This window comes from Mustela putorius, unplaced genomic scaffold, assembly GCF_011764305.1.
Source record: "Mustela putorius furo isolate JIRA1106 unplaced genomic scaffold, ASM1176430v1.1 tig00000430_pilon_pilon_pilon, whole genome shotgun sequence".
In the NCBI taxonomy this organism is placed as follows: domain Eukaryota; kingdom Metazoa; phylum Chordata; class Mammalia; order Carnivora; family Mustelidae; genus Mustela; species Mustela putorius.
In genome coordinates this window covers 8522626-8642877 of record NW_025421377.1, presented here as the reverse complement: position 1 = coordinate 8642877, position 120252 = coordinate 8522626, and the positions used below count along the sequence as shown (strand labels likewise).

Sequence of the window (120252 nt, the reverse complement as noted above, 5' to 3'; positions counted from 1 at the left end):
TGAATGAACCCAACCACTAATTTTCTCCATCTTCAACTGAGCAGCTGAGCACTGTTAAGAGTAAATCAAATAACACCATTATACCAGCTGTGATGCTACAAAGCGCACAACAGGGAGCTAGCCTTGTCTTCAGGGTAGTATGATACTGTGATTTTATAATAAATATATATTTGGTCTTTATCCTATTTCTAGCACAGTTATCCTAAAGTCCTTGAGATTTCCTAAGTGGTAGGAGAAATAAAGGTGTGGTTTTAAAAAAAAAATTTCCAGTATAGTCAACATACAGTGCTGAATTAGTTCCAGGTGTGCAATACAGTGATTCAACAGGTCCATATATTACTCAGTGTTCATCATGGGAAGTGTACTCTTAACCCCCCATCACCTCTTTCACCCATCCCCCACCCACCCACCTCCTCTATGGTAACCACTTGTTAATTCTCTGTGGTTGAGGGTTTTTTGGTTTGCCTTTAATAAAGATGTCACTATTCATAACAAACTCTTTTCAACCACACCTGAATTTATGTTAATGAGGTGACTTTCTAAAAACACCTACGAATAAGGACTACTTGCCTTGGGAACTAACCATGTGAACATCAGGTTGAACATCCAGCCCCATCTCCTTGACTTTGACGGAGGGGAGTGGAGCTACAGATTGAATCAACTGGTAACGTCCAATGATCTAATTAATCACGTCCTCAGGGCGTCTGGGTGGCTTCATTGTTGATTGTTGGGCATCTGCCTTCCGCTCAGGTCTTGATCCCCAGGTCCTGGGATCAAGCCCCCGCATCATGCTCCCGGTTCTGTAGGAAATCCCTCTCCCACTCTCCCAATTTCTGTAGGAAATTCTCCCTCTCCCACTCCCCCTTCCTCTCTTGCTATGCCTCTGTCAAATAAATTTTTAAAAATCTTTAAAAAATTAATCATGCCTGGGGCACCTGGCCTCTGCCTCTGAAGCCTCTGCCTTCAGCTCAGGTCATGATCTCAGGGTCCTGGAATCGAGCCCCGCATGGTGCTCTCTGCTCAGCAGGGAGCCTGCTTCCCCCCCCACCTCTCTGCCTGCCTCTCTGCCTACTTATGATCTCTGTCAAATAAATAAAATCTTTTAAAAAAATTAATCATGCCCTCACAATTAAGCATATAAAAACCCAGAAGGACACAGGGTATGGAGAAATTCCGGTATGGTGACACGGAGACTCGGGTGACTGGTATGCTTGGAGAGCATGTAGCTCCATGCTCCCTTTCCACATACCTTGTCCTCTGCGTTTCTTCCAACTGGCTCTTCCTGAGTTAATTGTGGGTTGGATGGAAAACCCACACATTGGAGGTAAGGTCAAGGATAATCAAAATTGTTTATGAAATTTTTATTCTTAAAAGAAATGACATTGGCAACTGAGATGAATGGAAAATTAGGTTAAAAGAAGTGAAGTTAGAATGCATCGATAGGGGCGCCTGGGTGGCTCAGTGGGTTAAGCCGCTGCCTTCGGCTCAGGTCATGATCTCAGGGTCCTGGGATCGAGTCCCACATCGGGCTCTCTGCTCAGCAGGGGGCCTGCTTCCCTTCCTCTCTCTGTGATCTCTTCCCTTCCTCTCTCCTACTGTGATCTCTCTCTGTCAAATAAATAAATCTTTAAAAAAAAAAAAAAGAATGCATTGATAAATGGACAAAGGATCAGCAAGGTTCTGGGATAGGCATTTGATATTTCCCAGGAATTGATGTAGTGGAGGGAGAAGAATAAAAAGATAGTTGGGGAAACAGGTGCGTACGAAATGAAACTGTTTTCAAGGTACTTAACTATTGAGTATAAGAAGTCAAAGAAATAATGCAGCTGGTGCCAGGTTCTGTAAGAAGTGTAAGTCACCGTTTGGGAAGGGTCTAGGCTTGTACCCTACTGAAAAGCTATTACTGTCACTGTTTCATGGCAGTAGACCTGAGATTTCTGGGTCAAAGACAAATGCATTGCGCATGGCAAAAAGTGGCCAGAGCTTCATTTGTCGGTTCCCCGTTTCCCAAGTCCCACTGGGGAGATGGAGTTAGGCAGAGATGGATGTCTGCACTTGCAGTGAGTTGTGTGACAGGAAAGGAATATTAAGTTTGGGGGATTTGCTTTTATAGTAAATGGAAGCAAACCTGCTCCTTGGGAAAAACATTACCTCAGGTCTGGAGATCCATCACCCCAAACAGCCAGCCCTGACAAATGACCTGAATAAAGAGCAATCAATACCTTGTGTTTCTGGCATATCCAGCAAGAATTTGCAAGGACACCCAGGACCATGGCAGGAGTGTCCCTCCCAGCAGTTTGCTGGGTTCATGGGATGGTGAGGGGAGGATAGATACATTCTAATAAAGCGTTGAAGAAAGGCACCAAGGAGGTGGTTTTATTTTTTATGATTTTATTTATTTGTTAGCACACGAGAGATCTCAGGCAGAGGGAAGCAGGCTCTCTGCTGAGCAAGGAGCCTGATGTGGAACTCAATCCCAGGACCCTGGGATCATGAGCTGAGCCACAGGCAGACGCCTAACTGACTGAACCACCCAGACGTCCCAAGGAGGTGATGTTTAAGCTGTGTTTTCATAAAAGGGGTAAATATTCATCAAGCAAACTTGGGGAGAAGAAAGGGTATTTCAGCCTGAAACCCCGCCAGAACACAGGTGTGGATATTTGGCTCAGAAGATTTACTAGGGTCTTAATCATAGCTGAACTTCCAGGACCATGTATGAGGAATATGGAGGGTAGGAGAGCAGTGGTTAAGTGTTACAGGTAGGGCTAGATAATGAACCATCTTGTTTATCTTGGTAAGGTGTCTGAATGTCTTCCTGCAGCCAATGAGAGACCACTAAAGAAGGTCTTAAGCAGGAGAATGCTATGATTTTTTTTGAAAAAAGACTATATTTATTTCACAGAGAGATCACAAGTAGGAAGAGAGTCAGGCAGGGGTAGGGGGAAGCAGGCTTCCTTCTGAGCAGAGAGCCCCATGCAGGGCTCAATCCCAGGACCCTGAGGTCTTGACCTGAGCTGAAGGCAGAGACTTAACCCACTGAGCCACCCAGGCACCGCAGGAGAATGCTATGATTAATCTGATATATATTTTAGAATTATCATTCTAGATTACCAGGTAAAAATGGTGTTTTGAACTTAGTCTTCTGCATTTGCTTTCTCTTAAGACCCCCTGAAAGTGACGGTAAAGGGACTTAAGAGTCCTAAACTCTCAAGGATAGACGAAAAGATTCTGGAGTCCAAAGCAAAGGGCTCAGCTGATTTGGAAAAGCTAAATTCTAAACCAGCAGCGGGAAAGCCAATAAACAATCCTATTTACATCACAGAACCTCTTAAAAACCTGAGAAGTTGGCTTCTGGAAAGGGGTGACGAGGGTAACAGCATTGGAGTTCATTTAGGAATGAGTTACATCTTTGTGCCCCTACCTATCACCGCTGTATGCCTAATTCTGAAGGCCCTTGTGTTCAGGAGAAAGTAAAACAATGTCTTTGGGGTTTTTTGTTGTTGTACTCTCTAATTAAAACGTTAAAAAAAAAAAAAAAGATCTGAGAGCGGGCATGAGCTGGAGGGACAGAGAGAGCAAGAATTCTTGAGATTTCTGAGCACGGAACCCTATGGGGGCTCAATCTGATGACCCTGAGATCATGACCTGAGCTAAAACCAGAAGTTGGACCTTAGCCATCTGCGCCACACAGGCACCTTTTTAATAAAAAAAAATTTTTTTTTAAAGATTGTATTTATTTGGGGCGCCTGGGTGGCTCAGTGGGTTAAGCCACTGCCTTCGGCTCAGGTCATGATCTCAGGGTCCTGGGATCGAGTCCCGCATCGGGCTTTCTGCTCAGCAGGGAGCCTGCTTCCCCCTCTCTCTCTGCCTGCCTCTCTGCCTACTTTTGATCTTTCTCTGTCAAATAAATAAATAAAATCTTAAAAAAAAAAAAGATTGTATTTATTTGAGAGAGTGGGCATGACCGGTGGGAGAGGGACAAGGGAGAAGCAGACTCCCCACTAAGCAGGGAGCCCTCAGGACCCTGAGATCAAGACTTGAGCTGAAGGTGGACTCTTAATTGACTGAGCCACCCAGGTGTCCCTTAGTTTTAAGTGGGCTCCTCACCCAGCATGGAGCCCAATGCAGGGCTTGAACTTACAACCCTGAGATTAAGACCTGAGCTGAGGTTGAGTTGGACATTCAAACGACTGAGCCACCCCGGTGCCCCTAAAACAATGTCTTCATATTGGAGGACGTAAAAAACCTGAAATAGAATTAAGTGATAAATTTTATACTCAATTCTGAGACACACACCTCCAAACATACACCAAGCCCTTTTCTCTCAACTTGATTTTCAACAAACTTGTCCTACAGACTGTTTACAATCAAGTTAAATGTCCCACTTTTATTTTTTTACAATATTTTATTTATTTATCTGTCAGAGAGAGAGAGAGAGTACACACAAGCAGGCAGAGTGACAGGCAGAGACAGCAAGAGAAGCAGGCTCCCTGCCGAGCAAGGAGTCTGATGCGGGACTCAATCCCAGGACCCTGGGATCATTATTGAGCCGAAGGCAGCAGCTTAACCAACTGAGCCACCCAGGCGTCCCAAATGTCCCACTTTTAAATATGTGCAGGTAATTCATGACTACCAGATACCCCAGGAAGCCTCTCATGTGAAAGATAGTGTCCAAAACCAACAGAAGAAAAAAAAAGTAGATTGTACAAGGGGAATAAACAACTTAAAAAAAAAACTATCATTACTATCCAAGTTGAAATTTTATAATAAAACCAACATCCTTCTAGCAGCAATTTAGATTTAGAGCCAAGCGAGGCTAGATAGGCTTTAGGGAAAAGCTGACCAAGAAGACCTGAACTAAGATAGCAGTAGCGGAAATGATGTGAGCATTTTGAAAACGCAGATTGTAGGCCCCTCAGTAGAAAACTTATTGAGAACCTATGGGGATGGAGGTCCATGAAACTAGAATCTTTGTTTAACATCCCACAGGTGATTCTGATGTAGTCAGCTGACTTTGAGGAGTGGAGACAGGCTCTGATTGGATATAGGAGGGTAAAGAAAAAGGCGACGGTGGTATCTAGGTTTCTTTGCTGGCTGGATGATGGTGTTATTCTCAAATACAGAAACGTATGGGGACAACACCGCCCCACCCCCCATAGTTTGAGTAGGCTGTGGTACATCCGTGTGAAAGCATTGTGCAAGGATGGATCTATCTCTTGCTTGGCTTACTGATAGTTTCTTGCCCCTGACCCTAAGGACAAGAGGATGTCCCATGACTTTTCATATATAGTCAATACTGGGCGGTCTTCTCAGTCCTAACGCAAAAATTTTTAAAAACCTGATCACTTCATCTCTGCTGTTGCAGAGTAGCTTAAAAATAACACTTATTGTTTCCTTTGACACCTGTAATAGTTTACATGTCTCCAACTGTAATAACTTGGTAACCAATTATTATTCAGGCATATAGCTTAGGTAACTCCCCCGCCCCCGACCTATTTTATTGCGACTACTGTACGCTGAAAATTTCTTAGTCATCGTTTAAATCTGTCTCTTGCAATTAAAATGTCAGCGTAATTATAACAGGGACCTCCTTTGCAGGGTTCATCACGGCACTGAGTCTTCCAAACTCTACTTCTACTCTCAGGAAATGTCAGATGGATTAAGTCCATTTACTGTTGCATTTCACCGCTATATCCCCTTCCTTCCCATCAAGCCTAGACATTCTCTTTCTCTCCACTGTGGGGACAAGGAGAGAGCGGTTTCAAATTAAAGTATCTCACCCGAGTTTAAGTATGAAAGGGCATGATTCTAAACTGATCAGCTCCAAAGTCTTGGCAAACCCTGTCCAAAATCTAGCGTGACAACAACAGGTGTCAGAGTTGAGCGCGGTAGGCAGAAGCAGCGCCAGATCTCCTCCCAGGTTGCCGCAAGATCATCCGGAGGGGGCAGGGCAGCGAGACACTGTCAGCCCTCGGTCGCTTCAGCTGACGTCAATGCAGCGACGCACAAGATCACGCGAGAGCTGGTGCCTCTCAGATCCCGGCGGTCCGTGCGGTGGATAATAAGCTTTACGGCTTGTGGGTAATGGCTGCTTTCACGTGTGTTGGGGGAGATGCTGGGTTCGGTCTTTTGGAAGGTCCGGATGGGCTAAAGCCTCTGCCGCAGTCCTCAGGCCTTCTGAGTGAGTCTCGCAGGAGGCTGCATCCGGCGGGGGCCTGTGTGAGGGAACTGAAGTAGGGGGAGGCTTCAGGCTGGGTGTGCAGCTTCGTTCCGCCTCAGGGCCACCGCCTGGTCCGGGATGTGATAGTGGCGGCTGGCAGGTTGGTGGCGTGCAGAGGCTGAACTCATCTGTGTGATCTCTCCGGGGTTACCCAGCCTCAGACCCTTTGCCGCTTCGTTCTGAAAGAAAGAAATCTGCTCTACTGTTTGCTCGTATGGTTTGGAAGAGCGAACGAAAGTGTTTTGGGAGCTACAGAGTGCATTGTTACTAAATGTCGTTGCATAATGTAAATTAAGAAGCCAATGGATGCAGCACAGTAACGTTTCTAGATTATTTACCTGTCTTTTTTAAAATAACTGATAGGAGCACCTGGGTGGCTCAGTGGGTTAAGTTTTTGGCTCGGGTCATGATCTCAGGGGCCTGGGATCGAGCCCCGCATGGGGCTCTCTGCTCAGCGGGGAGCCTGCTTCCCCCCCCTCTCTCTCTGCCTGCCTCTCTGCCTACTTGTGATCTGTGTCTGTCAAATAAATAAAATTAAAAATCTTCAAAAAAAATAAAGTAACTGATAAGGTAGGAAGAGAACCCTTGAAGCACGAGAATTTGTCGACCCTTCTAAGACCTTTGGTAACTTAATAGCGTCTACTGTTGTAAAGGAAGTAGCGAATATGCATTACATATAAAATCTGTTTACCAGATTTGCTCCCCTCCATGAGGGGAGGTCTCAGAAATGTTTGGGAGTCGAATAAGTATATATTTTTTTATTGGAGAGAATGTATTTGATTGAAAAAAAAAACCTCACACAACAGATCTTGCCTTAAGTTTCTGTAGCAACCACCAGGGAACTGGCAGTTAAAAGTATAAAAACATCTGAATTATATAGATATGTGTGGTGAGTGTTGCAATTTGCTATGAAAATATTTTTTAAAAGTTGAAGCTTTATAATCTTTCCCCTTTGATGTTAAGTATTTTGGAGAATAATAATCAGAATGTCCTCATGTGAAAAATACTTAACTGCTGTAATTGTTTTTGCATTAAAAATGCATTTTGCGGGGGGAGACATACAGTATAACATTTTATACATACAGTATAGCATTTTTATGAAAATGCCTTATAATGTGAGCAATTTGTTACTGAGCAGGAGAGAGTGATGGCAGATCTGCACTGACTGTACCTCCTGTAATAAATGTATTTGGCATAATTAATGCATGCTATGAACAGTCTTTATCCAATTTGTGTGTATGAGGAAAAATTCAATCTTTTTATCTTGTACATTACAGCAGAAAATATAGAAATGCTTATTAAAAACTACACTACAGTTAGATTTTTACATTTTGTATTTAGATATCCTAGCATTTTAAAAACTTATGGGTCTTAATGGTGGTTGGTTCATTTTGCACTCGTTCGAAACGTTCTGTTTTCTAATTCATATAAAATTTTTTTAAAGATTTTATTTATTTGACAGAGCACAAGGTGGGGGAAGCAGAGGGAGAGAGAGAAGCAGGCTCCCTGCTGAGCAGGGGGCCCCATGCGGGACTCAACTCAACTCCATGCTGGGATCATGACCAAAGCCGAAGGCAGACGCTCAACGGTCTGAGCCACCCAGTCTCCCCTAATTCATATAAATAAAATTATATAGATAAAAGTTTATTTTATTTTGAATCAATGAAATCAGTTCAAATATGTATACGCAAGTAAGAAAAAAACTAGGCTACTTCATAAATCTTGCTTTTGAAATATGGAAAGGAGTTCATAGAAGAGAAGAAAATCACTTTTATCTCAAGGAAATACCAGTTGTTTCTTAACTAATGATACCTAAAATTTTTTTTGGTGAAATACTGTTTAAAATCTTTATATTTTTATTGAAGTCCAGAGAATATTGATAGAATGCTTTGAGTTGTAATGCTGTAATTTAAATGGATTTATTGGGAATTTAAATGTAGAGAATAAAGAGGTTATTCAGCATTTATAAAAGGGACTATTTGTGATCTCTGAAATATTATAATAAATAATATAGTTTATGGATAGTGGACTAAAATTGGGTGTATGTAGGTAGTTCTTTTCTTTTTTTCTGTCAAGGGTTTGTTGTGCTGTCACTTAAGTTCAGTTCCTAAAAGCACAGTTACTCCCATTAGTCTTTTCAAAGACAGTGTGCAGGATTTTAACCACTTTGCCTTAATCTGGGATGATAACCAAAAAAAGAAAAAAAATAAGCATGTAGTGCTTTAATTTGAGTTTTATTGGTTAATTTTTTTGTTTTTTCCTATTGTGGGCAGTCGAGAGAGACTACATTTTTACCTGTTTTTTTTCTCCCCTGTGTATACCACACCTCTCCCAAATTTTCTTCCAGCACTGACCCAGTGTTAGGTCAGTGATATCAAATTAATTTTCAACCATCTTGTCTCACCACAGATCATTCCTGGGCTCTGAGATTAATTATGTTTTTGATATATTCATTTTTGTGAGGAATGATTTATATAGAAGTTTCCCTCTCCCTTTCTCATCCTACCAGGTTCCCTAAAATTCTCTGTTCCCATAATATTTCTGTATGTAGGTGGAGTTCTCTGCTACCCATGATGCTTAGAGAAATTCAGTGAAATGACTCTTCAAGAACTGGTGCATCAGGCTGCCTCCATTTATTCAGATAAAATAGCTGTATGTTTTGATGAGTGTAACAGCCAGCCTCCAGTTTATTATACCTATGAAACTGTGGTTACTGTTGCTTCAGAATTATCAAATTTCCTGCAATTACACTGTGACTTTCAAGGAATTCGGGAAGTTGGTCTCTACTGCCATCCTGGGATAAACTTACCCTCTTGGATTTTAGGGTAATTGTTTTAATATTAAAATTTTAGTTTTCTAACCGAATTTATAATTCTTTGATACACAGAATATGTTGTAACTTAATATTCTGTTTACTATTTTATTTTTATGTATTGCTTGTTCGATTGTAAGCTGATGGAATTCATATTTACCCCCAAATTATTGTTTTTTAAAGATTTTGTTTATTTATTTGACAGAGCACCTATGCACAAGCAAGGGAAACAGGGAGGGGTTCTCAGAACCCTGGGATCATGACATGAGCTGAAGGCAGATGCTTAACCGAATGAGCCACCAAGGCACCCATACCCCAAGATTACTTTTAATCATTAAAGTTAATATGAGTTTATTTAGGAGAGACCAGAAGGTTTCGCTAATAGAATACTTATATATCTCCAAAATATAAGGGCTTCTTTTGTCTGCCAAAAGAAAACAGTCATAAAGAAAACAGTCATAAATTCTGTTGTATCAAAGGAAACAAGTGTTTCAGAAATAATGTAACCAGTTTTCCCCCCCTGAGACAAAGTTTTAGGTACTTGGGTATTTAGTAAGTGAATGAATGAGTAAATGAGAGTTTTGGATGATGGTTCATAAAAACTGAGCTAGGAACTGAGGAAGACACTGATTTAAATGATCATTTGTGAAATGTTCATTGAGTTGTTCTAGAATATTATTCTTACATAGTGATTTCTGTACTAGGTTCTGCAGTAAATAAGAGCTGCTAAAAAAATTAGAAAAGTTGATCATCCCATGGGGTGTGTGTTAGATTAATTGTATAAATGTAAAGCAAAAAATTAATTTTTAAAAAAATTTTTAAAAAATTTACTTTCATCCAGTCATTGACAAATTTTATTGATAATTTTCTACAAAAATCTATTGTCCCCAAAATAATACCTCTAAGTATATGTACCTACATATACTTTTTAAAAGTTTTTTTTTTTTTTTTAAAGATTTTATTTATTTATAAAAGTTTTATCTTGAAGTAATCTCTACATCAAAGTGAAGCTCAAACCCACAACCCCAAGATCAAGAATCTTATGCTCTATTGACTGAGCCAGCCAGGTCGCTCTACCTCAAAGTAATTTTATTTAAACAACTAACTGATTTTGGATCTTATTGCCACTTAAAAATCAATTTTAAAGTTGTTCCTCCACCGCTCAGGGTTTCCTGGTTTTAGTGAAATGTCATTTGTAGTATAGATGGTATTAATCTGCATACTAGTAAGTTACATGTGGATATTTACCTTACGTTATTATAGATAAGAAAGAAGACTCTGCTATTATTTGGTATTTTAGTAGTGATGTTAACCAAGTATATCGTACTTAATACATTATCTTTAAAAAATCTTGGATTGGGGCACCTGGGTGGCTCAGTGGGTTAAGCCTCTGCCTTCAGCTCAGGTCATGATCCCAGGGTCCTGGGATTGAGCCCCGCATCAGGCTCTCTGCTCAGCAGGGAGCCTGCTTCCCCCTCTTTGCCTGCTTCTCTGCATACTTGTGATCTCTGCCTGTCAAATAAATAAAAAATAAAATCTTTAAAATAATAATAATAAAAAAAATCTTGGATTTCTGTATATTAAGTGATAAAAATTTAATAGTGGATATTCTCTCTTAAAGACAAAATAAAAATAACTGTAACCAAATATGTGTCAAGAAAAATATTGGGCATTTCTGATATAGTCAATAGTAAAGTACATAGAGAAATTGAAATACGTAAAGATGACTTTCAGCAGATCTTCTGTGCTGACTCTGAACTATCTCTTTAGAATTCTCCAAGTTCCTGCTGCTTATGCTCCAGTTGATCCAGATTCACCACCAGCATTATCAACTCATTTTATGAAAAAATGTAATCTAAGTTATATTCTTGTTGAAAAACAGCAAATTAATGTAAGTGTGTGTATTTAAATTGGTGTTTTTAAAAAAATGTGTTTATCTTTCAGTTGAAGACCTGATGTGTCTGTCTGAAAATCTTTCCATATCCAGCTTTTCTAACTACAGTTTTTCAATCTCAGCACTGTTGACATTTTGGGTTGGGTAATTGTGAGGAGTGTTCTGTATATTACAGGTTGTTTTAGTAACATTCCTAGTTTCCACCCCCTGGATGCCAGTAGTACTGCTCCCCTTTGCCCCCATGAGTTGTGACAACCAAAATTGTCTTTAGAAATTATCAGATGTCTCCTGGAGGCACATTTTATCCCCTACTTCCTGTTGAGAAACATTGCTCTATAGCATGAACATATGTTCTAGATGTGTACTAAGATACTGCATTGATTCAAATTTCCTTTCCCTTTCCAAAGCTGTTTCTATACTAGGAAAATTTTATAATACTTGCCACAGATATAAAAGATAAATGTTTCAATTTACAGTAGTCAGCAACATTAAAGAATTATAACCAGACTTAAATTTTGAAAAAGAGATTAGCTCTTAAACCAGACTTCTCTGGAAAACTAAATTAATTTTTTAATTTTTTAAATGACTGCCAACCAGATACCTAGCCTAGAAACACTGCTATGGGAAATATTTGGTGTTAGGTGTTCATCAAGATGCATCTCATGTTTCATTATTTATTTTTAAAATATTCTTTTTACCAAGAGAAATAGAACATTATAGAACATAATGTAGCTTGTTTTTACCCTTTTTCTATCTGAACCAGTTTATATTTGAGGGAACTGAAGTGCATTCCACTTGTGTACATCTCCATCTATATATAAAACAGAAATTATCAAGAGCTTGAGATGTAGAGGACTTCCTAGAGAATCATGGGTATTAAAGTCTCTAGAAAGAGACAACTGAGGTATAATGGGCTACATATAATGGGTTAATAAATATTCTCTAAATCTATTCATGTCTAGACAAGAAATTGGTTATTTTTTTTGATGTAAGCAAAACTAAAATGGGGACATGACGTTGGTTTTTCTTAACCTTGTTGAAAGTTTTTAAAAATAGGTGGTTGGTGTGAGAATTGTCAGTATCAGGTATTCTTTCTAACTGCTTATAAGGAGTTGGGCACATAGAAAATCCCCTAGAGGGGTGCATGGGTGGCTCAGTGGGTTAAGCCTCTGCCTTTGGCTCAGGTCATGATCTCAGGGTCCTGTGATTGAGCCCCGCATCGGGCTCTGCTCAGCAGGGAGTTTGCTTCCCTCTCTCTCTCTGCCAGCCTCTCTGCCTATTTGTGATCTCTGTCAAATAAATAAATAAAATCTTAAAAAAAAAAGATAAGAAAATCCCCTAGAAAGTACCTTGCTTAATGTTCCATGATTTTTTTTTTTTTAAGAATTTACTTATTTGACAGACAGAGATCACAAGGAGGCAGAGAGGCGAGGGGGGCGGGGGGGAAGCAGGCTCCCTGCTGAGCAGAGAGCCCGACTTGGGGCTCCATCCCAGGGCTCTGAAATCATGACCTAAGCTGAAGGCAGAGGCTTTAACCCACTGAGCCAGGCAGGCGCCCCTGTTCCATGACTTTACTGTGAGATTTCCTCCTTAACACATGAGCCGTCAAGAAGTATTTATTGAGGGGCACCTGGTGGCTCAGTGGGTTAAGCCGCTGCCTTCGGCTCAGGTCATGATCTCAGGGTCCTGGGGTCGAGTCCCGCATCGGGCTCTCTGCTCAGCAGGGAGCCTGCTTCCCCTCTCTCTCTCTGTCTGTCTCTCCATCTACTTGTGATTTCTCTCTATCAAATAAATAAATAAAATCTTTAAAAAAAAAAAAAAAGAAGTATTTATTGAGCATGAACAATATGCTCAGCATCCACTAGAGCAGTGGTTCTCAGCTGGAGATTTGTCCCTCGCAGCAGCCATTTGTTGAGTTGTTTTGTTTTGTGTTTTTGTTTTTTTATAATGCTGGCAGTAGGGACACCTGGGTGGCTCAGGTGGTTTGGTGTCTGCCTTTGGCTTGGGTCATGATCTCAGGGTCCTGGGATTGAGCCCCAAGTGGGGCTCCCTGCTCAGTGGGGAGCCTGCTTCTCCCTCTCCTTCTGCCATTCTCCCTGCTTGTGTTCTCTTGAGCTCCTTCAAATAAATAAAATCTTAAAAAGAAAAATGCTGGCAGTAGGGGTGCCACTGGTATCTGGTGGTTAGAGGCCAAAAGTACTGCTAAAAATCCTACAAAGCACAATATGTGTTGTCCCTTACAAGGATTTGTCTGGTCCAGAATGTCCAGATTGTGCAATTTATCTGGTCCAAAATGTCAAAATGTTGAGATTGAGAAACCGTACAACAAGTTGTTTGGGATGTTATTAGTGTGTGAAAGAAGCCCGAGACCTGATTCTTGCCTTTTAGCTGCTTATAATACACAGTTGACACTAGGACAGCATAAGTTTGAACTCTGCGGGTTCACTTACACTTTTTTAGTAAACACAGTATAGTACAGTATCATACACATATTTTCTTATGTTTTTCTTTTTTAGCATTGATAGGTTTTAATATAGTCATATTTAAATTCCACATTTGCCCCCAAAATATCCTTTTAGCTTTTTTGTGGGGAGAGATTCAAAATCTGGTCAAAGATCATAGAATGCATCCACTTCTCATACTTGCTTAATAGCCTTTCTAGAACAGCTCCCCTGCCCTTTTAAATTTTTTTTTCATGACCTACACATCTTTTAGAAATCAGTTATTGAGGTTTAATATACATATAAAAATCACCAATTTTATGTGTTTATTTTAATGAGTTTTGACAGATGTTTTGTCAAACAGGAAAGCAGGTCACACCACACCTGATCCTTAATATACTTAACAAACGAACAAAACACTATAGGCTCCTGCATTGTGAACTTTTTTTCTCATTTCTTATTTTTCTCTCATTTATCTCCTTTATAGTAGTTCCTTTGATGTGAGAAGTTTCATTAAGCTGCTTTTTGTCAACCTAAAAAGGTGTACTCAAAGGAACCTCACTTTTAGCATGCAAAATTTAAATTTAGCATCTTTTTATCCCAATTCAGTAAATCTGTATTAATCTCTCTCCATCTCCCAAATACCTGAGCCAGAAACTCCGCAATCTTCTTATGCTCACTCCTTATCCGGAAAGTTATGCAATCCTTATTGACTCTAGCTCATAGGCTCTCTCTGTCCACTCTTGTTGCAATGGACTAGTTCAGGCCTGTATGTCGTATGTCAGTTGTTGCAAAAGGTTCATTAGAAGACTCTCACTTATTGAAAGTCTTATTAGTCTGTCCTTGATGGAGTAAAGTCTAGCCTATGCAGTTGCCACCTTCAGTTGGATCTCATTGCTTATAGATTATAGTGTAAAACCTTTAGTATGGAGTATACAGAGTTATTAAGGATAGCATCTCTTCTACTCACTTTCTCCCTCTCCCCCAATTCTTCAGCTCACTGGAGTGGTTAACATTCTCCATAACACTAGCTTTCTTGGATCATGTACTCTGCATTAGCTATTCTTGGACCAAAGCTACATATAACCCAGACATTACATATGATGTAGCAATTTCAGACCTTCCAGAGTTAAATTCAGTCTCCTCTGTTCCCATTAACATTTCAAGTATATTCATTTTCACAGTTGCCCTACCGTTGTATGTGTTTTATGTCTTTTTATTTTTTAAATTTTATTTATTTTTATTTTTTAAGATATTTATTTGACAGAGATCACAAGTAGGCAGAGAGAGAGGAGGAAGCAGGCTCCCCACCAAGCAGAGAGCCCGATGCGGGACCTGATCCCAGGACGCTGGGACCATGACCCAAGCCGAAGGCAGAGGCTCAACCTACTGAGCCACCCAGGCGCTAATACGTCTTTTTATTTTGAAGGTGACATTGAAAGTAAGGAAAGCACTGTATTCTTACAGGTTTCTAATATTTTTTAATCCCTAGTTATATAGAAGTACTCAAAACCATGTTGAAGGGGGGTGCCTGGGTGGCTCAGTGGGTTAAAGCCTCTGCCTTCGGCTCAGGTCATGATCCCAGGGTCCTGGGATCGAGCCCCAAATTGGGCTCTCTGCTCAGTGGGGAGCCTGCTTTCTCCTCTCTCTCTCTGCCTGCCTCTCTGCCTACTTGTGATCTCTGTCTGTCAAATAAATAAATAAAATCTTTAAAAAAAAAAAGAAAACATGTTGAAGGAAAGGAGTAAATTAATACTTTGTATTACTTCTATGTAAAAAAGAATGTTTTTTAACATATTAATATTATGAACTTTGTTTCCCGTGTAACAGAAATTCAAATCTTCCTACGAAACATTATTGAATTATGATACACTTAAAGAACATAATGACCTAGTACTCTTCAGGCTTCACTGGAAAAATGTTGAAGTGAGCTTGATGCTAAAGGACAGAAAACAGCAATATGAAAAAGAAAAAGTGACAAACAGCACAAATTCTGAGAACAGCAATGAAGAAAAGTCAGAAGAGCACATGGATGTGAGGTTAAAGCATTGCTTGGCCTATGTTCTCCATACATCTGGCACTACAGGGATACCTAAGATTGTCAGAGTCCCTCATGGATGTATAGTGCCAAACATCCAACATTTTCGGTGAGTTCTGTCCTTCAAATCCTTCTTCAAAACTTGTATTTTAAAAGAGAAAAAACATTTTTTTAAAGATTTCTTATTTATTTATTTTACAGAGAGTTCACAAGTAGAGAGGCAGGCAGAGAGAGGTGGGGAGGCAGGCTCCCTGCTGAGCAGAGAGCCCAATTTGGAGCTCGATCCCAGGACCCTGGGATCATGACCTGAGCTGAAGGCAGAGGCTTTAACCCAGGCACCCCAGAAAAAAATTTTTTTAAAGATTTTTATGTATTTCCTTGACAGAGAATGGGAGAGCACAAGCAGAGGCAGTAGGACAGAGAGAAACAGGCTTCCGCCTAAGCAGAGAGCCTGATGTGGGGTTCTCATTCCCAGGACTGTTGAATCATGACCCAAGCTGAAGGCAGACACTTAACCAACTGAGCCACCCAGGCATCCCAAAAACATTTTTTTAAGTAAACTCTCCCCCCGATGTGGGACTTGAACTCATCACCCCAAGATCAAGAGTTGCATGTTCTACCAACTGAGCCAGTTGGTGGCACCCCAAAGGAAAAATTTAATTTTTATTTATTTATTTTTAAAGAATCCAAGAGAGAGCAAGCAAGCACAAGCAGCAGGGAGGAGTAGAGGGAGAGGGAGAAGCAGATTCCCTGGTGAGCAGGGAGCCCAACACTGGGCTAGATCCCAGGACTCTGGGATCATGACCTGAGCTGAAGGCTGATGTTTAAATGACTTGAGCCACCCAGACGCCCCCTCAAGGGAGAAATTTTAATCTCTGTTCATTGTAACTATTTTTTATTTTCTTATTTATTTATTTTTAAAGGTTTTATTTATTTATTTGACAGAGAGGGATCACAAGTAGGCAGAGAGGCAGGCAGAGGGGAGAGGGAAGCTGAGCAGAGAGCCCAATCGGGGCTCAATCCCAGGACCCTGGATCATGACCTGAGCTGAAGGCAGAGGCTTCACCCACCAAGCCACCCAGGCGCCCCTATAACTATTTTTTAAAAAATAGATTCATTTATTTGAGAGAGCACGCACGTGAGTGGGTAGGAGGAGCAGAGAGAGAGGGAGAGAGACTCTCAAGCTGACTCCCGCTGAGTGCGGGGCGTGATGTGGGGCTCAGTCTCATGACCTGAGATCATGACCTGAGCCAAAATTGAGAGTCACACCCTTTAACCAACTGAGCTACCCACATGTTCCTGTTTTTTAGAATTCCTGTTCCTAAATTGATAGTCTTAAGTAATTGGGTCTCTTGCTTTGGCTATATCTGAGCTTTAGTTCTTTGCAGGTTAGGACTTCACCTTTCTGATCCAGACCTGGAGCCAAACAGGGAGCAAACAAATGATGGTTGAAGCTTTGCTTCTAAGTTATCAGTAAGAAGGAAGTGTATTCCTGGCAGAAGTGTGGGAGAAAGGAGGAGTGTGGCTTGGTAGCGTGTGCCAGGGCAGAGCTGAGGAAGGAGTGGGAGGGCAGGAGCCTTGTGACCTGAGGGGCAGGAGCCCGTTATGCCTTGTTGAAGAATCTTGCACTTAAATCCAGTAGACGTGAAAAGATTTGGATTTCATTAAGCTCATTCTTACAGCATTGAAGAATTTGGTTTGCTCATCAGGAAATGAAAACTCTCTATGAAGTCAATTCTCAGTTTAAGAAGAAAGAAGGAAATAGAGGAAGGGAACTAAGGGAGAGTAGTCTTAGGAAATCAAAAGAGGAAATAAACAAATAGTGATACAGAAACTTTGTGACTACAAATATTTGTGATATACAAATATATATTTTTATGTCATTTTAAGTTTTATATAATTAAAAACGTCCTAACAACTGCATTTTAAAAATACAAAGAAATAAGAGGGGTGCTCGGGTGGCTCAGTTAAGCATCCGACTTTTTTTTTTCCTTTTTAAAGATTTTATTTATTTATTTGAGAGAGAATGAGTGCAAGAGAGAGAACATAAAAGGGGAAAGGGTCAGAGGGAGAACTGGACTCCCCGCTGACCAGGCAGCCCGACGCAGGACTCTATTCCAGGACTCCAGGATCATCACCTGAGCTGAAGGCAGTTGCTTAACCAACTCAGCCACCCAAGAGCCCTAACCATCTGACTCTTGATTTTAGCTCAGGTCATGATCTCAGGGTTGTAAGATTGAGCCCCATGTCAGGCTCTGTGCTGGCTGTAAATCCAGCTTTGCTTAAGATTCCTTTTCTCCCTCTGCTTCTCTCTCTTCCCCCTAAAAAATGGTAGAAAGAAATAAGAAAATTCAACAATATCTTATTTAATTCAGAATATCTAAAATACCAATATGTAATCGGTATGAAAATTAGTTGTTTTACACTCTTTATGCTTATCCTAAATCTAGCCAGTATTTTACACTTACACAGCTCAATATGGATTAGCCGCATTTTCAGTGCTCAGTAGGTATACCCTTCTTATGCCTACCATATTGGACAGTGCAGATCTAGAAGAAGGGAGTGGTGAAATGAGGCAGAGAGGAGTCTTGTAATTGATAATGTGGTCTTTAGTGACTTGATTTCCAAGTGCCCAAGACTGAAGACAGACTATTAGGCTGGGGATAGGGAATGAGAAATAGCAAAATGGAGATAATCAAGTATTCATTTCTTGGAGCTAGTTTGAATGGGAAAGAAAGAATTCTGGGAGGGTATAGGTTTATCTTTGAGATGAGAGGCTGGGACACTTGGGTGGCTCAGTCAGTTGAGTGTTTCACTCTTGATTTCCCCTCAGGTCGTGATCTGAGAGTCATGAGGTTGAGCCCCATATTGGGCTCTCCACTCAGTATGGAGTCCGCTTGAGATTTTTTTTCCTTCTCCCTCTGTCCCTTCCCTCACATACGCGTGCACACACTCTCTCTCTCTCTCAAATAAATAAAACCTTTTAAAAAGTTGGGGTGCACCTGGGTGGCTCAGTTGGTTAAGTGGCTGCCTTCGGTCAGGTTATGGTCCCAGGGTTCTGGGATAGAGCCCTGCATCAGGCTCCCTGCTCAGTGGGGAGCCTGCTTCTCCCTCTCCTTTGCTTGTTATTCTGCCTTACTTGTGTTTGCGCTCGCTCGCTCGCTCGCTCTCTCTCCCTCTCTGTCAAATAAATAAATAAATAAGGTGGGAAACATTAATAGGCTGGTGCTTGAGAATCGGTAGGGAGAATTGTTTTTGAAAAATCAAGAAAATAGTATTGTACAGGAGTAAGCTACTTTGGGATGGAAGGGCGAGGAATGTTAGAGGAAACTGATGGATAGTAACGTCCTAGGCAAAGTCACATGTTGAAGAGTATGAGAGGTGAGGCGGAGTGGAGGCGCAGGCTGCTTGTGGGAAGTGGAGGCTTGTCACTAACTATCTAATACTCTGTAATATCCTAACTACATGTATTCTGCTCTTTGTTCAGCTCCTGAGAGAAAAAGCCGAAAGTGGGAAAAGTGAGTCAGTGGTCTCTGTTAGGCATCATTAAGTACGAAGGATAGAGTAAGTCAAGTTTCTACCGGAAAAGCAGAACCAGGAGATTGTATCAAGGACTTACTATAAGGAATTGGCTTATGTTTGTGGGAGCTAATCAAGACTGAAGTCCGTAGTGTAAATAGAAAGGAATGATCAGGGGGCAGCTGGGTGGCTCAGTGGGTTAAGCTTCTGCCTTTGGCTCAGGTCATGAGCCCAGAGTCCTGGGATGGAGCCCCGCATCAGGCTCTCTGCTTACCAGGGAGCCTGCTTCCTCCTCTCTCTTTCTCTGTCTACTCGTGACCTCTGTCAAATAAATAAATAAAATCCTTTAAAAAATTAAAAAAAGAATGTTTAAAAAAAAGAAAGGAATGATCAGGTGCAAACTGGAACCCCATAGGCATGTGCTTGTTCATAGGCAAGTCAGGAAGGATCTAGGGGAAAGGGAGAATAATTGTATATCTAGATGCTGTGTCTTTTTTTCAGAGAGGGCCTAACACTCTTTTTTTTTTTTTTTTTTTTTTAAGATTTTATGTATTTATTTGACAGACATCACAAGTAGGCAGAGAGGTAGGCAGAGAGAGGAGGAAGCAGGCTCCCTGCCAAGTAGAGAGCCCAATGTGGGGCTCGATCCCAGGACCTGAGATCATGACCTGAGCTGACGGCAGAGGCTTAACCCACTGAGCCACCCAGGTGCCCTAGGCCTAATACTCTTTAAAAGGACTTCCAGTTGAGTAAATTGAGTTAACCCAGGATAATCTCCCTTTTGATTAGAGAAGCTAAGTAGGGACTTTGTCTACAAAATCCCTTCACTGCAGGACCCAGTTTAGGGTTTGATGGAGTAACAGAGTGGTGTGTGTTCTGCTGAATGGCAGCTGCCTCCCTTCTGTCCTCCACCTCGTGAGAGAGGTCCCTTGTTTTTCACCCTCACAAAATATACTAGAAAGGAAATTCTGGGGAATGTGGTTTAATCCAGCCACACTTAACACATCAGAAACCCATCACAGATGATAAAATGCCATGTGAAGAAGTGGATACTGCTTTAAATGGCTTTTAATCCTCACATTCGTAAAGACGAGTTCTGGAATTAATAGCACCGTTTTGGTTAATCTAAGAGTAAAAGAGTAAAAATCTGGCCAACATCCAGAAACTTCATGGTCATAGTTTCTTAGGATATATGATTACCAAATGTTAGACATTTTGCATAACTGCATTCTGTTTTGCCTTAGGGTACTTTTTGAGGTCACACAGGAAGATGTTTTGTTTCTTGCTTCACCTCTGACCTTTGATCCTTCTGTTGTGGAAATATTTGTGGCTCTATCAAGTGGTGCCTGTCTGCTTATTGTACCAACTTCTGTCAAAGTGCTTCCGTCAAAGTTAGCTGCTGCTCTCTTTTCCCATCACAGAGTAACTATTTTACAGGTAGGTTTCGGGGGGCAAATGAAATGCTTTGGCTTTTATTTAGCATTTTTAAAGTCTTAGAGAATATTTTATATTCCTGTAGTTTTTTACAGTAGGTTAATGATAATCTGTTAGATTATTATGGGTTGTCTCTGATGATATGACGTAATTTGCTTGAGAATGAAAACAATCAGTTAATTCTATTTAGAAAATTATTTTACTATCCATCTGCTACAATAATAGCTAGAGGAAGTTTACCTCCACTCAAATCTTTCACGGTACACTGCTTCTCCTATCTTAAACTTTAGCTTTTAGTGAAAAACACAAAGTTAAAGTATAATTAGTTAGGAATTTAGATTTTCTCACTTTTTATATCAGTATATTTTACAGTAACTAATGGAAATAAATTTTAAAATGTTTATCTGAAAGTATGTGACTGGTATACAAGCCTTAAGATATTACATTGCAAGTGGTTAAAGATAAGATATTGCATTGCAAGTGATTAAAGATACCAAAGAGAATGAAAAAAATTATATGCCAATCATGATAAACTAAAAATAGCAGATTTATACCTAGTGTAAGAGACTCGAGGATGTTAAATTTCTGCCATAAAGGCAAAATTTGATACTGCTTTGTTTTCAGGCAGTTTTTCATCCTTAAAAAAAAAAAATTATATATATATATATATGTGTGTGTGTGTGTGTGTGTGATATATATAAAATATAGTAATATAAAGATATATAAAATATAGTAATGTATAGTATATATATAAAATATAGTAATGTAATACATATAAAATATAGTATATAGCAAATATATATAAAATATAGTAATGGGTATATTAATGCATATAAATTCTCATCTATGATGATCATTCCATCAGGCTTGACAAGACTTTAATATAATTTATTTTCCTACAAACTTCAAGGAGTATAGTTTTCAGGATACATTTGCAAAGTATCTAAGTAGATTTGAGAGATAGTTACTAAAGGAAAGGGGGAATTTCCTTCCGTGTCAAGTCAATGAGTTCTGTCTCCTTAAATCCGATTCCCTTGCTTAATGTTTTAGCACAGTCTCAAATAAATTTACTTTAGCTGTGGGTTTTAACCTTTTTGGGGTCCTAAATCTTTGAGAAATGAATCTACATTTACTAATGATCTCAGACCACAGCAAGTTGTACATACAGTTTCATGGTGATTTTATTTAATTCACAATACTTAACTCTGGAGTATTATCAGCAGATCAAATTTGAGTTATTTTTGTTTTTAAAGATTTATTTATTTGAGAGAGAGCGAGCACAGGCAGGAGAGGGAGAGGGAATCGCAAGCAGACGCCCCACTGAGCTCGGAGCCCAACCTGGGGCTCCAGCACATGACTGTGAGAGCATGACATGAGCCAAAACTGAGTTGGACACTTGACGGTGCCACCAGACACCCCCAAATTTTGAGTTTGAGGAAGGAAGAGAAGTGCACAAGCTGATAGACTATCGTTTCCTGTATGTAAGGCATGCCCTGTCTTAGAAGTTTGGGGAGGAAGAGCTGTAAAGTATCCTTCCAACTGCAAAGGGACTTTGAGATGAAAAAACGAAGCCGGCAACTCCTTACGGCTTAAACAGTTTCACGTGCGGTCATGTACTGACAGGGAGGATTGGGGGCACGACGATGTGGAGGGGCACAGCTATTATCTGCAAAGACCGGACCTTAGTGTACAGGTTTTACACGACCAAAGGGACGTGTTGGGGAAGGCACTGCAGTAAGGCTGAAGGACTCTCTCCTCCGCAGGGAGCCTGCTTCTCTCCCCCTCACCCACCCCCACTTGCCTCTCTGCCTACTTGTGATCTCTCTCTCTGTCAAAAAAACAGATACAAATCTTAAAATAAATAAATAAACAAATGTGAAACCATTTAGTTAGAGTGAAATCTGAGGTTGCTAGCTACCAAAATGTCAGCATAGTAGTGTTTTTCAGTTTTATGTAAATTTTTCCTTAGAAATTTTGAAAGGAACCTTAACATTCTGTTTTGTCTGTTATTTAGTAAGTCTTATTTTTCTGTGCCTAAGATGATCTGGTAACAAAGTATATTGACTAGTATTCTGCCACTAAATTTTATCATTTCAGTTTATGAGTATCTGAAAGTTGTTACTATTGCTTTATCTTGCTGAATATTCATAGCTGTGCCTTTTTTAGTAGTGTTCAAAGTTGAAATTATCTTCAGCACCAGAAATTAGGCTACAACATCTCTCTCTCTTTTTTTTAAGAGTTTATTTATGAGAGAGGATGAGAGATCATGTGTACATAGGGGGAGGGACAAGCAGACTCTGTGCTAAGCAGCGAGCTCAAAGCAGAACTCCCAGATCACAGCCTGAGCTGAAACCAAGAGTCATGCCCAACCAACTGAGCCCCCAGGCATGTCCAGAACATTTCATTTTGACAAGAGATTTTCCTTATGATAAAACTTGGTGGAACAGATTACTTGATTTAGGATGCCTTCTAAGTAGGGTGGCCATTATAATTTATTACCAAAATACCCAGAATCTTGAGAGTGAATCAAGGTGCTAAATTCCTAGACAGGAATCTGGAACATAAATTTGTCCTGGGATATAGGGACATCCTGTTACTTAAATATTTTGATAAATATTTAAAATATTAAATAGGGGCACCTGTGTGGCTCAGTGGGTTAAAGCCTCTGCTTTCAGCTCAGGTCATGATCCCAGGATCCTGGGATCGAGCCCCGCATCAGGCTCTCTGCTCAGCAGGGAGCCTGCTTCCTCCTCTCTCTCTGCCTGCCTCTCGGCCTACTTGTGATCTCTGTCTGTCAAATAAATAAATAAAATATAAATAAGTAAGTAAGTAAGTAAATAAATAAATAAATAAAATATTAAATAAAATAAATTTTATTTTTTTTTATTTTTTTTTTTTTAAGATTTTATTTATTTATTTGACAGAGAGAGATCACAAGTAGGCAGAGAGACAGGCAGAGAGAGAGAGGAGGAAGCAGGCTTCCTGCCGAGCAGAGAGCCCGATGCGGGACTCGATCCCAGGACCCTGAGATCATGACCCGAGCCGAAGGCAGCGGCCTAACCCACTGAGCCACCCAGGCGCCCCTAAAATAAATTTTAAATAAAATACTTAAAATGTTAAATATTTTGATAAACCAAGACTTTAAATCATCTCTTTGAATTAAAATTTAAGTTGTCCATTGGGGCTGCTTCTAGCTTTTATTGAAAGAAACCATTTAAAAATCTTGATTCACATGGAAATTTTCTATGGTCAAGTAAAGAGATTGGCAGATCCTCTCCCTAATAGAAAGTAATTATAAAGCTGGAGAAAATTGACAAAGGCAACTACTCAACACTTCAGAAATCAACCAAAATTCTACAACTATCTAAAAGTGTTTGTTTTTAAAAACTGTTATTTTTTGCATAAAAATGGAACTCGTGGCATTCTAGACTAAGCTGCTCTCCCTGCCTCCTCCAGCACAGTCAGTACAGACTTTCCCATCAGGGCCTCCTGCTCAAAAGGGCATTTATTCAGTTTGGAATGGTAGGTTATGTCCATGCCCCAAAGCACTCTTTGTGGAAATGATATTGATATAGGCCGGCATGGAAGGCTAAAAACTCCACTGGTTTGAGGTTGTGGTCATAGGGAGGGAAAGCACATTCTGGCTAAGGCTGCATTTGTGCATCAGACCAGAGGTTCCAAGTACATTCCTGGCTGGCCTTGAGGGTATGTGCATGTATTTTAGAGATACAAAAAGACCCATGGAAAATAGAAGCTGAATTAGGCTTGAAAATGGCCTAAACTTTGAGTTCACACAAATAAATCTCTCTGGCCAGTCTGGTCCAATCGCTGCTCCACTACTGAGCTATGCAGACACAGCGTGACTCGTAGGAAGTAAGAGCTAAAAATGAAAAAAAGAATATATGTTTAAGGGTCACCTGGGTGGCCTCAGGTGGTTAAGCATCTGCTTTTGGCTCAGGTTATAATCTCAGGGTCCTGGGATGGAGCCCCACATTGGGCTCCTTGCTCAGCAGGGAGTCTGCTCCCCACCCTCCCCACCCTGCTCGTGTTCTCGCTCTCTCAAATGAATTTAGAAAAAAAATACATATTTAAAAGGACAATTGAGTGATGACAGTGGCCACCCATCACCAAGAAGACAGATTTTACAGATTTAAACAAGGCTTGGGGCGCCTGGGTGGCTCAGTGGGTTAAGCCTCTGCCTTCGGCCCAGGTCATGGTCTCAGGGTCCTGGGATGGAGCCCCCCATCGGGCTCCCTGCTCAGCAGGGAGCCTGCTTCCCTTCCTCTCTCTCTCTGCCTGCCTCTCTGCCTACTTGTGATCTCTGTCTGTCAAATAAATGTATAAAATCTTTAAAAAAAATAAAAAATAAACAAGGCTAGTTAGTAACAAGCAAAAAAGCAACAAAAACATAATGATAAAATGGTCAGTATATCGAGAAGTATGTTGTATCAAGAAGATGTAACGATAATAAATGTATATCCACCGAGAAATGAGGTTCCAAATACATGAAGCAAAATGGACAGGGTTGAAATGAGAAGTAGGCAACCCAATAGTTTGAAATTTTAATACCCCACTTTTAACAATTGAATGAAAAACTAGACAGAAATCAGAACATATAATATAGAAGACTTGAACAACATTATCAACCGAATTCCATTTACACAACACGACATCCAATAAATGCAGAATATTCATTCTTTGCGAGCACATTGAACATTTTCTAGGATAGATTCTATTCTCAAACCACAAAACGAATTTTGGTAAATTTAAAATAGAACCAAGTGGTATTCATTCCAGGAATGCATATTTGGTTTAAGTCCAAAAATCACTGATAATTATGCTTTTTGTTCATTATCTATGTGGTATATATTAACAGATGCAGAAGTATTTTGCAAAGTCCAACACTTGTGATAGAGAAAAAATCCTTAAATAGGAATAAGACTTTCCCCAATATGATGAAAGGCATCTGCAGAAAACCACAGCTAACATCCTATTTGGTGAAAGACCACATGCTTTCCCCCTAACATTGGGAACAAGCCAAGGTTGTTTCCTTTTGTCCTCTCTCTCCATCATTACTCTGGTGGTTCCAGGCGGTGTGATAAGGGAAAAACAAAAAACAAAAAGCCAACACATTACTGATAGAAATTAAAGAGCTCAATAAGTGAAGAGACATTAAATGTTTATGGATTGAGGGACGCCTGGGTGGCTCAGTTGGTTAAGCAGCTGCCTTCGGCTCAGGTCATGATCCCAGCGTCCTGGGATCGAGTCCCACATCGGGCTCCTTGCTCAGCAGGGAGCCTGCTTCTCCCTCTGCCTCTGCCTGCCATTCTGTCTGCCTGTGCTTGCTCTCTCCCCCTCTCTCTCTCTGATAAATAAATAAAATTTAAAAAAAAAATAAATGTTTATGGATTGAAACCTCAATATTGTCAAGATCTATACATTAAACATGGTTCCTGTCAAAATCCTAGTGGACTTTTTGGGGTAGAAATTGATAAACTGATCCAGAATTTTCTATGGAAATGCAAACACTAGTCCTAATCTGTTCAGTGGACTACTCAGCAGTAAAAAGTCTCAGAGTCTGAGTGTTTGTGCCTCCCCCAAACATTTGTTAAAATACTGATGAACAATGTATTATACTATGAGGAGGTGTGGCCCTTGGGGGTTCTTTGGTCACGAGGGTGGAACCCTCATGAAAAGAATTAGTACTTTTGGAAAAGAAACCCTACAGAGCTCCCTAGCCCCTTCCACCATGTGAGCCTACAACAACTTGACAGTCTATAACCTTGAAAGAGGGTTTTACCAGAACCCAACCATGCTGGCACCCTGATCTTGGACTTAAAGCCTCAGAACTGAGAATTAAGTTTCTGTTGTTTGTCACCTATTTAGTCTGTGGTAATTTTGTTGTATCAGCCTGAACTGAGACAAAAAGGGAGTTCATAAATACATAGGTGCATCACAGAATTTTTTTTTAAATTTTATTTATTTATTTGACAGACAGAGATCACAAGTAGGCAGAGAGGCAGGCAGAGAGAGAAGGGGAAACAGGCTCCCCGCTGAGCAGGGAGCCTGATGTGGGGCTCCATCCCTGGACCCTGAGAGCATGACCTGAGCTGAAGGCAAGAGGCTTTAACCCACTGAGCTACCCAGGCGCCCCATCACAGAGTATATATATGGAGTGAAAGAAGTCCGATCCAAACAGAATACATGATGTTTGATTCCATTTTCATAAAATTCTAGAAAATGCCAGCTGATCATTAGAAGATAGATCAGTGGTTGTCTGGAAAAGGGGTCCAGTCAAAGGGGAGAATTTCAACGGTAAAGTAGGTAATTTTAGGGCTGAAGAATATATTAATTATTTGGATTATGGTGGTAGTTCACTGATGTATCTCTGTATCTGTATCTCAGTTTATAATGGATGCTTTAAATATGCTTATTCTATGTCAGTTACACCTTACTAATGCTGTTTTTAAAGATCTTCATATTGTTTAGGAACATTTTTTTTTAATCCTTTATGTACTTTTTTCTACATAGAGTTAATGGAAAGGAAATATGAACTGATTTTATTTTTTAAAAAAGTCCTTTTTATGTTTAAGACATCTTGTCTAAACTATCACAATGAAGCATAACTAATATTTTTCTTAAGTTTTTTGCTAAAGCAAAACTGATACCCCATTAAGAAGGGAATGCTGCTTCAGTAGATTTCCAAAATGATTTATACACACGGCCTTAATTTCCATGTGGGTGCCTGGTGTTACGCTTTGAACTAATTATTACGGTATTTACTTTTTTAAAGAAGTAAAGGGAAATAAATTACCTCTAATGTATTCACAGGCAACACCAACTTTGCTTAGAAGATTTGGATCTCAGCTTATCAAGTCAACCGTTTTATCAGCCAGTACTTCTCTTCGAGTATTAGCCCTTGGCGGTGAAGCGTTTCCATTATTGACTGTTCTCAAAAGCTGGAGAGGAGTAGACAATAAAACACAAATATTTAATATTTATGGTATCACAGAGGTATCAAGTTGGGCAACTTTTTACAGGATCCCAGAGAAGTTCCTTAATTCTACTTTAAAGTAAGGGTTTCAATGTTTTTGATAGGCACTGCAGTAATAATTTTGGAAGCATTATTTTATCTAGAATTTTTATTTTAAAAATATTTTTTAGAGAGAGTGAGGATGGAGGATGGGAAGGGAGAGAATTTTTTTTTTTAAGATTTTATTTATTTGGGAGAGCGAGCAAGAGGGAGCGAGCGTGAGGGGTGGGGGCAGAGGCAGAGCAAGAGGGAGAAGCAGGCTCCCACGGAGCAGGGAGCCCAATGCGGGGCTTAGTCCTAGGACCGTGGGATCATGACCTGAGCTGAAGGCAGATGCTTAACCCACTGAGCCACCCAGGTGCCCTGGGAGAGAGAGAATCTTAAGCAGGCTCCATGCCCAGCACAGAGCCTAATCTCACAACCCTAGATCATGACCTGGGCCATAATAAGAGTCAGTTGCTTACCAACTGAGCAACCTGGGTGCCTGTTTTATCGAGAATTTTAAGATGGGAATCCAGAGCCTTTCTTATAACTGGTGCTGCAGATCTGTTATAACTTTTTTGTGACTAAACAAATAAATAACCTATAATAACCTTTCCACCTAACCTTTTGCTGTTGGCCATCTTTGAATTATAGCATAACCAAAACTTTTTCTCTTTATTTGGCATGATGTGATTTAAATACATTGGAAAATTTTCTATTCAAATGAGAAATTTAAATGTGATTTGGGTTATTGTGTTTTCGTAGATGTGAATTGCCGGTACCACTGGGATTTCCACTGCTTGGAACAGTAGTTGAAGTCAGAGATACTAATGGTTTCACAATTCAAGAGGGCCGTGGCCAAGTATTTTTAGGTGATTTTTACGTTTGTTGATTGGGAATATCTTCTTTTTTTTTTTCCAAGAAAAATATCTGATATGTTAATTTTATTCTATTCTTTTCAGTGATGATAATTTTTAATTTCATTCTCATAGTCATGAAACAGTTAATGTATTACCATAGTTATTTCAGGTAACAATATTTGATACCCTTAGAGAAGATATAAAAGTAGTTGAGAAATTGCAAGTTGGACCTTTATATTTATAGCCAAAATTCTCTATAATCGGTTTTTTTTTTTTTTAAGGTTTTTATGTATTTATTTGACAGAGAGAGAGAGACACAGTGAGAGAAGGAACACAAGCAGGGAGAGTGGGAGAGGGAGAAGCAGGCTTCCCACTGAGCAGGGAGCCTGACGCAGGGCTTGATCCCAGGACCCAAGGATCATGACTTGAGCCAAAGGCGCCTAACGACTGAGCCACCCAGATATCCCTAAATCAGTATTCCAAGAATTTTTTTGTCTTAAGATTATTTATTTGAGAGAAAGAGAGTGAGAGAGAGCATGAGAGGGGAGAGGGCCAGAAGGAGAGGCAGACTCCCTGCCGCTCGAGCGGGGAGCCCAGTGCGGGACTCAATCCCGGAACTCCAGGATCATGACTGCCAAAAGCAGTTGCTTAACCAACGGAGCCACCCAGGCACCCCTCTAAGAATTTTTTTTAATCACTTATATTTTTTAGAAATAAATCTTGTTTTATTCCTTTATTTTACTGAGGTTATTGTATTTACTTTTACCAGGTGACATTTAAAAGTGTGCTGCCCCTTTTTCATACAGATATTCAAAATGTGAAACTTAGTAACTGAACTTTTGAAGATGTTCTTGATTTGATGGTTTCTTTATATATTTTCCATGGGTTTATTATTATTATTTATTATTATTATTACATTGGTGTTTATATCTTGTGAAGGTGGCAGAAAGAGAGTATGTTTTCTTGATGATGAAACGACAGTACCTCTTGGCACAATGCGAGCCACAGGAGATTTGGTGATGGTGAAAGATGGAGAGATGTTTTTCTTGGGACGAAAGGACAGTCAGATCAAACGACATGGCAAACGTCTTAACATTGAACTTGTGCAACAGGTAGAATCCTTTAAATATTAAGTCTCTACTAACAGATGTAGGTTTTAGAGGTAGCCACCACCAGTTTTCTGTGCCGGCATTCTCTGTTCATGTTATTTAAACCTAAGATTTTGGTATTAGTAATGAGTTACAGTAATAGGTGTGGGTTATTCAGTGTGCCCTTATTCTCAGCATGGAGAGTTGTTTTTTGTTTTAAAGATTTTATTTATTTATTTGACAGAGATCACAAGTAGGCAGAGAAGCAGGCAGAGGGAGGGGGAAGCAGGCTCCCTGCTGAGCCCAATGTGGGGCTCCATCCCAGGACCCTGGGATCATGACCTGAGCCAAAGGCAGAGGCTTTAACCCACTGAGCCACCCAGGCGCCCCAGAAAAGTTATATTTTAAATAAGTGACAGAATGGATTTTGCTGACTGTGAAAATAATGGTTTACTTTGCTGTGAGAGTGATTATTTTAAAAACATGAAGAATCTAGTGTGCTGGTAATAGCAGTAGTAGCAGTCAGTTGTTTTTTTTTTCATTAAGTCTCTAGCTATTTTACAATTTTATTTGACTGTTGATTTCAGACATGAGAAGTTTGAGCATTTAGGAAGTTTGCTTTTAAATGTCTTCTGACAGATTGGGGTAATCTCTCTCATAGGTTGCTGAAGGACTTCAGCAAGTGGAGTCTTGTGCAGTTACCTGGTATAATCAGGAAAAATTAATTCTGTTCGTGGTGTCCAAAAATGATTTCGTAAAGGAATACATCTTTAAAGAACTGCAGAAACATCTTCCAAGTCATGCAATCCCGGATGAACTCTTGTTGATTGAATCTCTACCATTTACATCTCATGGTAAAATCATTGGAAGCAGATTTGTTTTGGTGCTAAATAAATACTAATTCATAACTACTTTAAAGGCCTTTAAAATCCTTATTATTCTAAGTAATATTAGCATATATTGTGGTAGACCTCTGTTAAGGACTTTGTAGAAGTAACTCATCTTATCTCTAGAAAATCCTGTGAGTGGATAGTGTCATTCCCATTTACAGATATGGAAAATAAGGCTTAAAGAGGTTAAGTAATTTTCACAAAATTACAGTGCTGATTAATGGTAGAGTTGAAATTCTATCTAAGACTTTTTGATTTCAAACATTTGTTTTTAATGATCATATTGTCTTCCCAGTTTCATCTTTACTTAATATTTACATCAAAATACAGTAGTTGTTCAGTTAGTAGGATCATTTTGTAACTCATATTAGCTCTTCCTTTCTTACCACCCGTTACATTTTTGGTAGTGTGGAGCTGCTTCCTTTAGAATTGATTATCTCTTACAAACTGTTGCATAAAATTTCAAAGTTTTTCATTGAAAAAATGTGTGGATTCTTAAGACTAATGAAGATAGGGTTTGAACTGAAATTTTTAAACGATTTCTCTTTTTAGGTAAAATTGATGTTTTGGAGTTAAACAAGATATATTTAAACTATTTAAACTTGAAATCTGGGTGCAAACTCAATGGAAAAGAGGAACTCTGGGAAAAATTACAGTATTTTTGGAAGGTACAACTTTTAAGATACAAGTTTGTTATTTTATAAAGAGGTCATGCTTTATCTTTTGGACTATTAACATCCTAATACAGCTGATAAACTTTTCTGAGAATGTTATTAATGCCCAAATGTTAAATAATATAACATTGTTTATTCAATTTGTATTAAAATAGGGATTAGTTTCTCTAAAATTAAGCTCCTCATGAAGAAATTTATTTTTTTAAAGATTTATTTATTTATTTGACAGAGATCACAAGTAGGCAGAGAGGCAGGCAGAGAGGGGTGGGGGGAAGCAGGCTCCCTGCTAAGCAGAGAGCCTGGCGCAGGGCTCGATCCCAGGAAACTGGAATCATGACCTGAGCTGCAGGAAGAGGCTTTAACCCACTGAGCCAACCAGGCATCACCCCCCCCCCCCAATAAAGAAATTATTTAGAAGTGAGGTAGGCAGGGACACCTGGGTGGCTTAGTTGGTTAAGCATCTGCCTTCAGCTCAGATCATGTCCTGGGATTGAGTCCCACAACAGGCTTTCTGCTTAGCGGGAAGCTTGCTTCTCCCTCTGCCTGCTTTCTCTCTCTCCGACAAATAAGTAAAAATCTTTAAAACAACAAGACAGGGCGCCTGGGTGGCTCAGTAGGTTAAGCCGCTGCCTTCAGCTCAGGTCATGATCTCAGGGTCCTGGGATCGAGTCCCGCATCGGGCTCTCTGCTCAGCAGGGAGCCTGCTTCCTCCTCTCTCTCTGCCTTCCTCTCTGCCTACTTGTGATCTCTCTCTGTCGAATAAATAAATAAAATCTTTAAAAAAAAAAAAAAACAACAACAACAAGACAAAAAAAGAAGGAAGGTAGACATAAAAAGCATGGGTAGACAAGACCCATCTTGATATAACTTTTCTCCGGTGGGGCAGTGGATTGCAGTGCTTGTCAGAATTGAGAAAAATGGCCAAATCTTGCTATACTGCAGTCTGGTATAAGGGCTTAATGTCATTATTCCCGAGGAACTTGCAGTAACAACATGTATGGTTTCTGCTTAATGGAATTTGAATATATAGACCTCCCTCAACTTAGGATGAGGTTACATCTGGATAAACCCATTTTAAGTTGAAAATTTCATAGTCAAAATGCATTTAATACACCTACTGAACATCATAGCTTAGTCTAGCCTGCCTTAAATGTGCTCAGAACACTTATATTAGCTTACAGTTGGGCAAAAACATCTGACACAAAGCCTATTTTATAATAAATTGTTGGATATGTCAGGTAATTTATTGAGTACTGTACTGTAAGTGAAAAACAGAAGGGTTGTGTGGGTACAGATGGTCACAAGTGTATCAGTTGTTTACTCTTGTGGAGTAAACCTGGGAGCTGTGGCTTGCTGTTCCCCCCGCCCCCCCAGCATCATGAGCTAATGAGTGTTGCTGGACTGGGAAGAGATCAGAATTTGAAGTACAGTTTCTTTTGGATGCATATTGTTTTCACACCATTGTGAAGTTAAAAAATCTTAAGGGGTACCTGGGTGGCTTAGTCAGTTAAGCATCTGACTCTTGATTTAGGCTCAGGTCTTGATCTCAGGGTCATCAGTTCAAGCCCTGCATTGAGGTCCACACTGGGTGTGGAGCCTACTTAAACAAAAAAGCAAAACAAATCATTGTTAAGCTGGGGACTATTTGTATATATAGAAATATGTATAGTAAACATTTTAAAAAGTTTATTTTGAAATATGTGTATATTAAACCATAGGTCAGTACAGTTTTTCTTAGATAAAATGTGGAACTTTCTTGAAGGGTTCCGAAAAGAGGATGTAATTGTATACTCTTGCCTGAAAATAAAGGATATCTTGATAAAAAGTCTCACTTCATTCTTAGATTCTTGAAACAGTTTTGATTTAGTGAAGCGAATGAATATAAATATTGTTCCCATGTTATAGAAATATCAGATTTTAATGTTTTGTGGAGTTTATAATTAGTAAATATTATTTTTATAATTCCACTTGCTATTTTATGAGTAGGAAAAGTGCTCTAAAGGAAAATGTAACTTGTAGATTTAGAGTGAGTTTGTGACAAAATTGGTAGACTAGTGATCGTCTTCTTTACTACTTTAAAATCTAATTATTAAAAATACTATTTTGTGTGTCTTTTGTTCACATCATTAATGTTAAGTCCTATGCACTATATAGTGTCTATAAATTCATTGAATTGTTTTGGTTTTAGGCCTTTACTTCACTGTATTTCTCCCTTTTCTCATCTGTAGTCGATTCTGAATCTCTCAGAAGATCCTTTGAAGGTTCCCAATGAGTCACTCTTCTTAAACAGTGGTGGAGATTCCTTAAAGTCCGTACGGTTCCTCAATGAGATTGAGAAACTAGTTGGCACATCAGTGCCTGGGCTTCTGGAGATTATTCTAAGCAGTTCCATTTTAGAGATTTACAATCACGTCCTTCAGACAGTGTTTCCAGATGAAGATCTGGAATTCAGCAAGAATCATGCCACGAAAAGAAAATTCAGCGACAGTAACCAAGAAGAAACCAGTGGAAAATCTTTACATCAGAAATCTGTCATGACATTAAGTTGTGACAATGAACTAACTGCTTTTACTGCAGTGAGCAGAGGGAGTCAGATTTTGTCACTGAATACGAAGTCTTTCACTAGGTTAGGGCTTTGCTCTTCAGCCCATTCTTCTGATTTAATTTCACCGACTAATACTCAAAATGTAAAAAGCTTAAATCCTCCCGCTCTTCTTGGGAAGTCACAAGATGCATCCTGTGTTGCAGAAGTTTCTGAAGCAGGAACATGTGTGGCAGCGGCCAAGAAAATGGAGCTGCGCGTGAGATGGAGGTCAGACACCGGCAAATGTGTGGATGCTTCCCCGCTGGTCGTAATCCCTGCTGTCGAGAAGCCCTCCCCAACCGTGTACATGGGCTCGCATTCTCACAGAATGATGGCCCTTGACCTTCACTCTGGCAAGGTGAAGTGGGAGCAGATTTTGGGAGACCGAATTGAATCCTCAGCGTGTGTATCTAGGTGTGGAAACTTCATTGTAGTGGGTAAGTTTCTGAATCGGAGGTTTATAGAACTGTATTTAATTACCATATGATAATGCTGGTATGAGCTAGGTAAATTTAAAAACTTATGTATGGTGGGTTTGTGGTGGTTAAAGAATAATTGTCACCCACGTGCTAATTCACAGTGTGGGCCTTGGGTCTTAGTCCCCGGATTTGAACCTAGCCCTAAAACTCCTCTCAGCTCTGTGAACTCTGACGAGTTGCTGAACCTCTTGGAACCACACGTGTTCTCCCGAGCATATGGGTATAATAAATAAAGCATGTTGCATCGTAAATTGTCCCAAAACTTAATGGTTTAGAGTAACAAACACCTCCCAGTTTCTGAGGTCAGAAAGGAGCCGCTTAGGGAGCCTGGGTAGCTCCGTGAGTTAAGCCTCTGCCTTCGGCTCAGGTCATAATCTCAGGGTCCTGGGATCAAGTCCCACATTGGGCTCTCTGCTCGGCAGGGCGCCTGCTTCCCTTCCTCTCTCTCTCTCTGCCTGCCTCTCTGCCTACTTGTGATCTCTCTGTCAAATAAATAAATAAAATCTTTAAAAAAAAAAAAAAAGAGCCGCTTAGCTGGAAGTCCTGGTTCAGGATTTCCCATGTGGCTGCGGTCAAATGAAAGCTTGACTTGGGCTGGAAAATCTGCTTCTGGGACAGCTGACTCACGCTGCTGCCAGCAGAAGGCTTCAGTTGAGCTGATGCTTGACAAGAACTTTCTAGTTTCTTGTCACATGGGCCCCTCTAGGCCACCTGAGCACCCTCGAAGCCTGGCAGCTCACTTCCGTCAGAGTGAGTGCTCCCAGAGGTGGGGGCAGGACGGAGGGGAGGGAAGGGGAGGACTTTATGACTTAGTCTCCCAAGTTGCATACCCTCACTTTTTTTCTGTTTGTTAGAAGCACATCGTTAAGCGTGGCCTGTACTCAAGGGGAGGGGAATTTAGGCTCCAGCTCTTGAAGGAAGAGTATCAGAGAATTTGTGGACAGATTTTAAAACCACTACAATCATCATAGAGCTTTTTTTTTTTTTTTTTTACATTTCTTATTTTAATTCCAGTGTGGGTAACAGGGTTACATTAGTTTCAGGTGTGCAATGGAGCGACTCAACAATGCTGTGCATTGTCAGTGCGCGTCATGACAAGTACCCTCTTTAATCCCCACCACCTGTTTCACCTCCCCCCACTCCCATCCCCGCCCCCCCATAACCATCTGTTTGTTCTCTAGAGCTAAGGGTCTGATTCTTGGTTTGTCTCCCTACTCCCCTTGCTCATGTTTCTTAAATTCCACATACAACATAGAGCTTTTGAGAAGATGAAGTGAGATAATTGCTTATGAATCTTTCGGTGCCTTGTTAGGTAGAGACCCGTGAAGTGTGGGCTCCCAGCTGCGGTTCAGCTTCATTAAGGTTATAGGTGGCTTGTACTTGACTAAGAATACGGGGTCCCGGTGGAATGCCTCCCCGTGCGTCTGCCATTCTCTTGACTCCCCGCACTACATTAAGCTTTCCTTTATCTGCTTGTCGAGTCTTGTGGGAAGTGCTTTGGAGTATGTCTCCCTGCTCGTGGTATCCTAGCTGGGATGTTTGATCCTTCCCTCTCGTCCACGTACATTTTGAAACCTCTGCTCCAGGAAACTTGGGGCGGTACCTGTGCGTGAGCACGTGTCATTCCCGTCCTGAAAGCTCAGGGAGGTGACTGTTGGCAGCCCAAGGGTCAAGGCTTGTGGCACATGGTGGTCAGTTAGGACTTCAGACTTTTTTTTTTTTTTTTTTTTTTTTAGAGTTTGTTTATTTGAGAGGGAGAGAGAGCACGAGCAGGGGGCGGGGCAGAGGGAGATGCAGACTCTGTGCTGAGCAGGGAGCCCAGTGTAGGGCTCGATCCCAGGACCCTGAGCTGAAGTTAGACGCTTAACTGACTGAGCCACCCAGGTGCTCCAACATTTTTAAATTAAGAAAGAATTTACATGCAGTAAAACTTACCCTCGTTATAGCTCTGTTTTGACAGATGTGTAGTGTCATGTAAGCGCTCGCACAATCACAAATCCATTACTTGGAAGATTCTCTGTCACTTTGTAGTGGTCCCTCCTCCTACTCAACGCTGGGCAGCCACTGATCTGTTTTCTGTCCCTTTAGTTTTGCTTTTTTTGGTTTTTGCTTTGGAGTCTGGCTTCTTTTCCTTACATGTGCTTGGGATTCGTCCATATTGTTGCATATATCAGCAGACTTGTTCTTTTTTTGAGAGAGAGAGAGAGAGAGAGAGCCTGTGTGAGCGGGGGTGGGGATGGGGTAAAGAGGCAGGCGCAGGGCTCAGCCTCCCAGCCCTGAGATCATGGCCGGGGCGGAAATCAAGAGTGGGAGCTTCACTGAGCACCCGGCGCCCCAAGAGGTTTATTTTACTGCTGTGCGTATTCTGTTGTGTGAATGTACCGTAGTTTGTCCATTGATGTGGGTTATTTCCAGTTTTTTTCCCCACAGTTTTAATTATGAGTAAGACTGCTGTAAGCATTTGTGAACGGGATCTTGTGTGAATGTAAGTTTTTATTTCACTTGGGTCAATACCTAGGAGGTGAAGATTATACAGTAAGTGTAGCTTTTTTTTTTTTTAAGATTTTATTTATTTATTTGACAGAGATTACAAGTAGGCAGAGAGGCAGGCAGAAAGAGAGGGGGAAACAGACTCTCCGCTGAGCAGAGAGCCTGATGTGGGGCTCGATCCCAGGACCCTGAGATCACGACCTGAGCCAAAGGCAGAGGATTTAAAACTAGGCGTCCCCTAGTTTTAACTTTGTAAAAAATGGCCAAAATATTTTCCAAGTTGACTGAACCACTTTGCATTCCTACCATTGATATAAGAGAGATTGTTGTTCCCTGTTGCTAACACCTGGTATGGTGAATTTGAAAATTTTTTTATTTTAGCCACTCAAATTGTTATGTTGTGGTCTTTCATTGTGGTTTTAATTTGCATTTCTTTAATGACTAATGATGTTGTGTTTCTTTTTATAAACTTAATTGCCATCTGTGACCTGTCTCTTCAGATCTTTTGCCCAGGTTTTTTTTGCTAATTTTCATACTGGGTTCTGAGAATATTATGTATTCTGGATACAAGTCCCTTATCAGATTCATGTTTTACATATTTTCTCCTAGTCTGTGGCTTGTTTTCCCTTTTACTCGTTCACATTAGGTCTTTTGAAGAGAAGTTCTTAATTTTAATGACGTCCAGTTGATCATTTATTTTCTGTTATGGGTCATGATTTTTGATGTCCTAGCCAAAAAATTTTTGCCTAACCCAAGGTCACAAAGATTTCCTTCTGGAAATGAACTGAACTGAAAGAAGTGTTTCATTACCCAGCTGAGTCGTGGGGTACTGCACTGTGTAGGGGCGCTTCCCTTCCTGCGAACATCACTGAGCAGGCCACTGCCTTGCTACTAAGTAGTAGCTGCGCGAAAGAAGACGGCATCATCGCTTTTCGGAAACTGGGCCTCAAGTGAGCCCCTAGGGAGTAAGTGATGCGCATAGGCAGAGCCGAGTAGAAAATGGCGGGCCGTTGTCCAAAGGCAACTTCCCCTGAGTTAGATGCACTGTGGGGAACTTGAACGATCTTCTCCTTGTAGGTTTTGAGCACCCCCACGGCCCCCTGGGTTACTCTGGCTGCACCAGGTCAGGACTCCTGCCCTGTCTCCTCATTCGCGCAGTGGGTTGGGAGAAGCAGTTTGCTGGAGTGACGCGCCCGGGCCTGGAGCTCGACTTGTTGGCTTCAAGTCCTGGCTCTGCCACATGTCAGCTCATAGTTTTACCCTAGTAACGTGAGCTCTTGGTGCTTCCTTTTGTCATCTGTAAAATGCGGATATCATAGCACTTGCCTCATTGGGAGGATTCCATGGATTAATAGATGTAAAGTTCCGAGAACACTCGGAACTCAGTAAATGCTGGCTGTTGTGAATGTTCGCATTTCTTAAATAATATGCGCCGGTACCTACCCAGGTTATCCTGATTATCACACTAACCCTGGAGCGGAGGTGTCCATGTACCGCAGAAAATAACTGAGGCTCAGCAGTGCTGGGTCATTTGGCCAGGGATGGCCTTGAAGAGATTTGATCCCGGGTCTGTTGAAGCCTCTCTCTGCTCTGCAGTGGAGAGTTTCTCAGTTGCGTTCTCTGCAGTGAAGCACTTCAGGGCACTTAAAACATAATAAGGTGTGTCTCCTAAGTCAATATTTTTTATAAGTGGTTACTGCTTTACATTGCTGAAATTTCAGTCTGAGCCGAACACAGATGGACACATGAAGAGCATCGAATATAAATCGTCAGGATCGAGGCTGGAGAATTATTTTCCAGGGACGTATTTAAATCTCATCTTTCCTATTTTGTCTCCCGACAGGCTGTTATAATGGGTTAGTTTATGTTCTGAAAAGTAATAGTGGAGAAACACACTGGACGTTTCCTACGGAGGATGCTGTCAAGAGCTCGGCAGCCGTGGATCCAACCACAGGGCTCCTCTACGTCGGCTCTCACGACCAGCACGCATATGCTCTGGATATTTATGTGAGAATTCACCCCATCGGTTTCCTCTAAGCTTAGAAGAATGTGAAACTGTCAGGTGCTCTTGACTAAGGGAGCAGGTATTAACTCTTCCCTAAATTTAGCACTTTGGGAAGAATGAGTTAATTAATTAACAGTCTTCATATCTGAAGACATTTTTAACTTCCTTACCAGATTTTCACAAATGAATTTGCTACTCAGAGTTTTTAAATATAAAGAAATTAGAATTACTATCTTGACAATAAAAGGATCACAAAGGAAAATATCAGTAAGACCTGATAAGTTGGGGAAACAATGTGAAGCAAGTGCTATGGTTAAAAATCATTGATAAGAGGGACGCTTGGGTGGCTCAGTGGGTTAAGCCTCTGCCTTCGGCTCAGGTCATGATCCCAGGGTCCTGGGATCGAGCCCCACATCGGGCTCTCTGCTCAGCAGGGAGCCTGCTTCCCCGCCTCTCTCTCTGCCTGCTGCTCTGCATACTTGTGATCTCTGTCAGTCAAATAAATAAATCTTTAAAAAAAAAAATCATTGGGGCGCCTGGGTGGCTCAGTGGGTTGATCCTCTGCCTTCGGCTCAGGTCATGATCCCAGGGTGCTGGGATCGAGCCCCACATCGGGCTCTCTACTCGGCAGGGAGCCTGCTTCCTCCTCTCTCTCTGCCTGCCTCTGCCTACTTGTGATCTCTCTCTCTGTCCAATAAATAAATTAAAAAAAAAATCATTGATAAGAATAAACGGAAATAAAGAACAAAGGCAATTTATAAAGACCCATATAGAAAAATGAAGGCTCTAAACATAAAAGACCCCAAAGAAGAAATGCCTTGTAAGTATATTTAAGTGTTTCATACCTTTAATAATCAAAAGAATGAAAATTTTAAACTACATGATGAAGAAACAATATTAGATCAGAACGGTATGGTAAATGCTGGTGGGAGTTGGGGGAGGTCGTAACTAGTGAAGCCTCTGAGGAAAACAGTTTGGCCACAGGTAACTTTCATATCCTTTGATGCAGTAAAATTCTTCTATCCTGGCAAACCAGTCAGAAACATGGACATACGTGTACACCAAGATGTGTATTTCTAAGTTGTTCATAGTACCAGGAAATCAGTTCCAGACAACGTTCAGTGATAAGATAAATTATTTTATGTTCAGATGGGATGTTATGCATTAAAGTAGCGTCTAAATAGTTTTACCAAGTAAGTGAACTAAATGACATACGAGGTAGGGGCGCCTGCGTGGCTGTCAGTTAAGCGCCTGCCTTCAGCTCAGGTCCAGGTCCCGGGATGGAGCAGCACATTGGGCTCCCTGCTCAGTGGGGGGCCTGCTCCTCCTCTCTGCTTGTTCTCTCTCTTCTCTCAAATAAATAAGATCTTTTAAAAACAAAGTAGATATATATTCAGTATATACTCAGGATGATCTCTGTATTAAACTGTACATGTCCCAAAAATATCAAAAGGAAAAAATGCTAAACTATTAACATAGTTATCTCTGGGTGGTCCTTGTCTTTATGCTGACTGGAGTCTATACGAGGAGCCTGTATTCCTTTTATACTAAGAATAAAAAGTTACTTAACTAAATAGACATAATATCGTGAGGATTAGGGCATGTAGATTTGTTAACCACCAACACAAGCCAATTAATTTGCTTTCTTATTTGCAGGAAAAGAAGTGTGTTTGGAAGTTACACTGTGGAGGAACTGTCTCATCTTCCCCTTGTTTGAGCCTGCTTCCACACCACTTATACGTGGCTACACTGGGAGGACTTTTACTGGCTATAAATCCTGTAGGCATAAAATACGTATTGACGTTATTACCTATTTTTAAGTGCTTTATTTTTGCAATTCGAAGTAGTTTTTAATTAGATATAGTCGAGTTCTTACTGAACCAGAGCTCATTAAATATAACATGAAGTCTAGAAGGATGAGAAGATAGAAGTTCTATGTGTCTTTTATCTCTTTTTTAAATTGACAGAAGTTTCCCGGTCATACTAGAACTTAGAATGGTTTGAGGATAGATCTTATGTACTAATTATTTCCTGGTTTTATTGTAAGTTGTTATCACAGCTCTCATAAAGAGCACTAATTTCATAGCTGTGTGTACGTGTACTAGCTTCATTTAGGTTGTCAGCATGCCATTATAGCTTACTCTGATGTTTATAGCTTCGCCTCTGGGAGATTTATGAGTTTGTTTTGTAAAGGGTAATTGATTAGTAGATTAGTAGGATGACTTAAACACTGTCAATCACTTTTTGCCCATGACAGGCCACTGGGAAGAGAGTTTGGCAATATTCCTGTGGAAAACCACTCTTTTCTTCTCCACGGTGTGGCCTGCAGTATGTTTGTATTGGCTGCGTGGATGGGAGTTTACTCTGCTTTACTCACTGTGGAGAACAGGTGAAAAATTTCTGGTCTTATTTTATGTATCTTTTTCCAAGTCATCGTAGTTAAATTTTATAAACATCGTTCAACTCCCTGTGTTGAAAACAAGTTTGATTTTAATTGTCAGGCCATGGGTTTCTTGATTTTGGAATGAGGGGATGGTAGATTGTCTTACTTTTTGAAGGAGGGGATAGCATATTGAAGATTCTACTCAAGCACGGTTCTGCTGCTGTGCCATGCCCGCCTCTAATTTTAAAAACTTTACCAGCTTTTAGCCAATTTTATTATAACTTCTGTTGACGTTTTGAATATTTAAAGAAGCCTCTGCCTTTTCTGTGAATACCGAAATAGGTTGCATAACCCAGATTGCACCGAGTGGACGTCCCGTCTTCAACATCATGACTGGCAGGGAGGCTGCTTCTGGGTGACATGAGCTCTTTTGTTGGGAGCATCATCTCCGCTTCTTTATCCACAGGTCACTGTCACTGAGGGCATAACTGGTGCTGGATGTGTGCTCTGGAGGCTTGGTGGTGGCCTCGAGCACACAAGTTCCAGCCCGAGTTAGCCTGGTCCTGGCCAGCATGGATTCTGCTGCTTTTCCTTCTACTCTCAGCTCTCATAGCCTGGCAGTTCCTCTTGCCGTGTGACAATTACTTTGTGATGAAATCTTTTATTATGTTCACTTAGTATTTTAATTTACAAAGTCGTTTGAATATGCTATTATTCCTTTTTTTTTTTTTTTTTTTGGATGACCCGTAGAAAGACGAGAGTGATTTTGTCTAAGTGAGGGACAGAATTAGGATTACAAATCCGATTGCGCGAAGAGGCCCACTGCGTTCATTTCGTTCTTACTGTGCCGCTGTTACTGTGCATTTGCAAACACGACCTTAGACTTAGGCCTAAGAGGTTACTGCCTGTGTTCTCCTCTAGGATTTTGATGGATTCCTGGCTCACACTGAGGTCTTTCATCCATTTTGAGTTTATCTTTATGTATGGTTTAAGAGAATGGTCAAGTTTCATTCTTCTGTACATAACTGTCCAATTTTCCCAGCACAATTTATTGAAGAGACTGTCTTTTTTCCACTCTGTATTTTTTCCTGCTTTGTCGAAGATTAGTCGGCTGTAGAGTTGAGGGTCCATATCTGGGCTCTCTACACTGTTCCACTGGTCTGTGTGTCTGCTTTTGTGTCAGGACCACGCTGACTTGGTGATCAAAGCTTTGTAGAAAGCTTGAAATCAGGCAACGTGATGACCCTAGTTTTGTTTTCCTTTTTCAACATTTCCTTAGTGATTCGGGGTCTTTTACTTAATCTGTGGTTTGTTTGTTTTTTAATCACTTTTGGTGAACCTGATTCTTAGTCCATTCCACATCCTTTGAAGCATTTTTACTCAGAGGGCTCGTACTGACTTCGTTAAGAGGAACTGTGAAGTGCAGCTCCACTTGGCCCTGAAAACTTAAACTGCCGTAAGAAGCGCGGCGGCCCGCTCTGCGCCGCTGATGTAGCATCCGTAAACACGGTGCGTTAACAGCCACTACAGATAGAGAAATATTTTTATCTCCCTTGATTTTTTTCCCCTTAACTGTGTCTGATGAATTTCTCCAGTTTACAAAAATAAAAGACTTTATTATTTTCTAAGAAAAAAAAATAAAAAATCAAGCTTCACTCTATAGGAGAATTGAAATTAGGTGAATGAATGATTTTTGCCTTCATCACCCTTCAGGTCTGGCAGTTCTCCACCGGGGAGCCCATCTTTTCGTCCCCATGTACCTCAGCATCAGAGCAAGAAATATTTTTTGGTTCCCACGATTGCTTTATCTACTGTTGTAATATGAAAGGTCATCTCCAGTGGAAATTTGAAACAACTTCACGGGTGTATGCAACACCGTTTGCTTTCCATCGCCAAGAAGGCAGCAGTGAAATGTTGCTGGCAGCAGCATCTACTGATGGGAAGCTGTGGATCTTGGACTCTAAGAGTGGACAACTGCAAAGCGTGTATGAACTTCCGGGGGAAGTTTTCTCTTCTCCTGTGGTCTGGGAATCAATGCTTATTATTGGATGTAGAAATAATTATGTTTATTGTCTGGATTTGTTGGGTGGCTATCAAATATAATCAGACTCCGTTCTTACTGGATTATCTGAGCTGTCTGAAAATATTATAAAGCATTTGGATAGTCTTATTTTTTACTAAAGATTATATTTTGCCTAAGAAACTTGCCGATTATACTTTATTGGAGAAGGATTATACTTTACTTCAGTAGGAACAAGTGCTTTTAAAAGGAATTATAGGACAGAACCATCTATTTATTACTTTCTTTTAATTAGGCTACAGATATTCAACTTTGGGATTTTTTCTTTTTTTTTTTAAATAGAAGACTTCTGTGAAAAACAAGATCAGAATATACCCAGTGGGTTAAAAACTTAGTCCACGATGTGATGTTCCACTTAACCTATTTACAGTGAGATTCGTAACAAAGGTTTTCAAAGGTGAGGCTTTTTGTCAAATTAGGTTCCTTATTTATTAGTATTTTTAAATGAACAGAATACCAGTATTATATCTATATATCTGTGTCTTCCTATAGTAGAGTTTTAAGTTGATTTACCCTCTTTTTTCCAATTTTTGACACACAAACCTTAATATTTTTGTACCTCTGTTTATCAGTTTATTGATTTTGTGGCCGTAGGTCTTTTTGTTGTTGTTCACTGGCTTGGCGAAAGGGCACACAACAAACACTAGGAAGGGAAATACCCTATATCCTTTCAATTATCCTGATTTCTCATAATTTGTATGGTTTGGGGCTGGAGCTGCTTCTCCAGTCCCATAGCACTTCGCTCACAGCCACATTTGCTGGCATGAAGATGCCCCCGTGGACCATCCCTCCTCCTCCTCTTGCACCTGGGCTGAGTCCATGTTCTGCTTTAGCCAGCAGAATGCACCGTGGAGGTGACGTTATTGTCACTTTTGAGCCTCAGCTTTAAGAAGGCCTGGCAGCTTCTGCTTTCACAGAACTCATGAGCTGCCACATAGAAAGTCTGGTGGCCAAATGGAGAGGCTGCATGGGGAGGGAGAGGCCCTAACACCATGCTCTACAACCCGAGAAAGCCAGATCACGGGGACAGGGGACGTCCCAGGCACCGGGCTCCGGCATTCCAGCCAGCCCCAGCTGGTCAGGCTATCCTGGTGCCAGACGTTTAATTCCTCACCCACAGGATCCCGAGAAATAATAAAATGGCAGTTTTAAGCCACTAAGTTTTAGGGTAGTATGTTAGGGTAGTAAGTTTTGGGTGGTAGTAGCGAAGATCACTAGAACAAAACGTATGTGCTATTCTTTTTCACATCACTTAAATTACTCAAAAGGTGGACAGATGTCTCGATTTTCTTTGGAATTTCATGATCTAGTTCAGGTAATAAATCAGCATTTTTTTTTTTTTTTTTTTTTTTTTTTTTGCTACGATACTGAGAATTTCGCCCCTCGTGGTAGAAGTCACTGCTATTTAGGGCCTATCGCCTCCCAGACACTTGCTCCCAAGCACTTAACGTAACAGAAATGGGGGCGCTTGGGTGGCTCAGTGGGTTGAAGCCTCTGCCTTCGGCTCAGGTCATGATCCCAGGGTCCTGGGATCGAGCCCCGCATCAGGCTCTCTGCTCAGCAGGGAGCCTGCTTCCTCCTCTCTCTGCCTCTCTGCCTACTTGTAATCTCTGGCTGTCAAATAAATAAAATTTAAACAAAACAAAACAAAAAAACGTAACAGAAATGTTTCCTATTGTTTAGCTTCCCTTCATCTCCATAGTCAACTGTGGTATCAGTTTCATTTGTCCATTTGTTCTTCAGTAAAGGCCCAAATATCAAACATGCCAGAATTCTTAGCTGCAAGCTACAGAAGTCAACTTGGGCTATTTTAAGCAGAAAATAACCTGGTTTTTTGTTGTTGTTGTTGTTTTTTAAGATTTTAATTTAATTTATTTGAGAGGAGGGAGAGAGAGATCACAAGTAGGCAGAGAGGCAGGCGGGGCGGCGGGGAGGGAAGCAGGCTCCCCGCTGAGCAGAGAGCCCGATGTGGGGCTCGATCCCAGGACCCTGAGATCATGACCTAAGCCGAAGGCAGAGGCTTAACCCACTGAGCCACCCAGGCGCCCCACTTTTTTTTTTTTTTAATAGTTTATTTATTTGAGAGTGTATGCACGAGAGGGAAAAGCAGACTCCCCACTGAGCAGGAAGACTGGTGCAGGGCTCGATCCCAGGACCCTGGGATCATGACCTGAGCCGAAGGCAGAGGCTTAAATGACTGAGCCACTCAGGCGCCCCTAAGCAGAAAAGAATTATTAAAAAGAATATTGGATAGCTTAGAGAGTTGGGACAAGGACTAGAAGTCTATAGCCAGGAACAGTGAATTCCTGAAATCACCATGACTTTGGCCTGGGGAAGACACAAGCTGCTGTCCTTGAAGCTCAGATGCTCAACCCACTGACGCAGACGCCGCCCGCCGCGGCCGGCCTGCCGCCCACATGCACAGTCCAGTTACCAGGGCTGAAAGGGTGCTCTGCTAAGCCATGTGGCAAAGCCTGAGGCAGAAAGAAAAATCAGAATACTGACCCCAGTCTTCATTTAATATAGCCATAAAACCCCCTGTCTTTATTGAAAATTTTGATATTTGTTCACAATGGAATTTGTACTAATTTTTAAGTAGTCTCTAAGCCCAACATGGGGCTTGAACTCCCAAGACTGAGTCCCATGCTCTGCCAACTGAGCTAGCAAGTGCGCCAAGTACTAATTCTTATTTAAAAACAAATATTGTAATAGAGTAGGGTTTATCTTAATCAGCTTTGTGGCCCCCAAGGTGGAAAGCTCGCTCACCTCCCTCAACCATGCCCCGGTGTGTAGGCCTGTGAGTCAGCAGGTCTGGCCTGGGCCGGAAGCCGCCTTTCCACCGGCTTCCAGCTTCCGCCGCCGCGGCAGTTCTGCAGCCCACACACGGAGAAGGAGGCTGCGGGGTAGTATTTTCTCTGACATGCAGAGCATTCGATTCCAATTTAGGACTGAAAGAAACATTTTATTTGCCCCTATTCATTACTTTTCTCTGGGTCACCTAGTAAAAAATACAAGGTAGCACATAAAATGCCTTGACATGTTTCTTTCTCAACAAAAGTTACATAAACGTCAGCTTACTTGTAGATGGTCCCTGAAATGAGCAAAAACTTCACCTTGGAAAGGAAATTCCATCAGTGCTGAAGATCTTGTAGGTGTTTTTTATTGAAAGATCATTTTCCTTCAATAATAGACATTTTACATTAAAACTTTATACAACCAAAAATCTCAAAATAATATTCAAATCACACTAAGATATTTTTCATTGTTGTCTCTAATTTTATTATTGGTAAAAATATTGCAAGACACGTGTAACTAATGTTTCTGCTTTAAAATAAGCAAACTAAATGTGACAAGAAGAGACAATGAATACATACTATAATTTGCTGATAACTGGCTAAAATGATAATTTAATAGTAATGTGTAAGAAACAATTGCACTTGAAAAATTAAAAAAGTAAACAAAAAACTCTATAGTTCTTTATATATATATATATATGTTTATGAGCAGAGGTTAATCTGTTACCTTTGCCAAGAGAAGTACGTTTAAGTTTAAAAAAAAAACATATTTAACATAGCAATCATTCATTTAAAAAAAAAAAGTTTTTTCTTTTTACAGAATTTCCCCCATAGTTCGTTGATCAGAAAAGACTGCAACACAACTAAAGCAAAATAACACTTCATTGGTATTTAGTGCAAATTTGGAGCCATTTTACATGAAATATTAAACATGGACCCTTTAGAAGTTGCTGGAAGTAAGTGCTGTGACTACCGTCCTCAGTGTACCCTTTTACTTTTGAAGACTTGAAGAGAAACTGTGTAACTGAGGTATTTTCTCCTACTTTGTGTGTGCTCGGTGCCATGTGCGCCAGCAGCGGTGGCTCACCTAGGACCCTTCGCCAGTGACCTGCTTCCCCGTCCTCCGCCCTCACTGCGGTGTCCCCCGGAGCTGGCAGGATGAGAGGAAAAGTTCAGAAGGATTCTCGCTGCCCTGCAGACCAGGGCTCTAGTGGAAAGACTCCCATTAGAAAGTGTGTTCTGTCTGTAGTGACACCACTGAGAACGAACAAATGCCGCCACGTCTGATTTAGAAATGAACATCGGTGTGGAAAACATGCAGCGGGCTATTAATTGCTTCCCAGAGAAATAAAAGAAAATTAGTTACACTGATTCTTAACAGATGGAAGGTCTGGTCTATAGAACATTAAAGCCAACTTGCAAGGGTACAACTGTCCGCTTGACCACACCTGCCCGCTGCTAACCATGGGGCTGAGCCATCGTTTCCAGAAAGAAAATGCCTTCTACACGGGGAGTGACAGCAACGATACGTTGCCAGTCAAATGAGCTCTGCGTAGAGGCAAATAACGATGGATGATGGGAAGATGTGTTTTTGCAAGAGAGGAAAAAGGAATGCAGCTCCCCATGCACTGGGCGAGAGAGGTGTACTTCTACTGTGGGGCTCGGTTCCGGCCGAGGAGAATGTGCCACCCCCATGCACTGTAACGTCCGTGTTGGCAACGTGTGGCTTTGCTGGTGGGTCTGTGCCTCATGCTTTTGAACTGCCACGTCCCTTCTCTGGACCACGTGTACGGATAGCAGCAAGGCCACTGAAGACTCGGAGATGGTTTTTAAAGGTACCAAGGTGAATGCTCAAAATTATAAATGCCGTTGAACAGCTGACTGAATATGAATCACTCAACTATGGTGAAGAAACTTCCACAGAAGTCCTCAGTACAAAAGCTCCAAGTCTTGGCTTCCTGTTAAATTCTCCCTAAAGACCTAAGGGATATTCAGAGACATTCAACGTCAGTAGCTTCTCCTATCTTAGAGTAGAAGTCTGGCTTGGGGGATTGTTTTTTTATTTTTCCTCTCACTTATTTGGGTAAAATGAGCCTCCCCTTCAGAGTTTTAAAAGCTCGATTACCCTGGAAGCAGTGTATCCCCCGGTACTCCTTTGGGATGTGTCAGAATTCGTCTGCTAGACCTTCCCGGCCTGGACTCACAGGCTCTAACTCGGAAGGCAGGAGACGGAGCCGGACGCCTTAACCACCGCACTGGGGGAGATTCTCGGAGCTGGGAAGGCAATCTGTCGCTTCCTTTCTTCATGATCCTAAATAAAAATGTTCCCTCGGAGCCACATGGGCCAAATGTTTAACACGTCTTTACGGAGAGCACTGGTATGACAGGACCTATGGGACATCAGTGCGGCGGAAGGGTGAGGAGATGCGCTGTGTCAGGTGCAGATGAGGGGACGTCAGAAAAGCAGACACGGGCAGAGACGGCAGCCAGGCTGTTAGGATTCCCAGTTACTCAGTGCACTCGGGAGAACCGGCATCTGGTTTCTGTCTGTATGGCCCTTTCTCTCACCATGATTGTAGAAAAGGAAAGAAACCACCAAACATATGGTAGGGTAAATGTTCCAGATTAAGTAAGTTGGAGAACTGAAAAATCATTTAAAAGATTGGCAAAAGTCCTGTTCTAAATGGTGTGTGCATGTGTATGTGTAGAAGGGGCCTAGTAGGCTCTTGTGAAAAATTCTTAGTTTGGAGATTCTGCTTCACGTGGTCCCTCGGATGGAAGTTTCTCTTGAGAACAAGGAGGAGCCCCAGGCACCAGGACCTAGGATTGTGCAAATACACTTGACAAGGAATGCCGCCGATTCAGTTTCTGCACATGATTTTAGAGCCTATTACACATGCTGCGTTTCCCTAGTGTGGTGTCTTCACCTCATATAAAAAATAAATAACAAGGGCAAGAGAGGAGCCAAGAGCTGGCAGAAGTGGATGAAAGTCGCCCTACTTAATGATCTGTGGACAGTCGCTCCAGGCCTTGGCTTTCCTTTTGGCCAAAGCCAGCCAGGCTGGTTCTGTTGACACCGGGGCAGCATCCGGGGTTGAGAACCTCTTGGTGACTTCTTTCACCAGCGGCGCGGGGGGCGCTGAATCCGAGATCTCCACTGGGTTGCGTTTTGAAGGGAAAGGATAAGCGTAAGTCAGAGCCTCGTTCTGAGGAGTTAGAAGTACAAGATTCAGAAAGGAAACCCCGTGAGACGCTGGGCATCTTTAGTGAGAAGGATTAGGGAAAGCAAGCGATGTGATCACAACTACTGCTTACAGAACTAGAGTGCAGCTGCATTTAATCTCAGAGTTTCTGGAAGCCTAATTTTTATGCACAGAAGCTATGCCTCCATGATAGAAAATAAAAGGTAAATGCTATGATTCTAGTTATCCAGCTGGACAGTTCCATGAAGACAGACATCCAACCAGTAGCCTGAATTTATATAACTGGTGAGGTCAAAAGCTACCTTCTCCCCCGAGCAGGCCTGGGCTGCCCCCCGTCCCCCGCCCCCGCCCGCCCACCCGAGGTCCCTACTCCTGCCAGCTCTGACCACTTCCAGGCTTGTCTCCCAGTTCTTTCTTCACCTGACCTTAAAGGCTTCTTAAGGTGAGGGATCCGGGCTTATCTCGGAGTCCTATTTAGTGCCCGTGGCAATGGCCTACCCACGGAAAGAAGTCGGGAAATACTGATACAAAAGACAAATAGGTCGGAACAAATGTTTGCTTCATTGAGCGGAGCCACTCTGAACTGCATTAAGTCTCTGGCACTTCCACAGAAGTCACACAGAGAAAGGTGTGATCCCTGACTTTGGAATTTTATTTTGAAAGAGTGATCCCTGTGATAACCCATATGGTTAGAACCCTCAGGTCCTGGGTGTAAGATCAAATGAAATTACGTCCGTGAAGTTTCTGAGAAATTACACAGTGCTCCAAAGTGCTCTTCTAATATAGTTGTTTTTTTCTCCTCACCAAAACAGTATATAGAGCTTCAAGGGCAGGACCTCTTTATATCTCCAAACCTGAGCTAGCAGGTGACAGAGGCATAAAACAGTCCGGGTCTCTGGGTGCTTGCCCAGAAGGGAAAAGGGGTGCTCTGCTAACCGCCGGGAGAAAGCTCGCGCCAACTCCTCTCCATCCTTCAAGTGATTTGTAACAAGGAAATAGTTTGAAATGTTACAGGATCGCTTTAACAGAATAAAGAATTTTTTTTAAAAATGTCTTTATGTGTCCTGAATATATTAACAGCAGTGTTTCATAAACAACTCAGCTGGAAAACCTTGCCCTCTAAAGTCATGCTGGCCAGAAACTTGCTTTTTGAAATCCCCTCAGTGAGTGGAGACCATCCAGCTTTTGCCTGGAAACAAGACCCGGGTCTACTTTTCAGCCCAGGTTGGAAATCAGCCCCTTTATAGACAACTCTTGCTCTGTCCTGAACCTGTCAAAACCCCACTCCACTGAATCGTACCTAAACTTCACCCTTTCCCCCAAATCCTGTTAGAACCTTGCCTCTTCCTTCCTTGAACCGATCTTAGGGTCTCCAGTCTCCCCGGCAGGAGCAGGTTAGTGCAGCTCACGCCCCGGGGACTAGAGGCCGCGGGGGCGCGGCGAGGGCCCAGTCACATTCAGGAACTCGGGGGACCAGCGGATACCACACTGGGAACCGGAAACTGGGTGCAGCGGGAGGGTTTACCCCGTGAAAACTGTCAAATGCTACAAATCCGAGACCTCCCCACTGCCCCAAGGGTGAGGGAACCGTGCACCAGCAGACGCCCGTGGTGGAGGCTCCGGTGGGATTTAGCAGACGCTCCTCCGAGAGGCCGGGGTGGGTGGGGGAGGCAGCCTGCGCCCGGCGGGGCCTCGCGGGCTGCGCTCACGCTCGCTCTCACCGACACAGGGCAGCTCTGAGACAAGCCTGTCACCACACGACACAGGCAGGGACCTGCTCTCCCTACCTGTCACAGATGTAGGAAGCGTGTTGGCCTTTTTCAGCTGCTCCCTGCGCTCAAGCCTGGACGCGGCCGTCTCGGGCTGCTTCTCCTCGGGCGGGGCGCGGGCCTTGTGCGGGGACCCGGCCCTGCCGCCACTGCCGCCTCCGGGCTGCAGGCCGCCGCCGACCTGGGGGAGAGTCGGGCACGTGGGTTGTCAACCTGGGGACACGGGAAGTCTGACCGTGCAAGGCCATGGGGCCCTCTGGCCGCTGGCCCGCAACCTCTGCCCGTCGCGGGGCCGCTGCACCGCCCCTGGGAGCAGCGCGGGGCCGAGTCGCCAACCGCGGAGCAGCGCGGCTCCAACGGAAGCCACTTTGCAGAGGCCCAGCGAGCAGCCCGGCAATTCAGGGCCGCAGACAAGACTCGGATCTTCCTCCCAAGTCCCTGCTCAAGCGCGATCCCGCTCCTAGTTCTCGTGGGACCGCGGGCCTGGGTCCCTGCTCGTCCCGGGTCCTCCCGAGTCCAGGTAAGGGAAGAACACGAGGAAACCACAGCAAACCCGGAGCGCACCGCCCCGGTTGAGCGGGGCTCGGCTTCTGCTCTGGCCCAGGCGCTCTCCGCCGCTCAGCCGGGTTGCTTCTGCTCTGGCTTTTGGCTTTCCCGTAGGCCCGGCAACCTGAAAGAGAGCCGAACTCCGGCAGGGCAAAGTGAAAGCTGCGGGCGGACACTCACATTCTCTCTGGAGAGCTGTTCTGCCTGCTTGGCCTCCCTGGCCTGCTTCTTCTCCTCCCGCGTCGCCTGCTGCTCCCGAAAGCCCTTCTGCTTCTGCAGCGCCAGCGTTATCCACAGCGGCTGCGCGGTGTCCGCCTTCTCCGCGACTTTGGAGCCGTCCAAAGAGTGCCTGCTCTGAAGAACCGGCTTTTCTGCGGAAAAAGAGACTGAGATATTGTGATTTATCTTTTAAAGATTTATTCATTTGCGAGAGAGAGAGCGAGAGAGCACGAGCAAGGCGAGGGACAGAAGCTGACTCCCTGCTGAGCAAGGAGCCCGATGTGGGGCTTGACTCCAGGACCCTGGGATCATGACCTGAGCTGAAGGCAGCGGCTTCACTGACCCAGCCGCCCAGGTGCCCCAATATTGTGATTTAGAATATGTACTTGGGGGGCACCTGGCTGGCTCAGTTGGTACAGCATGTGGCTCTTGATCTCTGAACCATGAGTTCGAGCCCCACACTGGGTGCAGAGATTAAACTTTAAAAACATTTTCTTAAAAAGAAATGTGTATTTGGCCTTTGTGCCCATTTCTAGAGCTCAGAGCTCCTAAAACCCTTGAAATTTCCTAAGCAATGAGAGCCTAAGTTGTCTCTAACTCTATTAAAGAGATGACTCTGGGACCCAACACTAAGGATGGGGCTGGTTGCCAGAAGAGCCAAGCACGTGACTGGAGGCTGGATCCTTTCTTCCCACCGCCACCCCCCCAACCTGCGGGAGTGGACGCGGACTAGAGACAGTTCAGTGGCCAATGGCTGAGGACTTAATCAGTCACGCCCATGTAATGAAGCCTCCATACAATTCCAAAAGGAGGGGTTTCAGGGAGTTTCTGCTTGGTGAACACGAAGAGATCTGAAGGGAGCAGTGTGCTCTCGGAGCAGAGCCGCTCCATACCGTTCCCCATAGCTTGCCCTTCTGTATCATTTCCATCTGGCTGTTCCTGAATTATTGCCTTTTGTAATAAAATGGTCATCTAGAAAGTAAAATGTTTCTCTGAGTTTGTGAGCTACTTGAGAAAATTAACTGAACCCAAGGAGGGGGTCATGAGAATCTCTGATTTCAAAGTGGACCGGAAGCACAGGTGATGACCTGGCCTTGGAAATGGCATCTAGAGTGGGGACAGGCCTGTGGGACTGAACCCTTAACCGGTGGGGCCTGATGCTATCTCTAGGTAGACAGTGTCGGACCTGAGCTGAAACGTGTCCGAGGATCATCTGCTGGTTTGGAGACCTGCCCTCCCAGCACACCGAGCCCCCAGCCCGGCCCTGCCACCCACAGAACTGTGATCAGAACGGGGAAAGGCGGAAAGCAGGTTCGCGGTGAGACTGCTCACTCGGGATCCCGCACCCTCTACAGCTCATGACATGAAATACTCAATGGCCTTTCCTGAAATGAACTCTGTACGGATGCCTCAGAGACTTCTCTGCATGGGGAGGTAACACCTTTGATCGACAGAAACACAAAAGCATTTTCCTTCCCTCAAAATGGAAGTAAAAATAAGATCTCCAGTGTCAGAAAATCTCAGGCCTACAGGGGACCCAGGCTGTTATTTGATTTATTGTTCTTATTTATTGCTTTTCAACCCCTCTCCAAACATTCTAGGTGAAACCCCAAAGGATGGGAGAGATACAAGGAGACTGTTCTACCTGATGCGGCTGCTGGAGGAAACTGATTTTGGTCCAGTGCTTTCCGCTGACAGACGGGAATATAAGCGTCCACAGCAAGCCAGGGTCATGCTCGAAGTCACTCCGCCCAGGCTGGAGTTTGAACTTAGGACTTCTGATTTCCAGTCTGTGCTTTTCTTGTGGCTGAGGGCCTCCCCGGTGTGACCCGGGCACACGCGCTCCGCAGGAGACGGGCAGCAGAGGTTGAGTAATTAGGCTTTTAAACTGAGCAGCCCTGGGTCTGACCGCAGGTCAAACTAAAGTTACTTGAACCTCCCTAAGGTCTTCTAATCCCTAAGCAGCCATGATAATGGCACACACCTCCTCAGGCTGGCCAGAAGATGAAGAGATCATGGGCGTCCGAACATTCAGAACAGGGCTTGGCATAGAGTAACCGCTTCACAGGTGACCTGTTCGGTTTTTGAGAAACATCCCCTTCTTTTCCCTCAGGTAAAAATTATGCCTTTTTAGAGATAATCATTCTGTCACTGAATCCTTTACTATCTCAAAGGAAAAGGGCCCACCATAGTCCTGCTCTTCTGAAATCTACTACAAGTTCACAGTTTGATGATCTAGAACCTTACCAAACAGGGCTCTCAGGCAACTCGACTTTATATAGAGAAGAACCAAAGAAAATCAAATTAGGAATTCAAGCAAAAAAAGGGGCAGATTATGCTTTTCTACACCTTTTAGATCTAGAACACTATACAAAGAGAATTCCTATTACAGTGAATCTTGGTGGTTACACTATCCCTAATCATCAAATAAAGATTCAGGTATGATCTAACATAGTGAAGAATACTGGCATACTTTGGAAGTATTTAAAAAACAAAAATCCCTGAAAGGTATTTTTTATTAATCTTTAGTTAACCAAAAAAATTAAATACAGTTGACCTTTGAACAACAGGGGTTTGACCTGTTCAAGTCTACTTCTATGTGGATTTTTAAAATAAATACAGCACAGTACTGTAAATGTATTATCTTTCTTATGTTTTTCTTAATAACATTTTCTTTTCTCCAGCTTACTTTATTATATAAATACAGTAATGTACAAAATACGAGTTAATCAACTGATTACATTATTAGTAAAGCTTCCAGTCAGCTGTAGGCTATTAATAGTTAAGTTTTGGGGGAGTCAACTGTTATACACGATTTCAAATGTGCAGGAAGTTGGCGCCCACTAACACCCATGATGTTCAAGGGTCAAGTGCATTCACTACTTTAAGCATTATGCTTAACTGAGAAGCTCTAGATACATGGGGACTAATTTAATAAATTTTGGGTTTTTTACTCAAGGGCCATGTAACACCTGTTTGTAAAATGTCTGAAAACCAAACTGCCAAGATCCAAATGGTTTCTATTTAAAGCTATTATGTAAAGGGATTTCTACACTAAACATTCCATCTGAAGGTCATTAAAACCATTGGCCAGTTTCCTGACAACAGTTTGACAGGTGTTTTATCACAAGGGTCAAAATACCTTTAAAGTATAATTGCCTATTTTTTTATTTGAAAAGGTAAATCACTAGCCAGATTTTTATTTCCTTAGAACTGTGGCTTGAATAGCACGTTCTGGAGTTATGACTGGACTTCAAAAAGGCACTAATACAGTAGGAGAAAGGGCCTAACAGGTCTGGATTAGAGCTGGGGATCAATAAACAGAAAACATCTGAGGAAGGTAAAATGGGGCTTCTGTCTGAATTTCAGCCAAGGCTGCCCAAAGGCCTTCAACAAACAATGGCACCGACTCTCATATCCTGACGTAAAGTTCTAGATCACCGACTTCGGACTGGTCCAGACAGCTACCACAGGGTCATGGAAAAATCAGAGTTGGGGGAAGAAGCAGCCCGAGTAAAACATTTGTTTAAACCTATTCTTTCTCATTCTGAACTCAGTGGATGAGGGGGGGCACAGGCCATTCAGATGCCCTCCTTCGGGTTCTGGGGACACGAGCAAGTCCATCCCAGCCTTACAGGGTTTGAACCACAGCTCCTGAAGGCAGTAAATTCTTAGAGAAAGGGCCACTTGCTATGGGTTCCACACACCATAAGGAGGTGGAAATTTCAGAAGGAGATGACCTCTAGAGGACAAATGGGGGGGATCACCTTTGTTATTTTCATTCCCACCGGGGCGGATTCAGAGTCCAAGCCCTCCCAGTGGCTCAGCCTATGGACTGGTTCTCACTGGCCTCAGCCTTGGGGATGGAAGTCTCTTTTACACCAGTGGCCTACTAAATAAAGGGTATGTGTGCCCTAGGGAATGTGTCAGGCCATTCACTGGGGCTAAGTTAGGAAGAAAAGGTCAGAATTTCTGAGTATGTTTATATTAAAAAGAAAAATGAAATTAAGCTTTTCTAATATTTGGACTGGCACAGACATCCTCACTCAGACCATATTCCAGAAGTCTCCTCACTCCTTTGCTTTTAGCACACTGTGAGGTTACTATTAATACAAACACAAGAACCTAGCAGAGCTGACAAGCTCTTTGCCCGCTGCTTTATGACAAAGCCAGAGCTGTCAAGCAGCTGGCCAAAGAAAATAAAAGGAAGTACCATGATTTGCAACAGATTTATGTCCCCCTTGTTTCAGTGAACTTCACCCTAAATGCATGGGGAGCTCCAAGGGTTTTAGCTAATGACAACCCTACAGGCACACAATTAACAAAGGAAACTGGAGATCCAGGCTTTAACATTTTTATTCTGATGAGGGTGTTCAGGCCAACACACCGTCAGCATGGCCTAGCCTGGCCTAGCGTGGTGTGGGAAAACCCCAGTGGTCTTTGGACGGTACCCCCCAGGGCATGAGACCCTTGCTTCTTTTCTAGCAAATAAAGAAAAATTCAGTTAGCAGAGCCTGACAGCCCAGAATCTGGATCCTGGGAAAGAAAACAGGGGCAGTAAGGGTTTTTGGTAGAAAATTACAGTAAAGGGACTTCTCTATGAGAAAGAAGCACAACTGTTATTTCTCTGGGGAGAAGCTAGGAGAGTGATAGAGCCCCCCAGACTGTGAGAGGGAGATCATCAGAGCTAATGACACAAAAGCTAATGTCAAAACTGAAAATGGGGCTTCAGTTAAGATGGCAACAAAGAAGGATCCTGAACTCCTCTCCTGGCAGGGACACACCCAATACACAGCTACATATGCAACAGTTTCCTTTAAAAGAAATCCCAAAACTCCTACACCTTGGGTGAACGAGAAAAACCCCATGTGGAAGGAGGCTGGAGAAGCTGGAACACAGCCTCACCATGAACCCACAACTGGGAGAGAACCCACAACTCCTAGTTTCTCCTTGGGGAGCAACGGGTTTGGACTCCACATCTGGTACCCCAACTTTTCAGACTTCTAAGAGCCAGGGCCCCCAAAACACCTAGCTCTGAAGGCCAAGGTGGGGACTGCCAGTACGAGTCCCGCGAGACTATGGGGAACTAAGGGACAGCTCTTACCTGCTTGTGGGACTACCATGGTGACCCCCCCAGGGCCCAGCACAGAGGGAAAAACAGAAACACAAAAGAAAAAACTGAGACTGGGCTTCTCATCAGCAAGACAAACAAATGAGGGAGAAATGGTCTGGAGACCGCAGGATCTACCTGCTGTCCAAGGCTTGGTTAAAAAGGACAATGAGGGGCGCCTGGGTGGCTCAGTGGGTTAAGCCGCTGCCTTCGGCTCAGGTCATGATCTCAGGGTCCTGGGAGCCTGCTTCCTTCTCTCTCTCTCTGCCTGCCTCTCAGTGTACTTGTGATTTCTCTCTGTCAAATAAATAAATAAAATCTTAAAAACAAAAAAAGGACAATGAGACCTTCCTTCCGTAAGGCAAGTCACCACACCAGTACTGCTGGGCAAACAGCTCTTTTCTCGGCAAAAATCACTCTCCACCTAAACAGTCCAACAAAAGAGAAGGCCTACGGGTTTCCTAATAAACCTCGGGGGAGAATTTCTCTGAGAAACAGAACTTCTGGACTATCTTTCTGAACGTTACCTCCAACCGTACAAAACAAAAAAGAAAGTATCCTATGACTTCCCAGGGGCCCAAGACCCCTCGAGCGGCCCCCGCCCGCTCTGGAGAAACCGGAGGGACAGCAGCTGCTCTGCAGGTTCCAGCAGGAGGCCCCCAGAGCCAGGCTGCCGGGCCGAGGGGGTCCCGCGGCAACGCGTTTGGCCCAAACTGCCGGGGAGCGGCCTGTGCACCCAGAAGCGCCTCGGGCGACGCTGCAGCCGCTGCCCAGAGGACACAGCCTCCTCCGGGGAACCTGTGGGGACCAGCCCCGCACCGGGCCCCGCGGAGGATGAAGGACACAAGCTAATCAGGCCGGCACCTCGTGTGCACGGCCGACCCCCAGCGTGTCAGTCCGGGCGGCAGCAGCGGCCGGCCGGACGGTCACGTCGCCGGCCCTGCGCAGCGGAGGAAGCGACGCGCCGGGTCGGGACCGTCGAGCGGCCGCCCCGGCTCCCGCTGGGCCCCACGCGCGGCGACGGCGCGAGGCCGAGATGCCCCCGACCGCCACCTACCTCTCCTCCCGGGCTCGGGCGTCGGGCAGGACTTCTCGCGCCGGGCGGCCGGCGGAGCCGGGGAAGCGGGTTTGCGCTCGGGCTCCACCGCCTCCTCCTCGTCCCTCGGCGGCGCCTTCCTCGGCTCCGGGGGCGGCGGCGGCGACGGCGGCCGGGGCTCCCTGCTCTGCTGGGGCTCCCTGGCGGGCTCGCCGGGCTCCGGGTCCGGCCTCCCCGCCCGGCGGGCCAGCAGCTCCACCAGGTAGGGCCTGCTCAGCTTGGAGAGCGGCGACGGGGGCGGCGTCTGACCCGCAGGCTTGGGGGCCAGCGCGGGCTTCGGCGCCAGCGGCGATCTGTGGGCCCCGCGGTCGTGCTCCGCGGCCGGTGGGGGCCCCGGGGCGGCGGCGGGAGAAGGGGGGGCCCTTTCGGCCGAGTCCTTCCAGGCGGACAGGCCGGGCTTCCTCTCGGGGGGCAGAGACGGGCCCGGCTTGGCGGCCACGGCTTCAGGCTCCTTCTCTCCCCTGGTGCCCCCGGGGGCCGGGGCGCCGCCGTCCGCGCTGTCCCCCGTGCTGCCCCCCGTGCTGCTGTGCCTCTTCTTCTTCTTCTGTTCCGTCTGCTGGTCGCAGTGGAAGCGCAAGGAGTAGTTGGTCCTTCTCAGTTTTATGCCAAACGGTGAGGCTTTTTCCTCCTGGCTGGGCATCGAGGGGTCTGGCTTCCCTCTCCCGCTGCTGGTCTCAGCGTCCGAAGTGGCCCCGGGCTCCGCATGGGCCACTGCCTTCTGCGGCGGGTAAGCAGGGCTGGGGACAAGGAAAGACGGGAGGTCTTTGGCAAATTTGCACCCCTCCGTGGTGTCTGCTGGCTCTGGTTTCTCTGCACCCTTGGGGAGCTCGTTAGTATCCAGGGGCTGGGGCACCCCGGGTCCCAGCGAGGGTCTTTTTCTTGTGCTCTCTGCTTCTGTGTTCTGTTTGGAGGTCTCGGTGCCACCGTCAGAGAATTTCTGCCAAGCGGGCATAATGGAGAACTTGGCATTTACTGGGGGGGTCCTCCGGAGGTTCCCGCGGGAATCACTGCGGGCCCGGGGAGGGTGCTCGTCACTGGGCCGAGGCTGCTCGCCCTCCGCGTTCTTCAGGATCCTGGACCGAATGGACGCCCATTCGGCGAGGGCGGCCGCACTGCTCGGAGACTCCTGGGCGGCCCTGACCTTCCCGCTGCCTGCCCGGGGGTCGACAGGCGCTCGGGGCGGGTTCTCCAGGGCCGGGACGTCAACGTGCTTCTTTTCTTCCGACAAGCCCAGGAGGGACTTGCATGCCGTGTCCTTGATCTGGCTCAGGTTGACCGCGGGGCCGCAGAGCTGCGCTCCCGTGACCAGAATGGCTGTGTGGGGGACACTCAGGGAGGAGGGCAGGGCGTGGGAGGCCGCGCCGGCTCGCGGGGTCTTTGGCGCGTGGGGAGCAGAGGCAAGTCCCGCACCTCTCGCGGGTGTCACCGGGCTCAGATTGACTTTGGGGAAGAGAATCTGTTTCCCTCCCGATGACACCTGGAAAGTGTAGGGCCTTGGCATGCTCTGCCTCTCGTCCACTTCCTGCCACCGGAGTTCCTCCCCCTTTCTGTCTTTTTCCGGGGCAGTGGCTTCCTTCTTCTCCCCGGGAGTCACTTCCACTTGCGCCTCTTGTTTCTGGGGAGGCTGCGCGCTAGTTCCTGGTCTCTCTTCCCGACGCGCACGACGGTCAGGCTCCGGACCGTCGCCGTGCTGTCCGGGCTGCTCTCCGGCTGGCACGGCCTCCTGACTCTGCTTCTCACAAATCTTAGATTCCTCCGAGCTTTCGCTTTGCTTCTCGGGCTGCGGGTGCTCTCGTTTCCGGGGTTTCTCTGCAAAGTCCATCTTTGGACTCCTCAAGCCCCTTTTTTCGTCCAGCTGCTGCCACTTCTCCTCGTGCCCTCTCGCGGCTTCCCGACGCTCCCCTTCCGGCCTCCTCAGGGCCTCCACTTGCTCCCGCTTTCCCAGCTCTGCCCTCCTCCTGGCAGCTGCCTCTGCCTCCAGCCACGGCTTCTCCACCCGTTCTCGCTGCTCCTCCTCCTCCTCCCGCCGCCGCAGCTCCTCTTCCAGCTGCCGCTGCTCTTCCTCCCGCTGCCGCTGCTCCTCTTCCAAACGCCGCTGCTGCTCCTCTTCCAAACGCCGCTGCTCCTCTTCCAAACGCAGCTGCTCCTCCCGCCGCCGCTGCTGCTCCTCTTCCAGCTGCCGCTGCTCCTCCCGCCGCCGCTCCTCCTCCTCCTGCCGCTGCTGCTCCTCTTCCCACAGCCGCTGCTCCTCCCTTGCCCGCTGCTCCTTCTCCCACCGCCGCTGCTCCTCTTCCCGCAGCTGCTGCTCCTCCCTTTCCCGCTGCTCCTCCTCCCGCCGTCGCTGCTTCTCAGCTTCAAGCCTCTGCTGCTCCTCCAGCTCCTCCTGCCTCCTGAGCTCCCTCAGCTGCCTCTCCTCCTGCAGCTGCCGCTGCGTCTCAGCCTCTGCACCGCTCCACACCGCCTGCTCTTCCTGCTGAGCGGGGCGCTGGAGGCGCAGCTGCTCTGGGGCCTGGAGGTGCCTTCCGTCCACCAGCTCCCTCCGCCCTTGGCCACCTTGCTCCTCCAGTCTCTGCCTCTCCTCTTGGCGCTGCCTCTCTTCGGCCTCCAGCTGTAGTTCTGCCCTCTCTCCCTCCTCGTCTTCTCCTTTCTCCTCCAAGAGTTCCTGCCTTCTGTTCTCCTCCCAAAGCCTCCTCTCCAGGGCCTGGAGCCTCTGCTCTTCCAGACGTTTCCTCTCTGCTGCCTCGGCCTTCTGCCGTTTGCACTTGGCCTCAAGTTCTAGCCAGTATTCCTCTTGGCATCTCTTCTCTTCTTCAGAGTCCAGCAGCTCTGGCTCTTCTTCATGCCAGACTGGCTTGTCTTCTCCCGAGTGTCCGTTCTGGTCCGGCGAGAGCTGATACAGAAGGCCACCATGTTCATGTGGTCCATCCTAACATTGGTAAGGAAAGAAAGAATTAGCCTTTTCCTTTCCAACAGGCAACCATTACCCACCCTATTCACATTGCCCGTGGCCCTCTTAATCTCAGAAGAAGGGGCAGTTGTTCCTAAGTATGGAGCTCGGTAAACCCAGGCCAGAACACTGGGAATAAGTTGTGCGGGTGGAGGAAAACACATCCCTTCGTGTTGACTTCTGGCCCCTTTGTTGGTCATTCTCAAGTTCCTTTTGCTGAATACAAATGAATCACAGGAGAACCAAAAGTCCAGCATGAGAAAGATGAGAAAAAATGAGCTTTGCACGTCGTGTGCCCTGAAACCTGTGACCTCAAAGGCCCCCCTAGTCAAACCAAAGACCCTCTGGCTGAGCTGTGGCAGGAAAGCTGGGCCACACGGCAGGGGCAAAGCCAACACAGAGGGCCTGGGGGCCCTCAAAGGACAGCCTCTCGTTCTGGCGCCCACCAGCCCCCAGGCAGGCATGTTAGAAAGGGCGATGGAAAGTAAACGGGCCTGCTTTGCCCTGGTTCACTGCAACTCACCAGGTCCCTGATGAGACAGACCTAGTTCCTTCTACTGGCCCCTCATGGCACCGCCCTACTGGGCAGAAGCAGCGCCAGCAAGCACGGGCAGCTGCCTGGTCAGCCGGGATGGGCCCCTCATACCCTGGCAAGTCGCCGGTGCTTCTTGGACACCCTCTGGTTTTTCGGCTTTACGGACAGTTTGTGCTTGGCGGCACTGTTGTCCAGGCGAGCGATGGCTAGGGGGATGGCATCCAGGTTGACACTTTCGATGGTTCCAGCAGAAGACAAGTGCCTTTTTGGCCGAGATGGTTTAACGGGAGCCACCTGTATGGAGAGGAAACCACATGGTCCCCATCAGAGCCACAGCCCTTGCTGGAGCCCACACCTGGCCCAGCCCGGCCCCCGGGGATGGCTTCGAGCAGGTGGCACTCACTGGGACTGTGAGGGGAGCACGATTTGTTCTGCCAGTGTTATTTGCATCAACTCATAAAGGTCATTTAACCTTTCACAGACTAATTTTCCTACTTTGAATAATATGGGGAGGGGGAAGGTTAGAGTAGATGGGAGGTAACATAGCCAGGGGGCCCAATCCTGCGCATAGCTTAATTTAGCACTTAAAGTTTTGCAGGCACACAGCCATGCCCACTGCCCATTGTCTTCAGCTGCGTTTGGGCTGCAAAGGAAGAGCACAACAAGGGGGAGTGTCCTGGTTGGACCCTAAGGCCACGGAGCCTGAAATAAGTCATAGTTTGCTGAGCCCTGAACCAGCTCAACTCTGCTAATGACTCTCTCATTTAAGACATGACCTCAGACACCTGCAAACATCCCTCAGCTTCTACCTTAGTCCCTCTGAGGCAGGGAATGTGTCTTTTTCCTCTTTTCAGTCCCCTTTATGACCACGTGGCAAATCTCATTTGGCAAGTGCTCAGTAAATATTTTTAGGAGGAATAAAGGAAATGCAACAAACTAGACCGTCCATGCTTAGGGTATGAAATTGGTACCCACAAAAATGTTCTAGCACAATCACTCCAAGGCCACAGAGTTGAGTGCACCAAGCCCATGAGAGGGCGAGGCCCTGGTGCAAAAAGGAAGGGCAGAAATGTACCACCCAGGGGTGAGAGCAGCCCCTCAGGGTGACCAGCAGCACCGGAATGCAGATGGGCGCACTCAGAAACCACCACCCGGACAAACTACGCATCTAGGCAGGTCAGAGAGACCCAGCTCGGCCTGCACCCTGAGGCCATACTGAAAGAGGAGAAGCCACACCTGTTACTCCTGAGAACGCATGCGCGGCAAGGGGAGGGCTCCCAGCTGCACGGCGCCAGCGCGCAGCAGAGGGCGCTCTCGGCCCTCCCTGCGGAGCCGGCTGCTCCCAGGCACGGGCGGGGCAGGAGCGGAGGCCAGGGCCAGTGGGCCGCATTCGTGCTGGCAATGCAGAGCCCCTGGGGCTTAGCGCACAGCTTCGCTTTTTGCGATTACCTTCCATATTTGTGTGCTAAAGATAAAGGACCAAGCCCGCTCCAATAGCAAAATGGATGCTCAGTAAATAATAACTTATGATAAGAAACAGAAGTAAGGAAAAATAATTCCAGCCTTTGGGCTTCTAGCTATTATTTCTTTATGGTTATCTTTAGAATACGTATCAAATTCTGAACTCTTGTTGAAGAGATGAATCAAACATTATTTCCATCCCCTAAGAGATGGATGAATAAAAAGCATTCCAGCCAAATGGGCCAGACTGAAGGCACAGAGAAGTACCAGCAGCTGAGATTTAAATGCAAGGTTGCATTTCTAGATCGTCCGAGATGGGCTGCTTCATTGTCTGGGCGGTGGCAGTCTGCGGCCATCCCCCTTCAGAAGACTCGGACACACTCTGCTCACTGTACCGGCCCCGGGAGGAGGCCTGGAGCCTCTGCAGACGACTGCTCTGGCTAGTGGACTGGCCTCTAAGAGTCCCCAAGACTCCTGCGGGCAGTCCCAGGTTTCAACTGAACACAGAAAAGTTAAAAAACAAAAATACATACAAGTAGAGAAATGCTGAGGTGTTTTGTTTTGTTTTTGCATCTCTAAATAGAAACTCTTCCTTACAGACCTGTGTACCTTCAGGTGTTCTGGAATGCCTTTTCCAATGGCTTCTCAGGGTCTTGAAGGACCTGGCACATTTAGGAAGCCGTGGAAATGGACGCTCTAACATCTACCACTGGGGTAACGTTCTGAAGGAACTGAAGGTAATGGGTGTAGGCGGCATTTATGAATGGAAAAATGATACGGTGGATTGGAAAAAAAGGGTCCAAAATGGAAGTTGAAGTAAAGAAACTAAAAACTGAAGTTCAAATCACACTACCTTGTCTTCCATCTCACTTCTGGCTCCAGGCAGATTCAGAGGACTCTGAGAACTTGGAGGGTCACTGGGCTGGAACAGTAAAGAGAGCGCTCAAGTCAGACGCCGCAACAGGAAGTTCTGGGCAGATAACCAGACTTGGCTGCGTGGGGAGAAGGCTGTAGCTGCCCGCAGAGAGCCAGCGGAAGTCACACTGGGGACTTTGCTAATGCTCAGATAAGGACTCCAGGCACGGAGCGTACACTTGCTTCTTTTCCTGAGTCCAGCACATCTCTAACTGGGCAGTCTCCAACCTCAGTCTCTGCTGTGGCTGAGACCAGGCGCCCCCCTCCAGCCACCCGACCTGGGAAGCAGGGCTGTGTCACACACCCGGCCTCCGACCTCAGAGCTTCTGGCTGTGCTCGCTGCCTTGGCCCCCTTCACCCGCTGGCCGTCGCCCCTCTACGCCAGACCTCTCCTCGGTGAGAAGGAAAGGCCCTACCTATGCTGCGTGCAAAGGGCTGGGCTGAGGAGATGGATGAGGCAAAAACCCTTAGCACGGAAGGAGAAGAAAAAGGCTGAAGAGCCCCAGCGCAGTTGCTCCCCTGCCCTGGAACGCCCGCACCACATGACCTGCAACTTTCTGATGGCCCCGCTGTACCTTCTGCCTTACATGGCCCATAGTTAAAAACAGGCGTTATCGGTTATTGTCCGCTCCGGAGCAATGATGTCAGCACCACACTTAGAAGCATCTTTAGGAAATACAGATCGGGTGCCTGGGTGGCTCTGTCGGTTGGACGTCCGACTCTCGGTTTCAGCTCAGGTCATGATCTCACAGTCCTGGGATCGAGCCCTGCCTCAGACTCTGCTGAGCTGACCGTGGAGCCTGTTTAGGATTCTCTCCTTCTCCTCCCTCTGCCTCTCCCCCACTGTTCATGCTCTCTTGCTCTCCCTCAAATAAAAATAAAATTTAAAGAAAAAAAGAAGGAAACACAAATCAGACACTACTCCCAGAATGAGAAGCCCCCTTTTCCTGTGGTTTGTACAATCTGACCTCTATACCTTGCTCTATCCTCTCTTTGCCCCCTCCAAGGTCTGGCGGGCCACAAAGACCTGCTTTCTTTTGGGACACCCCCAGCCCCATCTCTGGGCCTCTCTGCTTGTTCTTCCCTCTGCGGAGAGCATGGCCCCAGCCCCAGGTCTGCTCTGGTTGCTTTGACCTCCTTGCCTAGAGAGCAGCTCCTCACCCACCTTGTTACGCACTTTTCCATCACTCTGTTTTACCTTCTGTGCAGTACTTTTTCTTGATCCAGAGTTATTACATTTATACACGTACCTGTTGACTTGCCATGTGACCCTCCTGTCATCAGAATGTAAGCTACATGGAGGCAGCCCCTGCAGAAGGACTGAGCCCTGTCCTTCCTCGGGCCACAGTCCTCGGCCCTTAGATCCTCAGTAACAGTGAGGACATTTGCTTCAGTCCTTGGAAAACTCGGGGCATGAAGGCTGATAGCCATCGCTGCCGCCTAGCGCTGGACAGGTTGGACGTGGTGGGGGCGCTGCGCCTGCCTACTTACCCACGGCAGCCCCCGCTGCCCACCTGTCTGGGAAACAGGAGGCAGGAGGGCCAGAGGCAGAAGTGGGCAACAGCGGGGGAATGGCCTGTTCTTTCCTTCCTCACTTTGCCCTACAAATCACTTCTCTTTCTTCCCGCCCTGATGATGTATTAGCTGATAACAGGCATGACTTTGGGGGGACGTCCATTTTAATAAACAGCCACGTAATTTCAGGCGCCTTGGTAGGCACAGAAAGTGCTTTCTGTTGAGACTGAATGACTCGGTGGCTCAGCTTGAGGGCTCCCTGCTCCAGCTGCTGGGCGCCTGCCCTCCTCCCCCAGTGGAGGCCCGAGGATGTCCTTCCCGCTGCTGGAAGGACTCTGATTCTGGGTCATGGTGTTTCTTTCCAAGTGTCAAAAGACCGGATTCAGATTGGACAATGCTAGACCAATATGACTTTCTTCCCTTGTTAAGTAGACTAGACTTCAAGATAGCGTGTTTGATACGTTCTGCCTCGTGAAGGACCTACTTCTTTCTTTTCTCATCTCCCTTTAAATTAGTCCAATCTGACGAGTAATCACTCGGTGCTACTACGTAAGCACTAGCTGAGTCCTGGGGCGACAAAGATATGGAGACTCCAGTCTGTCCTCGAGGAACTCCACATTTAGAGACGGAGAGAGCACAATTACATGGACATGGATGAGTATGGGCGTGTGAGAAGCATGAAGGATGCCCAGCAAAGACACAGGGGAGACAGCCCCGAGCAGGGGTAAGGCCGGCCAAGGCTTCCTGGAAAAGGTGGGCCCCGCGGAATCTTGAAGAGTAAGTGGAAGATGCTTTGAGGAGCAACCGTGAAGGGCACGTCTCCCTTTCGCCACTCCCAGCTGCCCCCCGAAGTGTGCCTCGCTGCAGACCAGGGGGTGCCCTCCAGCCCCGGGCCACTCAGCAGAAAAGCTTCTGTACACATTCCCTGCTCCGCAGAGCTCAGAGTCTCTGGATGCCCTGGCCACTGCCCAGCGTCCTCCCCTAGCTTATCAGCAACCAGGTCACTCCCTGGAGGAGCCTTACTTTGTTCTCGGTGTCTGAGAGGGGGACGTCCTCGTGAGTCACAATCTCCATGGGACTGGTCAGGAGCAGATCCTCTTCTAAGCCGGCCTCACCACTGTCTGCCTTCTTCATGGGAATGGCACTGGGTGGTGGCCGCCCAAACTTGATGTTTTTGCTCAACTGTCGCTGGAGAAAAACCAAAGAAAGACATTCTGAAGCAGGGAAGTGGGTCACGAGGAGTGCGGGCAGATGCCCCCGCATAGCTAGGGGGCCCTGGGGCGCGTTCTGCGCACGTTTCTAGACTAAATACCATGCCAGTGAGCCACGATGCAGTTCTGGGATAAGTGGATTCGTTTTCCAGTGTCTGTTCCTTTCCCACCTTCAAGCCATGAGCTTTTTCATCCAGCCACCTCTTTCCCAGAGATGCCAACATTATCCAGGGGGCGGAGAGACCGTATTTTGAAACCAAAAGTGGGAATACATGTTATAAAAAAATTTTTTCCTTAGCCCTATAAATGTATTTATTAAAAAGTCTCATAAAAATGATAAGAAGAGTTACATGAAATGCAGGAACCACTGGGGAAAATCTAGACCCTCGTGGTTGCTGTAACCGGGGAGCCCTCCAGCTTCTCTCGGACACATTCGCCCTGAATATGTTTTAACCACCTTCCTCACCAGCCCTCACTCGAACACCATGTTCTGCTCACATGGGCACCGAGGTGAAGGGGGCCCCAATGCTGGCAAGTCCTTCCATAATCAATGCAGACATCACGGAAGACACAGAACGATCCTGTCCTGCCGCGAGGACTTCTCTGCCCGGCTGCAGTTTGACAGCGTGAACTGCGGGGCGGAAGGAGCCCAGTGGGGAAGGGACAGAGAAGGAGGCAGAAGGAAAGGGCCGAAGAGGGATCGCGATCCATGGCAGGTAGGAGGGTGTGTGTGGGGGGGAAACGGGAGAGAAATTAGGAAGATCAATGGTGTTCAGAATTAGAGAAAAGCCAGATCAGAAAAATAAATATATTCTCTGAAGAAAAAAATTATAAATATAATGATAAAGGGCAAAATATTTAATGCGCTGTGGCAGAGAAAATGAGCAACATTCAGGAAGAAAGAAGGGTACGCCGTGGCCACCCTTCGTCTAGAGCAGGTTCGCAAGCTCAGCGCTCCGGACGCGTCCCACCACATCGCTCTCTGCTGTGGGGAGCTGCCCTGGGCGCTCTAACAGCTCAGCAGCCGCACCGGGCCCCTGGGCACCAGATGCCAGCAGCAATTCGTTCCCTGTCCAGACAGTCCGCTGGGGGAGTAAGAGTGCTGTGCCTGAGAGCTACTGCTCTAGACTTAGGGACTCCGGCTTCGTAGTCCTTTTGTGCCTCAAAAAAAAAAAAAAAAAAAAAAAGAAAGAAAGAAAGAAAGAAAAGAAAAGGAAAAAAGAAGAGAAAAAGAATGGGAATGCATTATCTGATATTTACCTTTAATCTGGCTAATACTTAATCCCACAGAGCCACAGGGGGCTTTAGCAATCACACAGTCCAACCCCCTCATTTTATAAAAAATGTCAGAGGTCCAGTGGGGAGAGGTGACTGGCCCAAGCTTATGGAAAGAATGGCCGCGAAGGGATTTGAATCCAGGTCTCCTAAAACCATAGTCAGTGTTATTTGCTCTGCATTCCACAGGTTCTCACGAATTTGACATTGCACCACTTTCTTCCTCTAGGGGCAGACATAGAGAGATGATGCTGCCTTCGTAACTCTGTGCCCAATTTCCTTGGCAGAGGACTCCCTTCGGGGAGATGCCCCTTCTGAACTCACGGGTATTCCGTCCACCCACTCGTGCCCAGCTCCCCCTCGGCCTTGCATGGTAGACAGTGAGACTGCAGAGACACGGAAGAGATGAGCCCAAGACTCCCCTCCCCGCACCCAGGGCACCCCAGCATGCCAAGTCAGGAGCACAGAAAGACAGAGGACTTGTATTTGATCTGCTGCTATTTCAGCCTGAGCCTGCCTCCCCTGGGAAGGAGCACACATCAAAAGCCCCAAGATCAGCCAGTGAAGTACAGCTTGAGCAGCCTGAAAGGGATTTGGGGAGGGGAAGGCTGAGACAGGGTGCCTTCTCAGAACCATTTAGCGGGAAGCAGCAGTTAGTATCTACCCTAAGCAGATCAAGAAGCAGGCACGGTTAGAGCAGCCGATGGAGTTAGACAAGAGGACATGGTGTAACAAAGTCACGGGCCGGTCCAACTCTGCTGACCTGGGGGAGAGGGGGTCGAAAGGTTCCTGTGTCCTAGTGAAAGCCCTAGCAGGAATTCCCTCGGGGACTCCCAGCCCGGCCTTCGGTTTACCAGTTATCCCTGCTCTGGATAGGCATGTTGGCCGAGCCCTGGAAAGTGTGCTAAACCCCCTCAGTGTTGGCCGAGCCTTGGAAAGTGTGCTAAACCCTCAGACTTAGACGTCCTGCTGTCAGGTCTGCCATGTCTCCATGTTCCAGAGCGACTAAGATGAGGGGATTTCCTCTAGTTACAGTAGAAAGAATAGTTCTTTAACGAGCTTCCCAGGAGAACTTGGCCTAACAGTCAGTGCCATTCCGTGAGGGGGTTTTGCCACCATCACAAAAAGAGAATGAAAATGCTGAAATTCTTCTTCGTGAGGCACCTTATAAAATACTTATGTCGGTCCACCCTGATGCGTAAGAGACAAACAAGCGTATGACACGATGTAGTCGCAGTCTAGATGGAAACAAGCTCCAAAGATGGGAAGGCTGTCGTGGCGAGCAATGGCAGAGCTGCGCGAGGACGGAAAGAGAAGTCGATGGGATAAGAACAGGAGGAATGAGGCACACGGGACGAAGCTGGAAGTGGAGACGGTGGTTCTAAGAACTGAAATGGAGCATGAAGTCAAAGAGGTGAGCCGAGAGGAGGGTGCAGGGGTGTGGGGTGTGGGCGGCGGCAAGTACCTAGCTGGGGGTGGGGAGACGGGGGTCGGGGGGGAGGAAGAGGTAGAGGGCGGGAATGAGACCGTGACTCGCAGGGATGACTGATGTCACAGAGACGTGCACCCTGGCCAAAGAAACACAATGCTGTTGCCTTTGAGAATAACAACGTGCATTTCTGTGAAGCCTCTGATTTAAAATCCCTCTAAGAAAAATAAATTCAGGCTGGTGGTTTCGAGCTTAGGGGGACGAGGAGGGGAGGCCCCCGGTCATCAAAGAAATGCTGGCTGCTTTCAGGGATCGGGCTGCCGCCTCTCTGTCCAGACAAAGGACTGTCTTCCTAGACACACACCAGCAGCTGGCAGGGAGGAGACCTCAGAACCAGGCCAGGGTGGGACTGAAGGTTCAGGGCCATCGTGACCGACCCTCAGGTCTGCAAGGCGAGGCTCCTGCACCTGCACGTTTTCCCTCCCCCGGGCTTCCTGCTCCAAATGCTTCCTGCAGGCGCCTCAAAGCAAATAGTGCTGTCGAGACGCTGTGACTTACTGACAATTAGAATGTGGCTGCTGAAACCTATTTGGCAATCTCGGGTGTCATGTGACTTGAATGTAGGGCTCAGTGGGGCTTTTTTGTGACTTCATTTCTGTCCACTACTCAGGCATTGTCACGAGAAGAGCTTTGATAGAAGCAGCCCCTGACAACCAGACTGTCGGGGTGGAGCCTGCCCTGGTAAACTACTACCACTCCTCCACCTTCTCTACTACCCAGGGGCCCTTCACATACACTGCGAGGACAGCCGGAGAGGGGGGCAGGGCACTGCGCCTACACCGACGGGCCACGCCGCCTGCGGCTGTGAATGGGGTTACTGTGAGGACTGGAATGCGAGCTAAAAGGGACTATATTTTATTCATTCAAACTGGGCCATTTTGTTGTAACATGGAATGCCAGAGAGCGATGTTATAGGAATGCACATGCATATTTATGAGGCTTTCTCCTGTGGTGTGGGAATTCCAAGCACATGGTATTCGGCAGCTCTCGCACAGCCAGGATTTAGATTCCCCCAGACTGCTCGCGGCCATCCTTTACACTGTGTCTGCGAGAACAAAGCAGAAGAAGAATAAAGTTTCTGTCTTCTTGAGTGAACTACAGATGCACCCGTAGTGAAAATGAATTCTTAAAGAAGGGCAAAAGAAAAAGCATATAGATTTACAGATATCTGCTCTACGCAGAAGTGGCTAAGAGTGGGTATCTATTCTTTGTGTCCTTGACAGCTGCATGAAGTGTCAAAAACCTCCAACATATGACACTTGGGCATTTTTAAGTGAAATCCAGCTCCGCGGGAGCCAGTAGCTACTGAAGACGGAGGCTCCTCCTCCTGGGCTAAGTAGTCCGTGGTCTAATAGAGCTAGCATCTTCTGACAAAGGTGTGGTATAATTCTAGAAATCACCTGCAGGCTTAGACTCCAATGTTCCTGAGTTTTATCGTCACTTGTTACCCACTCCATAGCCTGGGTCTGATCTGATCTAAGCAGGTACCTCCCTGGTCTGTGATCTGGGCCGTTGTAAGGAACATCAAGGTCACTGCAGTCCAAATGCAACCAAGTGCGAAGCTTCCCCCAACGCTCCGTGCTACAGCAGGTGAGCAGTGGTTCCGTACAGATGGCAGACTTTGAGAACTAGAGGGCCCAGATCATCCATCATATTTACCCCCTTATTTTTCAGATGGTGACAGCAAGGGTCAGAGTCAATGACTTCCCTGGAAGCTGCACAGCCAGGTGGTGGGGGAGGCCTGGGACAGAATTTTTATTTCACCCACTGGCCATGGAACAACTGACTGTTATGTGTAGGATCTTCAAAAAGGGCATCACTATTGGTCTGACCCCTATAACTGTCCTATATATTAGAATTTGTTCTCCCTACAAACATGTAGTATTTTTATACTCAGGGAAAAAAAGAGTCATTTTTCTTGTAAAGTTTCAATCATTTGTGACGGAAAGTTTGGCAGATGACAGATTCACTTGATACAGACAATGCAGGCTTACTGACGACACTGCATTCAGTCACTGCCCTCAGAGCGGTTACAGACCACCCTGGCGCCCCGGCCTGCCAGCCGAGCTGGGATGACCACATGTGGACACTAGAGGGCGACCTTTCCCAACACAATCAGTACCTGCACCTTTCTGGGGGGTTCCAAGGACTGGGAAGTTTCTCAGGCCAGAGAAAAATGGCTCCCCTCCCCCACCCCCAATGGTATCACAATAGAAATCTCATTTCAAAAGAATGTCTTAATAGTGACTAATCAGCCTGCCAGGACATCTACTGTCAAATAGGTATCCGTTACTTTTCTGTTTTTAATAAACATACGTACATACACAAACACGATTTCGGACATAAAAAACATACATGCCTCTGACATAACTAACACCCTCATTCCATGCTGGAGTCTACGAGGGGGCGGTCTTTTATGCTGCTTACTGAGCATCAATATCAGCATAACGTTGTCATGGAAAAATGCAAAGCATTCATGCAAGTATTAATAAAGTTAACTACTGTTTCTATGACTTACCAGGAACATACTGCTTAGTCGACTGAAAAATAAAGCACAGTCTTTTGGGGGTGATACAGTCATAGCTTAATGTCACTCCAAAAATCACATTTTCTCTGATAATGGTCCCCATTTCCCTCCTCAAAAAGCAAAGTCTCTTTATTTAAAAAAAAAAAAAAGTAGACTAGAGAGCAGTAAAGAAGCTTGTGAAGCTATACCACAGCAGAGGCAAAGTCAGGCCGACCTTGGGTGAGTAGGTATTGCCCGAAGGAGAGCACTTTCCTCACATTTTCCTTTCTGTTGTTAATAGAACTGCTGCTTCAGGGAAGTTGGTTGTTTTACATTTTATTTATTTATTTTAATTAAAAAAAATTTTTTTTTGGTTGCTTTACATTTTAACTGTAAGATCTGATTCTTTAAATTTGTGCCCCGCAGTGTGAACTGCAACAGTTACTCACATATTCTTACTGAGTTTCAACAGTGCAGAGTTATATGTTTCTTCCAAGTCCAAATCCACTTCCTGGTGGGGCAGTGGCATGCGGTGTGACGTTAGCACAGACATCATTTAAGACAACACACTATTATCTAATTTTTAAAGAACTCCTCGAAAGCCCTTATGAAATACAGCTGTTTCACGGACTTAACTCTGGAAGTCATTCCTCTTGGAAAGGGCATATTATGAGCCTGGGGTTCAGAACTTCTTAAGAGTAATAGCCCAGGAGTCAAAATACTGCACGAAGGAAAGGTGACGTGGGGAGGGGGTCCAGCGTTTTCTTGGGCAGTCACCACCCTTCCTCTTCTCCAGCCTAGGAGAAGTGACAGCTTGCTTCGGAGTCTGTACGCATGTAGCAGCACAGCCAGCAAGAACTGAGAGCAGAACCTGGTCAGGACATGCTAGAACCTGATGGAAGGGCCTGCGCCAGCGCTGAGGGCAGGACGGTGGCCCTGGGCCGTGGCTGACAGCCGGTATAAAGACCCAGGCCAGCTCGGGTGTGGTTCCGGGTGTTAGCTATTTCCCCTTCTGCCGTATGCTCTATCAGCTGAGAGTGTGCAGACATGTAACCACAGACCCCAAAATGCATAGCTAATGTTCAGTAGAAACAAGAACATTTCAAGCAAATAGAAAATTTCCTTTGAGTTATTGGCAGCTACTCAAGCCGGCTGTTCCCCCCGCCCTTCATTCATTTATACATTCATTATTGTAGACTTACAGACAGATGGGAATCAGCAAACCAGAGTCCCCCGTTCATAATTTGGATCGCCTCCAAGCCTTCCCATCTCAGAGAAGTGCTTGCTTGGGCACTTCTGTCGGGTGAGTGAATCCTACCAGGCTATCGAGCAAACCTATGTGATCAGATCCCAGGTGTCTCTGCTCCTCTTGCTTTCCCTGGATTTCCCATGATCTCAATCACATTTAGTGAATAATTATTTTATTAAATTTTCATTATGAGGGAGTTACCACCTGCGTCAGTTTTATAGAGGAAAACTGCCCGACTCTGCAGCATGAGCAGGAGGGAGGTTGAAGAGGTTCCTGGCTTTCCTCCAAGACAGGGTGGCTCAGGGGAAGCCAGATTTACAAATACAGCAAATAATAAAGAGTCTCCCCCATCACTGTCCAAGTAGGGGACGTGCTGTGCATGCCCTCAGCTACAGTCGACCCTGTGCTCAGGGATTATGGGCGACATTCAATGGTTACTTTTCCAACCCTCCCACCCCCACCGCCCAGCCAAGCCCTGAAGCTTCTCTTGGGTACCTGTCCTCATGACATGCAGTTAAAAATGAGGGAACAGCTCAACAGAACAGGAGTGGGGTTGTTAGGTAAGTGGGTACAGTGGTGACGGTGCGCCTCTCACAGGGCACAGAAGGCTTCCAGAGAACAGAGTCAGGGTTGAGAGAGCAGAAATTCTCACCAGGAGCTCCCCTGGCTCTCCTGCTGCCTTACTCAAGGCCACTCTCAGGATCTTCCCGCTTCCCCCCGTCGCCGGACCCCCTCCTATGGATCTGACTTTGCAATCTCAAGCTGTCTTACCTGAAGAGTTTTGACTTTGCCCAGGATGTTGTCCTGTGACATTGCTTGAACTGTCTGCTCACTCTCTGCTCCCCCATCAGGGATAAAAATACTGTCATGGGAAAATGCCCGGGTTCCCATAGAATAGTTGAAGGACCTGGAATGCAAATCATGTGCTTCATTTATTAGGATGATAATATTTCTTTTGGCAATTCAGTTTCCTGTTCCTCCTGATTTAGGGGACTCCCCCCACAGCCCCTGTCTCCCTCAGAAAGCACTTCCAGCGTTGTGTCCTTTTCTGCGAGGGGTCAGCCAAGTTGCTGGTAGGAGAAAGGGTCTCTCAGAAATACGGGAGCTTGTCCCCAACACAGGGTTTTGGAGCCGCTCCAGGACAGAACTCAAAGACAGCTCTTGACTTGTAGAGGCTCCGGAACCCGAGGCCTGGCAGGAACTGGAACTGGAGGAGCCCATGTCCTGACAAGCCTTTCGAGCAGCGGCTGTCCGTTTTCCCCCAGGAAACCTGTCAGCCAGCACTGTTGAAATCACATGCAGATCTACAGGTTAGACGCAAGAGATTTTCTCCTTTAGATGACAATCAGATTGTTAAATCCACGCATCTAAGACAGAGACTTGACGAGGCCGAGAATTGCGGAGAGGACCTACAGGTATCGTCTCTGGGGCTGGACTCTTTAAGAGAAACACGTGTGGGGGCAATCCGGGGGGGCTTTATGCACAGCAAGCGGCTCAGAAGCCGTAGGTACCCAAAAGCACCCCGCCACCCCCCCACCCACCGGTCTCTTGGACAGAACTGCACTCTGGGAAGGCTGCTCCCAGGGGTGGGCGGAACCACACGCTCTCTGGAAGGCAGGGCAGGTGCATTTCCATGATGCTGGGTGCGCATGCAGACTCCAGGGGTGAGAAGGGGCTTCCCCTGCTTCCCTCCCTAGAAGCGGGTCCCACCTGGAGCTTTTATCAGTGACCCAGTGTCAGTCCTGGGGGAGGGGCGCCTGCAGCTGGGGCTTCTAAACTGAATTACAGACACGCAGCAGGCGGGGTCCTGACCAGATCTAGATGGGGTTGGGAAGGCTGAGTACCAAATCCTGCCCTAGAATCGGCCAAATCTGAGCCAGCAAGGTGACAAAGCATATGAGGTTGAGAAACCAAAGGCTTGGATGCGAGCCTCCGAGCTGTGCGACCTTTGTCAATGACAGAGCCGCCACCAATCCCACCCTGATGAAAAGTTGTGCTGGAGGGTTACGGTTGTCATCTCAACCCGAACCCCTTGTTACAGATGAAACTCGGGGGGTAAATACCCATATCTAAAGTCACCTGAATAGAAGCAGTAGAGTGAGAAAATGAACTCAGAGCTGCGGACTACGATCCCTCTCCCAGTCAGCTCAAGTGTTCTAAAGCAGCAGAATAGGTTGGTCTTCCCTCGAGTGAGGGGAGGGGAACGCCAGTGGGAGAGGAAGTGCCAAGTGGGCTGGACCTGGATTAGAGAGACTGAACCGCTGGAACACCAGACCCTCTAGAGCAGCGACCCACTTTAGGAAACAGGAGGCACCGTTTAGGGTATGAATATGAAAAGAATCAAAGATCTCATTATCCCACTGTCTTCAGAGACTCTGGCCAGCCGCATCGCCCTGTGCTCTGCTAAATCCCATTCCAGTTTCTTGGGCAACCTTAACTGGATCGTGAACTTGATCTCCCCGATCCCATTCTTCTTCCAGGCAGGCTAAGAATCCACACTCCCCTATCCTGCTCTTTCTGTGTTGCCCCAAATGTTCCTTGCTGCCAACTGAATGTCCAGCCATTCCCCACTTCCAGAGGATCATACTGAAAAGCGAAAAATGAACGGTGACGAGAGCGGTAGCGATAATTATACAGCAGTAGTGGCAGTCACAGGGGCAATATCAATGCGGGCTAGATTGCATCAGACACGTGCTGTGTCCCTGTCGTCCGTGCTAACCTCTTCAGGATCATATCTGAATCCTTCTGATATATACTATTTAAACTGTATGTGGTAGGCACTAGTATGAAGCCTACTTACAGAAGAGGAGACGAAGGCTTGAAGACAGTGGGTGACTAGCAATGAATGAAGTGATGTGGATCGGTTTCCGGCCTCGTTTCCACTGGTCTACTTGTCTATTTTTACAGCAATAATCCCACACTGCCTTTTTTTTACTACAGCCTTTTTTTTTTTTAAGATTTTATTTATTTATTTGACAGAGAGACACAGCGAGAGAGGGAACACAAGTAGCGAGAGTAGGAGAGGGAGAAGCAGGCTTCCCACGAACATGGAACCCGATGCCGGCCTCGATCCCAGGACCCTGAGATCATGACCTGAGCCGAAGGCAGAGGCTTAAACCCGCTGAGCCACCCAGGTGCCCCAAGAATTGCCTTTGTGATGGCATTAGACCTACAGATAAATTTTGGGATAACTAACGTCATTACAATTCTTGATTTAGTCCGTGAGCATCAGATATCCTCATCCGTTTAGCTCCCACTTACTTTCTCCCAATGATGTTTTGTAGTGTTGTGCGTAGAGGCTTTGTACATATTTTGATAGACTTATTCCTACTTATTTGAGGTTTCTGAACTCATTGCAAATGGTATAGCCCAAAATTTTTATTTCCTAGTTATTTATAGGTGGAATATTAAATTATAATTGATCTTTGCATATTGTTTTTAAAACTAGGCTTAGCTAAATTTATTAACTATAATAATAATACTTGATTCTTTTGGACTCTCTATGTATACAGACAGGTTGCCTGTGACCAAAGGCAGTTTTGTTTATTTTAAATCCATCCTTCCTTCCTTTCTTTCCTCCCTTTCTCTCTTTTCTTTGTCATCTTGCATTATCTAGGAACTTCACAAAGTTGAACAAAGTCATGATGGTAGATTTGTCATGTTCTGGAACTAAGCAAAAATGCATTCAATATTTTACCATTAAGTTATGCTGTAACTTATAGATTATGTGTAGGTTATATCACTGCTTCTTCAAAAAGACAGGCATCTTTTATTTATAGCTGATATTAAGATTTTTCTCTTTGCCTTGGTTTACAGCAGTTTTACTTTCTCATGGTCATTGTGAATTTCCTCTATTTTATCTATTTATAATACATACATAATACTTCCTAAAACTGTTACTTGTGGCTTTCATCAATTCTGGAAAATCCTCATCCTTCAAATATTGCTTCTACCCCCTTTTTCTTTTATTCCCCCTGATTCTCCAATGTTTGAATGCCTTATGCTGTTTCACGTACCTGTCAATTATTTTCACTCAATATGATTTAGTATGGATTTTTTCTTTTTTAAAAAGATTTTAAGTATTTATTTATTTGTCAGAGAGCAAGCAAGCGAGCAAGAGTGCACAACAGGAGGAATGGCAAGCAAAGGGAGAAGCAGGCTCCCCACTGAGCAAGGAGCCAGATGTGGGACTGGACCCTGTGATCAGGACCTGAGCCGAAGGCAGATGCTTACTGACTGAGCCATCCAGGTGTCCCTTAGTATAGATTTTTCTACTGACCTAGATTTCAGCTCATTAATTCTCTCTTTAGTTATATCTAGTCTACTGTTAAAACTATTGAGGGGTGCCTGGGTGGCTCAGTCAGTTAAGTGTCTGCCTTTGGCTCAGGTCATGATCCCAGGGTTTGAGTCCCAATTGGGCTCTCTGCTCAGCAGGAAGCCTGCTTATCCCTGTCCCCCTGCTTGTAGTCCCTCTCTTGCCATCTGTCAAATAAATAAAATTAAAAAACTAAAACAAAAATAAACAGCTATCCATTGAGCACTTAATTTCAGTACTGTTTTTCATATCTAGAATTTCCATTTGATTCTTTTTAATAGATTCCAGCTCTCTGGTGAAATTCTCTATCTTGTCAACTATTTTATTGAATGTATTAATCACAACTTTGAAATACTAAAACTCCAATATCTTTATATCATCTTTGGGTCTACTTCTATTATTCTGTTTTTCTCATAGTTTGTTTCTCAACTGCCTGGTAATTTTTTGATTGAAGTCTAAGTATCAAGAATGAAACACGGAAGAGGCTGGGTTGTCTCCTTCCAGTGAGGACTCACCCAATCCTTTAGCCATCAGTGGCAGAGAGGATCACCTCAATTCAATTAGGGACTGAACTGACCATGGCTGGCTAGCAATCTTGGTAATAAGGCTCAGACTACCTCTGCTTTGTCCTCATACCTAGGCTAAGGCCCCCTGTTGTCTCAATTGTCTCAACTGACAGCCTGGGTTGCTTCCTAAGGTCTCCCTCCTTGGTAGGCCCCAGACCCCAATTTTCATCTTTCTAACATCACACACTGTCAAAAACTATGTTGCCTTTTAGCCTCTATCCTGGTGCAGCTTTATCAAGAAATTTATCAAAAGGAAAACTGATGGGGCCCCTGGGTGGCTCAGTGGGTTAAGCCTCTGCCTTCGGCTTGAGTTGTGATCCCAGAGTCCTGAGATCAGCAAGCCCCACATGGAGCTCTTGGCTCGGTGGGGAGCCTGCTTCTCTCTCTCTCTCTGCCTGCCACTCTGCCAACTTATGATCTCTGTCAAATGAATAAATAAAATCTTAAAAAAAAAAAAAAAAGGAAACTGTCACCTAGATTAGATTCATTCTTCTGAGTTTCTCTTCTCTTGGGGATTTCAGTCCTTCAAGTCCTGACTATCTCGGCAGCCACAAACTCCAGTTTTTGTATTCCAGGCTCCAGGAGATTGCCTCCAGTTCTTCTGCCTTCTCCTCCTCTTGGCAGCCACTCTCAGGCTTTTTGGTCTCTTGCTCTCCACCAGGAATCACTTAATGCTTGTGTTCTCTCCAGTATCTCATTGTTCAAGTCTTGTTCAAGTCTGGTGCAGGAGCAGCGATCAGATGCCTTCAAACAGATGTCTTAAAATATTCTCTCTGCATTTCTACTTGTTTGTGGTGGGAGCGCTGATTTGCTTCAAGCTACTTCATCACAGCCGGAAGTAGAAGTGATTAAATAACTTTTTGATACTTATGAGGTTTCTACAGCTGTCAGAACCTACTTATTTATATGGCTATTACTCTTAAGAGGATTACTTTTCAAACCAAAAACATTTCTATCTTTTTCTTCTTAGATCTAGTTTTTGTCCTATTTTAAAGCTCTGAGAAGGAACAATGGAGGAGAATGGTAACTGGTTTATTGGTTATATGAAGGAACACTCTCTTCTAAATATTTCAGTTTACATCATGTAAGTTAACACTAAATCCTTGGCAATTTGAATAATCTTGAATATTTGGTGATCATGGCTACCAGCTCCGGTTCCAAACAACTCTACAACGTAGATTATTTCCTTTTCTCTGAAGGAGAAGCTGCGACAAAGAGTAGGTGAAAACACTGCCCAGAGTTCCGGAATTTGAGACAGGGCTGGAATTCAACTGAATAGGCAGCGTGTGGAGATCTCAGCTTGAAACTCGGTTTTTAGGAACAAAGAGTTTGGTGGAATCATTGTCCTTAACAGCTGGGAACTAGGAATTACATGATTGGGAGGTGGAGGGGCAACCCAACACAAACTGTACCTTAGCAGAGTTCATCTGGACTTCTTTATTCTTGACATTTAAAGATTTTTCACAATTGATTGCGAATCAGGCCAATCCTCCCCCTTCCTTTTATTATGTGTGAACTTAGAGGCAAGGCCTCTGAGCCTCAAAGAGGCAACTTTCCCTCAGGCTTTATGTTCTCAAAAGGAAAAAAAAATGCCACTTAGCTGTGTGGGAACCTTCTCTTCCCATGCCAAGAACACAGAGCAGCCTCTTGATCATGAGAAGAGATGTATAAGGACCTCTAAAATCCCCCGGATCTTGAACTTCTAAATGAAGGATTTTTAATACATTTAACAGTCCTTTAAATTTGAACAAGATCATCTAAAGTCAAATGCAAAGCACCTGTAATAAAAACAAACTCCAGAAGGAAAGAAAAAGAGACCCACTTGGGAAATCTGTAACAACACTGGTCTCTGAGGAGAAGTCTTCATTAGTTCAGGGAAGAATCACAACCATGCCTTGCAGAGGTCAGAAAAATGGTCCCTTTGGCCATGGAGGTCCAGGCAGCAGAAGCTCCTGGGGCCCTAGGGGCAGAAAGCATGGCTGAGATGTCATAACTCTCATTTCCCTAACTCTGTCCTGGCTTTGTTGCTGATGTTACTGGTGATTGGTAGAGAGGCTCAGATTTCAGACATCTAATCAGAGGCCTCCAATCCTCTGATTTGGTCTGTCCCTTTCACTCTTTGTTGACTCCTACTGTTATGTTTTCAAAGGCAAGGGTGGTGATTATGAGCTTGAGGCTCCTCCTCTGGTTTCAGCATCGCCTTTTACAAAGGTCTGTGTGTGGCTCCAGTACTCTCCTCCCCTCTCCCCACGCGACACACACTCTCCCCACAGTGGACCCTGCTACTTGGCTGTCCCACTATCTGCAAACTCAACATCAATGAAATCAAGATCATCAGTGTCTCCCACAAAACTCCCATTTTTTCCTGTTTCTTTGTTACTATCACCCCTCAGGCTCTGTGCAGTTATTATTTTATGTGAGGTCTGGTCCAGGTCAAGAAGAAGCCGTAGTGCATTAGACCTTAATGAGTAACATCATCTGTCCTTTCCCATTCAGAGATCCTTCGAAAACAGTGCAGAAATCAATGGGTAGGACGAAAAATCCCGAGCTCCCAGACCGACTTCAGCCTGCACTCCATGTGGCCAGCCAAGGCTCCTCCACCCCTGCTGCTTGGAGGCTGGGGCTGCTGCTCTGCGTGGCTCCAGTGGGCCTGTCTCTGCAGGGAACCAGCAGCTGGAGCGGGAGCCGCTAATCCAAGGCCCTGTCCGCAATAACAGATGGCAGGCCTTGCCCAGCCCACGGCCACTGCTCACAGGGCCCTCTGTGGCTACGGAGTCCACAACTGGACTCCTTTTGGACAACAGAAGCTGAGGTCCCAGGAGGTGAGCTTGACCAAGCCAGAACTGAAACCAGAACTTGGGCTCCTGAGTCACAGCAGACGGAGCTTTCTAGTTTGACTCCATGTTAGTCATTAGAAATCTGTTAGTTTGGATGTCTTTGGGAACAAAGATGCTATGTAAATAACAGCTGCTTGACAATAAAGTAAGATTCCCAGTTCACCCAGGACTGCAAAGCTTATAGAAAAGAAGGTGAACCAATATTATTGCTTAAATACCAAATCTGTGAACCAAATGAGGTTCCAGCACCCGTGAATTTTTTTTTTTTTAAGAGTTTTTATTTAGGGTGCCTGGGTGGCTCAGTGTCTGTCTTCGGCTCAGGTCCTGATCCCAGGGTCTTGGGATCAAGCCCCACATCAGGCTCCCTGCTCGGCGGGAAGCCTGCTTCTCCATCTCCCACTCCTCTTGCTTGTGTTCCCTCTCTCCCTGTCTCTCTCTCTGTCAAATGAATAAATACAATCTTAAAAAAAAAAAAAAGATTTTTTATGTATTCATGTGACACAGAGAGGATAAACAGGAGGAGCGGAAGGCAGATAGGGAGGGAGAAGCCAGCTCTCTGTTGAGGAGGGAGCCTAATACGGGCCTTGATTGCAGGACCCCAGAATCACAACCTGAGCAAAAAGCAGATGCTTAACTGACAGTTACCCAGGCAGCCATCTGCGAATTTTTGCGTATTTGTGTAATATTGACTGAGACTATTTTGTTATAATATATACTTAAAATGTTGTTTTAGCCATTTGTAAATATACAGTTCGGTGGCATTAAGTACATTCACAATTATCACTGCATCTGTCTCTAGAACTTTTCATCATCCCAAACTGAAACTATCCCCATTCAACAATAACTATCCACCTCCTCTTCCCCTAGCCCCTGGTAACCACCATCTTTCTTTCTTTCTTTCATTTTTAAAAAAGACTTATTTATTTATTTGAGAGAGAGAAAGAGAGACACGGGGGTGGGGACAGAGAGAGAGAGAGAATCCAAGCAGACTCCATGTCCAGCATGCAGCCCAATGTGGGGCTGGATCTCATGACCCCGAGATCATGACCTGAGTTGAAATCAAGAGCCGGACATGTAACCAACTGAGCCACCCTGGTGCCCTATCATTCTCCTTTCTATGTCTATGAATTTGACTATTCCAGGCACCTCATGCGAGTGGTTTATTGCACTCATCTGGTTTATTTCACTTAGATTAGGGTTCTCAAGTTTCACCCATTAGCGCGTGTCAGGATTTCATCTTTTAAGGATGAATAATGTTCTCCAAGATGTATACTGTCCCGTTTTGTCCATTTGTATACTGTCCATTCAGCTGTGGCTGAACATTTGTTCCTACCTTTTGGCCAGGGTGAATAAATGTGCTTGGACACTGGTATTAATCAAGATTTTTCAAAATGTATAAATACAGCGTCATGACTTCTAACTATGTGTAGACATGGCTGAGGGTAAGTAGGTGTGCCTGATATTTTCATTTCACACCAAAGATTTGACATCACTTTCGTATCCTCTACCCAAATTAAACAGTCACTCTCTGGAAAGATGAGTGGAGACTTCACAGGACAAAAGATGGGGGAAAAAAGAGGAGAAGGCGAAGAGGGAGAAAGAAGAGAGAATTTCTTGACATTTGCCTAAAATCATGGGAAATCTGGAGGTGCAATGCTTCAAATGCTGATCGTGCTGAGTCACAGAGCAGCAGCCCCTAGGGTTCCATCCTGACCCCAGACAGCCCAGGAGGCTTAAACACCATAAACGGGACTACTAGCTAGAGACCAGAGGCTTCTAATAGGTTGAATCTATTCTAACAGAATTGACTATTGATTATTAGCACTTAAACAGACTTGGAGTGGCTTAGGGGGTCCTGTCTTACCTACACCTTCTTACATTTAAGCCCTCTGATCGAAGTCATTATGGGTTTGGAAAGAGAGGAAGAAAGACTCATTGCTGTTCCTCCCCAACCCCACCTCCTTCCCTTTTATTTACCCAGAGTCGGCTGGACGGCCTTTATAATTCTACCCAGAAACTCTAAGAGGCTATTTCAGGATAAGTACTATAGTACTCTTGGGTGCGCTTTGGCAGCACACAGACCAATACCGGGCTGTTCCGAAGGGCCCATTTCCGAGCTTCAAGTTGTCAAAGATTCCAGAAAACTCGGCTGAGGCCTGAGTGGGTGGTCCCGCTGTGCGGTAACACACAGAACTGGATGATTATGCTAGCAACCACGCCAAAAACAGTATCAAGTTCACACATTTAACCTTTGCTCAGGAGACGCTTTTATTTTTATGATTTTAAATTCTAAAATGACTTCAGAATTCTACAGTTGCTACAAGCATGATCTGAAGAGCTTTTGCTTTCCTGGGCCACTGGAGGAAAGCTGCTGGCATGGTGCTCCCCCACCCCGACTCCAAGGTGGACAGCGGCCACTCGAGGATCCGTCTTAGCACATAGACAAGAACGTGTGTGGGAGAGCTCCGAGGCAGGTGAAGATCCCTGAGGCAGCTGAAGAGCCAATGAACGTGTGACTGACTATCACCGTGACCTGGTTTTACCTCCAGCCTATGGGAATATGATTGGCATCTCCAAAGGATCTCCAACTGAAGTTCTCTCCAATCCCACTTCTTTTTTTTAAGATTTTATATATTTATTTGTCAGAGTGAGCAGAAGCACGGAGAGCTGCAGGCTGAACAGGCAGAGCAGGCCGAGGGAGAAGCAGGCTCCCTACTGAACAAGGAGCCGAATGTGGGACTCGATCCCAGGACACTGGATTCATGACCTGAGCTGAAGGCAGAGGCTTAACCAACTGAGCCACCCAGGCGTCCCTCCAATCCTACTTTCTCTCAAACTCCACATCAGCCGTACAGCCATTAATTTGCCAGCATAGAAACTTCCAACAGTTCCCTTTTGTTAAAATCTTCCCAGATGAAGCTGCAATGGTTGGTGGCACTTAAAGTCTGCATGGCAGGGCCCCCAACAACTCTGGCTGCGTGTGCCTGCTGCTTAAACCTTGTTCTCCCACTAACCTGCTGTGTGGCTTTGGGCAAGTCACTACATCTCTATGAGTCTCAGTTTCCCCATCTGTAAGTGGGGAGGCTATTAGGGCCTACCTCATGAAACTTCTGTTGGGATTTATCGAGTTAGGATATGTAAAGCACTGAGAATAGTGCAAGCACTCACGTAAGCGTTACCCTACTTCAGGCAGCCTGAAACACACAACTCCACTCCCCAAATACCCTCTCTGGGCTCTTCCTCTCCACGAATTGCCCAGTGCCAACCTCTCAGTTCAGGCCCTACTCATCCTTCCAAGTCCCGCTCAAATCTTATCGCCCCCACCGGCCCCTCCTGCTTCCTGGAAGAAAGGAGTCTTGTCTTCCTCTGAAAGGCCGATGCATGTGTCTCCTGCTGTTTTATGGTATGGCTGCTATAATCATGCCTTAAGTAAGACAGAAAACAAAAGGGCTGTGCATGTTGTAAAGCGCCGCACAGACACTAATTCCAACAATAATGACGTCCTCTTATCTCCACCACAGTCCGGGAGCTGCATGAGCGCAGGAATCACATATCTCCCATAGTGCCTCACACAATAAGATTGTGAGTGAACTTTTTCAGTGCAGGAGTAAATGATTAATACTGTAGAAGAGTCAGTGTCTCAGATGGGTAGGTCACTGAGGGAATGGGAAGCTTGAGACAAACACCCTGAGGGGAGGAAGAGGAGTATTTTCAGACCATGGGTATTTTTCAGGTACAGTGGTCGAATTCATTGTGGTGGGCCTATGCCAGCACGTGGGCAAGTGAGAAGGACAGTCAGCATCTTAAAAAGCTTCTTCTGGGCCTCCGTTTCGATTCAGATCAGGGAAGTGTTCCAGGCTCTGCTTCTTTCTTTCCGGGTCAAACCCTCTCTCTCCCACCTAGCTTTCCTGCTCTGTCAGTTTCATGCTCTGTCAGTTACAGTTCTTACTTGCAAGCAAAAGAAGCTAACTTGGTCCCACTGGACCAAAAGAAAATTTACTGACAGTCTGGTGGGGGCTTGAAGAACCAAGAAAGCTAGAGTCAAAGTTTGAAAAAGATAGGAGTAGAACTGCAGAGGTGCGGGCTGTGGGGGCCTCAGCAGCCACCGCACCACAGGAAAAGCCTCGTTACAGGCACAGCCGCAGCTGTGTTCCTCACATCCTTGAGCACCGACCACATCAAAGTCCAGGAGAGAAAGACCAGCTAGCCAGGCGGGTCCCATGTCATGCCACACTGCACCGGAGGCGGGGGGCGGGGGAGTGGAAGATCTGGCCCTTTGGCTTGTCAAGGGAAGCAAGCACCATGTCTTATGAGAGGTACACACAGAGAGGCAAACTTGATTACCTGGAAAAAAAAAAAAAAAAAAAACCGGGGAAAAGAACTGTTGGAAAAGGAAATTGGATGCTGACTGCTAATTACCAAAAACTGCCACCACGCCATGCTTCTGGGGCTGTGTCTTGATTCTCCTTTCCAATTTTGCCCACCCAGATGGACAACGTCCCTGAAAAGCACTCTGGTGTTTTGATTCTGCTTCTCTCGCAAGAGACTTTCTTGGTGGCGTGTGCCGCTGCCTGCGGTTCTCCACGCTACTGGGATGCCCAAGCCCAGGTCCTCCAGACTTTCAGGCACGGCAGATAATGTATTTCTTTATTGTTGAAGATACTCGTTGTGTTTTCTGCTACCAATGAAATCATCCTAGCGGATACAGCCTTCCAGCCACTACTCTACACACAAGGCACACTCTGAGATGCCACTGCCATCATCCAACCTCGGAACGTGAGCCCAGAGGGAAACTCTCCCCACCCAAAAAAGGAGAAGGCTTTCTGCAGCTGCATGGTTCACACAAGTCTTAGGCAGCCCCTCTACTCCTTATCCTTTGTCTTTTTTGGATAAGCATCATGTAATTTGGGACCACAGATATTGAGTAATTACCATAGCAATGATTAGGGATTCACTTCAGGAATAAAGAAATATAATTATAGTCCCCAGGCAGTTTGTTTCCATGACAACAGGGGCAATTGCAATTGATCAGCAGTTTTCTAGTTCTAAACAGATCCGTGAGTCTCATTCAAATGAAATGCTAAAGAGCAATTAAGTGCCTGCGGCAGACATCTCTGGAAGGGACTGGAGTCCATCCTGCTCTGCCACATCCTGTGAAAATCTACAGCGCTCCACAGCTCTAGAGCACCAATCCCCTACTAAGCACAAGAAAAATGGGACAGGGCGAAAGAATTCCAGGAAGAGGAGGGAATTTTGGAATCTTGAAACAAACCGTCTTGGAACTGGAAGTCAAAGGATCATTTTCTCAGCACGTGAACTCTGTCCTGGGTCTCCCTCGCAGAGGACAGCTGTCTAACCTGCCATCAAGTTCTGTAAGGACTCCACGGGCGGTCTGTTCCATGCCTCAGTGGCTCCACCTGAAGAAAGACCTTTTCAGAAACCATTTTGGAATCAATTTAGTCTTGCTCTGGGCTCTGGAAATAGAAAACTAGTAGCTACCCCCCCCCCTTATCTCGGTAATAATATTACCCCAGCATTTGTAAAGTGCTATTTAATGGCAGATAGTGGAATGTCACGTGTGGTTTTTGTGGTCCTCGTGATAAGCCGGGAAGAGAACATATCTATTTCACAGCTGAAGGAGCCGGCTTGGTCAAGATCACACAGCGCAGGAATGAAAGCAACGCGTGCGCAAGAGACCATGACTCCTGCCCTGCTGCTCTCCCACACGCTGTGTCACCATGACTAGAGATCCTTCACCCTCCATCCCCTCTAGACTTGCTCGGCCCAGCTCCATTCGTTCTCCAGTTTAGCCCCTAGATGTCATTCACTGAGTGGTCTTGTCCCTCTTTTCTAGTCCCTGTTCAATCAGCACATCACAGGTTCCTAAGTAGAATAGAGTATAACTGCTCAAGTCACTAAGTCTTTTATTTATTTTTTATTAACATATAATGTATTATTTGTTTCAGGGGTACAGGTCTGTGAATCCTCAGTCTTACATAGTTCACAGCGCTCACCATAGCACACACCCTCCCTGATGTCCATCACCCAGCCACCCTCTCCCTCCCACCTCCCTCCCCTCCAGCAACCCTCAGTTTGTTTCCTGAGATTAAGAGTCTCTTTTGGTTTGTCTCCCAGTCTGGTTTCATCTTGTTTCATCCCCCCCCTTCCCCTATGATCTTCTATCTTGCTTCTCAAATTCCTCATATCAGTGAGATCATACGATACTTGTCTTTCTCTGATTGACTTATTTCGCTTAGCATAATACCCTCTAGTTAGATCCATGTCATTGCAAATGGCAAGATTTTGTTTTTTGATGGGTACATAATATTCCATTGTGTATACAGACCACATCTTCTTTATCCATTCATCTGTTGATGAACATCTAGGTTCTTTCCATAGTTTGGCTATTGTGGACATTGCTGCTATAAACATTGGAGTGCACATGCCCCTTCAGATCACTACATTTGTATCTTTAGGGTAAATACCCCGTAGTGCAATTGCTGGGTCATAGGGTAGCTCTATTTTCAACTTTCTGAGGACCCTCCACACTGTTCTTCAGAGTGGCTGTACCAGCTTGCATTCTCACCAAGAGTGTAGGGGGGTTCCCCTTTCTCTGCCTCCTCACCAACACCTGTCACTTCTTGACTTGTTAATGTCAGCCATTCTGTCTCTGTGTGAGGTGGTATCTCACGGAGGTTTGGTTTATATTTCCCTTCTGCCAAGTGACGTTGAGCAGTTTTTCATGTGTCTGTTGGCCATCTGGATGTCTTCTTTGCAGAAATGTCTGTTCATGTCTTCTGCCCGTTTCTTGATTAGATTATTTGTTCTTTGGGTGTTGAGTTTGATAAGTTCTTTATAGATTTTGGATATTAGCCCTTTGTCTGATATGTCATTTGCAAGTATCTTCTCCATTCTGTCCATTGTCTTTTGGTTTTGTTGGTTGTTTCCTTTGCAAAAGCTTTTTATCTTGATGAAGTTTCCATAGTTCTTTTTTGCCCTTGCTTCCTTGCCTTTGGCGATATTTCTAGGAAGAAGGTGCTGTGGCTGAGGTCAAAGAGGTTGCTGCCTCACTAAATCTTTTCTGACTTCACCTTCTGAAAAGCAGCAAGGCTGAATGATCTAAGGTACCACACGGGGACCGGAGAGCCTGAGCTCCATGGCAATCTCACCAACGACATGCTGTCTTATTACATTGTGTAATTCTCCTTTCCCGGTGAGCCAGGGGACAGTGAAACTCTACCATGGTGGGAAACTGAAGGATGAGGTAGATGAGCACTGAACATACAGTGGAAAGAGTCAGCATGGGAAAAAAGAGCAGTATTGTACATTCGGTACATGAATAATGTGAATGCCTGCTATGTGCCAGGCACAGCTGCAGAGGCCGGAAATACAGTGAACAGCCATGTAGGCCTGCTCTTATGGAAAGGTGAACCACGAGAACAATGGCAAGGAGGCCTGATCCAGGCTGAGGGGGCCAGAGTAAGCTACTCACTGAGGAAGGCACATTTGGGCAGAAAAATAAGGATAGAGGTAATGAGCTGGGAGCAAGTGGAGATGGGGGATGGGTTCTTCCAGACAAAGGGCAGCCACATGCACAATCAGCTGACTTGGATTCTAGTCACACTTCTAAGACTAACAGCACCCCACTGTGATCTCTTCAATAGTCTGTGTCCCCATTTGTAAAGTGAAGGTATTGATCAGGACTAAAAATTACCTTAGACTTTTACTTTTTTTTTTCCCCCAAGATTATTTATTTATTTATTTGACAGAGAGAGAGAGGAAGGGAAGCAGGCTCCCTGCCTAGCAGAGAGCCCGATGTGGGGCTTGATCCCAGGATCATGACCTGAGCCGAAGGCAGAGGCTTTAAACCACTGAGCCACCCAGGTGCCCCTTACCTTAGACTTTTAACATTGGGGTGTGTGTGTGTGTGTGTGTGTATGTGTGTGACTACTGAATAAGGGTATCAGTAGAGAGTAAGATTTATATTTCTGTGTGTGCGCGCGCTTGCGCAGAGGGGCTGCATGGGGGTCAATCACAGGCAATTTTTCTTTTTACAGTACAGATGTCTTTTTTTTAAGCATCTATCCTGCCATGAATTCAAAGAAGTGGATTTCAACAACTCAGGTTTCTTTCCATTTGTTCTAAAAAAGTGTGATTTTCTGGATGGAGCAGGCTGGCACTTGAACCCAAATTCTTTTCCTGATCATTTTCCCTCACACGTTTCAGGAAGCTATCTTGGCTGTTAGAGGGCTTAACATGAGCAATATATATACATGAATTCTCTTGGCAAGAATCTTGTCCAACAGGACCTACAGCGTTCTGGGCAATGTTGTAGACTAACACTTTTGTCAGGGTAACAGGTGTGCGGAAGTCCTTTTTGACAGATCCCATTGATGTCTCTAATATCACTTGCCTACAGATTCACAGGTGTGGGGCCAAAGGAACAAGTCTATGTTTCCTAAAAGGCACAGACAACCATTTCCGATAGGCAGTCTCAAGCATGACCCCAGCTCCTCCCCCTGTCCTCTGTCCCTTCAAGACAACTGCTTCCCTCAGTGGCGGGCCCTCAAGCAAACAGGCACCGCTGTTCCTCCCAACCAGCCTGCCCTACTGGACAACGATGTCCTGACACAAAATTATCATTTTCTGCTCTGTTCCACATTTCTACCTCCTATTTTGGGAATTTAGGAGAAGAGAATAAGCCCTGAATCTCCCCTGCCAATATGAACTTATCACCTCAGCCAGATAGGATCTCATCAATGCCACATTCATTATTTAAGACAAAGTCTTTTTTGAGATATAATTCACATGTCATAAAAATTCGACCTTTTAAAGGATACATTTCAATGATTTTTAGTCTATTCAAAGAACTGGGCAATTATCACCACCACCTAAGTTTAGTTTTTATCATCCCCAAAAGAATCTCCATACCCATTAAGAGTCACCCCCCAAACCACCCCATGCCTGGCAACCACTAATGTTTCTGTCTCCATGAATTTGCCTATTTGAGTCACTCATATAAATGGACTCATACATTAGGTGGTGTTTTCTAACTTCCTTCTTTCACTTAGCATGTTTTCAAAGTTTATCCTTGTCATACCATATCAGTATTTCATTCTTTTTTATTCCCGCATAATATTCCATTGTATAGATATACAACTCATTGTATTTATCCATTCATCTTTTTTTTTTTTTAAGTTGTCATGGATGCCATCATGGGGCTGAAACTCAAGACCCCAAGATCAAAAGTCACATGCTCTACCCACTGAGCCAGCCAGGCACCTCAATCCATTCATCTTTTGATGGACTTTTGGATTGTTTCAACTCTTTGGCTATTATGAGTAATGCTGCTATTAACATTCATGTACAAGTTTTTGTGTAGACATGCATTTTCATTTCTCTTGGGTGTATTTCTAGGATTGGAATTGCTGCATCATATGGTAATTCTATGTTTAACTTTCTGAGGAACTGTCAAACAATGGCTGTACCATTTTACATTACCATCAACAATGTAGAAGGGTTCCAATTTCTCTACATTCTCAACAACACATGTTACTACCTGTCTTTTTTTATTATAGCCTTCCTAATGGCCATGAAGTGATATCTCATTGTAGATTTGATTTGCATCTTCCAGATAACTAATGATGTTGAACACATATATTTTCATATGTTAATGGACCTTTTAATATCTTCTTTGGAGACGTGTATTCAAATAGTTTATTCAGGGGTGCCTGGATGGCTCAGTGGGTTAAAGCCTCTGCCTTTGGCTCAGGTCATGATGTCAGGGTCCTGGGATCCAACCCCGCATCTGGCTCTCTGCTCAGCAGGGAGCCTGCTTCCCCCTGCCTCTCTGCCTACTTGTGATTTCTGTCTGTCAAATAAATAAATAAAATCTTTAAAAAAAAAAAAAAGAAAGAAACCACTACTTTAAAAAAATAGTTTATTCATTTAAAATTGTTTTGGTCATCTTATTACTGAGTTACAAGAGTTCTTTACCTATTCTGAATATGTCTTTTATCAGATGTATGATTTGCAGGGCACCTCGGTGGCTCAGTTGGTTAAGCGTCTGCCTTTGGCTCAAGTCATGATCCCAAGGTCCTGGGATAGAGCCCCACATCAGGCTCCCTGCTCAGCAAGGGGCCTGCTTCTCCCTCTTCCCTTGCCTGCTGATCCTCCTGCTTGCGTTCTCTCTCTCCAATAAATAAATAAAATATTTTTTAAAAAAAGATGTATGATTTGCAAGTGGTTCCTTCCATTCTGCAGATGGTCTTTTCATTTTCTTAAAGGCATTATTTGCAGCAGTGAAGTTAGTTTTTTTTTTTTTAAGATTTTATTTATTTATTTGACAGAGAGAGATCACAGTAGACAGAGAGGCAGGAAGAGAGAGAGAGAGAGGGAAGCAGGCTCCCTTCCGAGCAGGGAGCCCGATGCGGCACTCGATCCCAGGACCCCGAGATCACGACCCGAGCCGAAGGCAGCAGCTTAACCCACTGAGCCACCCAGGTGCCCCTGAAGTTAGTTTTAATGAAGTCCAATTTACCAATTTTTTTCTTTTGTCACCTGTGGTTTTAGAACCTAAGCAATCACTATCTAATCATGAAGATTGACTCCTTTGTTTTTGTTTAAGAATTTTATAGTTTTAGCTTTTACATTTAGGTCTGTAATCGGTTTTGGATTCACTTTTGTGAATGGTTTAAGAAAGGAGTCCAACTTCATTCTGTGACATGTGGCTATTCAACTGTCCTAGCACCATTTGTTAAAAGGACTATTCTTTACCCATTGAATCGCTTGGCACATGTGGTGACAACCCGTTGACCACAAATGTGAGAGTTTACATTTGTACTCTCATTTAAATTCCATTGATCTACATATCCTTATGCCAGTCCCACACTATATAGGCTACTATAGCTTTGTAGTAAGTTTTAAACTTGGGAAGTGTGAGCCCTCCAAGATTGTTTTGGTTATTTTGGGTCCCTTGCATTCCTATATGAATTTTAGAACTGCTAGCCAGTTTTAGTAAAAAAGTCAGTTGCGACTGTGATAGGAATTGCACTGAATCTGTACCTCACTGGGGGATACTGCCATCTCAACAATATTAAGTTTTCCAGTCCATGAATGGGAATGTCTTTCCATCTATTTAGATCTTTTTAAATTCTCTCAATGATATTTTGTTATTTTCAGTGTAAAAATCTTGTGTTTCTTTTATTTTTTTAAGTTTATTTATTTTCTTTTTAGTGCTCTGTACACCCAACATGGGGCTCAAGCTAACACCCCTGAAATCAAGACTTGCCAGCTCTTCTGACTGAGCCAGCGGGCACCCCTTGTGTTTCTTTTATTTAATTTATTACTAAGTATTTTATTCCTTTTGATGCTATTGTAAATGAAACTGTTTTCCTAAGTTCATTTTTAGATTTTTCATTGCTAGTGTACTGAAATACAAGTAATACACAAAAAAAATACAATCTTATATTCTGCAACCTTGTTCAACCTTGTTTTTTAGTCTAGTAGTTTTCTTGTGGATTCTTTAGGATTTTCTAGGTATAAGACCACAGTATCTGCAAATAGTTTTACTTTTTCTTTTCTTTTTTTTCTTTTTAAGATTTTCTCTTTATTTTGAGAGAAAGAGTGTGTGTGAACATGGGAAGGGGCCAAGGAAGAGAGAAAATCTCAAGCAGACTCTACAATGAGCACAGAGCCTAATGAGGGGCTTGATCCCATGACACTGAGATCATGACCTGAGCTGAAATTATGAGCTGAACGCTTAACCAACTGAGCAACCAAGGTGTCCCTTGGTCCCTGTCTTTTATTTCCTTTTATTGCCTAATTATCCTAGCTATAATCTACAGTACAATACTGAATGGACATCCTTTTCTTGTTCCTGATCCTTCTTTTACCATTGGGTATCATACCTGCTGTGAACTTTTTGTAGCTGTCCTTTTTTAAGTTAAAGAGGCTCCATGTTAGTCCATGTTTTGAGAGTTTTGATCATTTGTCAAATGCTTTTTCTGCATCTATTGAGATGATCATGTGGTCTATGCCCTTTATTTTATTAATATGGTCTACTGATTTTGTATGTTAAACTAACCTTGCTCTCTGGGGGTAAATCCTGCTTGATCATGGTATAGAATGCTTTTTATGTGCTACTGGGTTCAGTTTGGTAGGATTTTGTTGAGGTTTTCATGTCTATATTCATAAGGGATATTGGTCTGTAGTTTTCTTTTTCATGTCCTAATACCACATCCAGGTAAAAGGATCATGAAAGGAAAGTCCCCTCCTTTTCTATTTGCCACATTCATCCTTACATGTAAAGTCTGCTCATGCCCATCAGCCATTCCAAGTCCTGTCCATCACTTGGAGCCAATCCGAGGCTTCTTCATTCCCAAACCCTTTCTTGACTGCTGCAGTCCCAGAGTGAACTCAGCCTCCCCGATGCCCCTTCAGTTCTGAATGTACTTACAGGTGGCATTTACTATAAGGAGCTAGAGCTGAAATGACGTAGTAAATGCTGGGTTTAGGAAAAAAACTAGAAGCAGGACAGGTGGAGTCCTAGTGATTAGCAGAGCCTCGGGAAGGCAGCTAAGGCAGGAAGACACCTGAGTCTTGTGACCCAGGACCAGAAGAAGAACTAGGGCCATGTGACTAGCTTTCCAATAAGGCCACAGCCTCTTGAAAGGCAGAATAGTGGATGGTTAAGAATGAACTCTTTACTGCTTAAATACTTGATTCAGCAGCTTACCAGCAAGTCATTCTCTAGACTTGGCTTTCTTACCTTTGAAATGGCAATAGTGTCATGAACAAGACAAGAATAGCCACTCTTATCACTTTTATTCAGCATGGTACTGTAATTAGACAGGAAAATTAGACAGGCAATTAGACAGGAAAAAGAAACAGAAGGCATTCAAATTGGAAAGGAAGAAGTAAAACTCTATTTGCGGACATAATTTTATATATGGAAAACCCTAAATAAGCCACCAAAAACCTGTTAGAACTAATAAATGAATTCAGTAAAGTTTCAGGATACTAATCAATATATAAAAATCTGTTGCACAGGGGTGCCTAGGTGGCTCAGTGGGTTAAGCCTCTTCATGATCTCAGGGTCCTGGAATCGAGCCCCACATAGGGCTCTCTGCTTGGCGGGGAGCCTGTTTCCCCCCTCTCTCTACCTGCCTCTCTGCCTACTTGTGATCTTTCTCTCTCTGTCAAATAAGTAAATAAAATCTTTTTTTAAAAATCTGTTGCATTTTTATACACTAACAATAAACTACTGGAAAGAGAATTAAGAGAATAATCCTATTTACAATTGCATAAAAAAAAAGACACCCAGGAACACATTTTTTTTAAAGATTTATTTATCCATTTGAGATAGAGCACACAGAGGGAGAGGAAGAGGGAAAAGCGGGCTCCCCATTGAGCAGGGAGCCTGATATAGGGCTTGATCCCAGGACCCTGAGATCATGACCTGAGCAGAAGGCAGATGCCTAATGACTGAGCCACCCATGCATGCACCTTTCCCCCAGGAATAAATTTAACCAAGGAGGTAAAAGATCTGTACACTGAAAATAATAAGACATCGAAAAAAGAAATTGAAGAGGACACAAACATAATGATATTCTGTGCTCATGGATTGGAAGAATTGTTAAAATGTCCATACTACCCAAACCTACAGATTCAATGCAATCCCTATCAAAATTCCAATGGCATTTTTCAAAGAAATAGAACAAACATTCCTAAATGTTATATGGAACCACAAAATATCCCAAATAGCCCAAACAATCTTGAGAAACAAGAACAAAGTTGAAAGTATCACAACCCCTGATTTCAAATTACATTATAAAACCTCAGTAATCAAAACAGTATGGTATCAGCATAAAAACAGACATATGGATCAATGGTATAGCCCAGAAAGCCCAGAAATAAATACCTACATAAATGGTCGATTAATTTACAACAAAGGAGGCAAGAATATACAATGGGAGAAGGATGGTCTCTTCAATAAATGGTGTAGGAAAAACTGGACAGCCACATCCAAAAGAATGAATCATTTCATCAACAATATGAAAGAGCAGCCTACTAGCTGAGAGAACATATTTATAAATCATATATCCAAAAAGGGGTTAATATCCAAAATATATAAAGGACTCATATAACTCAATAACAAAAAAACAGTCTGATTAAAAAATGGGCAAAGGATCTGAACATGTTTCTGAAGAAGACATACAGGTGGGCATCAGGCACAGAAAAAGATGCTCACCAACACTAATCAGGGAAATGCAAATCAATACTACATGAAGTATGAATGTTAGAATGGCCATCACCAAAAAGATAAGAAATAACAAGTGTTGGCAACGATGTGGAAAAAAGGGTAAAGCCTCATGCACTGTTGGTCAAAATACAAATTAGTGTAGCGACCACAGAAAACAGTATGGAGGTTCCTCAAAAATTTAAAAATAGAACTAACATGTGGTCCAACAATTCCTCTACTGGTATTTATTTATTTTTTTAATTTCTTTTTTTTTTTTTTTTAAAGATTTTATTTATTTATTTGACAGAGAGAAATTACAAGTACACTGAGAGGCAGGCAGAGAGAGAGAGAGAGAAGGAAGCAGGCTCCCTGCTGAGCAGAGAGCCCGATGCGGGACTCGATCCCAGGACCCTGAGATCATGACCTGAGCCGAAGGCAGTGGCTTAACCCACTGAGCCACCCAGGCGCCCTATTTTTTTAATTTCTAAAAAGGATTTTTTTTTTTAATTTATTTGAGAGACAGAGAGAAAGGGAGAGTGAGCATGAGTGGGGGGCAGAGGCAGAGGGAGAGGGAGAAGCAGACTCCCTACTGAGCAGAGAGCCCAATGTGGGGCTCCATTCCAGGACCCTGGGATCAAGACCTGAACCGAAGGCAGATATATGCTTAACCAACTGAACCACCCAGGCACCCCTGCAACGGGTATTTATCTGAAGAAAACAAAAACACTAATTTGAAAAGATATATGCAACCTTGTTCACTGCAGTATTATCTATATGAGCCAAGATTTAGAAACGACCTAAATGTTCATCAATGAATGAATGAAGGTGATGTTACACACACACATACACACACACACACGCACACACACACACGAACACTATTCAGCCATAAGAATGAAATCTTGCCATTTGTGATAATGGACAGAACTTGAGGGTACTGCACTAAGTCAGAGAAAGACAAATACCATACGATCTCACTTATATGTGGCATCTAAAAACTGAAAGAAACAAACATGAAGAACAAAACTAATAAATACAGAAACATACTGATGGTTGCCAGAGGGGAGGGACTGAAGGATGGGTGAACTGGGTGAAGGGATACAAATTTCCAGCTATAAAATAGTCATGGGGATGTAACATACACCATGGTGACTATAGTTAATAATACTATTATTTGTATTGTACTGGATATATCATTCTATGTATTGCACATATTATTTGTATTATATATTTGAAAGATGCTAAGAGGATAAATCTTAAAATTTCTCATCACAAGAGAAAAATTTTTTTGTTAATTTTGTATGGTGACAGATGGTAACAAGACCTATTGTGGTGGTCATCTTACAGTAGATATAAATACTGAATCATTATGTTGTACACCTGAAACTAATATGGCATATGTCCATTATACATCAATTTCCTTAATCTCAATTTTTGAGAGAAATGGGGATGATAATGTCAATCGCAGAGCATGTGAACATTATGAGTCATCTATGCAAAACATGTTGCATTAAGTTCAATAAGTGGGAGCTTTAATATATGCCATTGGATATTCCCTGTGAAAAAAAGTTGTGTGGTTAAAGGAGTCTTGAAAATGTTCCGTATTACATCCCCCTTCTCAAGAGATTCCCAGGACACATCAGCATCGTAAAAGGACTGAAAAGTCTGATGTAAAAGACCCTATTTGTTTTGACTAAGAATGTCCCAAACCTATTTGCCAAGCTGACCCTTTCCCTCTTTTTAAATTAAGCACATTTTGGGAAACACAATTTTCATTGTATTTAATAAATAAAGGAAGTCACATTAAATTGTTAAAAACTGAACATGTTTTACTATTTTGCTTTCCCTCAGGCAGGTATAATTTAAAAGCAGCAGCCTAGGAGAAATCAAGGCTTCTAACCCAGAGAAAGAACAGTATGCTTTAAGAGCCTGAAGAAAATGAGAAATTTCAGGCAGAAGGAGCAGATCAATAATGAGCTATTTTTGGCCATGGAGACATTTCCAGAATTACAGATTCTTGGAGTTTGACAGCATGTTAAAGTTCAGCTCCTTTGAATTCTCACCCAGTGCAGAATTTCCCCTTCATCAGTCCAAACCCCTGCTGGCACATACCCAGCCTCCCCAGTTTTAGACAGCTCCAGAATTTAGGAAATTCTCCCTCATCCTGGACTGAAATTTGCCTCCTTGGAACCTCTACCCAAGACTATGCTAGCAGAATTTCAAGGTTTGTGTTTTGTTTTTTTTTTAAGATTTTATTTATTTATTTGACAGACCGAGATCACAAGCAGGCAGAGAGGCAGGCAGAGAGAGAGGAGGAAGCAGGCTCCCTGCTGAGCAGAGAGCCCGATGTGGGGCTTGATCCCAGGACTCTGAGATCATGACCTGAGCCGAAGGCAGCGGCTTAACCCACTGAGCCACCCAGGCGCCCCTCAAGGTTTGTGTTTTAGTGAGAGCTGTCCATTTTGGAGAAAGCAAACAAAATGCACAGAAACTTTGTGAATCATTACACAATCTAAAATAACATGATTATTAATTAAGCAGTAAACTGAAATTAAAAATTGTTGGAAACATGTTAATTATACTTCAGTTAAAAAAAAGAAGTGTTGGAAACAACATCTTTCATTTTCTCCATCTGTGAAGGGGACAAATAATCAGAAATTCAGCTATAGAGTAAGCAAGGTAAGCATTTGCAGGTGGAGTTATTTTGCAATCGTCAATTTCTGAGAAGAAAAGGGGAATGTATATTTTAAATGACTCCTGTTTTCATGTCTTTTTTTTTTTAAAGATTATATTTATTTATTTGACAGAGAGAAATCACCAGTAGGCAGAGAGACAGGCAAAGAGAGAGAGAGAGAGAGAGAAGCAGGCTCCCTGCTGAGCAGAGAGCCCGATACGGGACTCGATCCCAGGACCCTGAGATCATGACCTGAGCCGAAGGCAGCGGCTTAACCCACTGAGCCACCCAGGCGCCTCTCATTTCTTTTTAATTTAAAAAATATTTAAAGAGACATTTTAAAAAACTCTTCACCCAAAGTTTATCCTTCCAGCTTCCTTTATTATAAAAAACAACTGTTAAATAGTTAAAATATAATGTATGTCTCATAAACAAGTTTATCAGCAAAAGCCAGTAATAAGAACAGGGGACTTTACCTCTGTTTGAACCAATATGGAATTCCAAGGCTTTGTCCAACTTAAAACCTGAGGAAAACTTCAAGGGGGTAGATGGAATAGAACTTAAATGGGAGGAGAACCCCCCCCCCCCCAGGATCCAGGCTCTTCTAAAAGTCCCAAATCATTCAGTAAGAAATCAGGGACTTGGCAAAACCATAAAAAGGGCAGGCTGTGTTTTCATAGAACAGTCCTTCTAAAGGAGAACTTTCTAGACTCAACCTCACTTTGCATTAAACTACTAGTTGGTTACACTTTAGCACTTACACCTCATTCTGACACTGTAAGGCAAAAAAGGTTCACACTCCTGTTTTACAGCTGAAGGAATGGAAGTAAAACCAAAACATTCATACTGAACAACACTCAAGCATAGATCAGCACATACTGCCTTTGTGACGAATGATGAGTTCAGTGCTAGCTGTGTTCTCCTTTCAGTGAAATAATTTCCTTCAGTTAAATGTGATAGTGTTTCTACTAAAGAGAATAGAAAACAAATACAGGCCTGTCAAGGAAGAGTCAGTATTAGTTGGGACCTAAAAATGCTGTCACTGAGCATTGCCCTGCTTGCCTAGGACTTTTCTAAGCTGTGCTCAACTGTAGTGTCTATTAGAATTTACTCACTGACATACAACCCGGAGGATGTTTTTGTTCTGGTCTGTCTTTGAGTCACAGTAGAAATATCACAGCCCACATCATCAATTCCTTCCACGTGTATTAGGGCAATTGGTGCGGTGCCCAGCACTCACGGGAAACATATTTCCAGCACCTAATGCAAGGTTGCATAAAACCTGGTCCCTGACTTCATGGAACGGGCAGTCAAATGAGAGAGACGGACAGGCAAATCAATAATTTCCATAGAAAGTGACAAGTCCTCTGCTGGAGCCAGGCATGGGATGCTCGGGGACTGCCAGCAAGGGTAAACGAAGCAGCCGAGGCAGTGGGAAAAGGCTTCTCAGCGGAGCTGATATCGAAGCTGCCCGGAGCAGAGTTTAACCGTCTCTCACTCCGACTTCAATTCCCAGCACCCAGGTGAGAAAGGACCTGCTGACCCTGCTTTTCTAAGTTCCTGACGCTGTCATGGCCAGATTTCTGTGCCTGGGCCCTACGGAGGGAAGAGAGGGGGGAAAGGGGAAGATGAAGAAGGGAGGGAGGGGGAGAGGGAAAGAGAACCGGGAGGGGTGAGGAAGAAGGTGGGGGACAGATGGGGAAACAGAGAAATCAAAGAGCAGGGGCGCCTGGGTGGCTCCGTTCACGAAGCATCCAGCTCTTGGTTTCTGCTGGGGGGGGGGGGTGATCCTGGGGTCGCTGGTGGGACGGAGCCCCCAGCGGGTGTCACACCCCGCTGGACACTGCTTGCCATTCTGTCTCTCCCTCTCCCGCTGCCCCTCCCCCTGCTTACGCCCTCCCGCTCATGCTCTCTCTCAAATAAATCATTCTTTAAAGAAAAGAAATAGAAAACAAAGAGCAGAAGTTAAAACTTCATGGCAGGTTCCAGAAGTTGCTCGAGACTGCCAGAGGTAGGGAGGGCGACCGCCCCGCGCCCGAGCAGTCCGTGCCCCGCGCGCGCGCACAGTCGAATCCCCGACCACCCTCCCGCCGCGCCGAGCGCCAGCCGCGGGGCCGCAGACTCCTTCTACCCACGCGAGCTTCTGAGCCAAAAGCTCCCCCAGCCAGCGGGGTGCTGCCTCTCCCCCCACTGAGGGCAGCAAGATGAAGGCGCAGATCCCTGTGCTCCCCCGGAAAGGGGGGCCAGACTCGCGGCCGTTCGCCCACGGGGCCCCCTCCACAGAGAAGGCACCAAGAGCCCCAAGTCTCCCGCCTTCCCAGAGACGCGGCACACCTGGGATTCGTCCCGACCTGGGACTCTGCCAAGGCCCTGGGGCGGGGAAAGCGTCCACGGTTACCTTAGGTTGTCTTCTAGGGTCTCCTCATCTGAAGAGAAGGTCCCATTGCTGACTCTCCGGGGACAGCGACTCTTATCCCCTGCCGACGCCTCCTGGGGCGACGAAGGGTCTTTCTTTTTCCTCCGGCCGAACCACCTCTTCAAAGGCTGGAATCTGCCTCCTTTCTTCCTGTCTGCGGATGACAAGACAAACACACGCTGCCGTTTGCCAGCAAACTACCGCGGAGCCGCCTCCGGCCACGGGAGCTGGGGCAAAGGGCGGCCGGCGGAGGGAAGGAGCGACCAAGCCCGGTGCCAGCAACGTCAGGGCCAGCCCCTGGCTGGGCACGGTCAGGCACAGACACGCCAACCGCCCCGAGGTTCACAGTGGCCGCACAGCAGCCCCCGCACGTGCCGCGCAAGGGTGGCCTCTGCGTTAGCAAAGCAGATGACCAGCGCCCTTCTCCACAGAAGCGGAGAAAAAAACGTAAGTCAGACACTTTAAAAAAATTTATCTGCCTTTATATATGTCACTTTCTATTTGTGTGTGTGTGTGTGTGTGTGTGTGTGTGTGTGTCTTCTCCTGAGGATCACCCTGTTTTAGCTTTTGCAAGATACAGAAGGTAACTGCTGACTCTTGGCATAAGCTTTGCCCTCAATTCCCTCCATCCCTATATATTTCCAGTTTCTTTCTCCTGCCTCCTTTCAGAATCTACTACAAAGAGCCCCCAGAGGGCTGCTATGAACGTCTTTCCATATATCTCTTCACTCGTCGGGACCCGGGCTCAGGGCCAGCGTCTCTGACGGACATCCTCGGTGACACTGTTCGCTGCCCCTTCCTCAGTCACAAACGCATCCATGTCACTCTGCTCCTACCTCAGGGAAGAAAGCGGGTATCATCCTGCACCGGAAGAAGCATCTTTTCAGATCCTTCCTTTTCTTTAGGAAGTCATTTACCCAGTGGTCAATCTTTCTTTCTTAATTAATTATACATTTATTTACTCACTTATTTATTGGAGAGAGAGAGATAGCAAGAGAGCGCATGAATGAGGAAGCAGCCTTCCCATGAACAGAGAGCCCGATGTAGGGCTCGATCCCAGGACCCTGGGATCATGACCTGAGCCCAAGGCAGATGTTGAACCTGAGCCACTCGGGCCCCAGCCCCACCTCCACTTTTTAAAAATCACTTAACACTTACTATGCACCACTGCTTTTAAAACTTTCCAATTATGAATCCGGTTCACAATGACCCTATGAGGTCGACATTGTTAACATTCCCATATTACAGATGAGGAGCCTGAGGCACAGAGAGAGGGACTGTCTTCTCTATGTTATGGGAAATGTATCTTTGAAGCTGGGGACAGGAGCTCTGAGGGAAAAGAAGAGAAGAAAGCTTGCGAAGTGTATGGAAAAGTACCTGCACAAAACACACACGTATGGGTCCCCAGCTGAGTATCAGAACTCCTGGACCTCTGCCGGCCAGAGTCTACAGAAAATTCTGGGTATAAAAATACAGTTAAAAATGTGCAAGGTAACCATCTCATTCTTTCTTGTGATCTTCAGTTCTGGTCTTTCTGAGTCAGAGTCTGAAGTGCGGAAGAAGTAGTTTAAACTACTTGGCCCTGGACTGTGATGTAAGACACAAAGAAAGCAGACAGAACAGCGACCAGTCACAAAAAGACAACAGCCTGCTGTGGGATCCTCACTCTAGATGTAAACAGGCCTTCCAACTTCAGTGATCCCTAAAACAACAATGGGCTCTATCACACTTCAGAGGCAGGGGCACTTGGTCTATCAGATGCCTCCCATCCATAAGGCTTTGTGCTAAGGCATGCAGTCCTCAAACCAGACTTAAATTCTTTTCATTGCGTTTATTTTTTAACAGACAGTACCATGCTGTCCTGAGGATCACAGCTTTGTAATATAGCCTGAACTCAGGCATTGTGATGCCCCCAGCTTAGTTTTCTTTTACAACATTCCTCTGGTGACTCGGAGTCATTTCTGGTTCCATCCAAATTTGATTATTTGTTCCAGCTCTGTGAAAAACTTCGGTGGTATTTTGGTAGGGATTGCACTGAATGTATAGAGTGTTCTGGGTAGCACAGATATTTACACAATATTTATTCTTCCAATCCACGAGCATGGGATTTTTTCCATCCTTGTGATGTCTTTCTCCATTTCTTTCATAAGTGTTCTGAAGTTTCTGGGTATAGGTCCTTCACCTCTTTGGTTGGGCTTATTCCTGGGTATCTTACAATTTTTGGTGCAGTTGTAAGTGGGATTGATTCCTTAATTTCTTTCTTTAGTCACATTGCTAGTGTATAGAAATGCAACTGATTTCTGTACATTGATTTTATATCCTGCCATGTTAGCCAAACTGCAGAAGGAACCGAAATGTCCTTCAGCAGATGGATAAAGAAGATTCGGTTGCTCTATACAATGGAATATTACTCAGCCACCAGAAAGGGTGAATACCTACCATTTACATCGATGTGGACGGAACTGGAGGGGATTATGCTAATGAAAAAGGTCAATCAGAGAAAGACAATTATCATATGGTTTCACTCATATGAGGAAATAAGAAATAGTGCAGAGGATCATAGGGGAAGGGAGAGAAAACTGAATGGGAAGAAATCAGAGAGGGAGACAAACCATGAGAGACCCTTGACCCTGAGAAACAAGCTCAGGATTGCTGGAGGGGTCGTAGGTGGGCGGTGGGGCAGCTGTGTGATGGGCATTAAGGAGGGCACATGATGTGATGAGACTAGCTGTTACATGCAACTGACGAATTACTGAGCACTACATCTGAAACTAATGATGTACTTACTATATGTTCGCAAATTGAATTTAAATAAAAAAATAAAAGACAGGAAATGTGTGCAATACAGCTGAAATCATAATACTTAAAAATGGTGAAAACAAACGAAACAGATTGGAGGGTTTGATTTCAGAATGCTTATATGTTTTCAGTAGTTATAAGCCAGAGATTTCCATGACACCTATTTCTGGTTCCCATCAATGGATAACTTTAAAAAATTATAATCCGTAGTCTTTGAAGACCATCAAAGAACATCAGGGCAGTGTTAAAAGAGCTGATCTCATAAAAAGGAATCAATTAAAATTTTTTAATTAAAAAAAATTACTAAGATACTACAGGTATCATTATATAACTGGTCTTTGGCACTAATGAAATAAATGAATATTTTCTCTATGACTGTCCAAAACTCAAAATATGTAACTGATACCTGGTTTCTAGATTTGGCAGCATTATTATAAATGGTAACAGTAATTTGTTTTACATTTCACTTATTTAGGAGGTGAAACTCTTCCTTTTTCCATTTATATTGATTGCTTTTTTCCCACTGCAGAAATATCTAATCCCTAATTCTCTAATCAGAGATATTCTAAAAGGCCATAGCAAAATTCTAAATGTATCAGTTATGACATCATTATCCTTGGTCTGGGTCCACACATCTAGCTTTTAAGCTAAGCAGAGAATTTTAGATTACATCAGAATTTATGGATAGGGAAAAAAAATAATCACTTGCTCTGAAGTCAAGGGGATTTGGTGGTATTCAGTTGAGCTGGAACTAAGGGAGTTAACTCTAATTAAAGATAATTATGGGGTGCTTGGGTGGCTCAGGCGGTTAAGCATCTGCCTTTTTAAAAAAAAATTTTAAAAATAAAGATAAATTACAGTTTTTTACACTAGTGATAAGTTACATGTGTATTTCTGTATGGTCAGGGGGCTGATATGGTTATTTGTATTGCTTCAGTGTCCAGAATGGTGGCAGCCACCATATAACATCGGTCTGCACTGGTCATATTGTTGGGGAAGACAGAAAGTGAACAGAACTTGGAAGGAGCTGAATATGACGTTAAGGAAGAGATAAAGATAGCCTTGGGAGGACCCCAGGATATGCAAGACTTAGCTGAGAGAACTTGACAGGTTTTACATAAGCCCACAATGGCCTCCCTCGGGATCCATCCGTAGAGCTGGCCCCATTCCAGGGCTGCTAGTGAACCAGGCACTCTGGCACTTTGTCCCACAACTTGGTGTGGAGGCAATCACTTGGCACGAGTACACATACATTATCTGGGAAGACGTGTCAAAGTCCAAATGTCAATGCACTTTTCAAGAATTACTTGGAAAAGGCCATTTCAGCAATGCCTTATTTATTATGGGAAAGGTAGAAGAACAGTAAAACCTACCTCAACTATCCTCCAAAAAAACCAAACCATCTTGCCACAAGAAAAAGAGATTCTAGGCCTAAGAACACCAGTTTCTCTTTGGATGAGAAGTCAGAATGCAGAAGCTTACAGGTACACTCCAAAGTCTTAGTATTTGGTCATATCAGAGTTATAAAAAATAAATTTCCCCTCCTCATTTCCAAAATACATTTCCTGTCAGAAATATCTTTACATCTGAAATAAAATTTTAAAAAAGTTTGTTCTTATTATTTTATTATTGATTGGGACAATTAATTAATTTTCCAGGATTAATTTTATGAAAAGGCTCAGTAATTACATTTAGGCCCACCTTACATTCCGAGAGCAAACCATAAGGAAACAACGTTAATAGGAAATGAAATTTTATAAATCAGAGAGGGAGTCAGATTTACTTGGTTCCACAGTTTTACTCTCAAAGTTTGGTATAACATCTCTCACATCAAAAAAGCAAGTAGCTAAATTTTGTGAAACATTTCCAATTCTATGGCACAACTATCATATGAAAACCTGAGCATGGGTCTACAAACATCCATTAGATACACTATTTTTTTTTAAAGATTTTATTTATTTATTTGACAGGCAGAGATCACAAGTAGGCAGAGAGGCAGGCAGAGAGAGAGGAAGAAGCAGGCTCCCTGCTGAGCAGAGAGCCCGATGTGGGGCTCCATCCCAGGACCCTGGGATCATGACCTGAGCCGAAGGCAGCGGCTTTAACCCACTGAGCCACCCAAGGCGCCCCCTAGATAAACTATTTTATGATCAGTTTTTGACTGGGGCGGGGGGCGTGCTGTGTCTCCACAGAATCAACTGGATTGAGTGCACGGTCATCACTGGCAGCCATCTTCTTCATAGGTGACACCAACCCTTACGGTGAATATTTTTGTGTGGGTGGGGCCTAAAAGATCAAAGCAGTTTGAACAACATGGTAAAGCAGAACACTTCTGCAACACCAATGTGAACTATTCTAAAATACAACTGCCATATATTAGAAGTATATATAGTTTAGCAAAGTCTTCTCCAACATTAGTATATTTAAGATGGCATTTTAGAGTTTTATAACACAAATCTACTTTTATTGGGTGGTTGGGACATTGAGGGTAAAGGCAAGAGAGAAGGAAGAAAGCTTATTCCTACTAAATTTGTTTTTACTGGCTGCAGCTCTAGTTAGGGGTTAAGTGTGTGGGCCCCAGAGGTAGATTACTTTGTCCGAATCTGGATCCCATCTCTTACTAGCCATGAGACATCTGCCTACAGCCTTTCTGGAAATTTACCATCTTAAGTTTTAAGACTGAATTTATAGCAGAACAGGCAGTGGGGGCTATATCTTCTTAATATTTCAGCAATTTTCTGTTGCAGTTTTTCACATGAAAGAATCCATATACACACACAGACTGCTTCAGAGGTCACAGTGATTTTCATTCTTTAAGTACTGAATTGAATTAATTTATTTTCATCATCTGATAATCACTTCAAGGATTTTTTTTTTTCATTTAAAAGAGTGCACATTATCCATTATTTCATGGATATAATTACATGCCATTTGATGGCTGCATCATCATAATTGCTAGTTTATAGAGAAGATCCCAAAAATTAGAAATCACTGCTTAAGTCAAGCAAATCTGATTCATTTTCCATTTGTCATAAGGATGCAATTCTTACATTTTCATTTCATTTCTAAACCTAACATAATAAATGTGTACAATTTATCTGCATTGGATTCATATGGTATGTTTCCAAATGAGAAACAGAATTTCCCTATTATAGTTCATTTTAAGCATCACAAATGTCTTGGGTCTGGGGTTTCTCAGAACGTGCTCTATGGTTGGTACCAGGTTCTTATTCAAAAAGGCAAGTATGTTTGAGATTCCAAGTAAAATAAATTTCAGTATGTTTCTTTACTATGAGACCTTTCAGAGTCTCAATATGCTGGTATCATCACTTTCCAAAAGAGCGGAGAGTATGCGGTGCTTCCCAGGATTGACTTTCTGGTATCTGTCATGACTAGTGTTCCTCTGAACAGACCCTGGGAAACTCTGGTCTTCATTACTTCTTTCAAAAATCTTTTTTTAATTTAATTTAATTTTAAAGTCACCCCCAACATGGGGGTGTCACCCCCCAACATGGCGCTTGAACTTCCAACCTGAGATCAAGAGTTGCCTGCTCTACTGTCTGAACCAGCCAGGCACCCCCTCTTTCAGAAATCTTTTATTTTCTTTAGGTAACATATATTTCGTATACACACCTCCCCTACAATCCAGAGCACAGTGCTCAGTAAACTCGAGTGAGTTGACTGAAGCATTTTGGTTAAATAAACCTAATGTTTACATCAAGCTCGGATTTCAAGCATGTATGTGAATAGCATTTACTAGGACACGGTATACAGCAACTGTCTGAATCATGTAATTAAATTTCAAGGTAATTTCACAACATTTTTCCTAGGTCTGGAACATCAGAATACTTTTTTCTTTTGTTTTAAAGATTTTATTTATTTATTTATTTGACAGAGATCACAAGTAGGCAGAGAGGCAGGCAGAGAGAGAGGGGGAAGCAGGCTCCCCGCTGAGCAGAAAGCCTGATGCGGAGCTCGATCCCAGGACCCTGAGACCATGACCCAAGCTGAAGGCAGAGGCTTTAACTCACTGAGCTAGCTACCCAGGCGCCCCCAGAATACTTTTGAGAAGAAACTGTTTGGTTAAAAATGATTACTAGAGGGGCACCTGGGCAGTTCACTCAGTTAAGCATCTGACTCTTGATTTTGGCCAGGGTCATGATCTTAGGGTTCTAAGATTGTGCCTTGCATTGGGCTCCCGTGCAGGGCGTGGATATTGCTTAAGATTCTCTGTCTCTTCCTCTCTTAGGGGGAAAAAAAAAGATTACTAGAAGTACAGTGATCCACAGGCACTCGGTGGCTATCATATTTTTACTGCATCCAGTAATCCCAATACATTTTACCGAAGGAGTTGGCAACGCGTCAGGAAGGTCGCACGTCCGGTGCCATGTCATGGAAAGACTAAAGACTGAGATTCCGCTTCCAGAGAGGTGGGAAGGGGTATTACAGTGGCTGTTAAGTTACGTGAGGGAGGAAGGAAGTGTCTCCTTTTCTGGGGAAGCACAGACGGAGGTAGCTATTTGCCTTGTGTTGATTCAGAAAATGAAGAGACAGGATCAATAATACTCTTTTAGAAGAGGGCAGAGGTTTCTGGAACAGACGGTGAGAGGCCCAGGGCTGCTGGTGACTGGCATTCACAAGTCAGAGGCAGGGAGTGCGGTGACCAGCCCAAACCAGGGAACACCAGGGCCTGCACACACTCATGTGGACGGGCTAGGGCATATGTTTGATACCTCTGAGGCAGGCCTGAAGTTTGGATTTGCTGTTTCCTCAGACAGAAATATCATCTTCTTCCTTCTCAACCTGATGAACTTCTATTCATTCTTCAAGACCTGTGCCCTTGAAGATTTTCCCAAGTCACCAAGCCCAACAATAACTGATCACACCTGCCTCTGGCTTGCGTGTGCTTTGCTCACACTTCTGTGCCACACATCTGTTATGAACTGACCTGCTGAACTGTGTCCACTCAAAATTCATATGTTAAAGTCCTAACATCAGGTACCTCAGAATACGACTGTATTTGGAGACAGAGTCTTTAAAGAGGTAATTAAGGTACAATGAGGTCATTACATGGGCTGTGTTCCAATATGACAGGTGTCCTTATAAAAAGAGATTAGATTATAAAAACAGGACCATGGGAGGATACAAGGAGAAGATGGCTATTTACAAGCCAAGGAAAGAAACCTCAACACCAAAAAAACCCTCATCTTAGACTGCTAGCCCCCAGAATCATGAGCCAATAAAGTGTGGAGTTGAAGTCCCCCATTCTGTAGTGCTTTGTTATGCAGTCTTCGCACATTACAGTGTGATAGTAAAGTGGTCACTTTGGATCTTCTGTGTCTCTGTGGTTTCACACCTTTACTCATGTACTCCTACCTGGAATACCTTTCTGCCTTTACCCAGAGAACTCCTAACTGTTCCCCCCAAATACATTCCAGGTGTCAAGATCCCTGGAAAGATGTCCTTTAACACTCTGGCCTGAGAGAATGACTCCATCCTCTGTTCATCTGAGCAGACGTCTACTCCAATACCACAGAGCAGGCTACAGCTCCCAGACTGCAAGGTCCCTGGGTACAGGGGCTGCGCCTTCTTCCTCCTACCTCTACGGCACCCGCCATGATGCCTGCACTCAGTAATACGCATCCACTGGTCCCTATCCCTTCGGGGCATGTGTGTCTTAGAAATCAGAACTTTTCAGATTATGTACATAAAGGTGTATTTAAACCCCAGTGAGGTCTGTGACAGCATTTTATCATCAAATGCAGGATTTCTGGAAAAAACATCTATATTCACCTTAAGTTTTGCTAATAAATAAACCTGTACCAAACTTCTAAAGAATTTTTGAGATTTTGAAAATACAGATAAAGGATGGTGATGTCTTTATGGAGTACAGTTGCTCCTGTAATCACACTTGTTTTGACAATGCAAGCGTGTCCCAGAGTGATGGATCTACGCTATCTCATCCATAAGAAACATGTGGCGAATGCAGAATAGTGCACCCAGTTGAAGGGAGGTTATGTAGCAAAATGCACACAGACACAAGTATCAAATATCTACCAGTCACCCCAGACCACCACCGCATATGTTCGAAGACACACTCGCTCATTAACACAGGTGGTACCGCAGCCTTCTGTCCAATTTCGGATAACCTGCCTTCCCCTATCTCCCGAGAGCTCACAAGTCACAGCCCTTCCGATGGATGGGTCCGCAAGCAAACTTCGGGTCTTTTTTGAGGCTCTGTCCTATTTACTGTAGTAGTATGTATTTCATTACCACTTAATATGTGGAAACCTGCTACTATTTTTTATTAAGGTCCTATTCTTTTAAAATATGTCATTGATCATGTTCTCATGTGTTAATACACCATTTTCCCCATTAGACTTGGTTTTCATCTTATGATTTTACACAACATGTTGATTTGGGGCAGTGTATAGGTGATATTATAGTCCTGAATGTTAATACCTATACAAAACCTACTGAATTATGTCTGTACTTAACCCAGGTCTAGGCAGGGAGCTATGAATTAAAATCACAATGACCTGGCAGGTTTCTTGAGCCTGCTATTTCTCAAAACCACATCAGTTTTTCAATTTTCTGTTTTTCCCATTGATCTGTCTCAAAACCTCCTTTGACATGTCTTACAACAATTCACAAGCAACACCAAATAATATTTAGAAATAGTAACAGAGACAGACATGATTGCTAATGTGAAGCCTCAGTGTCTGGCCACATTTCTCCCACATGCTAGAAGATGTGTGGGTGCTGCTTCTTTTGACTGCCAGATTATGCCACTTGAGTTTCAGAGAGTGCTGTGAGTAAAAAAATCAGGCTGACTTTGAGTGGGAAATATTGGCAGGGAGAGCAGCCTGCTACCTTACCCTGCATATTTAGTGCAGTAGGACAAAAGCTTTAGAGACATCAGAGGCTATATTGATCAGGTTTTTTTTTTTAAGATTTTATTTATTTATTTGACAGAGATCACAAGTAGGCAGAGAGGCAGGCAGAGAGAGAAGAGGAGGAAGCAGGCTCCCTGCTGAGGAGTCCCATTGATCAGGATTTAATTAGAGAAACAGAATCAGTAGGAGATAGAGGCAGAAGTGTGTGTGTGTGTGTGTGTGTGTGTGTGTGTGTGTGTGTATGTAAGATGTAGTGAAGGATTTACTGCAAGGAATTGGCTTACACCAGGCAGTGGCTGGCTAAGTCTGAAATGCACAGGGCAAGTCCTCAGGAAGGGCAGGCGAGAATTCATGAGCACAGATTGAAGATGCTGTTCACAGATGGAATTTCTTCTCTCAGGGAAGCCTTAGTCCTATTTTTAAGGGGCCTGTCTTTCTGTCTATCTGTCTGTTGAGAGGGAGAGAAAGAATCCCAAGCAGACTCCACGCCCAGTGCAGAGCCCAATGCAGGGTTCAATTTCATGACCTGAGAATACAACCTGAGCTGAAATCAAGAGTCAGACACGTAACTGACTGAGCCACCCAGGCACCCCAAGTCCTTTTAATTTATTGATTCAGGCCCACTCAGATTATCTTGAATAATCTCCCCTACTTAAAGTCAATGAATTATGGACTTTCATTACATCTACAAAGTACCTTCACAGCAACAGTTCAATTAAGCAGTATTTTTGTTTGATTAAATACCTACGGATTATGGCCTAGCCAAGCCAATCCCACATCAAAATGATCATCATGCCCCGAGCCACAGGGTGGCTCAGCTGGTTAAGTGTCTGATTCTTGATTCCAGCTCAGGTCACGATCTCAGAGTCGTGAGATGGACCCTGCATCGGGCTCGGCACTCTGAGGGAGTCTGCTTGAGATTTCTCTTCCTCTCCCTCTGCCACTCCCCATGCTCATGGATGTACTTTCTAAACAAATAAATAAAATCTTAAAAAAAATTATCATCACACCCCACCCTATGTCAACCTGGCACCCATATACATCTCCTTTAACCATATTTAATCTCCAAATAAAGTCAGTAACGAAGTCATCCTTCCACTACCATGATACAGATAGCTCACATACATTTGAAAACACACAAACCTGCTCCCCAGAAGAGGATGTGAAGTTCTTGAGTAATGGTCACACTTCTCCTATAACTTACATACTGAGGTCTAATGCTATTATTAATACATCTTACGTTAAAGGGTAAGGAGAGGGAAAAAAAATATTTGGTTGGTATATATACAACCATATTCATAACAAAATAAGGAAGAAATACCCATAACTATGAGTCCTTGTTTTAGCAACTGGCCACGTGGTCATAGCTTTCGTTACATGTAGATGTGTATTTACATGAACACATTTATGTAATCTTCCTATGTAATCTTTGTAGCCATCTCATGTCACTACCTATTCCACATCCTTTTGTCCTTGGCAAGGAACTCAGCTGGCTACGGTTCTTTGCCTGGGAAGGTGACACAAACCTACATTCCTTCAAACATGGGCCATTAGCTGTCCTGAACTGGATTGCTGAAGTTTTCAATTACTCCACAGGACCCAGAGGTACTAGAAGATGCCATGAAAGACCTCCTATATTCCAGACATACTCTTCCTTACCTCTATTGTACAGTAGCAGCACAATTTTCCCTTGGTAGTCAGGATCAATCACTCTGGCCAGTACAGTTACCCCCTTCTTCATCGAGTCACAGAGAGGCATGAGGGAGTCCCAGAGGCTGGGTAACAGTCTCAGTTACTGGTTCAATGGAATCACTGTTGTGTTCCCCTGTGGAAGCACTCCTCCTCCCACTGCAACTAAGAACGCTAGACAAGCAGAACCTAAGGTCAAGGGGATGGCAAGTGAGAATTTTCCTAGTGGGTTACTAGGAGTAATAGTGGAACATTTCTATTTCTAGCCCTTTATTCCTAGACCCATGGAGCCAAGCTGTGAGAGAAACAGTCTCGGCCCGAGTGTTGCCCCTAGCTGCCACCGCAGCTGAGACTTCTTAAAGCCCATCCCACCGTTCCATCAAGCCAGCCGCTTCAGAATGATGGGAACATGGTGAGACCAGTGAATTCCACGAACATAGGCCTATCAAGTTCCTTGCTCAGAAGGGATGTCTGGGTCAAGTACCATTATAGCAGGTAAGTCCACAGATAACAGTTTTGGCAGAAGCACTGTGTGCAAAAAAGGAAAATCCAAAGTGCTCCTCCTTCCATGATAGAAGTGGCCCAATGTAATGAATCTGTAGGTAGGTAACTGTTTATCCCAGGGCATGGTGCCGTACTGGGGACTCAGTGCAGGTCTCTGTTGGTCTTGACTGGTGAAAGTCAGTGTTGCTGAGCTCACGTATAACTTCCATCCCTGCCACTACTGCATTTATAGGCTCAGTGACAAGCAGATGGGGAAAGGGGCTGACAGGTACCCACAAAATGTGTCGTCCTATGCACCTGGTTATCAAAATCCTCCTGAGGTCATACTTTAGTTAGCGTTTACATGGGACATGACTATCCTGCAATCTTTTGCCCATTCAGAGAGGTCTACCCACCTCTTTGTCACCGATTTTCCAGTCATAATCCTTCCAAGTCTCTGACCATCTAAACCACTGGCTACTTATTACCTATGGACTGTAATAGACTTGTACCTCTGGCCATTCTTCCTTATAAGCAAAACAAACAATCAGAAGTACTGACTGAAGTTCTTTCCACTGGGAGGAGTCCCCTTCACCACTGTCCTTTGGGGCTATCTCGGAATGGGGCTGCAGTAGGACAGCTTTTGAGTGGAGCCTTAGTATTATGCAAAATATCCATAATCTAGAACTAAGTTTTCTCTTCCTCAGTTAGCTAGTCGTAGGGATCGCCCCATGAGGCCATAGGAAAGGGATGAGAGAGAAGGCAGTTTAGCAGGAATGGGGACCATGGGTCATCAGGCCACTTCTTCCTATAACTTTGTGCTTTATGGGCCTGCTTGAACCTGATCTTGCATATTCTACTTCCTTTTGATAATGGAATACTGTGCACACCCAGCCTTATGGCTTGGTGGGTCAGACAACACCCAGGTCATGAGGGGCAGCTCAGGTCACATGGTAATTTGGTGGTGCATGATGAAGTGTTCAGCGGCTATTAAGCCAAAAGCTGCCTACCCTTAGCAAGCCAAAAGCCATTTCTCAAAAGACACGGAGTCATCTGCAGAGGATAGTAGGGTTTTGTCCCCAGATCCCGAGTGTTCGCTGTGATTCCTAGAGAGCCTGCCAAAGGCTCTACACAGTCTCCCTCTCAGTCAATGACACTCAGGCACTGCCGGACCTACTGGACCTGCTGCACCAAATGGCGGAGCAGCTGGCATGGCAGCCCAGGCCCATTACAGAACCTTCTCTTGTTCTGGGCATTACTCAGAGTTAGCAGAGTTTTGGTCACTCAGTAAATGGCCACACACAGAAGAGAAACATGCTGCCTCCCAAAACCAGAGACCTCCTAGGTGTTGTGCCTCTTTCTGGTGGCAGAACGGGCCAGATGCAATGACTCACCTTTGACCTTAGGAGAGATATCACGACATGCTCCAGACCGCTAGACCTCGAGAAACTTTACTTATGTGAAAGGCCTCTGAACTTCAGTGCAATTTATTCCCCATTCTCCGGCATGAAAGGGGCTTACTTTCATGCCTAGAGTAACCAAACTATTCTAGTACTCCAGTAGCTCCCTCCTGCTCACCAGATCCCAGCACCATGCTTACATGTCTTCAGCCTCTCTGACATTCTTACGTGTCAGTGATTTCTGTGAAAAACAAGCTGATTTTTAAAAGATGCAGTATCTTGGTTTGGTACTTTGTACTAGTAACGATGTCAAAGTCTGTGTGTCTTTACATCAATACCTTCATTAAATTGAGAGCTGGGTGGCACTCATAAACCAGAAATAAGCCCTAAAGAATGTAATGTTTGTTGAGGACTGTTGAGTAGAGGACATTTAGGAACTTGGGTGGTTGTGACTGGCTTAACTGTGAATGAGTTCAGTGGTTAGATAGCTGGAAATCGTGACAAAAACTATAGTAATTACTGATACAACCCAGACTCAATAAAGGTTAATGAAATAGTTATTTAGTTACAGATGACAGAATGATTTGATTCACTAATATATTTTTTTTAAACCTAGGGGCAGGTATAATCTCAGTTCCTGCTAGATAGTGTTTGGGGTTGAATTCTCAAACCATGCCTGAATATGTAAAAGTTCTTAGAAATAAAGGACAGAAGTCACTAGTTCTACTATGTGAGCAGAGTTCTTAATAACTTAGCCAAAATTCCTGCTGTGGCACCAGTGGAAAGTGGACCAAGGTCAAAGTGACGCTAACCTGTCGTAGACCCACCAGGCAAAGTGCTTATTGCTTGCGTGGATGAACTATGAAAAACAGACCTCAGGGACAGCAGAATGAAACCATGAGTGTTCAGATGGTCTAAGAAACAAATAAGAACCCACCTGGTCCTCTGTGCCTATCTGTAGATAGAGCTGCCTTGTTATCATTTCTGAAAACAGAAAAAAAAGTTGTTTTAAAAGAAAAAAAAAATCTAGTCATCTCAGTGTTCCAGTCTGTGTCAGCAGTCCTGTCGGGCTGTTCTTCCTTGGTCTGAAACCCATTCTCTTGTGCTAATATTAAGTTTATTTTGCTCCTTATTCTGTTCTCATTGGCAGCACTAGGCAGGGACAACACAGTTCTTTGAGAATCACTGTCCTCCCCCCAGATTTCTCATTCTTAGACTAACTCTTGGACAACAATCCAGACAGGTAACAGACTCACTCTGGCATTGCCCTATTCTAGGGAGGGGGAAAAAACAACAACAACAACAACACAACAACAAAAAAAAAACCCACTACCAGTTTTGTAGAACCTTCCCATTAATTCATACACCAGACATTGGTGAAATAAATGGTGATCCAATTTGGAGATGGCAAGGGTCCATGATTTAAATTTTCACTCTTGGATGTGATATCTCTGACTAGTAACCACTGGGTCTGTGTGATGTGGGAGTAGGGGAGAAAACCAAAGCTGTCCTTTGTCCTTTCCTGGTTGGGAATCACTTTTGTGAGGTAATCTACATTCTGTAGTGACGGTGTCCTAGAAATGCTAATGTTTGCCATACAACTCACTGTCCGAAGGGAGACGCTTCAGGGAGTCACAGGAGCTCCACAACTAACATCAGGAAACCTGCAAAGGTCGCTCCCAAACCACAAAGATTGTGGCCTGAATTTTGTTATCTAACTGCGGCCCCTCTGGGCAAATATTGCTGCTTGTCTGCCCATTTTAGCATCACCCAGTCCGACTAGTGGCTAACACTATGACATTTTTGTTCACTGTTTCTTACCAGAGGACAAACGGTCTTCACTTCAAGAGGTTGTGTGAATATGGTGAAGTGAGCCTCAGAGTCTTGAAGATGTGGGCTTATTTAGTCACCTCTGCTATATACTAGCTTCCTGAAACCACAGCTTCCACATCTATGAAATGAGGTGACTAAACCATATGCTATCTAAGGTCCCCTCCCCTACCCACAACCATTCTAAAATTCCACGAACTCTTTCCTTAAAAAGTAAGGCAAGCTCATAAAATTTGTAACTCTTTTCATAAGCTACCTATTAATTATGTTTTTTCTAATTCCGTTTTGTCCCTAAACAATGCTAGTTTTGTTAACACCGTGTCTATTTAGCAAAATGAAGGACGTCTTGGGCTTGGGAGAGGCAATGACGTAGTTTACAAGTTGGTAAAAGAGGACCAAATCATTCCTTCTGTTTGTGTCAGGATCCAGGTCCTTATTGCTAGGAATGACAATGGTGATGGAGAAGAAACCAAGAACTTGAATTCCCAACCTCCATCACGCCATTGCCATCCTGAGGTCTGACTCAGTCAAGTTTTCTAAGAAAAGTGACCCATGTGTGAGCCTCAGATCAGAACAGAATGCCTTTCTGATTTTCTTGGTATCTTATATATTCAGGAATGTATGCCCTCCCTGGACTCTCACCTCACCTAATATACCCTACAACTTTATATGCTGTCTATTAAACTCCGCCCATCTATGGCAAAGCCATACTATCGTGTCCAGCACAAGTCAGTGCTGTCTCTGCGAGGGCCCTGTTTCCACTGTGTTCAGTGCAGAGCCCAGACCATGACTGATGAACAGTTACCATAGACCTCCTATGTACAGAGCACTGAACCAGCCCTGGCACAGCACAGGAACTCTTGGGTTCCTGACACCTGCTAGTACTCAAAATTTAGGAGAGTAAGTTGCTTTTCAAAATTCACAAAGTTTTCAAGATTCTGGCTCCTATGAGAAAAAGCTGGAATCTGACTAGGAGAAAAACCATGGAGCAGCTAATGAGGCTTTCTCTACCCGAAGGTCCAAAGGGTCTAGTCGTAGTGTCGGGGTCGAGAAGGTGGTATGTGTTTTCCCTTGAGGCATGGGAAGCCCAATGAGGTTTGGACTAAGGGGAATCCTCAGGCTAGTGTCTTTCAAATAATGGGTGACAGCCTATTCAGCAGACCCTCCAGTCAATGCAGTGGGCCATGACAAGGGTTCTTTAAGACTAAGCAGAAAAGAAGAGAATAATGTGGAATACAAAATGGGAGTGAGCTTGAGTTTACTAGTTTGTTTCTAGTTTACATATGTGTGTGTTTATGTGTTTTTAGACACAAATTTATATACACATATGTTCTGATATGAAATAGTTCTTTGTCCAGGTCAAGTAAAAAATATCTCAGAAATGCTCATCAAGAGAAACTGCCACACTTCCCAGTGAGTTAGACGTTCAGATGCAAGAGTCAGCAATGGTTCATTAACACAAGCCACTGCATACATGGCAGTCACTCTGGCTAAAGGAAGCCGGGAAACCTGTACTGTCACAAGCAAGCAGAGAGCGGCCGGAGCCATCAGTCACTCGGTGTCACCAAAGCCAGAGCTGCTGTGCCCTGCTGTCACAATCTCTCCTTGGGCTTGGATCAGTCTGTTTCTCAAGCACTAAAACTATCTCAGAGTTGAACAAAACCTCCCACTTTTTTTTTTTTTTTAAGATTTTATTTATTTATTTGACAGACAGAGATCACAAGTAGACAGAGAGGCAGGCAGAGAGACAGAGGAGGAAGCAAGCTCCCTGCCAAGCAGAGAGCCCAATTCGGGGCTTGATCCCAGAACCCTGGGATCATGACCTGAGCCGAAGGCAGAGGCTTTAACCCACTGAGCCACCCAGGTGCCCCCAAAGCTCCCACTTCTTAATTAAAGAAGGAAGCTTTATTAAACCTGAGATTCTATGCCTGCTGAGCTTGGCATGGGGTATAACTTAAAAATTCATAATGGGGGGCATACCTTTAAAAAAGTACTCTGCTTTACCTTTGACAGACTATTCCTGCAATATAAAACTTCAGGCAGGAAATAGATCTGTGCACTAGATTCATTTCTGCTAAATCATGTTACTTAATGCTTTTCAAGCGCCTTTCATACAACAATTTCAAGGAGTTGGGAATGATGGTGAAGTCGCTACCTGCTTTCCATATTATATTGGAGAAGCTAAGCTAGTTGAACAAGGTCAGATGCCAAGAGTAAAGAAAACAGGTCTCCGTATGTTGAGCCTGATCTCCAGCCATGTAGCTAGACAGGCACTCAGGTCAGAAGGCAGACTGTTGCAGAATATTCTATGCTTCTCCATCAGGTTTTCACGGATTTCTTTCCTAAACCAGTATCCAAAGTCCTGACAAAGCACCAGGGTATTAGGCAGAAGACTGAAGATCATTCTCGAACCACAAATTGGAAGTACTGTATTATGCTCCCTTATACAATGTGTGGGAAATTTTAGAGCTTGTTACTAACCTCCAGAACCTCACGAGATGTTCAAAGGGATTCACACACCCCAGTTAATGGCAGCAGTGTTTATAATAGCCAAATTACGGAGGCAGCCTAAGTGTCCCTTCATTGACAAATGGATAAAGAGTGTGATATGTGCACACACACACACGCACGCACACACACACACACACACACACACACACACAGGAATATTATTCAGCCATAAAGAAGAATGTAATCTTGCCATTAGCAACAACGTGGATGGAGCTAGAGTATTATGCTACTATGCTAAGCACAGTCAGAGAAAGACACACCATGTGGTTTCCCTCCGATGTGGAATTTGAGAAACAAAACAAATGAGCAAAGGGGGATAAAAAAGAGAGAGACAGGCAAACCAAGAAACAGACTCTTAACTCCAGAGAACAAACTGGAGGCTGCCAGGGGGAAGCTGGCTGAGGGATGGCTGAAGGAGGTGAGCAGGATTAAGGAGGGCACTTGTGCTGAGCACCAGGTGGTGGATGACGTGTTCAATCACGGTGCTGAACACCTGAGACTCACGTCACACTGTGGTAACTACCTAGGATTAAAATAAAAACTTAAAAAAAAGAACTGCACAGGATGAGGACGTGAACAGATTCAAGAAATACTTAGACACATTCATTCCCTATGGTTACTAAGAACAATGAAAAATATTTCAAATATATTTATAATTAAATGAAGTTGATGGCAGAAGGGGCACGTGCTATTTTTCTCCATAAATAAGAATTCTAGCAAATGTTATTAAACTTTGGCTACATGCTGGGTTTGAAGTTTTACATGTAAAATTTCCCAACTACTCGGTAAGTTATTATTTTCCACATTTGTAGGTGAGGAAGCCAAGGCTCAAAGAATTATCCAGCCACTGTTAATATGGCTAATATATGGCTATGCTGAGTCAAACCAAGTCTGTCTAATTCCAACCACCATGCTCTTAATTGTTCTGCTGCATTCCAAAAGTGTGTACTGCAAACACTACGTGACTGAAACCTCACTCTACGTGAGGCATGTGACCTCTGAAGAGTTTGAGCCTCAGTTCACTTACTTACTAGTTATGAGACTTTGGACAAGTTCCATAATGTCTTAAGTTTCTGTTCTCTTGTCTATAAAATAGAGATAATAATAATACGTAATATCAGTAAGCTTACTGATTATATACTGCATATGAAACATTTTGCAGAATATCTGGCACCTAGTAAGGATTCAAAAACATTAGCTAGTACAGTGCTGTTAGTATTAAGAAATTCATTGAATTAATGAATGAGTATGTATTGACCTTTACGTGGCATTTCTTAGATATTATGAAAAAGAGGGGCACCTGGGTGGCTTTGTCAGTTAAGCATCTGCCTTTCACTTAGGTCCTGATTCCAGGGTCCTGGAATCGAGCCCTGCATGGGGCTCCCTACTCAGCGGGGTGTCCGCTTCTTCCTCTCCATCTGCTTGCTTCTCCCTCTACTTGTGTGTGCGCTCTCTCTCTCTGACAAATACATAAAATCTTAAAAAAAAAAAAAAAGAAAATTAAAGAATAAAAGGTGAAGAAGAGAGGGGAGAGAAGAATGGGAAATAAGGAAGCAAAATGGGAGAAAGGAGAATGAAGAGGGAAAAAATGTAAGGAAGTATATAATGAGAAAGAAAGTTTAAGAGCTTTAGATATTTTTCAGAGTAATTCAGGTTCACTCAGAAGATGTAAATAAAATTTCTTTATTCTGTTTTACCACAATCCCAGAACAAGTTAGTCCCTCTGGCACACAGTAGTATTCTAGAGAGCAGGCCCTGAAAGACAACTGTGGAGGTAGGGGCCTGGTGTTTTAGTGAAATTCAATGCCTCTCAGTAATGCATTGAGTCCTGCTTACATCTCAATTTGTTTAAATCCATGCTTACACTATCTTGGCAAGCAGATGGTAAGCTCCAGGAAGGCAGTGTCTTCTGCTTCCTTGCAACCCTTAAGTGACCTTCCTAATTGTGATGGGAGCAAAGTGACCTAATAAATACTTCTGACTGAGCTGTAGTTTCCGCTCAAAGCGAGCACATTAATTGCCAGAAGCTTAAAACACAGAATCTTTCATATGTGAGCAAAACCACGTCCCTCAAATGTGTATTTTTCCTAGTTAAATGACAGCTCTGACTCAGAAGAAATATCTTCTAGGGCGCCTGGTGACTCAGTGGATTAAAGCCTCTGCCTTCAGCTCAGGTCATGATCCCAGGGTCCTGGGATCAAGCCCCGCATCGGGCTCTCTGCTCAGTGGGAAGCCTGCTCCCACACCCCGTCTCTGCCTGCCTCTGTCTACTTGCGATCTCTCCCTCTGTCAAATAAATAAATAAGATCTTAAAAAAAAAAAAAAAGAAATATTTTCTAATAACTTGAATGGCGGAAGTTCTGAAAACAAATTGCTCAGTGCCCACCTCCCTGGTGTCCCCACATTTTCAGTGAGAAGCAAGTCACGCTCCTGGTCTGCACCAGAGCCTGCTCAAGGACAATGTGCTGAGTATTCTCCAACGGGCCCCCACAGCCCCGCCACTTGAAAGATTAATTCCCCATTTTGGTGCTGCTATGATGGTTTATTCATTTACTTATTTACTGGGGGGAAGGGTATACCATTTTGAATTATTCTCTGCCTTGCAGAATTCACTCTTTCATACAGTTTCTCTTGATAAAACACCGTGGAGTGCTGCAAGTTTGAAGCATCCCATGCAAAATTCTCTCCCGAGTATCACAATACAACTTTCCAGTGAGGGTTCCCTCCCAGTTACCTTCAGTTATGAAGGCTTCCAGCTATGGGGAAAGAGGAAAGGACCTGAGGCCCCTCACATAACTGTGAAAATGGGCTTTTCTTCAGATTCCCAAGTCACTGTCAGTGGCCACT

The 120252-nt window shown here is 44.3% G+C and overlaps 3 protein-coding genes across 12 annotated transcripts; 2 read left to right on the top strand and 1 right to left on the bottom strand.

The window, feature by feature from the left end:
- The first annotated feature begins 5997 nt into the window (after positions 1–5997).
- On the top strand, positions 5998–49958 carry AASDH (aminoadipate-semialdehyde dehydrogenase). Of its 8 annotated transcripts, XM_045079789.1 has the most exons (17): positions 6039–6181; positions 8772–9045; positions 10803–10923; positions 15198–15514; positions 20169–20361; positions 27190–27431; positions 28139–28245; positions 29173–29345; positions 29983–30175; positions 30764–30879; positions 33114–33906; positions 38282–38445; positions 40100–40222; positions 40701–40832; positions 42540–42811; positions 43189–43303; positions 46522–49958. In XM_045079789.1, the coding sequence occupies exons 2-16, from the start codon at positions 8816–8818 to the stop codon at positions 43199–43201; spliced, it is 3189 nt and encodes a 1062-aa protein (XP_044935724.1). In that variant the 5' UTR covers positions 6039–6181; positions 8772–8815; the 3' UTR covers positions 43202–43303; positions 46522–49958. The 8 variants fall into 8 exon arrangements, with proteins under 8 accessions (XP_044935722.1, XP_044935726.1, XP_044935725.1 ...); XM_045079787.1 differs by lacking the exons at positions 43189–43303; positions 46522–49958 and having other exon boundaries at positions 5998–6081; positions 42540–42996; XM_045079786.1 differs by lacking the exons at positions 43189–43303; positions 46522–49958 and having other exon boundaries at positions 6040–6320; positions 42540–42996.
- Positions 46038–99901, bottom strand: CRACD (capping protein inhibiting regulator of actin dynamics). Of its 3 annotated transcripts, none has more exons than XM_045079782.1 (9): positions 99780–99894; positions 73519–73654; positions 66041–66205; positions 63441–63509; positions 61238–61420; positions 57606–60570; positions 51400–51590; positions 50692–50854; positions 46038–48858 (listed from the first exon to the last, which is right to left on the bottom strand). In XM_045079782.1, exons 2-9 carry the CDS (start codon positions 73636–73638, stop codon positions 48698–48700), a joined length of 4017 nt encoding a protein of 1338 aa, XP_044935717.1. In that variant the 5' UTR covers positions 73639–73654; positions 99780–99894; the 3' UTR covers positions 46038–48697. The 3 variants fall into 3 exon arrangements, with proteins under 3 accessions (XP_044935717.1, XP_044935718.1, XP_044935719.1); XM_045079783.1 differs by lacking the exon at positions 99780–99894 and adding an exon at positions 71511–71532 and having other exon boundaries at positions 73519–73618; XM_045079784.1 differs by lacking the exon at positions 73519–73654 and having other exon boundaries at positions 99780–99901.
- LOC123392045 lies at positions 80346–108415 on the top strand. The gene is made up of 3 exons (XM_045079922.1): positions 80346–80450; positions 99582–100244; positions 108035–108415. Exons 1-3 carry the CDS (start codon positions 80346–80348, stop codon positions 108230–108232), a joined length of 966 nt encoding a protein of 321 aa, XP_044935857.1. The 3' UTR covers positions 108233–108415.
- Positions 108416–120252: the final 11837 nt, after the last annotated feature.

What these genes read in the sequence shown, in the direction of transcription:
- CRACD (XM_045079782.1), bottom strand. Translation starts at nt 73,638, where the DNA reads ATGGGAACCCGGGCATTTTCCCATGACAGTATTTTTATCCCTGATGGG. An exon ending in TCTCAGACACCGAGAACAAA is followed by an intron (nt 63,510 to 66,040) that starts GTAAGGCTCCTC and finishes TTACTGTTCCAG; the next exon opens with CCCAGTGACCCTCCAAGTTC. An exon ending in AACAGCTCTCCAGAGAGAAT is followed by an intron (nt 50,855 to 51,399) that starts GTGAGTGTCCGC and finishes ACTCTCCCCCAG; the next exon opens with GTCGGCGGCGGCCTGCAGCC.
- LOC123392045 (XM_045079922.1), top strand. Translation starts at nt 80,346, where the DNA reads ATGGCAGGCCTTGCCCAGCCCACGGCCACTGCTCACAGGGCCCTCTGT. An exon ending in AGAAGCTGAGGTCCCAGGAG is followed by an intron (nt 80,451 to 99,581) that starts GTGAGCTTGACC and finishes CACTGAGGGCAG; the next exon opens with CAAGATGAAGGCGCAGATCC. An exon ending in ACAGAAGCGGAGAAAAAAAC is followed by an intron (nt 100,245 to 108,034) that starts GTAAGTCAGACA and finishes AATACATTCCAG; the next exon opens with GTGTCAAGATCCCTGGAAAG.
- AASDH (XM_045079787.1), top strand. Translation starts at nt 8,816, where the DNA reads ATGACTCTTCAAGAACTGGTGCATCAGGCTGCCTCCATTTATTCAGAT. An exon ending in ACATTGAACTTGTGCAACAG is followed by an intron (nt 29,346 to 29,982) that starts GTAGAATCCTTT and finishes TCTCTCTCATAG; the next exon opens with GTTGCTGAAGGACTTCAGCA. An exon ending in CATATGCTCTGGATATTTAT is followed by an intron (nt 38,446 to 40,099) that starts GTGAGAATTCAC and finishes TCTTATTTGCAG; the next exon opens with GAAAAGAAGTGTGTTTGGAA.